The sequence below is a fragment of the Drosophila bipectinata genome, chromosome 3R (assembly GCF_030179905.1).
Source record: "Drosophila bipectinata strain 14024-0381.07 chromosome 3R, DbipHiC1v2, whole genome shotgun sequence".
Lineage (NCBI taxonomy): Eukaryota > Metazoa > Arthropoda > Insecta > Diptera > Drosophilidae > Drosophila > Drosophila bipectinata.
This window is the reverse complement of record NC_091739.1, coordinates 9,127,518-9,249,413: the sequence shown is the minus strand read 5'-3', so window position 1 is coordinate 9,249,413 and position 121,896 is coordinate 9,127,518. Positions and strand designations below refer to the sequence as shown.

Below are 121,896 nucleotides of genomic sequence, written 5' to 3'. Positions count from 1 at the left end.
CAAACGAATGACGATGATGGTGTCGGCGATTGTGATTTGGATTTTGATTGGAATGATGCTAATGCTACTGATTGTTGTGAAGATGAGCTGTTAACGGCTGACGCTTGATTCTGACCCGACCCCATTGTTGGCTGGCTGCAGTTTTACGTTTCAAGTTTCCGGCTGGCCAGCTTTTTGACCAGCTCTTATCAGTCGGCCAGTCGCCCATCGACGTCAGTCAAATCAATTCAACTCTACTCGACTTAACTCAACTCAACTAAAATCAAAATCAATTCTACTCAATCCAAACCCATTGAATTCAATTTCGAATTTTCTATTTTCAATCACACACCTGGTCTGATTGAAAGCTCTACTACTTTCAATGCTAATGAGCTGCGATTTCGCTTCCACTGGCCCATGCCGATTCAGTTGGCGTCCGTCTTTGCTGGGCATCGCACCGTGAAACCTTCCGGCTCCTAAAAAATCCCAACATATATACATATATTTGTATATATTAATCGACTTTTTACACCTGGATATAGTTTCTGGTAGTGTGTGTATGCCCTAGCAAGACGTCACGTTCATCGTACGATAATCGCGCCATTCTACGTCCGGTTGTCCGCCTCCCGTCCGGCTTAATTAAAAAAGTATCTTTTTTTGGCGCACTGATAAACGAAATCCATAACGCGGTGGTAACGCTAAAGAACCGAAAGGAAGTCACACGCTTCAGATACAATATAGATTCTGGTGAAAAACGATGTTCAACAATCGTATTTGTAAGAAATTGCTAATTTTGATCTCTGTGGCGTTGTCCTTTTCACAAGGTTGGTACAATAGAGTTAACGCTATTCTGAATTTATACTGCAATATAGTTCTCTGGTAATATTAAATATAATTCCTTTGTTGGCTAATACCTTATCGGCTTTAATACTTTTGACATGTGTCTTTCCACTTCAATTTGAATCTATCCTCTCTAAGAAACTAATCGGATTTCAGTGCAAACTTCTTAGAGATACGTATTACAACGTATACGTGATATAGACAGACTAGACTAGATATAGACAGCTTTCTTTGAAAAATATTATATATTTAAGTTTATAGGAACCTTATTTTGTAGCTTTATTTGTTACCTTTTTTATTATAGAAATTATTTTAAGTTTTTAAATGTGTAATTTTTAACAGTATCTTGAGGATAAATATATCTGATCCCCTATAGAGAATTGTTTACCGATCAACAGGTCCCCCTAAGAGCGAATTAAAAGCCGATCTGCTAAGAGAAGATGAATGCAGCATCGTGGAGCTGCAAGTGTCGCGTCTTCTCTTAGCGTTATCTCTTCGACGGGGCCAGGTTGTATTCTTGTCAGTTTATGTTGATAAGGCCACCTTGAGGTGGCGCAAAAACAAACACAGACACAGAAAAAACCGCTCTCAGGCCCAGACAACGATCGCTCGCTCGAATCAAAATCGTTTGCCAATTCGCTTAAATTCGCAGGCCAATTCTCGAAACCAATTTAGTTGAAAAAGGCGCGTTGTACGAACAGGGGCAGCAGCGTTTTTTGCGGCTAATTTTTTTTTAAAGAATCTAAACAAACTTTAAATAAAAAATAAACTGTATGTAATGTAAAATATTATGATAATTAAATTAAAAAAATATAAAAAAAAGAAAAGCACGTGTTGCAAATTCGCAGACACCTTGAAAATAGCACAAACAATACCAAAACCAAAATAAACTGATAAGACGGCATTTATCGGACCTGACGAACGCGTGCCAACTGTGAAATATCCACGAAAACAATATTTAATTAATTAACGTGCGCGATCGAGGGGGCGTGTCCCTGCCCGTTAATTCAAATTCTACTTCAACTTTTATAATTGCCAACGTCAACAAAAGTGCTTGGCTTTTACGCTTATTTTTGTGCGTTTCTCGGTTCGCGCTTTTCGTATTTATTTTTCGATATTTTTGATACATTTTTCATTCGTGGATTTTCGGGCTTTCGGCTTTTGTTTTTGGCAACATCTCGTTTTTCGGCCCGTATTATTTTTTTTGCTGTGTCGCACGATTTTAACCAGTTTGTTTCGGCCATCTCATCTCGAGAAATGCGAAGAGAGCTGCCGGCCAAGATTCGAGAAAGAGAAGTAGCCAGATCGTTTGTTATTCATTTTATTGTTTGGATTTTGGCAAGCGATTTGTCAATGCTTTCTGCGGAGAACCTGGCGTTTATTTTTACGTTCTGGCCATTTCTCTGATTAGATAATCTCTGGCGGAGATCTCACGCTTCCTGCTTAGATAATCTTATGTCCACGGTCGCCATGCCCCCTCTTAACCCCATCTCTTCGTATGCCCCCAAACAGAGTAAAAACTTTGTCAGATCAATGAAAAAAGTGCTAAACTAAATACTAAAGTAAAGCCAAAACAAGTGCAGAGCAAATCACCAGACAAGTAACAGATCATACCATGGCCATAGTGTCACGCTCTATGAGCACTGCAAGTGATATCAGAATCTCAGCGACCGTTAATAAGGTTTCGCCAACAACTGCAACATCCAACAATCTCAACAACAACCACAGCCACAAACAACACAACAACGAGATCAGCAAGCGACGGGCGGAACAGCTGTTCAGTCGCGCCTGCGCCGGCTTCAATCTGCTGCTGCTGACGCTGGTGCTCGGCTTTGGAAAATGCTGCACTGCCACGCCCACGCCGCCCACTGCCGCCACAACAGTTAGCCCCCAACAACTGGAAGGGGGCGGCGCGCTGAGCAAGCTGCTCGATGGCAAGGCCTTTATCAATATGAGCTTTAAGTTTCTGAACGTATCCGGAAAGATTGGCACACCACTCGGCATAGGTGAGATGCAAAGTAATAGGTATCTTAGGTTCAAAATTATATATAACAACTTAATAGGAAATGTATCTTAATGATGGATTTATAATAAGATGAAGATACTACAATCTGTCTATTATTGGGTATGAATTAATTTCTTAAATCTCTAGAGACTAAACTTTGATCACGATTTTGAATTCAAAACCTGCATAGAACAGCCCATGAAAGCTAATTTATTCCCCTATTTTTTCGATAAAAGTGCAGCTGGCTTAAATTTAAATTTAAATTAGTCTACCAGGGTCTGCTAAATGCAAAAGTAAAATATATAAGAAGCAGAATTTTGATATCAAAACTATAGGCTTAAAATATCTTGATATCTTGAATACATTTTGTATTTATTAGAGTAAAAAAATTTGAAAAATATTTATAATGATATCTATTTAGTTATAGAAATAAGGAGCTGATCTTTAAAACCCACTTAACCTATTTTAACATTATAGCCCCTAAAATATAAAAAATATGTAGACAACTCCAGAGTAAACAAAAGAAAATACGTCACAAAACTATCATAAAAGTGTTTACTAATAACCCCAGCAGTACGCTTTTAAAATTATTTTAGGAAAAAGATACAAAACTGCAAATCACCGGCCGGCGATCTGCCACTTGTTGCACTAATGATAACCGTGGTACAAAAACCGGTAAAAATAGGCTAAAAATTGCTTAATGTATTGTACTTCCGTATTGATTTCCGCCTCGGACTTCCCCAATCTTTATCTTCTTTCGGCCATGTGAGATAGACTACTTGTGTGATGGCCTGGTGGCGTCTGTCTATGACGAAGTTGGCACGGGCCTTTCCAATCATAAATCAAATATTAAATCTAGGCACCTGTTTTGACCGAGGGATATGCTAGAGCCCTGAACTGGGGGATTATCTTATCGGTCGATTGGTAATTTTACGATTTGTTTTTATGCATTTCTCATGCCCTGCGACTTGTCGATTTGCGATTCCGCGTCGAGTGCCACTTCCAAGGGCAGCCAGACAATAGAAATTACAAATTTCCCTGTATAAATCAAAATGTGAATATAAAGATAGTAAATTGAATCGAAAAATAAATGCAGGAAGTCCTTGAAAAGTTATTCTAGATAATTGGTAATTAAATTTAATCAAGCCCATAAATACATGGAAATTCTGTGTAATCCTGACAAGAAAGTTTTTCTAAAGACAAGGGTATTTTTATTATTTAAAAAATAGCCCTATAGATGCTTCTATTATTGGATAAGAAAATAACAAATTACTTGCCTTTTGTACTTTGCCCTTGAGTCTATTGGACTTTGCTCAAAATAAATGAAATTGTTGACATAAACAATGATCCTCCCGCACAAAAAACACGGCGCATTTCTGAGATACATTTGCCACAAATTGACGTGGTCCAGAAAAATGTCCCCGTCCAACAGCGTCGGCTTGGTTAAAATTAAACATATTTTCGAGCATTCTGGTGAGCATGCTGTGAACACACAAATATAGACCGAGTCGAGCCCCTATTTCTCTATCTGTTCGCGATGTATAGTGGCGCATTACATGTCATTACCTCTCTGGGTGTTAGACTCGCTCAATTGTCGACGCTTTCTGCTGATTTATGGCTAATTCGATTTGATTTGGTTGCTTGTTTAATATCTGAGAGATACTGTCAGATAAATGAGCATATGCCTAAAGTGATATATACTTTTTACTTATGCCTGGTCTGTGCAATGCGGCAAGGTCGCCGAAGAGAGACACAGAACTTGATTCAATTTTTATTTTTGCGCCCCATTTCGTTTAAGATTTTAATTTATTCGCAGTGCCAACAGATTTCTCTAGCATATATAACTAGTTTGTGCCAGTATTAGGAATCGCCAACAACAACAATTGAAAGGGGGCGTGTTCGTCTTACATAAAGTGTCCGATGTTGATGCAGTTTAATTGTTTTGTTTGTTTACTGTAAACATGTTTTGATTGATTCAATTCTGGGGGAATTTGCTGATGCCTCATACGATGCCCAAATCAACATTTCGTCAGATCCCTCGAGAATCACGTGTTGTGTCACTTTATTTATGAAAAAAAAATCAATTCATTCCCACAATTATCAGCTAATCCATTAACCTTCAACTTGACGTAATCGGAGACCCGTGCTTATCAATGCTGACATTCACATGCGAATTAACATTAATTGCTGAATTGCCATTTATAGCTGATTCAAATATTTTCCCAGCACTTCAGTTACTGTGCATACCTGATATTCTTATCGGTATATGTAACCTATGCTTATATCTCATACAATTATGATTAATTATGTGTTTGGTTAATTGCTCATGACCCTCAGATATTCGAATCAATTCATATAATTTTAATAGAAACATCACCTGATCATGTCCGTATGCTGGCTGAATTTTAGTGGGTTAAGCCAACCGGATTGTGTGTGGACTTGTTTTTGCATTTACTATTATCAAAATCATTAGCTATGCTAAGCAGTTTGATTTTCGATATTTATTCAAAGTCTGCCACAAAGTCTGAAGCTATTAGCTGGAAGTCCATGTCGAACTGGTTGCTGCTGGATGTGGGGTGTGTCCAGGTTATCGCGGAAAACTTTAATCAATAATTAAATTCAACTAGTTTAATTAAACTAATCTCAGTTTTGATAAGTACCTGGTAGATAAAAGCGAAAATAGAAGCAATGTTGTACTTTGGGAATAATAATAAATGAGAGACCCTTATCAAGCATCCATTTTAAAATTAGGTTGAAAACAAATCGTGTTTATTTTTGTATCCATTCATTCAAATGTTTCCAGTTTAAGGCAAAGAAACCCATTCATAGAGCAGCTTGACGTCAGACTTACTCGCATGTCCACACAAATATTATCTCGCATCTGCCTCGCAAATATATGCATGCATATGGCTGAATTATAATTCGACATTTTGTCGACTGTCATCATACATAATTGAAAACAATTCCCGGGCAGCCAGGCCAGCCAGGACAGCCATTGCGGCGACACAGCCGTACACAAAATTGAATTGATTTGACCTTATTGATTGACGGCCCACAATCGGAGATGGCCCTTTGTTTATTTTGCCACACGCACTCGATTTCGCTGCGAAGTCCAATTACGACAATTAACAGGTTTCAGCATATGTGATCGTTAAAATATTGGGCATTGAAATATGCAAGCTGCTGGGGGGTCGAGCGACCTACCAAGGGGTCGTGTGAATGGGTCAAGCTTTCAGTCTGTCAGCAGCAGGCGGTCCAGAGTACCCTTTTCAAAATCGGTTCCACTTCAGGCCCTCTCTCGCTGTTTGCTGAATAGCAATCTATTACATTCAGCTTTTTATTTCCTTTGTGAGTGCCTGTCACATTTTGTATTAGGTCCCTAAGACTGTTGACATTCTTGGGACATCCTGCTGCTGCTGCCTGTGTGATGGCTTGTTTTGTTTCAAATATGTTTATTGCACAAGTGCGGGGTCTATGGATTCAAAAAAAGAAGGGGGGAGGTGGCCCAAAAGTTTGTGATCCATTTTGTTGGGGGCTTTTCTGTTGATTAAGCTGGCTGAGCCATCCGCTCATGCCTCTTGTTTATCGTTTAGTATGCAAATTACTTGTCACACTCACCCATATGTCTGCAAAGAGCCAGATTCCAGGATATATGTATGTGTAGGTCGGGTGATTGTTTTTGAAGTTTTTAGCCCTAATCAATTTGAGCTTTTGTTATTTTTCCTTTAATGAGAAAACTTTTGTGGGAGCGAGAGTGGCCCCGGGCCCTTAAGTCGACAACTCGGAGCCGTTATAATTAGCTTTAAGCATTTGTTTGCCCATCTACAACCAGGATCTGTTTACGTTTCAGGACAATCTCTGGAGGCCAAGTGCGGCGAGAAGCAATTTCAATGCCGGAGCGGCGACTGCATTCCCATTCGGTTTGTCTGCGACGGCGATGCCGACTGCAAGGACCACAGTGACGAGCAGATAAACGAGTGCAAGTTTTTAGGTAAGAAAAAAGGATATGTTTTTGAATAAACTATAACAATTAAAATAAATAATTTCATGGGTCATTTGTTATAAATTAATTAGACGATTTATTGGCACTTATTATCTCTAAAATCATGCACGATTTAGTTCATTTATTTCTTAAAATACTAATTCAATCAAATAATTAGTTCTCATTTTATATTTGTGCGAAAAAAACAATAGATTTGGATGGTATGTCATTTAAAAATGTATTTGAATATTTGTTTTTTTAAAGTAAAAATACAATGTTTCTTTTTTTGGGTTTAATATGATTGTTTACAAAAACTATTATGCATTTGATGACATAATTACCATAAATACATTAAATCCAGATCATAAAATTCATTTCATAACAAAAGGAGTAAGATTCATTGTTTATTTGTGTTTATTTATTTGGTGTTTATGATATTCAGATAAAAAACACATCTAAAATGGATTCTGTTACCAAAAAAAAACAATATCCGCCATGTTTACAGCTTGCGCGCCATGTTTACAATTTTTCCTAAATTGTAGCATACTTTTGGGCAACCATTGGACTAGAATGACCACACTAGCGTCCGCGCTGTTAGTCACGGTGGTCATTCCGGAGGGGAGCTTGGGGCATGCGTCGGTTTTCCTTTTGTTTGAGACAAACCTGAAACTGAAATCGAAACCGAAACTAGTTTGCAACATTTACGCATCGCAATTGTCGCTGACTGCTGACCAAAAACTGTGCCATGGCAGTTCCCTCGCCGCCGTCCGGCTCCAAATTGCAACGCATTTAGCCGAGCCGAGTGCAACATGCACCCGATGTTGCATCAGCAATTCGATGCGTTTTTTCTGCCGCAGTCTGCCACTTTATCATTTGCGTCGCACGAGACTTTTGCGACTTGCGCGGTCCACTCGTAAAAGGAAACTATGTGAGGTCGTCTGCCTTGGATTTATCTCACAACTGTCTAGTACCAGACACCAAAGACTAAGCCATCCAAGAAAAGCGAGTGCATCCCTTTTTAGGTTTCTGGTGGCGTGTATCGCAATTGTCTTATGTAACCCAGAGCTGGAGGAATTAATTGCAGCCAAGTGAAATTGATAATGAGGCACGATGCGAGAATAAAAGAAAAGTAATTGTCGGTTGAACTTGAGCGAATTTTATAATGGTGCTGGAATTTGCCCCAGATATCTCTCAAAGCGGATGGGAACTTTTTATAGTGATATCTCAAAAGCTAATAAAACATAAATATTTATTAATAAATAGCCTTACATTTTTTTGTTATCAAATATAATATATAAAACTCACAGGACTCTAAATCATCACTCAATTATCACTTGACAATACCAAGTGAGTCCTACTCATTCAAAAAGCACTCCACTCGAGCAAATTCCTCTCGAGCAGAGTCGGATTTTTGCACTCGACTCGCTTTTTGGCTGGGTGGCAAGCTTTCGGCCGAGTCTCTCGGCAGCTGTGGAGGCTGCAAACGACTTTGGGCGGAATTGTTTTTAAGGATGGCCGCTCCAAAGCCAAACACTCAGTTGGCGGCGAACCTCTCAACCAAGCGGACGACATCGAGACCAGTTAGCGCGTCGAGTGTGAAAGGACTCTGCCACCCATTCAGAGCCAATTTACATATAGACGGGGAAAGCCCCTCAAACTCAAGCAAGCAAAGAAAAACAAAACCACAAACGAGAAAAGAAAATCGAAAAAAAAAACGTGCAAAAAGTAAGCCAGTAAATGTGTGCCAAAAAAGTGTTTCCGTGTGTCCTGAAACTTAAATCCTGCAAAGAATAAACAAATTGCGAAGAACATTTAAGGCTAATCAGACTGCGAGCAGCCAGCCATTGCCAAGATTCGTCTTATCTTTGACAAAACGCCAGCAGCAGGACATGAAAATCCTGACGGCCACTTGGCGAGTTCTCTGCTCAAGGATACGCCAAGGAAGTCTCCGTTTCTAGTTATTCTCAAAGCTATCCTAAAAGTCAATCGGTGACTGTTGATGGGGTTGACTTCCACCCCCAGGAGCACTCTGGCCATTTATCATTTAGTGGAACATTAAATGAGTTTCCGCAATTTCCCGACCACCCATCCCACTTCCGCGCTGACCCCAGAAATGGAGTGTCATGTTTACAATTTATATATATAGTCTGTCTGCCGTCCAGTGCGGCCATAATGAACTTGAAAGTGTCCTGCCCGAGGGCAGGTTTTGTTTGCGGAAATTATGCAATCAATTTGTGCAACTTGGCTGAACTTCGCAAATATGTCACTTGAACTGTTAGCCCCTCGCAATTCGCAATCCGCCAATGATGGCCCTGTCTTTATGATGGAAATTGTGCGGTGTTTGTGTCATTTATAATTCATAATCAAGAACTTTGAAAATACAACTGAAATATTCATCGCTTAATCTTCTTAACTACTTAAAGAAAACGTGAACGCCGCGGAAATATTCGTTGTCACCGCCACAAAATGGGTCGCATTTGGTCGTTATTGTTTGTGACCAGCTTGCTGCACTCACAAAGCCACAGTTTTCGCGCTTTGGCCATAAACGGTATGAATACAAGTTTTTTGGGCTTAAAATATTTATATTCAATACAGTATTTGGATCCAAAATGGATTTTTTTTAATGTAAAAGGTTTAAAACAGGTTTAAAGAGAACTATTGAATGGATTGTTTTATTATCTGATAGAGAATTTTTTGTTTTATAGAAAAATATATTACTATTTGAAGTCTATACTCTTATCAATATCCCGTGTTGCTCGTGCGTGTTGCTCTAATGTTTACTCTGTCACCTAAATTTTATCTAGTACTCTAACGAAATCTTGAAAAGTTTAAGGTTCTTTTTACAACTTGAGGTGGTAGTATCATAGCCCTTTTATCAGTCCTAAGGGACTCCTAGCTCGAAAAAGTAAACTCGAAACACCGAGAAACACTCGGTTAAACTAGATAAAGTTGGGGAAACTTTTAACTATTATCAGGTCGGAAAGTTTTCAACACCTTTTAACTTAAATTAAACATGCCGAAATCCCAATCATTTGGATTTACAAAAATCCACTCGTCCCTCAGACCGAATATTTAGCTTTTCCGTTTCGGTTTCTCCATTTTTTCTGTTTTCCGCCCCGAGTCCTTATGCAGCCTGCGAGCAATGCCAGCAATGGCTTGTATGCAACAGAATATTTTTGCCAGCGCCGCTTAACATTTGCATACAAATTGGCAGGAGGCAGGAGGCTGGAGACAGGAGGCATGCACCAAGCGAGATGGCAGGCGGCATGCACGGGAACAACTGCTGCCAAAGGCCAAAGTTTTTTAATCAACTGAAAAGCCGTTTAAACTTAGTTAAAAAAATAAATTATGCTGCAAAACCCTGCATGACAGCGCAACTTTTATCATTTTATTTATAATTTTTTGTTCGGTTTTTGGGGGACTGCATAAACGCAATCAATAAAAGTTTCCCCTTGTCGTGACATGCGACATGATGCGGAAACTGGTGTAATTTGATTGTTAATTGGGGAACAAGGGGACATCAAATTTTAACAAGTGTGCAGCGATGGAAATTCCCAATTTGTCCTCTGGGCGCAATAGCCCCAAAATAATGTCACATATTAGCAAAAACTGAACGCAAACACGGAAAAAATAACATAAAATTGAATCGACAATAATTGAACCGATGGAGGGTCGGTCCAAAAATGGTACTTGCACAGAAAACCCCCTCTTGTTTTTTATATCCACTTATTTTTAGCAGCCTGGGCCACACATGTAGCCAATTTTTTATTGTTCACTGAATGTGTATTTATATTTGCCTTTTTGTTTTGCTTTCGCCTGATTTTGTTCTTTTTTTTGACAAATATTGGCTCACATCAAAGTTTTGTTGGGTGCAAGTTTCCTACGCACACACATTTTTTGTTCATGCCACATTTCATTCCCGTCCACAAAAAGTTTTAGAAAAGTAATCATATAAAATGTTATTGATATGGCAAGCACTCGGCTTGTCCGACACGCATAAAAATTGATTAAAAATTTTAGAGTGGAGGCACTGCCTTTGGACCCGGCCAAGATTTGCATAATCAACAGCAATTTGGTATGGCCGCAGGCCATGTTCCGATCATTTACACCAAAATGCCTCGAATTCTATTTTATGAAGGTCGTAAAAATTGCTCCAAACTGCCCCAAGAATTTGCCAAATGGCCACCAAAATTTGCCAAACAAGTTGTGCCTAGTCGGGCATTGAAAAATCCTCCCAAGCCTGTCTAATTGCCGCAATGGCTTCGAAAAGTATGCAGTAGAAATTCTGTGACCACCGCCCTCAATAATTTCCCAGCAACAAGTCAGCGGCGGATTTAAAAAGTGACTAATCCTATTACAAACCAAACATATTTCTATATATGTGTGCGCGTGGAGCTTTCAGAAAAAAAACGACACATTTTTCGTGCCCCTTGGAGTGGCATTGAAAAACCATTGCAACGTTCCTTTTTGTTTGTTTATGGTGTATTTGCCCTGCTCAGCACGTGCTCAAGTGCGTGTAAATAACTATGTATGTGTGTTGGGCGGTGGGTGTGGTCGCACACACACGCAGGCATTCATAAACACGAGAATATTGCCAAGTGCCCCTGCTTCCTTTGGTATTTGTTTGGCTTTTGTTTTTGATACGGGTCGCTGGTAGAGTTCAAAAGGCAGTTCAAAACACATATCGTATATGTATCTGAGGGGTATAATACACATATACAAGAAAATCCTCTACTGTCGCTCAATTTAACTTGAATTTTGTTGCTCTTTGCAGAGGCCACTTGCTCCACGGATCAATTCCGCTGCACCAACGGCAACTGCATCCCCAACAAATGGCGCTGCGATCAGGAGAGGGACTGTGCCGATGGCTCTGATGAGTCCAAGGACTTGTGCAGTAAGTATACATATCCTTTAGCCTTTATAAAGAGCAAAGTCTTAACTTAATGCCTAGGTAAGCCAGTATTGACCTAACATCTTACGTTTCCCCGTTTAGTGGATGCCTGTCCCAACAATGAGTTCAAATGCGAGTCGGTCGACCAGTGCATTCCCCGCAACTGGCTCTGTGATGGCAGCCCCGACTGCCGCGACAAATCCGATGAGGCGCACTGCAGTAAGCGAATCAAAATCAACATCTATGCATTCCAAAAGCTCTCAAGCACCGAGGCACTCGCCGTGTAATCGCTTTCGCTAACCAACTTGCCGCATAACTCATACGCACCCTTAATGGAGTGGCGCTTGCATAATTTTCGCAACAATTTTCCCTCCCATCGTCCACCCCCACTTGTGCTTAGAAGTTTAATCAAGTCATTGAGAGCGAGAGTCGCTTGTGTGTGTATTTGGGGGGGTGTACAATGTACATGTTTGTGATTGTGTGTTCAAACAACGCAACGAGAGTGTGTGTGCTGTTCATTCATGGCAGCCCTTGACAACAAGTATACGACGCGTTGTCGGTGGGGATACTCGTAGCATAAAATGCGCTTAATCCCGCTGTTTCCACAATATACTTGGTGAGCCACAGTGTTACTTCGCAAACAAAGAATCAAACAAAGTTGATTTCTCAAAATGTATTACAAAAACTATTCCACTAAAGGCTTAATAGATAGATTCTTAGATTAGCTAATACGATTTTAAAGAATCTTACTTCGTTTAAGGATTCCTGTTAGCCACATTCCATTGTATTTAAGAGTGCTATTGTAAGTCGCCACTTCGAAGACATCTGACCCATAAACGTATCCCCTTCTGAATCTGATGGAATATTTGAACTTATATTTCCCTTTTAGACGTTTAGGGTGGCAAAGGAAATCTTGTGTAATAAATGAATTTATGGTTATATCTATGTATGCATGTGTGGGAACAAAGCCAACTCAACTTTATACTTTTTCCTTTTATATTTTCCTTGAAATGCACATCAACTTTGATAGAGGCCCGCACCTGTTCACCGGACGAGTATGCCTGCAAAAATGGCGAAGGACAATGTGTTCCTCTGGCCTGGATGTGCGACCAGAGCAAGGACTGCAGCGATGGCTCCGACGAGCACAACTGCAGTAAGGACAATCTGTCAATCAATTCCAACTTTTAATTAGTCAACACAGTTTCTAGATTATTCATGAGTTTCTTTGATGGCTTTTCTTTCTCCTCGGAATGTTGAATCTCTTTTACTTTAAAAAAATTGTTTTCATTGAAATGCTGTAATTATTTTCTTTGAGCTTAAATCTTACCATTTATCCATGACTGAGTTCCTTTGATCTCCTAGGATATAATGTTTGCTTTTGTTTCACTCCAGCATTTCCGTTGAATTGTGGCAAATTGGTTTCAGTTTAGTTGAGCATCCTTTCAGCATTTAGTCGGTTTTTAATTTTTACTCGAGCTCCTCTAGCTTATCCTTTCAAATTCATTGATAATTATTTGTTTCCATTGAACAACCGCAGTACATTTGGCTTTTCATTTCTAGTTTGCTTTTATTTAAGCTCTCCATTTGTGGCTAACATTCCGATATCGAACTGGGGCGCTTTACTTTATCAAATACTAGGATGAGGGGAAAATTATATTAAGAAATGAATCATTTTACATGTTTAGTTTTCTTCACAAAAAGGGGCTTGTAATTCATTTTCGTTTATCCCCAATAACCCAAATAACATACCAAAATACATCTATATTTGGTGGCTTGTTGATACAAATATTAAGTTTCTCTGTGGTTTCTTTACTTTCTTTAAGTTAACTCCCTTTTGCATCTAACAACTCCATCCAAGTTCATTTGCTGTTGGGTTCATTTTGGTGCTTTTTTTCACAAACTCCTTTTCTTTGGCGACCTTTTCTGAATATTTTCTATGAATTCCCAGACCAAACCTGTCGCTCCGACGAGTTCACCTGCGGCAATGGCCGGTGCATCCAGAAGCGGTGGGTGTGCGATCACGACGACGACTGCGGCGACGGCACCGACGAGAAGGAGTGCCCAGTGGTGCCCTGTGACTCCGTGGCGGAGCACACCTGCTCCAACGGCGCCTGCATTGCCAAGCGGTGGGTGTGCGACGGCGATCCCGACTGCTCCGATGCCTCCGATGAGAGGGTGAGTTGAATAATGCCTGCCATAAATTTCCATTTCGGCGGAGTCCCAAAAAGAATGAGGGCTTGGCTGCCCCAAGCCGGGCATTCTTCCGTTTTTCCTTTTATTTTTTTGAGAAGGGTGGTTCGGTTTAAGCCACGTAAATTATGGCCAAGTTGGGCATAACTCAGCGCCCTGCCAGCTTTGGCAGCTTTTGTTGTCAACGCATGGCACGCATAAAATTGCATTTTTGCATGCTTAGAGGGGTTGCATAATTTCCTGTGTGCTCGAAGGGAAAACTTTTCCCACAGGGACCACGAAACTTTGTCCGGCTTCTCAGCCTAACCCTCTTTTTGGATTCCACATCGAATTTTGGTGAATTTGTAACCTTAGGATTAATTTTTAAAGTTTCAATATTAGGTTTCTAAGCAAAACTGTCTTTAAAATCCTTTCCCGATAGTCCTGTGCGAATGTTACCAAGACAACCACGCCTTGCTTGCCCCACGAGTACCAGTGCAAGGACAGAATCACCTGCCTGCACCACAGCTGGCTCTGTGACGGAGATCGCGACTGTCCGGATGGTGATGATGAGCACACGGCCAATTGCAAGAACGTCAGCTGTCGAGCGGATCAGTTCCAGTGCGGCGATCGCAGCTGCATTCCCGGCCACCTCACCTGCAACGGAGACAAAGACTGTGCGGATGGCAGCGACGAAAAGGATTGCGGCTTGAGCTTCAGCCTGGGCTCTGCCAAAGGAGTCTGCAACGCCACCATAGAGTTTGACTGCGGCGGAAGCCAGTGCATTCCCCTCTCCAAAGTCTGTGACAAGCGAAAGGAATGTCCGGACGGCGAGGACGAGCCAGCTGGAAAGTGCGCTGTAAACGAGTGTGCCTCCAAGAACGGAGGCTGCATGCACAGGTGTGTGGACCTGGCGGTGGGCCATCGCTGCGAGTGCCACGAAGGCTACAAGCTATCCTCAGACAAGCGCAACTGCCAGGACATCAATGAGTGCGAAACTCCGGGAAAATGCTCACAGATTTGCGTCAACGAAATCGGTGGATACAAGTGCGAGTGCGAGGCAGGATACATGAGAGATCCCCGCAATCACACCAGATGCAAGGCCAGCGAAGGACACGCCTCTCTGCTACTGGCTCGGCGCCATGACATCCGAAAAATCGCCCTGGACCACATGGAGATGACCTCTATTGTGAACAGCACCAAGGCGGCTACCGCCCTGGACTTTGTCTTCCGCACGGGCATGATCTTCTGGAGCGACGTGACCACCCAGAGTATCTACAAGGCACCCATCGACGAGGGCAACGAGAAGACGGTAGTGCTGAAGCAGAGCTCAGTGACCTCCGACGGACTGGCCGTGGATTGGATCTACAACCACGTCTACTACACGGACACCCACAAGTGCACCATCGAGCTGACCAACTTCGAGGGCAGCATGGGCAAGGTACTTATCAAGGACTCCCTAGACATTCCACGCTCCATCGCCCTGGACCCCATTGAGGGCTGGATGTACTGGTCCGACTGGGGCGCCTCTCCACGCATCGAGCGGGCGGGCATGGACGGCTCCCACCGCACCACCATCATCAGTTACGATGTCAAGTGGCCGAATGGCATCACCCTGGATTTGGTTCTTAAGAGGATTTACTGGGTGGACGGCAAGCTGAACATCATTTCGTCGGCCAACTACGACGGCTCGCAGCGCCGCCAAGTGCTGTACTCCAGCGAATACCTGCGGCATCCCTTCTCCATCACCACGTTCGAGGACCACGTCTACTGGACCGACTGGGACAAGCAGGCCGTCTTCAAGGCCAACAAGTTCACTGGAGAGGACGTGGAAGCCGTTACAGCCACTCATATGGTAAACAAACTCTAAATTTAATTTTTATTTAAAATTTTCGTATAAAAACTATATATAGCTGTACCCTATAAGCCAATACATAGCTGGCGGGATATAAAAGCTTACAATGTTTTATTAGCCACTTAATTCTTCTATAATTTCTAAAAGAAAACATGTTTTTTTATAAATTAAAAATCAGAAAATGTAAACTCTTAATTTCCGTTGCCAACTTTTAAGGGCGCCTGAAGGTCTAAGAGTAATGGGCAGTACAATTTTACGGTTTTTTTGCTTATGATTCCATTCCAGAAAATGATTTATTTTGGTAGCTATTTAATAAAATATTTAAAAATAATTAATTAAAAAATAGCGCCCTCCTCCTCGATTCTCATAGGTTGCACTTAAGCTAGCCCGCAAAATCGGAAAAATAATTATTTTTTTTTTGTTTTTATTTTTTTTTTGTTGTATTTTTTTAAATTACATTCGACTTTAACTTTTAGCTAAAAATTTTGTGTCTTTTAAGATAAAACCTCTTTTAATAAATATTATTATACGAACTTTTTTGAATAAGTTCACAAGAGCCACATGTCGTATACGTAACATGAATATTAACGTGAAGTGAATACTAGACATACATTTAATTCTTTAAAAGTTTTTTGAATTTTCAAACATCCCAGTAACTGAATTTTGTTCTCAATTAGCTACAACACCCCATGGTGGTGCATGTCTACCACCCGTACCGCCAGCCCGATGGCGTGAACCACTGCCAGTCAGTGAATGGCCACTGCTCTCATCTCTGCCTGCCAGCTCCCAGGATTAACGAGCGGAGCCCTCGCATATCCTGCGCCTGCCCCACGGGCCTGAAGCTGATGCCCGACGGCCTCATGTGTGTCGAAGATCGTAAGTATTCCAGGATATTCAGTCACGCTTCTGCTTTTGATTTAACCCGCATGGCTTAACTTTTGATTTCTGATTACTAACCCTTGATTCCCCGACCCGGCATGACTTGCACGTGCATGCAGCTCTGTACATAGAACCCAGAACGAAACCACCGCGGGCTTTCAAAACGAGACCCAGGTCGTCCTTTTCGCAGCACCGACTGCCATCCGGCATCCATGTAGGACATGCCAACATCCGGATTGAAGTGAACCAACAGGTTCACTTGAACAGCAGACTGCCAGTCTCAAAAGCCTCATTTGGTAGGATTGGAAAACCTTTATCTGTGTTTAGTTCTGTGTGGATATATAGACCCATTGTGTTGTCCAACTTATAGTCCCAAATCGGTATATGTTTCATTCGTGATGTTCGAAAAGTGTTTGGGATGAAAAATCCTTGCTTATCAGATTTCATCTTAAATTTTGATTAATATTCTTTTGGGGCAACCTTCGATATTTGTCCTCCTGAATGGGTTGACAAGCATGCTAGTTATTCTTAATTTATAAGTTCAACATCTCTCTCAGCTAGTGGCACGATTTCTTTCTTTCTTTCGGGCTGTTCATAAACACTTTTGTGAGATTCAGATTTATTGCGAGCAAATTAATCAAACTGCTTGCCAAGAGAACTGAAACCCTTTTGTGGCACCTCCGTCTCCACCAGCATCTACCCGCAACATTTGCTTTGTCATGGCCCACATTAATCATCGTCATGGCGTGGGAGGGAGGCTGCACCCCATACTTGACAGTTTCATAAACGCCATCCGAACTGAGCCACTTGCAGCTTCGCTGCCAACCGCACCACAAGCAGGCAGGCAATGGGCCAATGCTGCAATTGAAACCGTCCGGGTGTCCAATAACCCACCACCTTCGTGCTCCACCGCCATTGTGCCACAAATATCCAACCGCAAAGTATGAGGTTAATAATATCGGCACGCCTGATGCCTTCGCCTTCGGCAGGGCCTCCTGTGTTTGCTTTAAAGTGCGGCTCAGCTTAATGTTGATAACTTTTACTGTTTTGACTAGAAGAAAACACCCTCAACGGCTGACAAAATCCCATTAAATGCGCTGCGTTAACGATGTCATTACGTTTCCATTTCCATTCCCATTCCCAATCTAAATCGGTGGCGGCCGCATCCCGCTTCTCGCTCGTATAAAAGTTTGCGCCATCAAAGGCGCGAGCGCGTTTAAGTGTTTATTTGCGCCTAAATGCGCACTTTGAGCGATTTGATTGAAAATTCCTTCGCATCTCCGCCGGTGGGTGGCGCCGGAAGCGGAGCCTGGGCGATCCCTTCGCATAAGGCCTCCGCTTGCCGGCCCTAAGCCGCTTGGATTTTGATGTTGATTCCCTCTTTCGTTTTGCTCTTTTATTGCAATGATTTCCGTTTTCTTTTCACACAGTTTCCCTCTTTGTTTATCATTGGCCAAGGTAAAGCTGAATTTAAGCCCTGTCATTGTGCGAAAAATAAAATCATCTTAAAGGGGTGGTACAACCAACCCTATATCCCAAAAAAAAATGAGAGCTAAAAATAAATGTTAAACAAAGATTACAAATATTTTTAGATATGTATAAAAAAACGTTTAATGTTAACTGGTGATACGGTTTATAAAAAAAATGGTATCAAATATTAAAATTGATGAAAATTTGCGGTTGAGGAGCAATGTTCTGTACTTTTTTTGTTCTGTATGTTTTTAGTATGTTGACTTCATTTATGAATCATTTATCACCCGTTTTTTTTTTTTTGTAAACACATAATATTCATAAAATATATTAAATTATTTATGTTTGCGAATGACTCTTCACTTTAATTTAAAAAAAAACGTCTTATTTAAATCATTTTTTCTTCGCAGTTGCCGACCATCGTCCTGTAAAGAACCAAACCCAAATCGAACAGACCACAGCGCCCAGTCCACAGCCGGACTCTGGCTTTATTGCGCTGGTGGTCATTGCCAGTCTCAGTTGCTTTGCAGTCCTCCTCTCGGTGGTAAGTTGGGGACACACATTGGGAATTTGGAGCAGAATCCTAATCAATTGTTTCCACAAACAACCAAACAGCTCCTGCTCATTGGCTATCGCTACTGCAGCAAGCGACGCATCAACTCGATTAACTTCGAGAATCCCATTTACCGCAAAACCACCACCACAGAGGATCATTTCAGTCTGCGGAAGAATCTGCCGGCACGGATCTATGACCACACCAGTGTCATGGATGAGGAGGTAATTGAATTTTGTGTAATTTAAGATTCGTCCTTTACCATTTCTTGCATTTCCAGTACTCACCCGTAATAGGCATATCCTCATATTAGATTGATTCCTTTGGAATCGCGTGAGATGTGAATTGGTTGATTCTTTCGCTTGGTCGCTGGAAAAGTTAAGACCAAAGCTGGCACGGAACCCGCCTGGCAGAAAAAAAGCACACGCCCGAAGACTGAGCAACTCTGTGTATTGTGTAAATTAATTATTTTAAAATTTTAAGTCACGGCAAGGAAGAAGGCGGATGACTTGCGGGCGCATCCTCAAAGGATGCTGTACAAAATACTATGTCACAGAGTTCTATCACAAAATAGAGAAAAAGTAAAGAAAAACTTAAAGCAGACAGAATGTTTAAGAAAAAAATATAATTGCTAATTATAAATTAAATAGTTCCAAACTGTATATAGCTGTAAGTGTGCATTATTTTTAAACGAAGCTAATTAAAATAACTGTACGTATTATGACAAAAAAGATCGTAACGATTGTGGTCTTCTACTAGAGAAAGTTGAGAAATTACGAGTATATTTCTGTTTTTTGCAAAACAGAATCGTTTTATTATATTACTACATACATACGTATTAGCCTTTTGTTAAATATATTTGTTAAGTGTACATACATATGTATATGTTTCCCCATTAAAATATTAATAATAAACTCAGATATACTTATGTGTAGCATACTTGACGTGTTTCTATTATTTGGAACATATAAAATAAAAAGGTAAGTACTTAATACTCCTTAAAAGATCATCACTTTCACCACCTCCACCTGTGAAACTTGGAGTTATTTTCAACAATCTTGTTTGTGAAGTCCCATGTACTCCCACAATCAATAAAAAACCAAAAAGAAACACCTAAATAATTTAAAAGTCTATTACCATTAAATAGGATACTTGTTGAATTTATTTTGCAAATAATGCCATTTTAGGTACAAGCTGGAATATATGTGAATACATTTACTTCGATTTCTCCTTGAACTTCTACGCTTAATTCTACAAGAATGGGATAGAACAAGGTTCCTAAATAATTGAAAAGAAACGGTTAGGGTGGCTCAGAATAGGTATGAAAAAGCAGTGTTTTTTTTTAATTTTAAAACTCTACTTATTATTCAATTTTGATATATGCCTTTTTAGACAGCAAAAGAAAGAAAGTAATATTTTAAGAGCGTACTCATACTGAATAATATTTTATCATATGCGAAAGCCCTTCTTTAAGAAGTGTTAGTCATATTGTAAAATTTAAGATAATAGATTTAGTCACTGGTCCAGCACATTCCAAATATTTCAGAACAACTCGTAGAATGATTTAATTGGTCTAGGCCTCTATTTCTCAAGGTCTCAATGTTAAGTAAAAATTGCTTAGGCAAATTACCCCCACTAAGGTATTTAAGTGGTTGCCGTGGCCTTTCGACCTATGCCAACAATTCAGAACTATAATTTTTAAAATTGTCTATCAAAATCGGTATGACACTCCTCCAAAGCTAAATTGTTACACCGGTGGATCTAAGAGAGGCCATCTAAGAGAGGCTATCTGAAGAAACACCTGCCGGCTCTCGCAACATCTATTTCAATGTCACATGGGAGCATTCTCCGAAGACCCCTATCTCTTTTCTGGGGGCTCTCTCTCTCTCTTCAGCTCTCTGTAGACAGGCCCCACTGATGACGTCGGCATCTGTCAAACCCACATGTGCTCGCAGATCCCCCCCTTACTTATAGAACGATGGGGAATTTCTCATCTCTTTAGTCACTAAAGTTTCAGTGAAATAAATTATTGTTCAAAAATTATTTCTAGAATCACATTCTTCAAGTGACGCTAATAAATGGTATTTTTAAATTACACTCTTGTTTAAGTTGTTTTTTTTAATATCACTACTAGAGTACTAAAATCTCTAGTTTTATGATTAAAAAGCTTCATATAACCCACGGTGCACAGGTGAGATCGTTCGGTAAGTTGGGCTTGACGCGTGGCGATCTTCGGTTCGTCGGCCCCCGAGTACTGCCGAATGGGAGCCCGAGTTCGGGCAATGGTGAACTGCTAGCCCGATTGGCCGGCCAGTCGCTTATCGTCGGGTCGCCCATTTGCACGCTATACCGCGGACGATATTCTACCGTTAACCGCTCTTCTTCGCTCGCGAATAAGTTTCGGAAAGCAAAAGTTCAAAGCAAATACTAAATTCAAGCCCAAGTTTCAAAGCCAGCTCATCGCATCAGCCGCCTATACCGATCATTTTCAGGCCAAAAGTGTTAATTGAAAGAAATGTAGGCATCTATTTTAGCCCCTACCATCCGTTACGTCAATACATCATGTGAAACGGCAGCATAAATTTCCGTAGCGCATGTGTTTTGCCAAAAAATACATAAAACCCCAAAAAAAAAACAATTGTGTTCGAAAATTGTGTCAGAAAGCGAGTGTGCCTCGCATGACTTTTACCACGCTTAATGGGCAGAAGCTCACCTGGCTTATCGCATTTTACATAGCTGATAAGCTGGAAGACAGTACACCACCGTAACTGATTCATTTTACGAAAAAGCCCCCACGCGGCATGACTTGGCCCAAACTTAGCTAAAACCGGCAGCTTCAAGGGGAAAACATTCAGAAACAAAACTAACCCTCGCTTGACCAAAGTCGTCGCCCTTAGTTTGCACTTTTCTGTGTGCTTTGCTGCTTGAGGCGTCATGCTTTTGCTTCATGCCGCTGCCATGTATTTGCAACATCGTATGATGTTTCTTGTTTTAGTCGTGGCTTTTTCACCATTTTTATCGTGCGTTTGCCTGGCACTCTCTTTCGATACATTGCCGAACCCCACTTATTCTGTTCCGTCCGCATCTCTCTTTTTTTTCGAAAAATTCGTGAAATTTTTTGGCAAACGTTGCGTGTATTTCCTCGGTCTTATTATTGAATAATATGGCCAGATACAAATAGATATACTATGGCTAAAATGAATTAGAGTGAAAAGTGTGTTTGACCCACTGAACTCAAAGTGATTTAAAATCTTACCATAATTTTTCAGTGTCCAGAGTTAGTGTTAAAATGGCAACAGCGTGCCTGCCCGTGTTTACGGAACGCTTTCAAGCCTCGGAGGAGCATATAGAATCCGATGAGGAGTGCGATACTATAGAACCGCCGCCAAAAACAAATGGGTTTTTCTTCAGCTCTAGTACAAATTATCAGAGCAAAGTGCAGCAGCTAATCAGCTTTAGCTTCACCTCCTCGTTCCACCTGCTCTTCATTACCTGCATCCTGAGCATCAGCAAGTTCTGCAATGCAGCGGCGGTGAACGCCGCCCAGGTGACCGCCGCCACGCCCAGTGCCAGCGAAATTATGCAGAACCTAAGCGGATCTGCACTGCTGGAAAGGCTGAAAGCCACCACTCTGGGCCCTCCGCTGGATAGACTCAAGCACCTGGCCCCGGCGGCTGCAAACAGTTTAAATCCCGGATTTGGAATCGGATCAGGAGTGGGCATCGGAATGGGAAACTTTGGAAACTCGCTAAATTCTGTATTAAATGGAAATCCCTTCAAGTTCTTGAATGTATCGGGAAAAGTAGGAACATCACTGGATATATGTAAGTCTCTAATTAAGTACGAGATTCTTTTATATAAAAGTTCTATTCAATTAAGGTTTCAAGTTCCCATATACATACTTTGTAGGTTTAATAAAAAGTCCATCAAAATTAGTATACTGCCAAACTAAAAAAAGAAATCTATAAAACGCTTGGTCTATAAACCTAAGCATTAATTTTTTAATGTGAGTTTGGAATAAATGAACGAATATATGTACATCTTTCCTAAGTATTTGGTTGCAACAATGTTTATTTTAGTCTCGCATTTCTAGCGATCATGCCACCAACTCCAGCCCCAAGCTCTACTAAACCCGACTCCGATTTTAACTAAGGCACCGACTGACTCCGAGCTGACGGGGCTCAAGTTTTATTTATGTGAATATTGTTGGAAGCCGAAAGCCAGAGCGTCTGGCGATGCCAGTAAACTCCTCCAGTTCCATTTCCAACTCGGAATACCAGCGTCATACGATTTTTAGTCAGCTAAGCCCTCACCCCGCCCCAAGGCCCAACTCCTTACCATTCCTCTTTCAGTTTCCCCTCGCAAGCGGGCCTTTTACTTTTCTCTACAGTACACCTGAAAAAATCTATTATACAATTTTAACTAGGTATGAAAAAAACATATAATTTATATTAAACAAAAATATAGATTTGAAAAAAACTTTGGTAAAAAAATTGAGTTTTTTTTTAAATCATGTTACTATCTTATTTTATTGTGTATGCTGGTTTGTTTCCCCTTTAGTAATTATTCGGTTTTATGCTTATTTTTTGTACCGGCCGGCTTCATCATGAATCGAGTGGAGCGCCACTTGGAGTCTTCAGCAGTGCAGAGAAGTCATGAGAAGAGAGAAGGCAGAAGAAAGAGAACAAAAAGAGCAACAAGTGTCTGATTCTTGGAGTTGGAGTGCACATTGGTCAGATGGAGCTTGAAAACCAACTCCAGCACGTGTCGCATAAAGATGAAATCTTAAGAATACTCAAGATATATTGTTTCTAAGGCTATCTAAAAACCCTTACTAATGAAGATGAATGATTAAAAACCTGCCAACCTTTTGGTAAAAAAATTTAAATAAAGTAGGGGAACTACAAATCGATAGACCTTAAGCCTCATTCAAAAGTCTTAATGAAACCTTCAGCTGGCAAAAAATCAGACATTTAATGTCAAAGATTTTGGCCAAATGAATACTGCTGGGTCATGATTGTAGCCACAGTTTAAAGTTATAGCTGACGCTCAACTACCATACGCGTATGTGTATATATGTTTGGGTATAAGCCGTTGCATCATTAGCGCATTATCTATTTCCATCAAAACAGTCCATTAAAATACACACAAATGCATTTTCGGTGTATATTTGACAGTTTTGCCGCCTTTAATGTGGCTAATGGAAGGGAAATTGGTGGAGCCACGTCTTTAAATAAATAGTTAGATGGGCTTCAGCCCAGGATATAGGTCAAAGCAATTTAAAATGACAGACAGTGACAAAATTATTTCCACCGAACTAAGTTTAGAGCTTGTTGTAAAATGAAAATCTGAGGCAGTTAAAATTTACACTCTCCATCCAGCCAGCCAGCCAGTTCTGGGCACGTCCTTGACAGCTTTAATGACTGTCTCCGACATCGACAGGCAATCGTTCCCAGAGACGGAAGTAGGACCTTAAACGCTCGTATCTGGTGTGTTGATTTATTTCAAAATCGAATTGAAACAAGTTTGCTCATTGGCTGTTAAAACGGAGACAGAGCCTGGAGCTCCAGCAACTCGGCTCCCAGCTTGGCTCGGACTTTTATAATTAACTTGGCTAATTATGCCTGGAATTTGCACGTGCTCTGGTTCCATTTGTCCCTGCCTCAGAGTTGGTCTCTGGAAGCCATCTCGACTGTTGCAGTTTAGCCGGCTGCCTTAATTACAAAAGCATTTGCCTTTTCGTATAATTATGGGACGACACGAAAATATGTGCATGTTTTTGTTGTCATCCGAAAACTGGTTTTCGTCTAAAAGGAAGCCTACCAAGTGCGATACTGACAAACCACTGCAATTGTTCGTGCTCGAGTGACAAATTTCATAAGCGACACATGCAAAACACAATCAAATGGAAGCTGTTAACCGCATACTGTTAACTGTATCTCAATGCACGTCTAATAGGTACTGCCAACAAGCTTGATGGTCAAAACCCATTAACCTTCGACTTTGTACATATGTGCGGTCCATTCCCAGTTCCCACACAGCGCCGAGAATTTCTCTTTTTTAATTGGTTTTTCTATTTTGGCTTGCAATTGAAATATTACGCATACGCAGTGTTGGCGCGAGAAGGTGGCGTGATGTGATGGTGTCAAAGGAAACTATCAAATCGGCTAGAATTGGAATGAATTCATGGGTAAATCCCAAGGGATCTAGATCGCAATAAACAACTAATGACGTTGACGAACATTTTTTAAGACACAGGGCTCATCATTCATTATTAGCACTGAGTCACTTTTAATTCGATTAATGCCGCCCATACAGCATTGCCAAACAGTTGTTTGTACATATGAGTAATTGTTATTGTTTTTTAGCCGTTTGTTGCTTAAAGTATGACGTTAGCGATCAGGCCACCTTTTTTCCCATTAAGCGGCAAACACAACAAGATCTCATCTCTTTAAATAGTTTAAGAGCACTGACAAGATTCTCTTAATGGTTAGCCCCAAAAGAGTTTCTCGTAAAGTGAAGTTTTAACGTCAACATATCCAACGTGTCCCAACTGTGGGAATCCGTGTCCCGAAAGCAGTGTTCACATTATTATACAATAATTTGTTGATATTTCTTTATCTTAATTGCAAAAGCACCCCTTTTATCAACAAAATGTTATCTCCCAAGCAACGGAAAAATCGCACAAAAATATTATAATTATTAGATAAAAATTGGGTGGCATGACACCAGATAAAGCCCCTTGAAAAAATATTAGTACAACTGAACCGAATATGATTTCGTATTATGCCTTGTTGAAAAGATTTTTTTAGAGTGCCACTTCGATAAGAAAAATTTATTTACCTTCCGCTTGGGCGCAATATCGATTTATGACCAAGCCGAAATCCGTTTTTGCTATTCATGCTAATTCTGGCCACGCACTTACCAGTAGTAAGTACTACGTTATATTAGTTTCTTATCAGATAAGAAATATGAATAATCTCCCGATTTTCTGAAAGCAATTTATGACTAAGTCGGAACCTATTCTGGCTAAGAAACCCGCAAAGCTATTTCGAAATGTAAGCAAACATTACGTATCACTGATAAATCGCAGTGTCCTTATCACCGATAATAGTTTGTTTTCATGGGTTGCTTTTTTTTAACTTGGCAGAAATAGATTATTTTATTATTTACGCCGACAAGGTCTTCAAGGAATTTGTTGCAAAGAGTTTTGTTTTAGAAATTAAATAGATATAAGGGGGAATGAGCTTTAAACTTAGAGACTTTAAAAGTTAGAGCTATTTTGCTATGGTATACTTATTTAGACTTCAGTGATCAAGAAGAGTACCGGGTATTATATCGTCTAGAAACCTTACAAAGCCGTCCTTACCTTGTTTTTTTATGAACTACACATAAACCTCACACTTATCAAAATGGCAATATCAACACCTTCTGATAAGTGCAAAGTTCGAGAATGTTTTTTATCGACATTAACTGGAAATGTTTTGGTTAACTAACGTAGTGGTCTAGTGTTATTGGCGTGTAGTTGACCATAAGCCAATCAATGATTAATCACTACTATTAATAGGATTGCACGCGTAATCAAATCAGAGGGCAAGGAACAACATCGACAACCTTTCGAGCTATTAATAAAGCATTTATATTGATTTGAACTCTGATTGACTTTTGCGCTGATTTCTGTTTATTATTTCGCCCTCTTGGCCAACCGCCCTGCCCCCAGGCCCCGGCCAAGCCTCCTTTTCCCGTGCCTTCGTGGCTGTCATTGAATTAATGGTGCGAAATTTTCATGTGAAACACTCTTGAGCGGCCAAAGGGGCCTCTGCTGGCGAGTTCTTCCCATAGGCCAGGATGCTGTGATTGATTTCTGAGCGAGACCGAGAAATAAAGTAAAATAAAACTGTTCAATGAACTTCGCATTAAGCATTTAATTGGCCGACGCTGCTGCTTCTGTTCTGGTCAGACATTTTTGTGATTCTGTCAATCAAATTGGAGGCCGGCCGGTTTGTGCTGCTGCGGTTTGTGCGGTCCGCCCAGCAAATTATTGCCCTACTGATTTAATTTGTATTAAATAGCTAGATTGAGGCAATGGGAGGAAGTGCCTGAGAGAAAAGTGATAAGCACGATAAGCGAATAACTGAACAATAAATTGAATTTCAAAGAAAAACTGGTTACATTAGATATTCTGGTAAAAGGAAGTAATCGAAACCAAGTTTGTTGGAAATAAACATTGCTTTTCCTTTGCAACCCTTCAAGTAATTATCTGGAAGTTCATCTACATTTCCATTTAAGTTCGAGCCAGGTATTATTTCATCTTAAAAATGAATAACTTTTCGTTGAAACTTTGTTTCACTTGCGTCAGAGCTGCTTAAAGTCAATGAAGTATTGAGGAAATCACTAAAAAATATTTAAGACTAAAACGTGGGGCTTTAGTTATAGTTTTACGTTAAATGCATTTGTTTAACCCATGATCCATGAGCCCTATGAGCCAACATTCTAACGATAATAATTTGTGCACTTCCATTAACCGATTGCCGACTTTGGAATTCATATTTTGAAATGCAAATGAAACGCATATGAATAAATTTCCTTTCAGATGGCTTGCTACATACATATCTCGACTAATCTAAACATTCCCAAATGGATCGGATGGGTCACTTTCTTTTAATATTTATTTCAATTAAGCGACTAAACGACTCACTTAAAATGCAAATTGCATTACCCATTTACATACAGATCTGTCTGACAAAAGCAATTGCAATATTTGAGCTCCAAACAAGTGCATACCCGAGCACCTATTTAGCCAACGAACGTTTGTATGCCAGAAGCGAACAAAACTCTTTTCATAAATTCAAAATACCTGTGCACATTTTTAATAATTTACGGGGCCTAATAAAAAATTTCCATCCAGCTCTGGAATGAAAAGTAGCAAAGGACTCACGAATATGTGTGTGTATTTTTCGGAAAATAAATACATATGCATGCATAAACAAAGTGTAAAGTGCAAAAGCGGCAAAGAAGCAGAATTACAATCTACGAAAAATTTCAAACGACTAGCCGGGAAATTCTCCATCGCCTTGCATGCAACGAATTTTCCGCCTCCATAATGAAGAACCCATCAAATGCGTGTCTGTGTCGAGGTTCTTGGGCTGGAACACGTGTGTATTTTGAGCTGGATGGCTGTGTGCGTGTTGAGGGCAGTGCATGACAAGTCTGATTTTGTAATTAAATACCAAGCTGGAGGGTGGACCTAAAATGAAACCTAATCGCGTAAATGCAAGTTTAAGGTCTTAATTTTTGCACAAAATGTAAAATCAATCATACGACACGTAGGCCATGAATAAATTATTGAGCTTAGTCGTAAAAAGACGGCTGTGATATAATCATGAGCTAATTAATGCCTACAAACTAAATGTATACACAAATTGATTAAAAAGTATTGTAGAGAGTGTTAAAGTCCTGTAATTTGATAATGCATAATCTTAAAAAAGTGGCAAGATTATTAGCAGTAGCTGGTAATAGTTGGATTTTTTCAATGTCATATAATTTATGGACTGTAAATATTTTCTAGAATAATAAAAAGTCTATAGGGGTTAGTTGTCTGATAGAGTCTGAAAATACGATAAAAACTCTTTTCTGTAAAAATTATATAGGAAATAGATCATGTAGAAAAGTCCACTCTAGGGTGAGCTCGTCAGTGTGCGTGCGCTTTGGCTTTGTAGGCGAGCTCGTGCGTGACACTGACGGTGCCTAAGCAATTGTCAATTTGTGTTAAATGCGCACAATTAAACGGTAAATGACGCACGGATAGACTCCACTCTCACACACAAACACACACATGTATCAAGACCCTCTAAGCATAATCGCGCCACATTAACCAGAATCAGTTTGCTTTAGCATACCATAGAACACATACAACGTACATACATATGCTAATCGAGAGCCAAAGAAAATGAAAGACAGATTAAAGCAGTGGTGTTAAATGTCAAGTTGGCCGTAAAACGATTGATGAAGCCATCCAGGAACCTACCCCCTGACTGGCTGCCATCAAATACTTTGCTTATTAATTTCCCCAAAACTTTCATCCTTTCATTTGGGTCCTTTTGCGGTCCACCACAACAACAACCCACCCACAGACACACACCACTGAGCTCTAATACGTACATGTGTAAGGCCCTTCCCTCTGCTGGATTTCATTATTTACAAGTTTTTGTTTATTGTCAAGACTCGGCTTTCATTAAAAAGGGTTTTGAGGCTTGTCAACAGACGCCTTCACCACCCCTCCACACCACTACGTCTCACTTTCTCAGTGTGTGCTTAACGAGCCAAAGTTTTCAACTTAAATTTTAGTTATGAATTTTATTAGGCGGCCCCTCCGATCCCAGGGGGCCGGCCGTCCGGTCGTCTCCTGTTCATGTTTAATTATAGTCTGCGGCTAACCCGAGGATTCCAACTTAATTAATTAATATGCATTTGATTTTGCAGCTCACAGCCTGTCGACGGAGTGCGATGAAAAGCAGTTTCAGTGCTCTCCTGGCGTGTGTATTCCCATACGGTTTCTGTGCGACGGCGACTCCGATTGCCCGGATCATAGTGACGAGCGGCTGGAGGAGTGCAAGTTCAAAGGTGAGTCAACAGGGGAAAAGAGTTTAAAACATTCTTTACTTCAGTTTATCTATAAAACCTGTAAGTTTAATAAAATAATTTAATTAAAAAGAGTTATTTTAGATAGTCGTTTCAATTGTATCTGGTATTTCTTGTTAAACTCTACATATTTCTTATATTTTCGAGTCAATAAATAAACCTAAATTCGGAATCCAGAGCCCTGGCCTTGCCTTTCATGGCTTTTCTCTCAACTTTCCATTTCTTACCATTTTTATCCTTCCGGCCTTGATTGGGCCTTCACTTCAACTGTTGTCTTATTCAAATATACTCGAACGGCTGCTCAAAGCCTCACACACTTGAAAGAAATCAACAGTAACAGCCACAAAATGTGTTTCCAGGTTTGTTGGCTTTTTTCTGTATATTTGCGGAAGCCTTTTAAAGGAGAATTGTGCTAACGCCAATTTTTCTCCTCCTTGCTGCTGTTCTTCCCCATTTTTTCTATATTTTTTATATGTGGTCCTGGCCAGGAGCTGGGAATCCACTCCTCGAACAAAGTCGAGCGCTTTGCCAGGAATTGGGCTCAGGATTGGGATTTACGGCGAATGCCAGGGCCCAGCTGTTGCCTGCGAACTACGTGCGCCCTCGCCCTAATCTTTTGTCAGTCATTTGTAGTTTTTCAATTTAGAAATGTCACAGAACTAACCATTTACTTCGTTTTGCTCGGCCGTCGCTCTCTGCGTGTGCTGTTTGCTTTCGTATTGGTTTTGGTGTTTTTGCTATTTGTTTGGCTTCGTTGTTGAGTAAGTAACAACTGGCTGTTTATTTAGTGTCATGTAGGCAGGACCCGAAATCCTCGGGCCCCACTACCCGCCGATCCTGCTGACTTTCAATTCTGTAGCTGAATTTATTTTCATTTAATTTTAACACTCGGCCAGTGTGAGAGTGTGCGTTTTTTATTAGCCCCTGCATTTAATTTGAGTTTGGTTAGCAGACCAGTCTGCTATTTGGTTCGTTGGTTTCGTGTGAACCGGCTTTTTCAAAACGTTACATTGCCTACTTTCAGGCAGCTGCGCTTTAAACACTGATAGTCGTAAATATTAGGCATGGTTGCTCTCTAAAGCACAGAGAGTACAGAACTCAGCTAACCCCCAATTATATATGTATGCTCGGATAGAAGGTCTTAAGTCGGCTCTGGCCTGGTAATTTAACAACAACCCAGTTCGAGTCGAGTCAAGTTGAGGCTTATTTGGGGGCATTGCAAGTCAAGTGCAATCTAACTAATCCATTGCATCATGCTAACTTGGCTCTCACAAGTACTATACATTAGTGAATGAAGAATGGAGTTTATTTTGGAAAACATGTTTGGCGAAGCTTAAACTCATTGAATTAAAGCGCTCAAGAAACTTACGACTAAAAGTCTATTTTATCTCAAATAATATTATCTTTATTCAATGAAATGAGGGAAAAAAGAGAAATTCTTGACCACTGCTTGGGGAAACTCTATATTAATATAATTAAATAGACTACAAGTTGAACGATTACTCATTATCAAGCATAAGAACTAACCTATCACAAGTTTTGGCTTGAAATTAAAATAATAAATTACGATCTTACTTAGAATACTACGCATATCCTGGTAAACAATGATAATACTAGGTGAAGGTAACTTAATATTACTACCCAGATATATAATAATAATTGCGTTTCACCCACTGAGGAAATCCGCTTCAAACTTGACCCATAACTGATAGAGAAAAAAAACAACCACAACCACAAAAAAATGAAGCAGATTCAGCTAGAATTCAAACGATTAATGTATGCGGGATTTTTCAGAGAACCTCAACAGTGGGGGAATAAGTCGCAGCTCCGATTAACTAGACGCCACTTATAACACTTAAGATTAGCTACGTTTTAAATAGTCTGGGGTCATCAAGGTTTCGGGTGTATAGCTTGTTCTGACAAATCACAATCTAATTGCGACTCTCAATAGAACGGATTGGGGCAGACTACCAAAACTCACTCGGAAACTAAAACTCACTCGCAGTGCAGAACCGCATTGAGAGTGCGCTCAGAGTGGAATCCTTATCAGGCGAGCTTCGGTTTGGGGGCAGCTCCAGTGCTGTAGTGGATCCCAGCACATCTTGGCAGATGAAACGAGGCAAAAATCCGTCGCACTCAGTTTATGCCGAACTCTGCAAAGCAAAGGACGTGCGCGCATTAACATTCAAGGATTCATTGAATTTCGACGATTTCGTGACGGCAAAAAATAACGTTTTTAAAGTGAACATCCAGTGAGAAATTAAATTAAAAAAATACAATATTTTTAAATAAATTCAAGAAAGGTTATTAAAATTTATTGGAAAAGGTGCAAAAAATTATTGAGCTAATCCGACAGCTGTTGTTAGCCAGCAAAAATCAATGGCAAGGCCAAGTTTTTGGCAAATAAACTCAAAACAGTTTTCTGGCGTCTCCTTGGCGGCAATTCGCAAGTGGTATCAGCTTCCTAAGGCAACAGCAGCTTTTCCTTTGAAACGGAAGCTTTTCCGCCGTGTTCTCTGTCTGTTTTCCTCTTGCCGTTTAATTTTCTTTTTTTGGCCCGCTTCTGCGCGCCACTTTTTGTAACATTCCAATTTTTTCACTCTTCTGAGAGTTCTCTTAGAGACGCTCTTAACGGGATGGCATAATTTGGATGTGATTTGCAAAACGCTTGGCTTTTGTTTTGGATTGGATTACATGAACTTGACACCGAATGCAAGTCAAAGCCACTTGAGGAACGCTTCAGTTGCGCCCAGCAATTCCCAAACAAATCAAAAATAATATTCACACTTGTCCCACAAGAGTGCCAAATACTTAATCCGCAATGATTGTTGATTATTCCTATTATATAGTACTTATTCATTTTCATTACGAATTCTCCAAGCGTGTAAAAGTTTGTCAGCGTCATAATTCCTGTCGGCAAAGTGCAAAATTGCAATTAAATGTAAACACTCAACACGGCTTAACTTCAACCCATTCCCGCCCGCAAGGACGTTGAAAAATAATTTCCAATGAGAGGATTATGCGAAGTTCAGAAAAAGCAAGCGCATAAATAATTATGAATATAAAGCTGACAGGCCGACACGAAAAAATGGCTTAATTAAAGCATTAAACGTGAAAATGTTAAAACAAAGAAATATTTCATTATAAAGTTCGTACAATGAAGGCAATAAATTAAACATAATTCACTATTCATGCCTATGAAAACATTCATCCATTTAAGTTGTTCCGATCCGATGGATTTATGGAAATAGGAAATGTATCTTCAAGCCAAATACATTTTAAAATGAAATAAATCTAATGGCTTGCGTTAAAATCCAATTCTTTAAACAGTTTTCCACCAGCTTCAATTTGCAAATGCAATTTTTTAAAGAACATCCTTTATTTTTTGGCCCATGACGCAAAACTGTTGCCTACTTTTGAGCGGGAGCCTAATACTTCTTGCCGCCATTTTGCTGGCCAACCACTTGACTGCCATTTAAAATAATTATGATTACATATTCGCAACAGAGAGCCCAGCGCAAACATTCACGCGACAACAAACCTGGATAAAGAGCAATTTATTTTAATAATTCAGTCGAGCACTTAGGCTAGAACATTATCACTTTGGCATAGAGCATACGCCCACGGAGCGCTGACATGGGACCAATACCGAGCTTCCTGGGATGCTCCTTCCTGCTTTTCCTTGCAGGATTACTGCCGCGACAGGCTCACAGCATCTATGGTAAGGATGGGGCCAAATTGGATTTGGTTGTGGAAAGATAATTCCACAAATCAGATTAATAATAAAATGTGCTAAGTAAGACTCTTAGATGTAGTTATTTGTGAAGAAAGTTTAGTTTGAATCGACTAAAACCGGATCATTGTGGAATTTCCAGCGAATTTCAGTTTCCGCTTAAAGGGATAATCCAGTTATTCTTTTTTTTTACGAAGTTCTAAGAAAATTTTAGTTGATAATGGCTGGATAAGGAAAGTTTTTTTATTCAAAATATGGAATAGAAACAACCTCCTTTGGGTTTATCAAAAGACAGTACTTCTAAATAAATTCTGACCACATTTCCGTTCATAATGACTCATAATGGCCACTGGAAATTGCCCAGTTTTTTATTCAAATATTATGTAGTCTTGTAGCCATTACTTCCGAATCTCAAATATGCCTCAAATAGCCTTCGCAATGAAAAGATAACAAAGCGCGATACTTTACCCGCTTCAAGTGAAGTTCAATTTATTGTTATTGTAGTCTTACATATTCGCCATGAGGATTTTATCTTCCGTGCCTGGTCGCATTCCATACAGCGGAAATGGCCATTCTAACAAAAGCTACTGAGATGACAAAAATGAATGTATATCGGCGGGTCGATGCGAAGAAGTCAGTAAATAAATAAATAACTTATAGGCAACTAAACTGAGTAGGGCCATTAACAACAGATCCGATCCGAGGCGGCAAGGATACTCGTATACTGTACGAGTAAATAAATGTGTGTAGCCATCGGGTTACGCATAGGGCTTTAAGTTTCCCATTCGCCGCGTAAGCGACAGGAGACAAAGGACACTGGGACGTTGTCAGAGTTTTAAGCAGCTTTTTCAGCTCATAGCCCAGACGCTAACGCATGAAATATGCACATACACTCCCTGCCAAATATATTATGGTCATATGTGTGTTGGCGCTCGATATCGAGCGCATAAATATTCATGCAACGCATTTGGAAAAATCAGACAGCTGATAAGCCAGCCACCCCCTCACGAAGAATGTGAAAACTCTAAAAAAGAAAACCATCTCACAAGGAGGCTTACCAGCCTATACTATATATAGCGTACACAAGTATTTCCTGGATTTTGCGCTCTGGCTGCAGACCTTAGATAGCTCCAGTCACACATCCTTGTCCTACCGTTACCAGCTACCGTTGCCATTCCTGATCCTTGTCCTTGTCCTTCCTCGAAAGCCATAAATTATGTATGCCGCACATTTTTAAGCGCGGCAATCCATCGAAATTGCTCGATCCTTAGTTCGCCCGGAATTCACAGAAATGGGAATTACTTTTCAAATATTTCACAGACCTAGCCCCCATCCATGGAATCATTTTGTTTGCCTCCCCAAAGCAAGTTTAGTTACATTTAAATTGTCAAGCACTTGAAGTGTAATTTAAATCGACTTTCGCGGCCATTTGTTGCATTGCTTCAATCAGCAACAGTTGCCATATGGAAACAAGTTCCATGAGACTTTGCCTCATTAGAGTGACTCCCAATCTCTGCTCTGGCCGCCTTTCCGAATGATTTATGATGCATGGCATTGTCCTCTGAGCCCGGACATAACAAAAACCCTTGGTCGCCCCATTTCCTTGCTCTTTTTTTTTATTGAAATACTTGAGGCAGAGTACAACTTCAATAAAGTGGAAAAAGGTGCCATAAACAACAAGCGGCGAGCCTTTTATGATAAAACCCGCTGTGTGCGGAAGCAGATACTTCTCTAAACATCACAAAAAAAAGAAAAATAAATAAAAATAAAAAAAGGGAAGGAGCTGAAAAGAAAAACAATTGTAAACACTGAAAAAGGAAAATCCCCTTAGCTGCGGCACAAATTTTTCATTTATTTATTGAGACGAGACAGCATGGAATGAGGGTCCCGACGAGGGTCAGGTGGAGTGGGGTCTGGCCATGACCAGACCGTAGAGTGAAATTCACTTTCGCATTCTCCTTGCTCCATTTTTTATGTTTTGCTTCTTTCCGCCGTTTAAATGAATCGGACAATTCAATTTATGCTCTGCCAGACAGACAAACTTCATTAGGATATCTTTCGCTCGAACCCCTCGAACAAAAAACAAAAAAAACTGAAAACCGATATTTCATCTTGTCTTGTTTTTTACTTCCATAGCTATACAATTTTAAAGGGGGATATTATTAGTACTACATTGTCGTTTAATAGTATTTTTTAGATAGTTTCGTTTTATTTATAAACATATGTCCTCGTTTCTTTCTTAATTGCGCATTAATTCTTCACAGGATCAAATATTTCAAAGTAGGAAAAGTGAAGATTGGAAAACGGCAAATATCAGAAAAGTTTTAATGCGCCAAATCGATGAATGACCGCAAAACTTTTTCTCTTTTCCCCTTGGACACTTCCCAAGTACATGGCAACTTTTTCTATCACTAAGCTTTCGGCCTGTAAATGAGCTCGGGGAGTTTTCCGGGCCAGGCCGGGCGGCGGGGCCGAGATGCATTGTTAGCCAACTTTGTTGAGGTTAGTTCAGTGGGTCTGTACGGAAAGTTTTCCATGTATTTGCTTTGGCTTAAGCCCACTGACTTTGTCACTTTTGTTGCCGCCAGTTTGGAAATAGTCGCATCAATTTGTGTGATAGCTCTCAAATCAAGGTACTGCACTGAAAGTTTCATAAATGTACAATATATGCAGATTCTCGCCGCATGGCCTCCAGGGCACCAGGTGTGCCATTCATTACGGACCGGGAAAAAGGTGTACCGAGGCGTCGAGAGAGATTTTCACCCCTCGGCAGCTAAAGCACTTTAAATGAATTGCATAATCTGCACGGGGCATCCCCATGTACCGCCCACCTGGGCTAACAGGAATTAAGAGTCTGTCTCCCGCCGCCCACTCACCCTGCCGCAGAATACACACCTTCAGTTCCATGTTGTCGCGACGCGGCAGACTGTAAATAATGAAGTTTGCGTCTGTGTGGCAAGTGGCAAGCGGCAAGCAGCTGCGAAAAATGCTCTTAGGCACAAGAACAAAAACGGAGTATTTTCAAAAAGACACATATAACATATTCATGCGATAAGCGACATTTATTAAATCATATATGTTGAGAGAAGTTCCAATATATGGAATGGTCTTACTCCCATGAGTAAGACCGTAACATATGTATATGATGAATATTGTTATGATTTGTATTTTAAAAATAATTTATTTTAAAATAATGATTATTACATGAGCGAAAAATTTCAAATAAGAATTAATCAGAATTAATTAGGCGGAAAAATAAAAATTAAGAATAATTATAATGATTATATATTATTTTAATTAGAATGATAACAATCATTCACTTATCTGGACCATGAGTTTCATTTTTAAACAGAGTTTCATATAAATATCTTTCAATCTTTCGAATCATTTATGAAAATCTTAAAAATATTGAATATTGAAATATGGCAGGTGACCCTAATTCTCACTAACTCATTATTATGTTAGGCTCCAAAAGAAAATTAATTGATGTTTTTCATTTTTGGTTTAAGGTTTAAATAAGAATTCTAAAGACTTTTTCTAAAGAAAATTAATTTATGCTTCTAATATTTCGTTTAAAGTCAATAATTATTTGTGTATTAAAGCTTGCTAGTTTTTTTTTAGTTTTTTTAATTTTTCTTGCTAGACTTCCGCGGATTTGGCTGCTCATTAAACACAAAACATAAAGCAAACCAAAGAGGATAACTTGCAGCCGACTAATCCCCCGATTCAGCCCATTTTAATGTGCTTTTTGGGCGCTAAATGCCACTGTCTAGGTAAATACGTTCTGGAACGTTTTCGCCATTCAGGCTTCCATTTGGCGGGCTTCCCCTGGTCCCAAAACGCAGAACGCAGAACGTGATGCGCATTTTTCGCACTGCGGCGGCTGGGAGTCTGAATCCCGTGGGATTGGCTTTGGATGCGGCCACGACTTTGGCGCTATCCAGGGGTTACAGCTGGCCCCGGAGTTTCGGGTGCCAGGGGTACGAGGCGAACTGCCACAAAAGTTGCGCTTAAGTTTATGGCAAACGACCCCCGGTCTGGTGGGAAACCTCTCCCGCCGGAGAGGCCACAACGCCCCTTAAAGTTGTGTCGAAAGAAATGCAGATGTCCTTCAAAGGAGTAAATTGTTTGAATTTAAATGGAAATGTTTCAGTTAGAATTTTAGTTTAATTCCTAAACAACAACCTTTACAAGTTTAAAACTTTTAAAAATGATTTTTAAATGACTTTTCCAAAACAGTGGCTTACAGAAGTCTTTGCTGTCAATACGGATTGACTTTATCAATAATGCCCTGTTTCTTTTAATTGCATTTCCATCACCAATCAATTTCCCATCAATTACAATTTATTTTGTCTGTCAGCACAAGCAAAATAACCGGAATATTTGTTGGCCTTTTAAAGAAAGTTTCTGGCCATAAAGCCAAAGTGACCATAAAATGCCTCAAACACTATTTCCAATAAAGCATAAAACAAAGGGAATATCGAAGGCCACCGATGGAAGGGAAGGATAGCGAAAGCTAGTGCGGAAGCCACAGGAACATAAAAATCACATTTAATTTTTGACACACTTAACCATTCGAGCATTAAAAATTGAAAGCCATGCTGAGCAGACATTCCTGTATATATATAAGTTTTTATGGGAATATTCTATCGAAGCCATTATCCGAAGCAGTTATGTAAAATTGATTCCTAACGTTTGCATTTTCCTTTGCAGAATCGACTTGCCGTTCGGACCAATTCCGATGTGGAACCGGCATGTGCATTCCCCAGAGATTTGTCTGCGATCGGGAGAACGACTGCCCCGATGGAAGCGATGAACTTCTGTCCCGTTGTGGTAAGTTTTAATCAGTTACTTGTTATACAATAATAAATATTTCCTGTATGGTAAAAATTAATAAAATTCGGTAATGGGTTTAGGCGGCCAATGCAGCCATGGGCAGACAATGTGTGCAAACGGGGAGCAGTGTGTGCACTTAGCCTTCATTTGCGATGGCGACGAAGACTGTCGTGATAAGTCAGACGAAAAAGATTGTTCCCGTAAGCTTCAATTACGAAATAACATTATTTCCCCCATACAACATTTACATATTAACTGTACAACTATGCGCCCCAACCCATCATTAAAACCATCTCCGGAAGAGCAGAGTCACTTAATCGAAATTTAAATGCCTCACGAAAGTAATCTGGCCCATGGAGCATCGCCAGGACTTTACGACTTGGCTCGGAAGGGAATGACCAGGCCATAAATTAATGTCACTCCTTGCGGACAATATCGCGACGTGACCATCGGCGGAACTAATTTGTATTTATGCATTAGGCTGCTTTAGGATGCTTTTATTTTGGGGCTCCGCCTTGATGTAGTTTCCGCTTTTCACTTTATTTGAGGCATTTTTGCCACAGTTACTTGTTGGTGGTTTATTGTCTGTGACACATTTTCCCAACTATACGTCCGTATTACACAGAAGTGTGGGTGCTGGAGGCGTAAAAATATTTTTTTATATTTCAAGGAATTTCAGCGTAGTAATTGAAAAAGTGATGCGATTTTTATGATGTTATACTTGATGAAAATAAAAGACGGTAATCAAAAATGGAACGCAGCGCCAAATTGAGCCTGTGGTTTATATTCCGGGAGCCATGGCTCAGTGAGCGGCTAACGCGATTCCAGGACACCGTGTGTGTATGTTTGTGGATGAGGGCCTCCTTTTACGATGGTTATACGCTTTAAAATTGTCATCAAACCTTGTTGACATTTCTCCTCCCACCCAGTCACCCTTGTGGGTCTTAATTTAACTTGGCATGCCGGAAAAAGTTGAACCAACCCACTAGCAAGGATTACGAAGGATTGCAATTTTCAGTTATGTCCCCGCTCCGTTATTTAATTCCATTTAACACTCCACTCGGACTCTTCATAACTTTGTTTACCATTATGGGGGAGAGCTGGTCTTCAAGTCGGACAATAGTGACCCGGGGGGAAAGCTGTGCAATAAACAAAACGCAAACTGCCCCACAAAAGCATTAAGCTTCATTGGCTTTCAAGTGGTAGAATGGTGGGGTAGCCAGGAGGCGAGGGGCAATCGTTGCACTCGACTAGGACATGTTCTCTACATGGTCTAAAAAGCATTTTAAATCAAATTAAAATCAAATTGCAAGTATATACTGCTTGGCGTTAGATAACAAGAAAATGCTATTGAACACAATGCCAAAATTGGCTCTGACGGCCAGTGAGTGTGGAACAGACCTGGAAGGAGTGAAAGGACTATCAGTGTTGACTGTGACCCCACAACAGCAAATTGATTCTGCCGTGGCTAACAAAAGCTGAAGCTGGCTGGCTGGTTGGCTGGGACTGAAGCCGGAGCTGGGCGGCAACAAATAAGAATGTCCCCATGGCCGCACGACATCGAACCGTCCATTCAGCCAAGTAGTTGCCTTCAAATGGCTGAAATGAAAAATAAAAAAAAATCTCCCCAGGGTATGTTTTCCTCACTTACCGATGGAAAATTTAATGAAGCCATAAATTATGACGGACAAAATGATATTGGATAATTGAAAATGAAATCGGACGCAAGAGTGGAGCAAAATAATCGAAAAAGTACACTCAAGCTCGGTCTGTGAAAAGCGAAAATAAATTTAAATAAGAAATGAATACAATTCTGAAAATAAGATTCCCAGAAACGGAATTTTCAGCATCCTTTAGTGCGTTTTTTCAAGAGACAACATTCAACAATAGCGATCCTGAAATAAACTCTGTAAGCTGGTCACAATAAATTCCTATTAAAGGCATATCACGCATACGACGCGTTGTACATGCTAAGCAACCGCCGAAAATTTGCGAATGCCAAGAGAAAAATAATAATAAATTAATTTATTTGCAACGATGTCAGAAATTTCCGTAGCGCCGTGCACGTGTAAACGGTAAACAAATAGACAGGCGGAGGACTACAGGACGAAGAGTTGGGGGAGGAGTTGGCTTGGAGGAAAAGCGGAAAAGGTAGACAAAACGCCAAAAAGCATATTCAAATATGTGTGGCTCGGCCGTAAGATTTTATTGCTTACACGCACACAGACGGCCGGAACAAAAGGACGGACGGAAGCGAAGCGGCGGGATGTGCTACATGTACGTAATGATATCAAGTAGAATCAAGCGTGCTCTCCCCACACGCACACGTCTAAACAAAGGACCTCCATTTCGCAGGCACACAGACACCCGTCGCGACGGGGGATAGGCAATGAAAGACAAAAAGAAAGCGGAGAAAGTAAGCACGAAAGGGAAACCCGAAAGAACTGCCATACTAATACGCATTAAGGGTTAAACACAAGCGTTTTTATGCGACTGGGTACTGGGTATGTGTGTGTGGCTGTGTGTGGGAGTGTTGTCAGCTTTGTTTAATGTCCGCTCCTCCGGCAGGATAACTTCAATGAAACTTTCAGGCAGCCGTATATACTATATACAGAAACACAGACCCAGCGAGAGGCTGGGTGGTGTGTGCGATAATTGCTTTAATGCATACGCATGTGTGCGTTTTAACTTTATGGAGTGTTGGCTGATAATGTCTTAATTACTGCCTAGATAAAATGCCAACTGTTTAGTCCCGAATGGTGGAGCATGGGTGTATGGGTGTGTCGGCATGACAACTATGTTTATTACTGGCAGAGTAGTTGCCGCTCCGCCCCCTTGGCAGCTGCTTATAAACTTAATTACAAGACGGGTGCCTCCTTTAAGGCAACCATCGCATCGGCCATTAGCCAGGCCGTTAGTGGACTATTTGGGGGGCCGCAAATAAGGATTCTGCTTTAGTAGTCTTCTCAATTTTTCCAGATCTTAACCCGAAACATATCCATTTTGTCTCTTTTAGGCAGAAGTACCTGTACGCCCGAGCAGTTCGCCTGCAAGTCGGGCGAGTGCATCCCGCTGGCCTGGATGTGCGATCAGCACAGTGACTGCCGGGACGGAAGCGACGAGGCCCAGTGCAGTAAGCCATTATCTGATTGTTTGTTGGTGTTTGGCTATGTCTTGAATATACCCCGCTTTTACCCTGTACTTGGTGTCGGTTGCAATATCTATATCTATATCACACTATCCTATGCTTTATAACACAGCTGCACTTGAGAGTGCCAAGCACACATTTTTCAGGAACTTGTGTAATGCCCTGCTTAAAGATTGTACGCTATAAGGCACAAATATTTGCGAAACTCACACAAACATGCACTCGCAACGAGAGAAAGTTTAGTTTGCTTTCTTTTTGCCTTGTTGTTGCTGTCACTTTCACCCACCCCTTTCCTCTCTGCTTATTTTTGTTGCTCCTCTTTTGTTTGTTGGCAATTTTTGTAATGGTGTTGGTTTTGCAGAGCACATACATACATACACATCCTGCTCCAGAGTCTTGTAGCTAGATCCTTTACATACTCCCCCCTTCATGCACTCACTCAGCACGCTAAGAAAGGTATTTAAAGTCCCTGGCTAATCGTCCCTCTGATATTGTGCAGATAAGACTTGTCGCTCGGACGAGTTCACCTGCGGAAACGGCCGGTGCATCCAGAATCGCTTCAAGTGCGATGGGGACAACGACTGCGGCGATGGAACCGACGAGAAGGACTGCCACGACGCACAAAAGTGCCAGCCAGGAGCCTTTGCCTGCCCAAGTGGTCAGTGCCTCATTGCCGAGTGGATCTGCGATGGTGATGAAGACTGCCTTGATGGCGCCGATGAGAAGGTGAGTCCTAAGACAATTGCTACAAATATGATGGGGACATGTCGCTTCATCACCTTCAACTTGAAATGAAATTTGATATGCGAACATTAGCAAGCCACACACATTTCCCGCAACTTGTTTAACAGCCCTCGCACATAAATATGTACATACATAGTTGTAGGGAGCGGGCTCGGAAGCATAAATTATGCAAGACGCGAGCATTATTCAAAACTGGCAACGACGACGAGGACCATGTCGGCAACTGTTTCCCCATAAACATTTATATGTATGACGCATGGCTTTTGTTGTCAGTGGGCTGGGATGGGGTGGTGTGCTGCCCGAAATTGCATGGCACCGAAAAGCAATAAAAACAAAGGACGAAACTATTCTAACAAGCCGCATATTTTATGCACTTTGTGCTTCAAAAATATGTTTGTGTTACCAACATTTCCAACTTTGTATACCAGGTATTAACTTTGGAAAAGTTAAAAGCTTAACTATCCAATTAATTGGAAAAAATTTTATAATTAAAATTTCACCTAAACCATAATATATAGAAAATAATTTTTAATAAAATGTTTTCAACACCTTCAGAAATATGTTCCCCGACAAAAACAGTGTTTTCGAAAGAGTATAAAATGTGGAAAATCTTTCTAGCAGCTCGTAAAAGTGTGCAACACAAAAAATCCTATAAAAAGGACAAAAGGGAACTGCGGTGTTCCTGATGGTGCAATATGTGTGTGTTTGTAAACCAGGCTTAGCTGCCAGAATATTTGGTTGGCACTTAACAAGAAAAGCAAAGCGTTGTTTCCATAGTAAAGTTAACTTCCTTTATCCCCGCCACTCGCCGTGATTCATCTTTTATATGATGCCCATGAACTTAAACAAAAAATGCCATTACGTTGAGGTATTCTAATCCTGAAATCGCGAATCCCTGTTTTCCTTCCAGAACTGCACCACCACCAAAATGTATAGCGGTATTGGATTCTGTCAGCAGAATGAGTTTCAATGCAATGATCGCACAACTTGCCTGCATAGGAGCTGGGTATGTGACGGCGAAAGGGACTGTACCGGAGGCGAGGACGAGTCAGAGGAGAATTGCCCGAAGGTTAGTTGCCGGCCAGATCAGTTCCAGTGCCAGGATCGCAGCTGCATCGCCGGACACCTGACCTGCAACGGGGAGGGTGACTGTTCGGATGGCAGTGACGAGCTAAACTGCACCTCGGCTGCTCCTATAAAGCCCTGCAATGCCACCAGCGAGTTCGACTGCGGCGGCGGCCAGTGCATCCCCCTTGCCAAGGTCTGTGACAGGCGGAAGGACTGCCCCAATGGCGAAGACGAGCCCGCCGGAAAGTGTGCAGTTAATGAATGCGCCACCTCGAACGGCGGTTGCATGCACACCTGTGTCAACCAGGCCGTGGGTTACCGCTGCGAGTGCCGTCCGGGCTACAAGCTAGCCCCCGACAACCGCAGCTGTGTGGACATCGATGAGTGCGAGACCCCCGGCGTCTGCTCCCAGGAGTGCATCAACCAGATTGGATCATTCAAGTGCGAATGCCAGGAGGGCTACATGAGGGTCATGCACAATCACACCCGCTGCAAGGCCAGCGAGGGGCATGCCTCCCTGCTTTTAACCCGCCGCCACGATATCCGGAAAATTGCCCTCGACCGGCCGGAAATGACTTCGATTGTAAATAGCACCAAGTCATCCACCGCCCTGGACTTTGTCTTCCGCACGGGCATGATCTTCTGGAGCGACGTGACCACCCAGAGTATCTACAAGTCCCCCATCGACGAGGGCAACGAGAAGACGGTAGTGCTGAAGCGAAGCTCTGTGACCTCCGACGGACTGGCCGTGGACTGGATCTATAACCACGTCTACTACACGGACACCCACAAATGTGCCATTGAGCTGACCAACTTCGAGGGCAGCATGGGCAAAGTGCTTATCGAAGATGCCGTAGACATTCCCCGCTCCATCGCCCTGGACCCCATCGATGGCTGGATGTACTGGTCCGACTGGGGCGCATCCCCTCGCATCGAGCGGGCGGGTATGGACGGCTCCCACCGCACCGCCATCATCACCTACGACGTCAAGTGGCCGAATGGCATCACCCTGGATCTGGTGCTAAAGCGGATCTACTGGGTGGACGGCAAGCTGAACATCATATCGTCGGCCAACTTCGACGGCACCCAGCGCCGTCAGGTGCTGTACTCCAGCGAATACCTGCGGCATCCCTTCTCCATCACCACGTTCGAGGACCACGTCTACTGGACGGACTGGGACAAGCAGGCCGTCTTCAAGGCCAACAAGTTCACTGGAGAGGACGTGGAAGCGGTTACAGCGACTCACATGGTAGGTTTACAAAAGTAGTTAGTGATACTTTATTAGTAATACCAATCATCCACGCATTTGCAGCTCGAACATCCTATGGTGGTGCATGTGTACCATCCGTACCGTCAACCCGATGGCGTGAACCACTGCCAGTCGGTCAACGGCCACTGCTCCCACCTCTGTCTGCCAGCCCCCAGGATTAACGAGCGGAGTCCTCGCATATCCTGCGCCTGCCCCACGGGCCTGAAACTGATGTCCGACGGCCTCATGTGTGTCGAAGATCGTAAGTAGCCATGTTGCTGTTGTTTGGGTATTTTACGAGGGGATTTCGTAATGGGATTTGATGCGCCGGACAACGAACTGTCCACTTGAACTGATGCGTTTTGTGGCCGCGCTGCATGAAGCGCTTTTCTGTTGCGGTTGCGGCCTATTAAGTGGCCATCTGCACTGCGCGCTTCTGCCAGCTTGTAATTCCCGCATTTATATAAAATTACTCTTCCCGTAGTGTATGTGCCAAATGAGCACGGCAGAAGGCCGATCCACAAGACGACAAGCAAGTCGCCAGTCTCAACCACAGAACTACCTCAAGTAACGCACAGCGAAGTGCCGGGTATGAGAACTCTTTCTACTATTATGGTGGTGGTACATGTAGGGACTTCATAAGATATCTGTTTGTGTGTATTGTCCTTAACACCTTGAGTCCTTGTAGCAACATCCGGTGCTGGTTCATTTAATATTTCAGTGTTTCATGTGGGATTGCCACACTGGTTGTGGTAAATACATTTTCACCTGGTCTTCTCGCCTTTTTAATTTCGTCGCATTTTTACGATTTCCCGGGCCATCATCATCATCATAAATCAACATCAATGATATCGACGTAATCACTCAAAATGCACAGACCACCACACCCAAAACTTTGGCTCAAACCACTGAACAGGCACTCATGCAAAATGCGAACGAGCTGAGCTCCGAGCCGGTGCTGGTTCTGGTGCTGGGACTGGGAACGTAAAACATAAATATCGGGTTCACACACAACACAAAAACCACAAAAGGGAAGCATTGGTGACATGTTTAATGGCAACGAAGCACCATACCGATTCCCAGGGAGCGGGAGCTTGCTGAACTTAAGCGGGTCCTCGTCCTCCATCCTCCAGTGTCCCACCACTTACCCGGGCAAATTTCTCCGTGCAATTTGCGAACTGCTCTGTGACAGAATGACAACGTTATGGAGGATGTGGATGTGAATCCGGGTGGGAATGGGAATGATGAACGGCTGACAACCGCAACGGCAAACGGGGTACTGGGGGCACCAGTTGCACCCGGGGCACCCAGGGCAAGCCTGGGCAACAGTTCAGCCATCTGACATATCTGCGACAGGCGGCAGAGTCGTCGGCAAATCGCCATGAAATTAAATTGTACACAAGCCACACCAAAAGATACACCAACTATACACCCACACATGGCCGAATACGAAACTGATAGGGAGCGGGGCAAATAGTTTAACCAGATATTCGTCATCGGCATCATCATCATGATCCTCCAGCAAATTGGCACTGTCAACACCTCGAAACTGTCGACGTTCGAGAGAAATATTTACCCTGGCTATGTGGCAAAATAAATTACCCCTATCTGGCCGGTGGTTTATCCCCAAAAAATGTGAACCACCACAGGCCCATAACTTGCCATTTCTACACATTTTTGTGTTGCAGTATGTATGCTTTGTCCGGTCCTATATTTCTGTTCCTTTTATTATTGATCCGAAAAACGAATGTCATGTGCTCGTCTAAATGGTGTATCATTATTTTTAATAAACGCAAATTTTGCCGGCTGTCGGCAGACGGGCTTTGATCACTTGCAATTGAAAAATGCAAAGTCCTCAATTATTGGAAACGAACAGCAGATATTTTGCTGTGGCAACCAAATTTATCTTCAATTTTGTTCCATGGAATAAATAAGGCCAATAAAGGGTATTCGTTATTGTTCCTTGAACCAAAGAAAATCGCTTGAATTGTTCGACAAAAGAACACGGAATCTTTAACAAGACTTTGTGTGTCGATAGAAGGATCCTATTTAAGTCTTAAACATTAATTTTAATCCATAACTTAATGCACTTAATGTTTACTTGCCTTTTTTTTGTCCTAAATGAGGAAACTTCCGAATGAATGTTGGGTTTCCTGGGAAAGATTAGCAAGAAGCCCACACAATTGTGCGTAATTATGCCAATTTAAAAAAAAAAAGTCATAGCTTAAATATTTACTAAGGTCGAGGGGCGGAAAACACTAATCAGCTCAGGACTTGGACTTGGGCAGAGAGGACCTGGACCGAAGGACATATCTGAGAGGCAAAGAATAATGACGACAACGAGGGCTTAAGAAAAATTAAGTAAAAAGAAAGCCGGCAAGAAAAGTTTGCAGAAGCGCGGCCGAGTAAATAACTATAAACTAGTTAAGGACTATTTCAATTAGATGGCCTTGCCATGCCAATGATGATGACGCCGCTCCCGCTCGGTCCAGCATAACTGCAATTTCAATTAGCGGTTTGTGCTACTTTTTCTATGGCCATCTTTGCCCACTTCAAATTGCTTAATTAAGCGCAGGCAAAGTTCTGCAAATACCCCAGAGACACCCACCACGAAGATGGGGGATCGGAGGACGAGGCCCTGGACCTAGTAACCATAAACTTTGAGCCGTCGAAGTAGCGGCTACGTTTTTAATAGCCAACCACATAAAACCGAGCTCACTCCGGCGGATGTGGCGAAAAGTGGGTGAACAGCTGCCGCTGTCGGTCGTGCTCCTTGCAAAATTTTATGACTTTCATTTGCCTGCATTTCGGTCAGTCCGGCAATTGTTATTGTCAGTCTCTAACTTTACTGCATATTGCCTGAAAAAAAGAGAGAAACACCAAATCTGAAGGAGAAACAATTCCACAAACATGGCCCAGCACAGCCGCCATTTTGTTTATTTTTCAGCCATACGATTTTTGAGTTTCCCATTCTATTTTTCATTTATTTTTTTTTCATAAAACTTTTAAACTTTTTTTGTTGTGCTGGTCTATCTAATCTGTTTAGATGCCCTCCCCGCCTCGGCAAACAAAATATCCCCAAACAGGTGACGGAACATATTTTATGCGTTTTTATTTCATTTGGGAAGGAAAATTGTGGCTTGGCATCCATTTTGTCGTACTTTTTATGGCACTTCCGTTTGCCAGTGATGGCAGTTAAGAAGGGCAGGGGTTCGGGAGCCACGCACCTGCTATATATAATTCAGAGTCGGAGTTGTGAAATAAATATGAAAACACATGTGCAGGATTATACAAATGGGCGATGAGGCATAACTCTCAGTTACATGTTTCAACGTGGGGCGTGCGTGTGTCTGAGGCGGGAACGGAAATTGCATTTTCTATAGATTAGGAGTGCGGCATAATATAGGATGACATATATGGGTGAACATAAAACTTGATGCGAGGTAGTATGATGAGTAAATGCAAATTTTTAGGGACACTGGACAAAATTACTCTACATTTTATAAATATTGGCATTGTTTATCAAAGTCAGATTCTCATTTCACCAAAACAAAAAACTTCAATTACCCACTTTCTTGGACAAGCTTTAAAAACGATTACACAGGATTGTAAAATATATATTTAACTACGGAAAAAAATAATTCCAATTTATGCCGTACCAACATCTGGCGTTCCCATCGTCTATTTTATATCCCCGCCCCCTCAAAAGCACACACTTAAACCAGAAGGAATCCCGCAATTAATATGCCACAGCAACGTGCAACTTTTCAAATGTTGGCCCGCTGCCATTTGACTGTCTGTTAATGCCGCCAAAATAAATTTGCAGCATCTTAACGCGCCCACGCCCAAGTTGGCCATAATCGATGCCGCACAGCTGTTGCCGCTATCAACTTTTAATGATAATTCCCTGCCACACGCCTCATCTGGACACTCATAGGGCAGGAATTAATAGCAACAACAATGGCGGGAATTTTTGGAGGAAAAGTCAGAGTTAAACGCGCGGCACATCCTTTGCCAGACGAACGCGCGCCTCCTGCGCTTAACTTTCTGCTTTTTCCTGCTGTTGAACAAATTCTAAACGGAAAAATACGAAAACGAATTATGATGACAGCGGAAAAATCCTACAACTTCCTGGCCCCAGAAAACCAAAAGGACAGTAAAGAAAAGAGCACCAAAGTCGACAGTAAAACCGGGAAAAACCCAAAAGCGGAAACATTCGCCACGGGATGTAGTCATCGTCGTCGACGGATTTGCTTTTTCTCTATTTTATCCCAAGCCAAAGACAACGTTTTAATTATATTTGGAAAACATGAAAAATTTGTAAACAGCTTGTGGCTGAATCTTATTTAATAGTATACTGGGTGTAATGACTTTAACCTGTTTGTAGATATGCTGCTTTCCACTAAAATATTACATGAAATTAAAATACATGCTTTGGGATTTGGTGTGCTTTACATTATACATTTTGTATCAATTGTAGAAATAATCTATGATATTACCATTCTTACTAAACATCTTTTGTTATGATTGTTTCTCCAACAGTTGGAAACACGACGGAAATCAATACGCCCCATGGAAAGCCCGAGGGCCCGCAAGAACCACCGAAAGGCTATATCCTCATTATTACGCTTTGCAGTCTAGCAGGCACATCTTTAACCATTTTATTAGCTATATTTGTGTATAGACGTTGCACGCGGACAGTGAACTCCATGAACTTTGAGAATCCTGTGTACCACAAGACCACGGAGGATCACTTTAGTCTGGAGAAGAACGTGACGCCGCACATGTACGCCACTGCCATGGAGGAGGAGGTAAGCGGGTCCGTCCCACCGATGGCGACCAATACGAATGACTTTAGCTACGTGAGGTTCTAAGGGCAGATCTAGGTGCTAAGTTAGTGTTGTAAATAGTGTGCTAAGTGTGCGTATCATAGTTGTATTTAGGGTTAAGAAACGCGATCCAAGTAGTTGATAATCGGGTAGGACGTAAGATCAAAGTTAAAGGAGTCCTGGAAATTGTTGTGAATTTTTTAGTCTATTGTTAGAGAGTTCCCGTACTTTTATCCACCTGTCTATTGAAAGTTAACCGTATTCCAATTTGCAAATATTTTATTTAAAATGCTGCGAGGCATGAAGTTTCAGGCCTCGAAACCGCAGTCGCAATTATCTATTAACAACGGTAAGTTGTGGTCACAAAACACACATTAGAACATTATTGTTATATTATATTACTTAATTGTTGGCCCGTGTGTACAATTTAATTATCATTTTATTACTCTATGATTTAATTTATAATCCTTTCGAGTGTCCTGACTCATTGCTTTTCAAAATTTCCAAACCGAGCCGAGCCGGGCCTGTTGACGTGGCCCGCGGGGTCCACGCTGCTAATTGCAGTTCTGCCAATGCAATCAAAACATGCATATCAATTGACCAATTAACTAAAAGGCCAATTAAACGGCGTCAGTGGAGCGTCAAAATATCCACCAGCCAGACAGCTGCTGCTGCTGCGTTAAGCCATGAAAGCAACTCGGAAAGAACGAATAAATTAGCGAATATTTCGCTTAAATTGCGTTTACCTTGCATTATACATACAGCACATTATATTAGTGCTTCGTTGCCAATTTCAATTAAAGCGGTTAATTAATAAAAAAAAGTGTAAATTCCTTCGGTAGCCGACAACAAAGGCCGGTGATAATAACGCAAAATTAAACAAAATGGCATTAAGAGGGATTTTCTATACGCCTGAGGCAACCAATGAACAAAAATTAAATTTGCATACAAGTAGGCTAACTCAATTGACCGAATTTCAGGCCACAAGCTTAGTGGCAGCATGATTTAATTAAATGTTTAAACAATCAGGTAATTGCAGGCAGAAATGATTTTTAATTGGAATTAAGTTTTTTATAGTTTTCTAAAGGTTTTAAGTTTTTAATATTATTTTTTATTATTTAACTTTTATTTTTCCCACTTTTATTTTACTTTAACTTACTAATTAAATTTATTTCTAATCCCAACCTAGTCTGCTAACCCCCTGTGTGAACCGGGCACCGAATGTGTCTGAGCCTCCGCCAAAGACTCACTAGTATGCATATCCAACATACACTGGCCGCACAGACCGAGAACAACCAAAACAAGTATCTCCTACTATAAATTCCTTTAGACCAAGGCACCCGAAACTCAACTAAATAAAATGAAAGTTCAAAAAGTGAAATGAAAAAGAAAGAAAAAAAGGGGAAATAAGAAACTTTCATTAGCAGTAAGAAAGAAGAATGCCAAAAACAAAATAGAAAAGACAACATGCTTGGGGAGAAGAGAATACTCAACAAATTCAATTTGTTGCCTAGTTTAAAATTTAATTTAAATGTTAAAATACTAAACCCAGAAACACACACACACACAAGCTCGCCATACACAGTCACTAACACACACCCGTAAACTAATAACAACAAACTTTTTTTAGGCGCAACATTTCGACATCAACTAACGGCGTCGAATACGCACCCACGCCCACTCCTTCACCCGCCCACACACATACACACACGCATAAACTAAAAAGCCCTCAAGAACTCAAAAAAGGAACGAGCCAGGAAGCCATTCAGAGCTAGAACTCCAACTTTCCTTTCACGTCCATGAAATCAATTGTAAAAAGTTAAGACATTTTGTTGAAGTTTTCTGAAAAAAATAGACATTTGTGAAATCAAAAAGATAATGGCTAAACGGAAACTGTTTATAGACATAGAAACCATTGTGACTAGTTGTAGAGTTTATATTTTGCTTTCCAAGAAACCAGAGTAAATAAATCAGAGTTATTAGCACCGAGTTGGATTCATTTTTAGCAAAATATTTGAACACAACATCTCTGTAAATACCTAGAAAATACTAACTAAAAGATAAATTGAATTTGAAATGTTTAGGAAAATTGTACAAGGAAAATAAACAAAAAAAAACAAAAGATTTTTAAGTGATTAAATTATTATTAAAACTTTGCTCGTTTTCGTTCTTGGGTATTATACAAAATTTGCTGTGATCAGTTTAAAAGCATTAAACATACATTAAAACATGTAACTTGTAGTTTGTTTCATAATCTTCTCATTTATTTAGTGTGTAAACAAGCTTTCAGATATTTTAATTTATTTTACACTACAAAAAAAGCATACTACGTTATGTGTATTGGCCGACTTTGTTTCCTGTGAAATGTATTTTAATTTAGGCTTGAAAAAGTATTTGCCTGAATGCTTTTTGCAAACAAACTATTAGATATCTGTATTGGTACATGTTAATAATAAATAATGTAAATTCAACTTTATTCGGAAAAATAAAATGGGATTTTAAAATATAAATAACAAGTTATGAATTTTTATTTTATAATAGTGTGAGCTTATCAGTCTGAAGAGTCTAAAATCAATGGGATAAGTAAGTATTTCTCACTCGAAGAACAATGCGTACAAGCTTATCAATCAACTGCCCAACTTGGCATTATTATCCATCAACTGCATATGTTAAGTTCGCCTGAATAATCATTGCAACGATAATCCACTCACTCATCGTACATTGTTGGCTCATCCGAGGCAACATCGAAAAGCTAATAGGGTTTGCACATTGTGCCTGATTGCTTGAACTTAATGGCCTCAACGCCAACACTGGTTTGACTTTTGTTAGCTCACATGGACAGGGACACGGACACGCCCACCCCCGCCCCTGCCCCAGACGAGCAGAGTGATAGAAGGATAGACACGCATCCATGAATTATTAAATGCTAATGGACAACTACGGCAATTATTTCACATGAGAGGGCATCAATACGTAATGAGCTTCGTCCGATGAACATTTCTGGCAAAGTTTGAGGTGCCTGGTGAATGGATTGAACAGTCACTAATGGGTAACCAGTCAGAGGCTTAGGAAGAACTCTGACAGGGGATACATCTTTTTTGATTAGATAAGGAATATTTCAAAGTCATGATTCTATTCATAAAATATGAAATATTAAACCACATTCTTAATTCTTTCAATACTTCTGATATCAAACCCCTTCTAGACGCCTCTGCTTAAACACACAAACAAAATCGAAGGGACTTGTTTGGAGGCAATACGAACTAAATCGACTAAGCATCAGCAGATTTTAATTTCATCCTAGCCCGGTTAGTGAGCCCTCCCAATTTAAGGGGCTCCAACTTTTGTCTGCCTAATTTATGGCCGGGAATTATCCGGGCTGGGAATAGTCATTGATGGGGAAAGTCCGACGCAGCGATTTTGGCGAATAAATAAGATTTTTATGCCCTATCGGTGTCTTTAATGTTATAATTTATGTAGCGCGCCTGGAAGCAGGGCACATTATTTTTGTTTATTGCTTGCCGGACAGCCGGCTGTCAACGACACGTCGACAAGGCGTATGGCATGGTATTTGTAAGCGGATTTTGGATTCCCTTTCGATTTGAATCGATTATCCGGCCTGGCACACGTTTCCCATGAAAATAAAATGTAAATAAAAGGCGACACATTTGACACACGGCATCGCTCCACGAACTTTTTCAATTTAGATATGATCCGAAAGTATGTTGGGGAACTGCCCGGATAATCCCCAGCCAGTGCCAGGTGAGTCTGTGTGCTTGTGTGCGCTCTGCTCCTTTCCATTAGCAATATGCGACCAAATGGTAAAACATTGTTTCTCAGCGTCCTGCTGATCCCTCTCCAAGCAAAGTGAAAGCCAGCACCATTTTTGGAGGCGCCCAGTGATGCTAAAATTGGAAAAAAAACGTATGTAGGAAAATAATAATTTATAAGAATTTATAAAACAAATTTATAAAAAAAAAATTCCAAATTTTGCAGATTGCTGTGCAGATTGGTTGAAAATCGATTTACAAATCGTTTAAGGTATTCCGCTCAATAATCGGATGAATATTGTCAAATATATGCCCCTCGCTAGAGGCCATTTGGTGCCTCCACTCATTTTCCCCTTTTTTTAAGGGGATCCTACACAAAATATGACAAAAAATTAAAAAAATATTTTATATTTACATTTTAATGCAGATTAATAGAGAATTGATCTACAAATCGTTTAAGGTATTCCGTTCAAGAATCGGATGAAAATTGCCAAAGATATATTCTTTGCTAGAGACTTTGTGCCTCCACTCATTTTCCCCTTTTTTGAAGAGGATCCTGCACAAAATTTGACAACAACTTTTAAAAATATGTTATACTTACATTTTAATGCAGATTAATAGAGAATTGAACTATACTTAAGGTGTTCCTTTCAAGAATTGGATAAATATTGTCAAAGATTGTCATTCGCAGCCGTTCAGTAACTGGCTTGGACAATTTAAGAAGCATCTAATGGATACTTTTATAAAAACACCTCCAAAACGGGTCATGAAATAGCCAAAACGACAACCCTGTTGCACATAAAGGCACAAGGAATAAGCAACTGTTTGCCAGCAATGTGTGTGAGGTTCTGAGGATGAAAATCTGCAATTCAGCCGGAACAGAGCATACATTTTGTCGTTTTGCCAGCCACAGGCGGCCACCAAACAAAAACCCCCCTCCACAGAGTGGCCAAAAGCCAATGAGACGCAGCAGCTGGGCAAAAGAAATAGAACGAGGAAATATGGCCAGAATCGGGTATGGCTGGGGGGATTGGGATATGAAAGAGAAAGGGGTGGAGGGCGAGCGAGGAAAGGGAGGAGCCCTCAGTGCATTCAAGCGACGACTCTGTGTTACTCCTGAGGCAGAAAACATGGCTAACCGGTGGTTGCCGCGTGGCTGTAACACACTTTGTTAGCGATGCGCGGCCAACGATAGCTTTGTCCTACAATATCTTTCGTTTTCACTTTTTTTCGTCATCCTTTCGGGCTTTTTCTTTTGTCAAAGGACTCTTCAGATACAATTGCATTTTAGGGCTTGCGGTTGATCGTTCACTGGATTGCAGTTACAGATGTAAAATATTGTTTCCTTTTAATTTTTATAGTTTTTAAGATCTTAAATTTTTTTAAAGGGTCTTGTGCTATACCAAAACCTGACCCTATCCCAATTTAGTAAGTAGTCCCGACACTCCACTAAAGAACTTTAATTACAAGCTGGCCCACCGGCCTCCTCGCCTCACTACATGCCATCCATGTTAGCACATCCTTGCAGTTTTCGTGCGTCGTTGTTTTTGTTTATGTAGTCGAAGTTGTTGTTGGTATTGTGGGTTATCCTGGGGGCAATCGCATGGCACATGCACCAGCAAGGTTAGTAGGCAAGTTCACTTCCGAATATGCTGTGCGTATGCCATGGAATTTCACCGGTGCACTGAAAGGAGGCCTGTGGGCGGGCTGACCAGGAGGGAAAGTCGCTGTACCCACTGCGTCTTACACGCAGGCGGAGGTTGTTGGCTTGTCGGTCGAGTTGTTTGCACCACGTTCTGAATAATGGAAACGTTTCGTGGCACATTGAATGCCCAGCAGTGAGTGACATTGCACGACTCTGACTCGGTCTTTTTGCGGGGACTCTGCCAGCTGGAGGTATGTTTTCGGAATGGTTAATGTAATTACGCCTGAGAGCCCAGTGCTGCCACCTTTTGGGGGCTAATCAGAGTCAAAGTCGATAAGCATGTGGGAATTTAAAATGCAGCTCGGCAATTTGCCTAATTGCCGTGTGGACTAATCAAGTGACGAGTTTTTCGGGGCTTCCATACATTCTCAACGAGCATCCCGTCCCCCAAAAAAGTTTCCTGGCCATTGTGCTTAGCACAAAAATAAAAAAAACTTTTCAGACAGACACTGAGCGTGAGTGAAATTCATCAACTTCAAGCCGAAACAATTCAAGCCAACAACAAGAAGAGAACTTGGTTGGGGGCGACTGTAAGCCGCTTCTGTTTGCCATGATAAAATGGTTACAAAATGGCGGCATCTGACTTAATGCTCTGTGTTTGTGTGCTGGTTTAATGGTGTGCTTGTGTGTGTGTGAGGGAGTGTGCCAGCGAGTGTGGCCTTGGCGCAAACTGTCGTCTGTCTTCTGCTCTGCGTGTGTGGCTTAAATTTCGCTTTTTATGTGGTCTGCTGGAGAAACTTTTGCGATTTCCCACCATGACCTTGTGCTCTGTAAAATTACTCTCGCAAAAAGGTTGCCGTTCACTGCAGGGAACAATGTAAACGATGCAGAATTGTTACCATAAAGAATCCTATAAAAAATCATTAAATAGGAAAGGACATAATAAATGTTTAATAATTAAAAGTGTCTTTATTCCCCATTTACAAACTAATCAAAAAAATCAAACATTTAAATTTTTTCTTAAGAAATTATGCATTATTTTTTCTATTAAAAAATGTATATTTTTTTTCTTATACAACCATAAAACTCGAGATAAAGCCTTAAGCTGGAACATTTAATTTTTGTGCGCCCCTCGGCTTGTTTGCAAATTTTCAACTTGAAACGCCAGCACCAGATGGCCTCCGAACACAGCGGGCAGGATTTCTTTTCACTTTTCCATTACTTGAAGCGAAAGCAAAAGGAAAGCGAAAAGTTCACATTGCGGTTGGCGTTGGCACCAGATTGCAGTCGTTCTCGCTCCGCGTGTGTGCTGTGAGTGCGGACGCCATTTTGTTAACATGTTAACTAGTGTGCGTGACATGATATGCAATGGCGGGTGACAAAAAAACAGTCACATGCATAAGTAAGAAAAATGCATTACATTAATGCGAATGTGGGCGAATATTTGTTAAATAAATAAAAATGAATAAATTAAATCCCGTGGGATATCCTTCTTCTGTTTGTTATTGGAGCTTTCTTTATTTGTATATTTATGGTTAAAAAGATTCAATTAGTTTATCAATAAATAAACTAAGCCTATTAATTTGAAATGTTCAGAGTTTTTAGAAAGTTTAATAACAAATATAATTTTCATACAAACATAATCCTTCTGTCTGTAACAAAAACGGAGAATAAACACCATAAACAAAAATAAATCCGCATTTATTTTATTTAATTAAAGTAAAATTTGTCGCACTACCTATCGGTTGAGTAAATAATGATAAATAGTTTTGTTTTGGCTAACCAGTTAATGGCAAACAAACAAATCTGACTGCTATTTGGGCGAAAATCCGAAATGTTCGGTTATCCTGCGAAATTAATTAGATTTAATCGAATGCCAGTGGTCTGTCAACATTGGATGACTAAAATTATTGAAGTAGCTTCAGCGTCCAAAGAAGCCAGTCCTTTGTTTTTGTTGGCTTATAACCTACTAAAGGGTACATTAAATTTATGATAAATTTCTTATTTTTATATTCTTTCTTATTCTTTTTATTTCTTATTCATATATTCTCTATTTCTTATAAATTTGAGTTATTATTTTAGCAACTATTTAAGTTCTTTCCTAGATTGCATAACATTTATTAATGTATAATACCAATGTGCTTATTGAGTATTTCAAAGTCGTATAACCTCCCAGTGATTTCATATTGTTGTTATTGCCTTTAGGAGCTCGTGTTGCCACACGCACTCCAAACAGTGAAAGCAGGCCAAGTCCGGCATGCGGATGACAGTCAGACAGACGAAGGGAGAAAGTGGACGTGAGATGGAGGCGGAAACGCCAGGTGAATTGGCCGCCAGCACGTTTAATACCAAAATTGACATTAAATTGCTTGTGACCTGCATCCTCCACCGCCGGCTCTGTTATCGACTTTTACGACAATTCCAATAAAGAAACATTGCAGACGTTGTCCCGATGCTCCTGCTGCTTTTGCTGATTTTGACATGGCACAGAGCGATGTCAGCTGTAGTGAGATGTGCCTTTTGCCCTGTACTCGACACAAAGTGAATTTGCTGTGAATTTATGACGGATTTGTGTGACTACGAAAAATGACCTACCGATGCGAGCCACTAACAAAGAAAAATTCTAAGGTAAATAATAAGTGAACGCAAGAACATTAGGATTATGGATTAAATATACTAACTAACTGATTGAATTTTAAGTACTTTTCTATGAAAAGAAACAATTTAATGAAAAATATATGTATTAACTTTTGTATTTTAAAACATCTTACAAGAAAAAGTGTTTCTTTTTAAATATGATGTATTTATAATATTTTTTTATCAAACAATTTTAGTCAATAATGCTCGTTTTTTAGTCAAAACACCTTAGAAAAACAGATGACACTTTTATTTTTTCTGAAAACGTGCTTAGGGGGGAACAGGCACAAGTTGTCACCAATTGGAGGGGGGAAACGCTCTTCAGTTCCTCGCCCCAACCGCCAAGCCATGGAGCTATTCCCAGGGATATTGGCTGGCATTTTCCCCGAATGAAGTTGTTGATTATGTCGAATGCTGTTACACGTGGCTCAGGCGAAATACATTGCCAGCAGACGGGTCCTTGGATGGGTGTGTGGGTGTGCGTGAGTGCACAATGACATGACAACAAGGACTTTCGCAGGCAATCGACGCTGGGCATCAGTCGGCGCTACCTTATTTTTTCGTTTTGGGCAAGTCCATTTGGAGAGCTGCATGATTCTGGGATTTTGTCGATGGTGCTGCTCACTTGCGTGACGCAAATGTCTAACGTAATTGTCATAACGGTGGCTCAGGGACCGCAGGGCGGGCGATTTCCTATTTCAACCCTCAGAACTGGCCCCAAATCCCACGGCAAACATTGTTAAAGATCGACCGAGGCCCCAGCATGGGATAAACAGAAAAACACACACTGGAAATCGAAAGATGCAAAAAATCAACATGAAAAACCAAAAGTAAAACTAATTTAAAATGACCTTCGACATGTGGGGCAGTCTGCACACAAGTCCAGCCATGTTACAATGTAGAATATGCCTCCCCAGACGCGTGGGTCGGTTTTCCGGCCGAAAAATACTTAACCTTATTCAGTGGAGCGAGGGTAGAAAAAACAGTTGTTAAAGAATGAAAGCCTTTAGCTTAAATTTGAAAACAAGTTATAGGATGTCTTCCCATTTTACCTACGGTGCGTATGCGCAATATATAAATCACATACACCAATTTATTCAAAAATAAAAAAATAAATATTTTAAACTGCAAAACTATACCTGTTCATAAAAACAAATGAAATAGTTTATGAAAACACCCTATAAGCTGAAATCAAAATAAACTTTTTGCAACTGGACTTACCACCCTCTTCTATGAGAAGCCACGCGCATTTCTATTGCCTACTTTTGCGCTTTTCGACCAGCCGGGCAGCAGGGACTGCAGTGCACCAATTCCCATTCATAGTTCAGTGCCTGGCTGGGACCGGTGCCCGCGGCTGGGAAAGAACCAACAAACGCCATTGCCTCAATCCAGGCTTTAAGACTCATCCAGCTGCCTTTTCCATTTTTCCTCATTTTCCGTTTGTCTTTTTCCTCTTTTTGGGTCGGGATGTGGCCGAGCGGAGCACACGGAGTGACCAAAAGTGCGCCCACATTTAATGCCCCCGGACCGACTGTGGACCGAGGTCCTCCCTGCCCACCGTTTTTTGCTTGTTCTATAATTTTTCCTGTTATTCGCCTTCCTCTACTCTGCTTTCCTCGCATCAGCGTGCTTTACTTTGCTTTGCTTAGCTCCTCTTTGCCATGCTGGCTTTAGTTATATTTTCCGCTTCTTTTTGGAGCCTTGCGTTCGCTTTTGCTGTTTTAGTTTTCTAACCAACAAAACAAATTGAATCACGTTCGCCTGGGAGAAACGTGAGTATTTTATTTTTTTCGTTAAACATTTTCATTTTTCTTCCAAAAAAAAAACGAATAAATGGTGTTTAAGAAAAGTCGAAGAAACAATACCCTCATGACGTAAAAAATGGCAAAAATGCTTCTACTTGGAATTAATTTTTTATAAAAAAAATAACAACATAATAAAAACAAAAAATATTTTTAATTTTACATGTCATTATTTACCACCTTCATAATCTTTTATTATTCTATTACAGAGGGTATTAAAAACCGTTTCTGTTGCCATAAAATCTTAACCCAACTGGGTCCCCTGAAATGCAAGACGTTTTTCCCCGATAATGACGCCGTTGAGCCATCGCATTTTGTTGTTTCTAACTCTGGACGTTGAGTGTTAGCCACTGGAGCATACCATACACAACCACATTGTTATTGCCGTGGTCGTGAGGCTACATTTTGTTTTGTTTATTAAAAAGAGATTGGAGTGCAGAGAGATTCCCATTTTTGTCATGACCGCTGCCACTTGGGCCTACCGGACCCAGCAACCATTCATCATCATTCCGGGCTGATGATTTTATTTTGATTCCGAAACGTTTGGGGATTACCAGGCTAATGATTTTATTATAGTTTTTTCATTCGCCATTTCTCGAAAATTTGATTGATGGTCCTTTGCCTCGGCCTGTGAACACAAACTTCCAGATTCCGGTCTCATTGTCTTGACATTTAAGCGGCTTCATTATATTAAAAGCGAATTAATGTTGTCGCCAAGGAGACGGTTCTTCCGCTGCCTTCGAATTGAAACAAAATTATGCTTCCTTTCATCCGGAGAAATTTTATTTTTAAGTGCTAACAGGAGCCATGAAAAGGTTCCTTCTTATATTTATTTGACAAATTAAATTGGGACTAGAGCAGCTTTGAATTGGATTTAGAAAATGTGTCCGAAATTGAGTAAAGATCCTTTAAATTATTTAGTCTATGCTAAAGATGAAACAACAAAAACTAAAAGGATTTAGGAAAGATACTTTTCTGAGGTTGCTAGGTATACAACATATTCAGAGCTACAAAATATGTGAAATAACTTAAAAATATCCTTTGAACTCTCCTTATCAGCGTCCTGTGACTTGACGCACATTTGTTAATTGGTGTGCGGTTTCTCGAACCTGCGGCCAACACCTAGCACCTTGAGACAGGTTGCCCGCATGTTTAGGGCCCTCAGAGCTTCGGGCCATAAACTAAATAAAGGCCCACAGCGGGACACCAGAGAACCCAGACCAAGCCAACCCCAGGATACCCGCACATTGTTATAATTACGCGTAACTTTCGACAAGTGTCGCCTGGAAATCGCCAAGCGTTCTCATTTCAAGTGTCTTTGTCCAGGCAAAGTTATCCCTCTCGTATTTGGGACACTGGAGGGGAATCCCCCAGCATCTGCGGTTTAATCTTCTTTTAAGTTGTGCCCCGCCCCCTTATTTCGGGGGAGTGGAAGCTAGAAAAAAGATGGCGACACCGTAAAGCAAAAGTTTGCCGCCACTTGTGGGTTGATAACTTAGAACAAAGCAAGTGGGGGGCCAGGATTCTGGCCAGGAGTGGCGGTAGAGAAGTGGACTGGATGGGTGGGGATTTCAAAAAGGAGAGCAATCCTTTGCACAGCTTGAAAATAGTTGGAGTTTGTGAAAAGTCATTGTTACACTGCTGAAGAGCTGCCTTTGGTTTTCTCATTCTGCTCTCTAATTAGTCGTCATTGGCTTGTGATTTGTGGGCGGACTTTCGGGCACTTTCGAAATTGCAGAACCGAAGCCTTGGGAAGCAGAATGGGCTGTTCAACTTTAGCTGCCACAAATTCAACTTGTAATTTGGGCCAAATTTTGATTTACCTGTGAGAGCAAAGGCACTGGTGACAGAAAACAAACAAAGTTTTAAAGTTCTCTTGTTTTTCGATAGTACTATAAGAAAATAAACCTTTAAGGTCCTTTAAAAAGAGCAATAGCAAGCTTAATATTTTCTTTAAACTATATACTTTCAATAATACTTAAAATGTTAAATATTTTAAAAGAATGCTCAGTGTTGAATGTCCTTATTCACGACAAATCTTGAACCACACCTGCTTGAAAATACCACTAGGCCAGAGCTTCTCTCCCATTAGTCGAACCAATTGCCAGTTCATGTATATATGGTTCATTCCGACCACAAGCGTCGGAACTGGCCGCAAATGATTTAAAGCTAAATGAGCTCGCCGCAATTTATGCTGACCACATTAACCATTCGAGGCAGAGAGCAAAGATCCGAGAAAGTATTTAATTAAATTAAGCACAAAGGAAAACACCAAAGTCCGAGCACAGAACACGCTGAACACCAAACACTGAGCACCGGGTACCGGGCACTAGGCGGTCAGATGAAGTTGGCTTCTGCTTTTATGGTTTTGGCCTTTAAAGCAGTCGTAAATCATTTAAGAAAATGGCCATGACGGGTGGGCAAGGGGCGAGCGAGATATATAGAGAGATGGCCGCTAATGGCCAGCGTTTCTTCATTGTCCGAGCCGATCACGCCCGCCAACCACTCGAAGCGCATTAAAATAGACTAAAATGTTCAGCGTTCGGCGGCTTTTATGGCCACTTAATGTAAAACAGTTAATTAGCCCCCACTCACACTCATACACATGCAGGGCGCCTGAATAAGGGAAATGTCCCGGCTTAATGCAAAATGGCCGCCATCATTTTGTTTTCCTTTTTTTTGCCGCCATTTCCTTTTCCCTCTTCTTCTTCTGCTGCTGACGTTTGCCATCTTCACTAGGCCAGGTACAAATGAGGGGGGTGGGAGAAAGTGCAGGTGAAGGGAGAGGGTGTTTGCGGGCAACGAGAATGCTGTGAAAGGCGGAAAATTACTTTTGATTAATGAAGCGCAATGAGGCGGACAAAAAAATCAAATAAAAATTATACGTACATATAGTAAAGGAAGGAAGCAAAAATTAAACATCAGACTTAAACACTCTTTATAAAGTAAAAAACAAAATACATTTTCAAAGCAAAAATCACTTGACTTCAAAGGAGAACTTGAATAATTTCAATCATTCAATAATAAAAATTATTCATCTATTAAAATATATTATAAATAAACAACACGGGGTTACATACAACCCCAATACCGAAAAAAGGGTATTACAAAAAGTTGTCAATCGCTTTCACTACCGGGCTGATGGACTTTTCTTTTTATGACAGGCACCTACTGAGTAGCCCTGAGTGCCATTCAGAAATATAAAAAAGGAAGTGCGGTTGCTGGAAATTAACATTCAGAATGACAGCCCGGACACGCCATGGACATTATTGGGCCGAGCACCTTTGGGTGCATTATTATTAATACCGTTGCACGGATGCTGTTCTTTGGCTTATTTTGACTTATTTTTCCCATGTAACTGTCTTTTAAATTGATCTTACCTTTAATAAGGATGTCAATTTCTTATTTTATTACCTTTATTTTTCAATAAAGGAGGAACAAATTTAAACTTGATACATTTAATTTTTATCAAAATATACTAGTAGACCCCTGATAGAAAATATTACCAATTAAAGATAACCTTCTTTAAAGAAAATTCATATACATAATTGCGGTCATTAAGCGTAGAACAGATTTTAGCAACTTTCCGGAAAATTCATTATCTGGACGATAAGGTCAGGTCATGGCCGAGCCACTGCCAAAGTTTATATTAAGTAATAAACGGTTACCGCGACTTAATTTGCATATTCAAGACGGCAGGCAGCATAAAATATACTAGCGTCCGCCTCAGTTAAGTGGCAGCGTAATTAAATATAATCCAATTAAAAGACTGACAAGTCCGGAGCAGCTTGCGGTGAGGCTTATTAATGGTGGTTTTGGTTAAATATGCTCCGAGCCGTCCTTGGCGAAGCTTTATACGATTTTTAAACAAGCGTTGAACAGAATAAACGGATTTTTATAAGATTAAAGATTAAACTTGGATGTTTAAGAATCCTTCATCGCAATAGTGGTGTCCTGTTTAAGGATATTCGATTGGAAATATTCAATTTTCAAAAATCAATATGTGTTTTTCGTATCCGAAAAAAAACTAAGCCAAACTTAGTTTCAAACTTTTAAATTTGGAATATATTCCTTATTTCCTTATTGTCCTGCGCACTTATTCTAAAATTTTAAATTAATAAGCTGATCCTGCGAAACCGCCACAATAATGGTGAAGTTTAGCTGATGTGGCAACCCATGCGCGGTATTTTCTGCCGCCCAGCTGGTCACACTCAAAGCCGACTTGTGTAATAAAAACAAAATTTCGGTAAATGTTGTGGATTGATTTGACTGCTGATTGAAATCATACTGAAAGCTCGTACTGCTTAAAAGTGTGAGCTGAAGCAAAGGAGACAAAACCAATGGTATGACACTGATAAGCCACTGATAACAATGGTCTTTGACCGATCTCCGCACCCACAACACATGTACGTTGTGGATCTCAAGGCCAAAGATCAAAATAAATTTGCTCTAATTACTGGGATTTTTGTTTTGAACAGAACCCTCGGAAAGTAAAGCTGCTGCCAAGAGTCCGAGACAGCTGTCAACCGAGAATTTGAGACTGAAAAATTTGGAATTCGAAACGATATGCTGCCCGCCATAGTTTTCCGGCAGGTGCAACGTCCGCTGCACCACGGAGCCGCCACCCTAGAGCACGTCCTTGGCGTGGGTGGGAGCAGCTTCGTCAACTGCCTCAACCGCTATGCCGCTGCCACCGGATTTATACGCATCTCCTTCCTGGATATCAAGAGGCGCCGCAATTGGGAACTGGCCCGTCTTCGTCTGTACGCCGATGCCAAGAAGCAGACGCTGCACCTGCGGACCCAACAGGGCCGCCACTTGCTGCAGGGCGTTATCGACAGACAGCGCGCTGAGTTTATTGAGCGGAAGAACTTTCTGGTGGATGACATCCGAGAGGCTCGCCACAAAGTCCAAGAGCGAGTGCGTGAAAAGATCGATGAGATCCGCGAGGAGCGCGAGAATATTATGACCATACCCAATATGCTAACCATCAGTAGGGCCATTCTTTCACCCTACATTGGCTACGTGATAGTCCAGGGTGACTTTACTTTGGGCATGAACTTATTGGCCATCGCAGGCATCACGGATTTGGTACGTTATGTTCAAAACACAAGTTTACAAGTTTTGTTATATATATTTTAACTTTTGTTTATAGTTGGATGGACAAATTGCCCGCCGATGGCCCTCGCAGGCAAGTAAGGCGGGATCCTTCCTAGACCCCATGGCTGACAAATTACTGATGGGCTCCCTGGTCATTTCACTTTGCTACACCGACCTCCTGCCCATGTGGCTTGCTGGCATTGTTGTTTTTCGTGATGTTTTCCTCCTTGGAGCAGGATTTGTCATTCGCTACATTAGTCTGCCACCGCCGGTAGGATAATGAAATATGCAACACTTAAATTATATTTTTAAAACTTCGTTTTCTGTAGAAAACTTTTTCGCGGTATTTTGATGCCACCCATGTTACCGCTCAACTGGAACCAACATTGCTTAGCAAGATAAACACGGGTGTGCAACTAGCTACCATCGGCTTAAGTTTGGGTGCTCCAATTTGGAACTATATTGGTAAGAAAGGATAAACCAAGCAGCTACTGTCAAATGTTAATTTATACTGTGTCTTTTTAGATCACCCTGCTCTTCAGGGTCTTTGGTATCTGACTGGACTGACCACAGCTGCCACTGCTCTCAGCTACGTCATGAATAGGCATAATACGTTTAAGATAATCAAGAAAAAGGCGTAGGACTGGCATTTCCACTTTATTTGAAAATCGATGGGGTAGTTCTCCATTTGCAATAATTAGTATAGATTTTGTTTTCTATGAGAAGCAACTAAAATTAATAAATCTATTTTGTTAACAATGTTTTTATTGATAAAAATAGTACATGTTTAATTATTTTATAAAAAAAATTGAATTTTTTTTTTTAAAAAAGCTCTACATCTGGCAGCCCTTTGACGTTTAAAAAACGCCTTGTTTTGAATATGGTCTCTCTCATCTTTTTTTAGTCCCAAACCGCACTACTTTGCGTTTAACAGCCCTTTATAACATTTAACAGTGCACTGTTAATACATTTCTAGACAATTTTGTTAATTATATTCTATTTTACTACATTGAGTGTCCAAAATTGACGCTTAATTTAATTAAAACTTCGATATTCAATATAATTTAGATTATTTCAGCATATTTTTCCCATAATATAGCAATTTTTCTTCCGAAACTCTGGCAGCTCTGCCTTTGGCTATTCTAGGCGCTTTGTGTGCGTTTGTTGCAGCCACACTATTTTCTTTCTTTTAACCTCTCGTTTCCGGCAAGGTATGCACGAAAATGTCTTCCACGTGTTTTTTGTATTTATTTTGTGTAGAAAATACAATTTTAAAGCGTTATTTTATTGGAAATCGTTTTGTGTTCCCACCAGTTAAACGTGATTATGTTTGGTTTGTGGAAAAACGCAAAAACTTCGACGAAAATAAAAAAGAGCGCATGGATTGGTAGTGCACGGGACGTTTGCCCATGCAATAGCAAACCAACGAAGATAATATTATTTGCTATACATGTGTAGAATCTAGTAGGCAAAGGCTAATAAATATAGCCGTGATTTGACAAAAGCTCTATTTGTCAACAGAAAGTCGAAAATTTCTTTCAAACTAAGTCGCTAACAAACTGTTACAATCTTTTCATTTCACGAAAACAGAAGTATCGAGACAAAGCCGCCAAAATGAGGAAGATCATGAAACAGGGCAAGATCGTCATCGTCCTTAGCGGACGTTACGCTGGCCGCAAGGCCATCATCGTCAAGACCTCCGACGATGGCACCCCGGAGAAGCCCTTCGGACATGCCCTGGTCGCTGGAATCGATCGTTACCCCCGCAAGGTGACCAAGAAGATGGGCAAGAACAAGCTGAAGAAGAAGTCTAAGGTCAAGCCTTTCCTGAAGAGCTTGAACTACAACCATCTGATGCCCACTCGCTACACCGCGCACGACATCAGCTTCGAGAAGCTGTCGCCCAAGGACCTCAAGGATCCCGTCAAGCGCAAGACTCACCGTTTCCAGACCCGCGTCAAGTTCGAGTCTGTCTACAAGGAGGGCAAGAACAAGTGGTTCTTCCAGAAGCTGCGATTCTAAGCCGATGCTCATTATTGTTGCTGGATGAATGTCGTCGCTTTTTTTAAGGATTAATAAACAAAGAAGTAATTCTGATAAAAATGACCGAAGTGAAATGTGCCTTATTTCTGTGTTTGTGTGATTATTTAAAATTGAGAATAATCTTTCTTTTATAATTTTTAGAAATCAGATATAGTAGCTAGATAACCCAGAAGCAATTTCGCAGAAGTCAACTCATCAAGAAGCAGTAGAGAAATTAGTACTTCCAATCGCATTAGCTTTTTCACGATAGAATATCATCGACGGGTATTCCAGATAGTTTTCAATTTATTTTAATCTCATAATAAAGTAAGACAATGTAAAAGCAGGACTCAGGAAAGGCGCCAACTACGCCATCCATGTAGATCCATGATTAATCCCATGAAGATTAATCGAAACTTTTAGTAACCCAACCCGACAGAAAAAACAATTGAAATACAGAGTTGTCTTTGTTTAATTGTCTCTTTTTTACTAATAAATATTCGAACAGAATAATACATTTTGTTTGAATTTGTTTCTCAATTTTACAATTTTTTAAATGAATTAATTACAAATTAATATCGCTTCGGTCGAATCTTGTTGGGGAAAATATTTGTTTCGACTGTGTTCTCTCTGTTATACATGTTTGTTTTTTAAACTTAGGATAATAAAATAAAATATAGGAAATAGAAATAGAGCTCAGTAAAGAAAAAAAGTCAGTGTGCAGAAAAATAGAGCAGGACCGGCAAGTAAATCTGTGAAGACAATAAAAAATAAATTAGCATCTTTGTAATGGCAGTGGATGTTTTAAAACTGAAAAGTAATCTTTATAAATATAATTATAATTGATTTGATTTGTTCATTACCTGAGTTATCACACTTTGACATCGAACGAACACACAATGGACATATAGCCGGGATAATATTGGATTTGGTTAATCAGCGGAACAATTCGACCTCAACTTTATTAAACCGATTCTTTTGGGGCATCACATTAACGCTGAATGCATTGGCTTGGGGGGTACAAGATTTCTCAAATTGGCTTAGTTGTGGGGTTAATATAATTTTGATTGGTTTGGTATTATGCTTAGTTCGATTTGGTTTATCTTGCTGAATTTTGTTAGCGGTTGGTTGAGTGGTTTGTAGTACGATATTGCTTAAAATTGGCTAAAATAGTTTCCATGTGGCCTGCGGAGCGGGTAAGCATTTACGGTTTTGGGGAAGAGGAAAAAAAAGAATATTTTCGATTAGATCTGCACAAGGACTATTTGGTTATACGTTCATAACGAAAACTACATACGTTTGTGTTCTGGAGTGTGTGTGATTGGTGTGTTCTACAGGTGCACTACTTATGAGTTATACAGATAACAGAAGAAGAGTTCAAACAAGCATCTAAAAAACTAGGATGGGTTGTTTGTTGGGATAGGAGTTTGTAAAATCTTTTAAAGAAAAAGTTGATAAAAATTTTAATAAACCTATCAAAACAAAGACAACCCACCTAAGTAATCGTTGTTAGTTGTTAAGTGTAGTCTGAATTGTGCTGGTTGGTTAGACACAGTTAGGCCATAAAGGCAATAACACTTACAGTTCATTGAAGTAATCAAAGTTAAAATAATACAGTAACAGAGCATGAAATTATAATACATAAATCAGGCCTGGTTCGACAGGACCTATAGCAACAGTGAAGTAAGGGGGACAAGCAATAAATGTTTTCTCATTGAAGGACTAAGTAAAAAATACGACACTTCGGAGACAGCGCGAAAGAAGAACATAAAAACTACTACTTTAAATTCAATCGAATATTTTACCAATTCACGCGCTTGGCACTCAGGATTTTGAGTATGTTCTCAACAACATCAGTGCTTGAGTGGTTACCGCCCAGATCTGTAAAAAGATAATACCAATAGCGATATAGATGTGGGTTGGTGTTTGTTTGGTTGCAATATTGTTTACCAGGTGTGCGAATGGCATCGTCGACGATGGTCTGGTAGGTGGCATCATGAATAACCTTGGCGTGCTCCTTGTGGCCAAGATGGTTCAGCATGTCGATACTGGCGTTGATCATGGCAACGGGGTTTGCGATGTTCTTTCCAGCGATGGCGGTGCCTGTGTTTCGGGTGCCTGGCTCGAAGATGGCGTACTAAAGAAAATAAATATTAAACATAAACAGATACCAATGCCAACAAAAAGGCTTACGTGATCACCGTAGTTCCTGCCAGAAATGAGACCAGCTCCGCCGATCAGACCACAGATGACGTTGGACACAATGGTACCGTACAGGTTGGTCATGTTCATCACATCGAATTGATGGGGGTTGGACACGGACTGCATGCAGGTGTTGTCGATAATCATGTTGTTGTGTTCCAGCTCGGGGTAGTCCTTATGAACGCGGTTGGCGACTTCGAGGAAGAGACCGTCGGACAGCTTCATGATGTTCGCCTTGTGAATGGTGGTAACCTTCTTGCGGTTGTTCTGTCGGGCGTATTCAAAGGCATAGCGGGCCACACGTTCCGCGTTCTCCACGGTGACCACCTTCATGCTCTCCACCACTCCCTTGACTGACTCGTGCTCCAGCATAGCGTACTCGCCATCGGTGTTTTGGCGAATCAGAACAATATCAATGTTTTGGTGGCGAGCGGGAATACCAGGATACGATTTGCAGTGCACAACGTTAACGTAGAGATCAAGCTCATTGCGGATGGCCACGTTACGGGAGACTTCAGTCAAGCTCTGGGACTTGGTCTCGATGTTACCCTTGATCGCCACGCCGTTCCTTTTAATGGAAGTGATGGCGTACTCCAAGTCGTCGTTGCCCTCAGTTGAGGGATCGATATCGATTACCTCGAAGTCGATGGGGGCGCCGCAGTAACGGAAAATCTCACGCACGTAGGTCATCAGTTCCGGACCGATGCCACCTCCTGGAAGCATGGTGACTCCATGCCGACCTCCATACTGAGCCGAGGGAATATCAGTGCCCTGTTTGTATAGATAAAGGGATACTATAACCTCAATCACAGGGATTCAAGTGGTTTCTACTCACAGTGAGCTTCTTTTGCAGAGCCGATTTGGTGTGGGCGACATCCTCGGTCTTCTCCTTGGTCACCAGCAAGGGATAGCCCTAAAATAATGATATACACAAAGCGATTATTTTAAAAATCTTACTCCCGCATTATGTAATTTCTATTTGTTGGCCAATTTTCCGGCCGTGAAAACTTACGCGAGTAAGGAAAGGCGTCTGCGTCTGCAGCAATCTCTGAGTCAAGCGAAGGGCCATGATTTAAGTTTCTGAATTAATTGCTTTCAATCAGCTGCAGACAAGTGCTTTCTTTATCGCGAAAATCACGGCCAATTGCGCTTTATTCTCCTTGGCCAAAATTGACTCGTCTTCTTCTTCCCAGACCAAGAACAGCTGCAGTCAGCTGATTGACCAGGGCTGACACGCTGCCTTGTTCATAGAAGAAATAAGCTACATTTGAAAAAATAGCACAAAACTCGAAAATTTTAATAGAATATTTTATTTAAATTTAAAATTGTATAATTAATTTTATCATTTCAACATTTAGGAGTAAAATTCTTAATGTTTAAATCTGCTTATAAATTTGCCAACCTGGCAATACTACTTCCGACCCCCAAACAGTTGTTACGTTAACAACCGCATAGAAAAAGTTTGTTTATTAATTAAATTGTGTGAATATCATCACGGCATGACTTAAACTAGGTGTGTGCCTTAAATTTCTTGGATATGTCGGCAGACTTAGCTCAGGAGACGGCCGGTGGGTCTATGCAGCTTCATGTGCAAGACTCGGTCCCCAAATTTACCTTCCTCCATGCGCTTGTTGTAAGTATCGAAAGTAATTCATACAGAAATCCCAAGTTATAAATTATGTATTGCAGGCTGGGGGCGTGGCTGGCGTGGTAGTGGACATTGCTCTATTTCCAATAGATACTGTTAAGACGAGACTACAAAGCGAGCTGGGCTTTTGGCGGACGGGAGGATTTCGGGGTATTTATAAAGGACTGGCTCCTGCGGCTGCCGGAAGTGCTCCCACTGCCGCTCTATTCTTCTGCGCATATGAATGTGGCAAGCAGCTTCTCAGTTCGGCTACGAATACCAAAGATTCTCCCTACGTCCACATGGCGGCAGCCTCCACAGCCGAAGTGGTAAGATATTTATTCATTTTTGGATTATAGCCTTTTTAATGCTTTGTTTATGAACATTTATTCGATCTCTTAGTTGGCTTGTTTAATCCGGGTTCCCGTGGAGATAGCCAAGCAACGATCCCAAACACTATTGGGCCATAAGCAGCAACTGTCGGCCTTTCAAATCCTGCTGCGAGCCTATTGTACTGAAGGACTGCGTCGTGGCCTCTATCGTGGTTTTGGCTCGACCATAATGAGAGAAATACCCTTTAGCCTTATACAGTTTCCCCTTTGGGAATACTTCAAACTCCAATGGACTCCAGTGACGGGCTACGAGTCCAGTCCACTCTCTGTGGCCCTTTGTGGGGCGGTTGCCGGTGGAATATCAGCGGGACTGACAACACCACTGGATGTGGTCAAAACTCGCATAATGCTGGCCGAGAAAGAAAGTTTGAACCGAAGACGAAATGCTCGAAGCATTCTGCATGGCATTTATAAAGAAAGGGGATTCAGCGGGTAAATATTTAATTAATAATTAAATTTTTAATTCAATTTCGTAATCGGGTAGTATAATAAGTATACAGAATACTGTGACATTCACTAAGCCTCTTTTACTAAGAACAAAACAAACGAGACCGTTGTTACATACATATATGCACATGTCTTATTTATTTATTTATTAATAACATACTTTATGTTTATTATTTTTCAGTCTGTTTGCTGGTTTTGTGCCCAGAGTTCTTTGGATCACCCTGGGCGGTGCATTCTTCTTTGGCTTTTACGATTTGACGACGCGACTTCTGGGCGCTACAAATACTGATAAATAAAATAGGTGTATTTTCGATGTATAGTTTACATGTAACAGAGGCACGTAGTTTTTTATAGTAAGCCGATGACAACCACCTGGAGCACAACGTGGACAATAAAGTTTATTCATGTCTTGAACAAGACATATGTATTTTTTTATGAATTTATGCGATCATTTCGCCGCTGTTGGAATATAAAAGGGGACTACTTAAGGAAGAAGGAATAACACCCATCTTACTTACATCCTCTATGTGCAGACGTCCTTGTAGAAGACTTTCTCCCAGCTCATCCCCGCAAGCCATTGGCACATCAGAGTCCTCTTCGTCTACATTAATGTATCCATTTCTTGGGTGAGCCCTGTGCTTCAGGCATGACAAGGAGCAGCGACAGCGAGTACGTGACATGGCGTAGACCTAGAAATATTCTCAAATACATAAATTAAGCTAAGCAAATGCAAATGCACTTGAATAAACAGACAGCGTCTGTGGCGATAAGAAAAGTAACGCACCAAAGCTGCCAGAATAAAAATGCCAACAAGCACTGAAATCGGCAGCCATATATACTGGGCATCGTCAGGATGTAGGATATCCGCGCCAGGATCAATTGTAGTCGTCTCTACCTTAAAGTACATACCCGCTAGCTTTGAGAAAACTTTGACAAGGGAAAAAAATAAAGGAGTTCGAAGTTAAAAGCCCTAAAGAGTTCTCAGAAATTTAAAAGTATGTCACAGTAGCGTCAATAGTCTGTTGGGGAACATTGAAGAATGGATCATTTAATTGCTTGAAGTATAATAGAAAACTATTATTATTGCATTAAATTAGGGTACTGATTATCTATAAAAGTGTAGCTTTTTTTGTTTTTCTTACTATTTTATAAGGTAGCTTGTTTTTTAAAAGCACAAACTTTTTAAATTTCAAAGCGCGCCAAATTTTTTCATTTTCATATTCCGATATTCCTACCACCAGACGACGCTACCTTGACATTCATCTGTGTTTATTTTCCTTGGCTTTTTCAAAGACTTAACTTACTGTTCTAAAAGACTCAGTCTAACGATAATATTGAACCAAATAATGGAATTACAAAAGCAAAAGCATGGCGCAGCTCGTACTTTTAGGATTCTGAACCGCGTCAGGCAATCAGAGGTGGTTATAGTTCCTGTTGAAAGTGCGTCCCGAGAAGTCTTATGCGGAAGCTTTCCAGTCCTGGATCTGCAGAATAACTGTCGCCTGTGCCTCGAGGAACCCAATCCCAGCCTAATGTTGGACATGTCTGTCTGCTACGACCACGAAGCAGGCTTGAGCTACTACGACTGCTACGAAATTTGCACCAAAGAGGATCTCAAAAAAAGGCCCAGCCACGAGCCCAGGACTTTATGCAAACGATGTGCTGTGGAACTTCAGTGGGCCTACGATTTCCATAAAAAAGTGGCTCTAGCTAACCAGCAGTTGAGAGAGATATTCGAGTCATCGAATCAGGACTCTGCAGAGCAAGAAAAGGAAGACGATGAGTTGGATGAGGAGTACTTGGTGGAGGAAGAGGAGAACGATAGCAATGAGGAAAAGAAAGAGGAGGAAAATGAGCAGGAATGTCAGGAAGAAAACGACCTAGAGTTTCAAAAGCCAGAGGACCTATTGACCCACCAAAGTCTTTCCAGAAAAATTACCTGCAAATTCTGCCAGAAGGTTTTCAAAAATCGTTCCAGCATGGTGAAGCACGAGATAATTCACCTTACCAACCGTCCCCGATTCCGGTGCTCCCAATGCCACAGGGTCTATCTCACCAAGCAGGCGCTTAGGGTCCACGTAGAGGCAAAGCACCAGCAGTCGGGAGCCACCTGTGACACATGCGGTAAAGTCTTTGGCATTGCCAAGGCTCTGGAGATACACAAACGATATCACTCAAAGGATTTCCCCTTCGCCTGTGACCTATGCGATCGCAAGTATGCCCAACGCTCCCACCTAACCGTCCACCAAAACGTGAAGCACAGTGGAGCACGATTTCTTTGCGAATACGCCGACTGCAATAAGACATTCACGTCGTCCTCATCGCTGCGGTATCACGAGGTCACGCATACGGCTATGCCATTTGAATGTGTACACTGCCAGAAAAGCTTTCCAGCTCGCACAAAGTATGTATTTTTCTTAACATGTTTAGGATCGTATTAAATTTTATTATTTTAGACTACGACTGCACCTAAAAAGCGACCACAACCGGATAGTACAGATCGATGAGCTCGAGGAAATGAGGAAATTTCGTGTACCTCGCTCAAAGTTGGTTTTGACAAAAATAAACGAAAAGAAATAGCTATAATTTTAATTGTATACTTGAAAACGAACACTATGTGATATATATAGGTTTAGTAACACAATATTTAAAAACCCCCTTTAATAAATTGTAATAAATTGTTCTTACAAATATCACATACAGTTTATTTTACGCTTTGCTTTGGTTAACTTACACTGATAGGTTAGATATACACATATAAATGGATAGATATTCGATATAGACAAAATAAATGCTGCTACATCTGATTAGTATACTGATGGATCACCCAGATACCAAATGAGCGCCTCAATTAGCTAGCGTCAGTGTCATTGGCATGGCTTTGGCCAGAGCCGTGGAGTCGTCCGGATGGGAGGAGCCAGTAGCGGTCCCCGTCGTCGTGGTGGCCACGTTTCCATTACCCGCCTCAGCCCGCTTTCGTGAGGTGATCTTTTTCCAGCCCCGCAGGAAAACCTGGTTGCGGTACTTGGGAGTAGTAAAGGTATACAGGATCGGATTGACCGCCGAGTTCAGAGGGATCACAAAGACCACCAGCCAGGCGTAGATGTCGTCGGAGATGTTGTAGTTGAAGAACACCCAGATCTTCATCACGATGATGGGCACCCAACAAAGTACGTCTGTCAGGACGATAAAGAAGAACCTCACCGCAAACTCGCAGTCTAGGAGAGTCAGTGGAGTGGCACTTCGTGTCCTCCATATTGAGATGAGCAAAGCCGTATATAACATCGCGATCATCACCAGGAGCATCAGGTTAACGCCCAGGAAAACAAATGCCGAGTACAACCAGCCCAGCGGAAAGGGTTCGTGGATGTGCAATGGAAAGCAGGTGCCAGAGTAGGATCCGTAGTAAGGAAGGCTACTGGAGCGCCAGAGAAGCACCGGTACGACCGCTAATCCTACGCCCGTCAGCCAAATGCAGAGCAATGCCAGCCACATCACTCGGCTTCCGATGCTGCGATGGCCACGAAAGGGGTCCGCAATCAGCAGGAAGCGTTCCAGGGACATAAAGGCCAGGATCAACATGGAAACCTCAGAAGAACTTACAGCCAGGGTTCCAATAACCGTGCACTGCCATGAGGTAATCCAGTCCAGAACCACTCTGAAAAAGAGGATGTAGTTATTTAATATTATTTAAGCTTGAATTTTAAAGTAAACACTTACGTGTAGTACTTGTTCCTATAACGATAGTCCTGCACTCCGATGGTCACCAAATAGAAACCCATTAGCATGTCAGCCAGTGCCAAATTACGGATGACCATCGTCACCGCCATGTTCTCATCCCGGTATATAAAACGTCCCCAAAGGACCAGCACATTGCCAGCTATCGTCAGGGTGGCCATTACCCAAGTGGAATATCGCAGGACAGGCTTGCTCAACAAGTCCTGGAAGGAGCTAACCCCATCGGTGGATGGTCTGCACAGCTTCACCCTCGGGGTCATCGAGCAGTAGAAGAACCGATCGAAGACAATGTACGTAAGATTTCGCATCGAGTTGATGGCCTTGAAATCGATGTTATCATATCGGATGCCTGTGAGGTTCAGAAAAGAAATGTTCAGTGGCTCCAGGAGATTGCTGTGGACCTGAAGGGGCATCTGAGCCAGAGACCTGGAAGGCCAGAACAAAGTTGAGTAAATAACTGACTTTAGGGAAACACATTTTTAAATGAGATGTTTAAGTAAAGAAGTTACTGTATACTTACAGGGCTTCCAATCTGGAATTGTGCAGAAATGTTTCTCCAGATAACTCCTTAATGGGATTACCAACGAGGCGGCTGTAAAACGAAACACACGTCTCAGAATTATTCGCAGATACCACGTTACTCATACGCCGCGTTGCCGCATAATGGCCCGCATGTCGCGCTGATAAAGCCACCAAACGTTAACGCTTTAAAACTGCCCAAAAAAATTATCTCCCTGGCCTGACTTTAAGCCAAAGCCACAGCCAGGCAAAGCTACAGCTTTTGAAAGTCACATAATAAAATCCCGCTTGGGAGTATAATAACGAAAATTCTTATTTAATAGCTGGCTGAGTATAAATCAGCGCACAAACATTGTCTATCAATGGCGGGCTAACATAGATGCAACTGGCTATGGCAGGAAAGAGCGCATCATTCATGGCAGACAGGATATGGCACAGTGGTTGCAGGGCCACTTGAAAAGACTTTACACATGTGCCACTTATATATGCGGACATAACACTAATGTTTACACTCCGGGATTGGGGTGCTTCGGTTCCACCGTGTCACGTCGCTGGGAACTGCTGCAGCTGATGCAGAAGTTGGGGGCTGGAATTGAATCTGACGTTGAGCTCTTTGCTGGAGCTCCATTGCTTGCACTTGTCTGGTCAATCAATGCCGTACCGCCAACCGCCAACTGTTAACAGTTTGTTTTTATGGATTGTCGCACAAAGACAATGGACACGCCCTCCAGTTTCAGCCCTTTGGCGTCCACATATTGCTTGTAATTGCTCGATGGCTATAAAGTGGCAGGACCTTGCTGTCCTCCGTTCTGGGGATTCTGGAGGAAAAGCTTAAACTAAATATTTAACTCGGCCGAAAATTGAGCCACCGAAAATGGGTCGGCCGGGCTTTCAAATTTGCTTGCTATTATGTAAATTTCTAATTAATTATTGAGGGGCAGGCCTTTCGGAGCGGCCGCCTTCATTATTTTTCCTGTGGCTTCTGGTCGCATAAACAGCGTACTTAATAACTCCATAAATATCTGGGGCTGCCAGACAGCGACGAGGACACGACACACGAGCACAATTAACATATTTCTCAGGCCGGCAGGGCAACAAGTTGCTGTCTTTGCTGTCCCTTGATGGGCGCCCAAATAAGCTCCAAATAATGCCAATTTCTCATGGTGGAGCACATCCAGTGCCCACACACAGGCACACACACGTGGCCCACAAAAGTAGGCAATGCAAAGTGCGTCACAAACAAAAGGACAGCCAGAATGGGGCATTCAAACGGTCAATGCGCATTTAAAAATATGACAAATAATTACACTCAGAGTAGTATTAGTGGGCTACGTGCAAAAAGCAAAAAATTATGGTGACCATAAAGCAAGGGTTTAGTTCTAATGTCAAACAGACCTATGAATACTCTGCCCTGGAAAGAATAAAATGACTATTTTATGGTACTTGCTTCTGGAAATACTGGGCCTCTCCTACTCATGTAGAATATTATTGGAATTTGTTAATGGTATATGATAGATGTTCCAACAGACTTTCAATTACATTCTTTTTCTATTGTACCCCTTTTCGACGGAGAGAGCATATTAACCAAATGAAACCATTTACGCTTCCCTTGCAAATGACACGTTTCAACTGTGAATTCTTTCGGGGCAATGTGCCCTGCGGATGTCCTGCGGCATTTGTTGCATAGTCCGTCCGGAGGCGGTGCTGGAGAGGAGCTTATGGTGACCATAATTAACGTCACAGCCACGTTGACCGGACAATGCGGGGACTTGAAGGTCTTTAAAACCAATTCTTTGTACGAGAATCTCTGTAATGACCTGTCAGTGGCTCAGTGGCTTGACACGAGGAATCAAATTAGTGCAGCGATTTCTCAAATATTTTCGTTTGTTTTATGTCCAGCGTGGCTCTGCCGCCCAAACCCCCAGGGATACCGAAAACAAAACAAATCAGCAGAAATTGCTGGAGGAAGACAGCTACATGAGCAGCATTTAGATGCGTATCTGATAGATACAAATACACAGACACCCCTGCCAACGGAATTTCTGTGCAGTTCTTTCTCCGCTCTGTGGCCATAAAAGTCTTACACTTGCCACACAAGCTCTCCGGAATGTCGAGAAATTCCTTGCACGCTATCCACCAAAGGGAAAATTATTTGCATGGATCTGGTACGATGAGGGGCACTCGAGGGGGCGGAAAGGTTACCAAGGAGGTGCGAGGTGAGAGTTGGGAGGTGTCATCAACAGGCGTAAATGATTCACTGTTTTTGGGGGTGATGGGCGATGGAGCTCGATCTAATGAAGCAATGACGATTGGGGGATACCGCCCCGAGTCGATTTCAATAAACTCCTTCATTATTGGCCAACAACTTGGCCCAGAGTTGGTTACAGCTACTGCTTTCTGGCCAAGGCTTTGGCGAAATTGTTTTCACATAAAATACAAATTTATTTGCATTTTTATTTGGTCATAATAATGTTTGTTTATTTGTATCTCTTTCTGCGTTAGCCAGAAGTCAAAGGCATATCATGTTGTCCCAAAAGATATACAATGTTCTGGCCAAAATTCGTTTTTTCTTGTGGTCGGTGTGTGTGTTGTATTCTGAATCTGGTCAAGCCGGAGAGTGTGTGTGTCTGGGAAGGAGTGTGTTATCATCCTTGATATGCTGATGTATATGCTGGCTGGTTTGTAAATTTATTAAGGCCACAGCTTGATGCTAGACGATGGATGTGGATATGGCGGAGACATTTATTGAATATGCCACTGATATATGGTTATGAAAGCCAGAAAGCAACATCAAATTCTTATTTCTGCCACACTGCTTAAAGCGATCAAGCAAATGGAATTTATTTTCCGCCAATCCCAAAGCTCTCAATGCGTTTAAATGATATGTTTTTGCCCATATTATTAAGCGCACACCCTGTTCCTCGAGGCCCATCAAATTTCTTCCTAAAAGCGTTAAATAATTTGTTTCATTTTTCTTTTACGACTTGTGTTTATAGATTGCTTTAGAGTTTCCCATAAACTACATATGACTATAAAGGTTAGATTAGTTGCCCGGGGGCAGGAAAACTTTCCTACATTGTGGGCGGTTTCAAGATCATAAAAATATTTTCCATCTTTGACTTTCTATTTCTCTTTGAACTCCTCCGAAGAGAACAGAATGTTTGGTTATTTTCCCCTAGCACTAATTTATCTGTTTGAGGGCGAAAAAGTTTTCAACTTCAGTTTTTCATGAACTGCGACAACATGGCGTATACGTAATTGCGCATTAATGAACTGAAATTATTTTCATTGAAAATGGTTTGGAATCACAAAGGCTTGAATCACTTCGGGGCGTCGGCTAGTGGAAATCCTTTGCCAAATTATTATTTTCTTATCCTGCCGCTTTGTTCTGCCTTGATTTTTTGACCAGAGACCGAGTTCATTTACTCCTGTCCCAGCATTATTCGTATTATTATGCTAATTAGCTTGGTGTCGCCATAATTCATGCTTAGTGTCGGTGTAAAAGTTTCCCCCATTCCCAATCTGAATGAAATACAATCCGAAATATACTTACATGTCTCGCAGATTCGTTAAATTCTCAAAGGCTAGTCCATGGATGTGGGTGATGATATTGTGCTGCAGGTCTCTATAATTCATAAATATAAATACAATTTTTATTAAATATTACAATTTTTCAAAGAATATTGAGATTGCTAAAGAATATTGTAACCATATCTTAGTATGTAATGTGTTAAAATATTGCGTTAGTATTTATCCTATCTGAAATTCATCGGTCCCATTCATTTCCAATCACTGTAAAGGTTAACACATTTATTTACGTTGTGCAATTTGGCTAACTGATTTATTTTCAGTTAGCAGCAAGGCGTCGGGTACCCAGACGACCCATTGACTTATATTGTCAGCTATTGATGCATAAATTAATGATTATGTACGCTTCGTCCTGACAACGCCATGTGGGGAGGCCTCTGACAAATGCTTTCAAATCGTCTTGGAAATCTGTCGCCGAAATTGTGTTTTGTTTATTTAATACTCTTTCGAATATTTTATAGTTTTTCAATTGATTATCTTTGCGAAAAATAATCATATATTAAGAACACATTTTTTATAAATTTTTCAAATTTTGTGGAGGATTCAAAAAAACCCCCCTTCAAAGGAGGATCCCTTAAAAAATGGGGAAAATGCATGAAGGCACCAAATGGCTCCTAGAGAAGGCCATATCCATACATAGGTATTTGACAATATTCATCCGATTCTAGATCAGAATACCTTAAACGATTTATACATCGATTCTCTTTTAATTCTTTCCAAAATAGACTAAATACTTGAAGACTACAGAATAGTGTATTTCTGTCTTCGACCTTGAAAAATAATCCTATTTCGGTGTGCTTACCCTCCTTTAAATATCTGTTTAGCATATGTTATTTGCGTAAACAATAAAAGTGCCAATTTATGTGTATTGGTGCATAAATTCGGTTGTTCCTTTTTATGCCGGAAAAAGGTGTCGATGTATGGATATTGTTTTCAATGTCATTTCAATAGAAGTGCGAATGGGCGATACTCCTTCTCGTCCTTCTCAAAGGTGCCTACTCCCAATTTTACGTTCTCAGCAACAATGTAACCCACATAAATCTCTCAAAGTAAACAAGTAGACAAAAAAAGATCTACCAAATCGAAAGCAAAATGCAGCGAAGAGTAAAAATTACGCATACGCCCCATAAAATCTAAGTACGGCATATTTCAATAGATTTTTCGACACTTGCCGGCATCTTTTTTGTCTTTTTTTTGTTATTTAAGGGGAGAGTTGATTGTTTTACTTACAGCAAATGTAAATTATCCAATTGGGAAAAAGTTTCCTCGCCAATATATTCAATTCGATTGAAATCCAAATAACTGAAAGAAGAAAAGATAAATTTATAAAAGCAGACGGGTCGGATAAAAAAATCTAGCTAAGCTGCAGGCCTAGTTTTGTTTATATATTTTTGGGTATATCAGTTTAGCAGAGCTTAAGCTTATTTCTATGCTTGTGTGGACAAGTGATGAATGTTTTCCTAGCAGATCAAGATATACAAATAATATAAATACTGCCAGGAATTTGTTTTCAACCCTTTTTGTTACTTATTCAAGTAAACAGCTTTAACATTGTAACCTTAGAGCTTGAGCAAACTCCACTTTGTAACTTCGAATTACCCCTTGCAGACTATGTAAATACAGCAACTAGGACAGCATAGTCTTTAACTAAATCACCTAGCAGTAGTGAGCTTATGGCACAGGACTGTGGAACATCGTCAATCCATCAGGACACCCAATACCCGACTAACCCAAAAAGATGGGTGTGTAACTGCTTTTAACAATGGCAGACAGTGTAAAGCATTTTACGCTTGAATACATCAGCAGAACGTCAGGGACCGGCTTCCCTTTTTAGGATTTAATCTCACAAATAGGAGAGAAGCTCCCCCGCCAGTATTACGACCCAATTCGATTTACTCACACTTCGTAGAGCGAGGAGATTTTCGGCAGCTGCACGTTGCGCAATGTGAGGCGATTCCGACTGAGGACGAGCCACTCCAGGCGGCGGATGAACCGCAGCTGTTCCATGGGAAACTGGCGTAGATGGTTGTTTACTAGGAACAGCCACTGGAGGTTATACAGGCCATGGAACACACCGTGCGGCAGGTGGCTGATATTGTTGTGGCTCACATCGAGCCGCTCCAGATGTTCGAGGCCGCTGAAACTGCCCAGCGGCACGTGTGATATGTTGTTGTATTTAAGAGTCCTGAAAAGTGGAGAAAATGTGGAACACAAAATAAATTGTATAGTAAAGGCAATGTGTTTGCATGACACCAATCTCCTTATTTTGAAGTCTCACTCACAGTTTTTGTAGACGCGTGATATTAGCAAACAGGTTATCCCTCAGAGTAATGTTGTTACGGATGATGATCAAGTTAGTAACCTCCGGACTGATTTTAGGAAAGCGACGTAGCTTGGCAAAACGACCGCAGTAGAGTATGGTTCCCTGTCCGCACTTGCAGAGACGTGGATATGTGGCGATATCTTAAAGAAAATTATTATTGAAAAAATATATATTATTTACCCAGATAACCTGTCTTGGGATTTAAATTCCTTTTATAAGTTTTTCCAAGTGTAACTGATTCCTTCACTTACCACAAGTCTGGCTTAGAATTTGGCTCTGATTAGTTTGCACCACACGCGGTGATAAATCCAGGTTGCTCGCATTGGAGCCAGACAGGTTGAGGCGCTGATTAAGCTGCTGCTGTTGCTTCTTCTCGATGGCATTACGCACAATCTTGTCGGCCATCTCCTTGCTCCCGTAGAGCAGTCCACACTCCACCGGGTGCTCGTCGCTCTTGTCGGCGCAGTCCGGCCTGCTGTCGCATATCTGTCGCTGAGGAACACACAGGGTTCCATTGTCACAGGAGTAACTGCCAGTAGGACAGGGTCCTTAAAGAAGTGAAATAAAATTATTAAAATTATAAAGTTATTTAAATAAGCATTAGTTTAAGTGTTTAAGGGCTTATCGCCACACAAATCGCAACTTCCATGCGGGCATCGCGGCGTATGAGTAATTATTCTAATCGCTGACAGACAAACTTTAAACTCAAGATGTCAACTCGATTTTTGATGTTTCTCTCACTCTAATCGCCACAAAGGACTTTAGCTTATTGTTTGGTTGCTTTTTCCAAGACATGGCAATTAAACTTAATGTCCAAAAAGTTTTCTTCATCTTTTCGTTTATTTTTGAGAGGTTCGCTTTGTTAACAATATGTTTTTCGAGTATCCCAAGTACATGATTCAACTGATGGTATGGATGGAATTAATAAGGCAAAGGAACTAATTTATCAACAAAAGTTTAACAACATATTTCTCAGGCCTTTTACAACCATGCTTAGAAAAGTATGTATTTGATTTCACAGAGATTTCTTATTATTAGATTTAATTCTTCCAAAGAATTTTTTCTGCCCGAATGCCTACAACTTTTTTGGGCAATTGTCGTAAAATGAAACGACAATTCTTTTTTTGCATTTTATCATTTTTACGATTTGTTTGGGTGGCCCCTGTAGTATATTGAGCAATTCAAATGACAAGATTATGGAATATTGTAGTTCATTAGACAAATGAGCGAGTAAGAGCTGTGCACCTTGAGGAGGTTTTAATTCATTTGAAAGGATTGCGTCAGAAGACAGATATTTTTTTGGCAGTTTTCAAAGGAAGGGAACCACGAAAACATGGTCATAAAAACTCCGAACAGATAGATCTTTTAATTGAAGAGGTTTAAGTAAATACAAGCTTATAAGTAAAGTGGTTTTTGGTCGCCAAAATATTTACCAAAAGCTTTCCCAGACAAATCCTAAAATCTACATATTTTTTAACATGCTCTCGGATATATTTATGCATTTCCGTTTCCCCAACGCCATTTGCTTTGGAAGATTACTGCAGCAGCATACTCTTCCATACCATTTCCTCCGAGGATATCCCTACTAACTTCATTAGATAAGGTCGTGGTCTCGCACACACGTTCACCGGCAATGTGCATTAGCAAGAGTTTCAATTTCATTGTGTCTATGACAGAGACACATAAAAAACACAAATCATGGCTCTTCTGGCTTTGTTCTGCCCAGCTCTTCTCTAATCCCATATTCTTGGGATGATTTAAACCTAAGCAGGAAAACAGCTCCCTGGCAGATAAATAATTTCTGGTTTTTGCCAGGGTGATGCATGTACTTTGAATCCGAGGCGACAAAATGGCATAAATCAAACATGTTTTGCCTGTATCAGCCTCAACAGCCTGTATGGCAAATCAATACGCAAATTGGCATAAAAAATGTAATATTGTAGCAGCAAAAAGCGGCGCAAATTTCTCGATATTGATACTCGTAAAACAAGATAAAAGCCTGGCCTGGGCCTGGTCCTGGTCCTAGGGCTGGAACAAGGAACCACAACATAACATGGAGCAGAGGCCAAAAATATATACACTTACACACACAATATGGATGTGCGAAAATTGTTTTTCGCTCAAGACAAAGTTTTCGCCGTACTTGTATTTATTTTTTATGGTCAGGCGTTTGTTGGCTGTTCGGCGTTTTTGTTTTTGCTATTGTATTTTTATGGTATTATACAACAAATTACTTTCAAATACTTTTGAGTATAAAATTTATGGGCATTCTGCAGTTAGGAATTTGATTTGGTTTTTGTTTGTCCTTCAGGAAGCCTTTCCTTCGGCTGCTCCGGGGGTTGTGTGATTGATAAATGCGAAAATCATAAACTTTGCAACTTTAATTCGCAATAAAAAAAAAATTTTCTATTATATAATGTTACTAATATTAATAAAATCTAGACTTCCCTGCCTTTTATTAATTTTTTTGCTGACTAAGTGGTTTTAATGTTGTACCCTTTAAAAGCTTTAAATCACATTGTGTCGATCACTTACCAAGACTCAAATAAAATATGAGAGCGGCCAGGAAGAGGACAATGGTCATCAGGCAGACGCCCACGGCGATGCTCCTTCCGTAGACCATCGCGATTTATCGGTTTGACCAAGTTCGTCCTGTTTTCGAAAGCTTCGCTTATCTAATTAGCTGGACAGCGTGGCTGCACTGGCTCCTTGACCGAGTTCATCATTAGCAGCGCTCAATTCCCACTCCGGCCACGCCTCCAGCCGCCCACCAACCGCAGAAACCAGCGAATAACAACAACAACAGCAACACCAATGCCGTGCTGACTCATTGGGTTTTTATATTATTATTTCTTATATCGCTTCGTCTATTTTTTTTTTTTTTTTGTTAATTTCTTGTCACTTCATTTGGCTAATGTTCCCAGCTCGTTTGGAAGAATTTTAAGTACCAGGATTACACAGCAGATGGAGCGGAAGGATCCTAAGGAGTGGGAAGGATGGTTTCAAAATTAATATTTCGTATGGTAAGTGCTTTCCACTCGGAGGGTTTCGATTTCAGCATTGCAGAAATTAATTTTATGGGATAAAAGTGTCTTTTTTGATGAACATTGAAATTTGAAGTTGTGGGGATTTATTAAACGCCAAGGACACCCAAGGATAGCTCGTTTTAAACTTAACTGGTATATGAAACCTGTAGAGTTCTAAAGACTTCAAAAAAACCTTTTCCTTAAGAGTTAAAATATCAATTAAACAGCAACTACTACAAAATTGTCCTTTATTGGGTTGTGAGTAACAAAAATATATACTTTTATATTAAATATTTGTTTATTATAGTAAATTTATCCTCACACCATTTGAAAATAAATTTATTTTGGTTATGGAATTGGAATAATAGCAGAAATACATATATCCTGCTGATTTCCTATGCTAGTCTGTAACATTAAGTATTCCATCATATGGTTCTATTTTTAAGAAACCGCTTTTATTTCCTAATTTATTCAACACATTAAGCCAAACTCAAGGTTATAAAGTTGCCGAATCTACTTAAATCCAAAATGGAAGTGCAATATGTGACCGGCATTTACGGGCCTTTCCCTTTTCTGAGACATTTCTTCTCTGGCTGATTAAATTTCGCTTAATTGAGTCCGAGATGGGGGTCCCAGGACCTCCTGGGAGGCCTCAAGGTCAGCCGGAGACAAATCATAATTTCCGCAAAAGGTCATCGAGTAGCTATCCCGGCACATTGTCGGCATGGCACGCATGATCCCAAAAGACGAAACAGGGACACTCATTATCGCAATCATCGCAATTGAACAGCATTTGGTGTGGAAAAGTGTCGTAAAAACGGAACAGTTTTGTTCCTTTTTCTTCGCCACGGCTACTCAATGCTCCCTTGACCACTTTGTAGATTGTGTCAGGGCGATAGGACGCGAGAAACAGACCATTTAAATGTGTCCCTCCCTCTTTTTTTGTATTTGGGCCGCACTCACTGCCCTCTTATGTAGGCAATACCCTTTATTTTCAAAAACTTGAACGGGAACTGTTTGAGCCGCGCGCGTTTCCAAAAAAAAGGAATGTTTTGGGGCACTCCTCGAAATAGAACCAAACACTTTCGCGGACATCGGCCAACTGAAGCTGGTGACAGCATTTGTTGCTGATTTTGTTTGGCTCTGCAGAAGAAAGGCGGCAGAGCAGCAGCAGCGCTGTTGGCCCTTCGGGTGTCCTCCGAGGATTCGGGTGGTCGCCGTGGAGGGGTCCTGTGAGCTGCTGCGGCTTGCATTCCCTTCCGAATATCCTCAGCCGCAGGAAACACTAAAGATTCAACTCCCAGTGGCGAACGTTGTATTGTTTCGTTACATCTTAAATAATAAATCAATTATATTCAATTCTAGGATCCTTTTTTCCAAAGACCTCAGTAAAACCACATCCTCTCTTTTTTGAGATTTAAAGGAAAAAATTATAAAATGTATTTATTAGCTAATTAATAATTCAATTAGAATTGTGTCTAAACATTTGTAATAGTTTAAAGTTTATTGTAAAATGTAATAATTATTAAATTGCATTAAGTTGGTGTCATTGAAGTACATTTCTATCAATGTTGTGTAATATTGCTAATTAAAATCATAATACACAGAAGCTACTCTTCGTATTTTGTTATTAGAGTTTAAATCTAAAAAATATTTATTGTTTTTAATGCATCGTGGTTTGCGTTTCGTTATCCGGTGGCTAAGGCTAAGCACTTTAGAAGTGAAGATTTTCAACAAAGCATTGCTAAATTGTTTGCTAAAGCTGCGCTAATTGCTAAGTACTATACGATTTTGTGTGTAATTCGAATTGAAAATTCTATAATGAATTATTTGTGGGAGACAAATCACTAAGTGCACTACTTAAATGTTAAAAAGGCGGTTCAAGTTTCGTTTAGTTCGAATTATTGCAACAATTAAAGTTCCCCTCAACTAACAACTAATGGCGAAATATGGGGCTTGGAAACGGTTTTTGTTTACATGTAGACTAGCAACAAAAATTAAATAAGAGTATAGCACACAAAATTAAAAACAAGGGGAATGTTTTCAGAATATTCAACTACATTAAAGTACAAAATTAAAACAGTGTCGAATTCTTTCTCGTGCATCTAAAAAATGTGTGTCGAATCTTGTATCATTTATCATTGCTTTGAGAGATCCATAGTGTGGTTGGAAAGTAAGATTACTAGAACAATTCTCGAGCACATTGATTATTGTAAATTTGTGAGGACTGTATAAAGGTGTGATATTCATATGGAATCCGTTTTGTGCCAACTCCATTATGCGTTTCCGATATGTTTATCATTTTTGTTCCCAAACATTGTCTTTTTTTTTTAAAGAAATATTTCGCTTTTAAAAGCTCCTTTAAACCCAAACTCCATGAGGATTTTTACTGGTGGGAACTGCAGTTTCTAGCTGTCTAGGCGAGCCGATGATGCGACGACTACTGCCTTGTTTGTTGGGCCCCTCTAACAAGTGTTTCACCTCCTCCGTGGTGGTCACTGTTAGGCTCTGCAGATTCACTTCCTTCATCTCGTTAACCAACTGTTCCACCTGCCTTTTCTTCTCGGCAATGGCATGCTCGATCATCAGGAGTTCCTTCTTCAAACTATCGGCAGTTTTGTTTGAAGAATCGGTACTGTGCAGAGCCTGATCGATCTCGCTTTGTATCCGTTCCATTTCCATCAAAAAGTCTCGCTCCACAGTTTGTCTAAGAAAACGTTTTTGGAATTAATAAAATGCTATAAGAGACCTCAAATATACCCACCTGTTATTCTGCTGTTGTTGCTGCTGTTCCATCTCTATATCATCCATCAGCAGACGCATCTTGTTCTTGCATTGCAGCAATTCCGTCTCGCAGTTGGCCAGCTTGGAACGGAGCAGAGCGATTTCAGACTTGAGCGTCTTTTCCTGTTGCTTGACCAGCTCGTTCTCCTCCTCGACGTACTGGAGGGTCTGAAGCTGTTCGCTGCCCTGCCGAAAGATTTGATCTGCCTTGGTGATTTCTCGAGATATTACCTCCAATTCATGGGCATGGTCGCGTTCTTTGCTTTCCAAAAAGACTATTTCTGAATCGAACTGGAAGGAAAAAAGGGTAAATTATAGAATATAATACTTAAAAATGTTTTATTTGTCGTACCTTTTGGAGTTCCATCTGCTGCGATGTAATCTTCTCCCGCTGAAACTTTATCAACTGCATCAAATCGTTGTACTGCGTGGCCTGGAACATGTTCTCTCCCTCGTCCATGGCCTGACTGCCATTGTTGTTCATGTTGTGGCTGCTGCTTTGAGTACTGTGCTGATCATAGTCGCTTATGAAGGGATTCGTCGATGAGGAAGCATTCGACATAGTGTCGGCATTACTGATGGCCATGCGTTGGCCCTGGCACATGGGACTATTCCTGGGCGGCGGTGGATCACGATATGGCGGCGGTACCAGGGCTCCATTGGCCGAAATCGTTGGTGTCTGTTTGTACAGCTCAGGCGAGTTGTTGTTATTATTGTTGTTTAGGTTGGCATTAGTATTGTTGTTGTAGTACATCTCATTGGGGCTGGAGCGTCGGAGTTCATTGCTTGATTTGCTCAACTGGCTGTAGATATGCTGGTTTCCGTTGTTATTGTTGTAGAAATCATTGTAGCCGGTTGCGGCGGTCGGTGGAGTGCTGCCCGTGCTGGTCATATCCAGCGGGTTTGATAATGATTTCTCATGCTTTGGCACAAGAGGGGCAAGGTTGTTGTTCTCTTGCGTTGGCGACTGCTCTGTAGGAACCACTGGCGAAGAGCTGGCAGGAGGCTTTGAGGTCGGTAGTGGGGGCTGCTGTTGGGGAATGCCTCTGACTATACCAATATTGTCAAACTGTTTAGCATCGTAGCCCCTGGAAACCAAAAAACTCATTAGTAAGGAAGAACATTAAATGCTGTAGTCTCATTCCATTAACTTCTAAGTCTTTAAAATGGAACGAGGCTAGCAGTAGCTTCAAACAAGGTTAATGAAACACACCCAAAGCTCTTTTTCAATTCCTTTGAACGGTAGCTCAGCTCCACGTTCGATTTTTGCTTTTGCAATGTGGGCGCTGGCTTGCTGTTATTTGGACCCAGTGGTTTTTTTGTTGTATTCACAGCATAGTTGTTATTATTGTTATTGTTATGGTTGTTGTTTTGCTGCTGTTGTTGTTGGGGAGTCTGCTGCTGTGTTTTGTTCTCCGATCTCTGCAATATGAACTGAACATCGTTTGCATACTCGCCCCACTTAAGCAGCAGCTTCATGGGATTCTCGTTGGGTGCCAAGTGGCGTTCGTTGTTGCGCCATCGCTCGATCAACGTGAACCGTCCCACCTTGCCCGTGGCATGTGCCAAGGCGAACACCACGTCCTGCCGTAATAGAGATGATACATGCATCATTATTATCGGTAATGAGGCAAAGAATCAATACAAATTACATACCTGGCACGTCGTATTAACTGTGACTCCACACACTATCCGCTGAATGCCCTCAACCCAAACTTTCAGCTCCATTTCGGCTAATTGTCCGTCGCTGTCTCTTGCAGAACAATTATTGCTATTTCTTGATTGCCGCCGCTACCAGAAAATTGCTTTCTTGTGCCGCTCACACGGAATCGGAGTCCAGGCCAGTGGTTGGGGTGGGGGGCAGAACGAGGGGCCTGTTACTGGCTGGGCTAATGATTTTGGCTGCCAAAGCGTTGACGCTCGACTGGCGTTCTGCTGTCGCGCACCCAGCCAAGCGTTGCGACTATCAGGGGCTGTTGATGCACTTTTCCACTTTTCTCTGCTCTGCTTCCCTTTCTTTTGCTAGATTTTCCGATTTCAGCTTCTGCTTCACTTGCACTTATTTACAACAACAACACAACTGGTTTCGAGCTGGAGTGTGTGTATGTGTGCTGGAAAAATTCTGATTCACTTTTTTACTAAATGCGATTTTGGCGTTTTCTTCGGTGCTTCCGGCACCTGCGTTCCGTGCTTGTTTACTTGCTCACGTGCACTCTTTTTGTTGCGGCTGCGACACAATCTTTCCGTTTTTATGGATTTTTAAACAAAAACGAAAAACAAACACACGCATTGTTGTTGGCATGCACTTGTACTCGATGGTGTTGCCAGACAGCAGGTGGTTAATACCTTTGGTATTTTTCAGGTGTGTTTTATTTAAAATTTAATATAGTGAAAAAATTGGTTTCTTTAATTAAGTTGTCTTATTATTTTGTAATTACATTAATATTCCAAAATAGATATTGTTGAACTTAAGCCATTAATGTATAAGTCAATATAATTTAATAGGAATTTAATGTATTTATTAACAAAAAAAAACGTAATTTAAAGAGTCGTTAAATTTATATTTTTAAAGGGTAATAGAAAAATTACTTATATAATTTATGGTCTTGGTTTTCTTACAAAAATGTATAAATTAAAGATATAAAAATTTCTTTCATATTATTGGCTTTCTAGTATATTTTATATCATGGTCATACTGTAATCCCGCCTAGCAGTATAACAGTGTTGGAAAGTTTCTTGAAATTGTAGAGCTAAAAGGCAACCCTGAAAACTGAAAACAATGCAAATAACCTGCGATTGGTCACTCTCAGTCCATCACAAAACAATGCAAGACTCCGATTGCGGGGGAGTGTGAATTAATTGGAAAATAATTATCGTGGCAGCAGTGCTTGGAGGCCATAGTGCAGCCAGGCAGTCCGGGAGTCGACCCGAACGCACCCGCGTAGCAAACAGTGTCCGGGCGCGAGCGCAAGAAACGAAAAGTGACGCCCCAAAAATCATATTGATTTTGGGTTGCAATTGTGCATTAAATATTAAGTGAAAAACGAGGGTTGGGCGCGTGGCAGGCCGTGGCAAATTGTTGCTCCTGTTTCGATACTCCCACCCACTGCCCCCTCAGCCAGCGATCTTTCCAGAAATGCAAGATACAAAGTGGAGCAGGAGCAGGAAGTGAAGCGGATTGGAGGCTGCTCGAAAAAAAAGTCTTCGCTTTTGGTGGCGTCCCCCTGTTTTTTAGTTTGGGGATCAGTGTGCGTGTGTACGAGCGAGTAAACAAACAAACAAACAGATTCTACGAAAATGGCCAACAACAGTCGCAGTCGCGCTATACTGAGCGTTAATCTCGATTCGGTCATGGCCAACGATCCGCTGCGGGAGCTCTTCGAGGCCTGCAAGACGGGGGAGATAGCCAAGGTGAAGAAGCTGATAACACCACAGACCGTGAATGCCCGGGACACAGCTGGACGCAAGTCGACGCCTTTGCATTTTGCAGCGGGTAAGTAGTCCCCAGGATGCGTCAGGATGCTCGAAAATCAGAACAAGGACATGACGAATGGAGTCAGGGACGTCTTTGGTTTGCCAACAATACTATCTACCTTGAGGTCTCTCTTAATCCATTCCAATTAAAATCCAATGGGATTTTGGATAACTGGCACCTTCTTATAAGAATCCTTTTCTAGAAAAAAGGATACAAAAATCCAAAACCAAAAAATCTCGTACATTCAGTGGCACCCCATTGGGTCGGCCGCCCACCACTCCCTAGAAAGGTTGAAGGACACCCCACAATAGCACTGCGAGCTTCTCTTCTGTGGACTGGCCTTGAGCTAGTTGCGCCTGGGTGTGACGGGCGTCATTGTCGCACTCGGTCGGACACTCGCCTGCTCCAATGGCGTCGAGAGTTGACCTAGTTTCCATTCTGCCATTCAGCTCGGCTTTTCCCCGTGCACTGTGTCTCTCCCGTGTGTGTGGTGCCTTCAGTTCTGTTCTGTTCCGAGTGTTTGGCTTGTTTCCGGAACTCTCTCCCTCTGCCTCGCTCTCTGTTGCATGTGCGAGTGTGCGTGTTGCATTTTAATATTTTCTATTTTCGAAAAGAAAATATGGACACAGCTGAGGTGACAACAATAGCACCACACCTGTCACCAGCCACCAGCTACCAGTCACTAGTTACATGTTAATATTTTTCCTATAAGTCTGATTTAAGTCTGGGTTTATATTTTATTACCAAGATATGATCCATAATTGTGTCCACCATAGTTCTCCTATTTTAGGAAGGGGGTTGGCTGCTGAGGACAACTTGTTGGGGCTGCTGCTGCTGTTAGTCCTCCTGCTGACGTCTTTGTCTCAATATTTTTGCGTCTTTTGTTGCGACTTTGGCCCAGTTAACACCAGTCTTCTAAGCCCTTTCCCCTAGTATCTCCCAGCAACGCCCCTTGCATATCAATTTCGCCTTTGGCTGGCAGTGACTTCTTTTTAAAATTAAGCTCTTTTTTATTATCTTGTGGCCTATGATTCACTCGGCGGGTCTTTCTTTCTATAAACTGGTTTTCCATTATTATTTTCTGGTAGTCTGGTAGTCCGTTTGTCACGTTCTGTGAACAAAAAGTGAGATCTCCAAAGGGGTCTGCCACTTACTGGCTTGTTTTCACCTTGCTGGCAGTACGAAATTTTGAACTATTCGACATATTACAGTACCTGTTGCCCCTGCAGCTCTCCCCCCCCAGCTCACAAGCCCCGAATCGTGACAAAATTTTACAATTAAAAGTATTTCCTTCAGTTATTATCGCCTGGTTGACATTGCACGGTTATCTTTGTGGGCTTTTTTTCGGTAAAATATGATAGTTATAAGTCGATACACCCGGCCAGACCTTCCTCTCATATCTCGAGGCACTAAACTGGCTTTTATTGTTGCCCCAAAAATTAGACAACTTAACCTTCGGGCGGGTAATTGCGAATAAGGATCGCCTCAATGGGCCGGCAAGTGCAACTGTCTTAATGGAGTTTAGTTTTCCATTCTATTAATTTTTAATGCAAAACTTTCGTAATTGTGTTTGGCCACAAAAAGTGAACGGCAGTCGGGGGCAGTTTCGCAAGCCACGTTTGGTGGGTGGCTCAACCCTCGAGCTTTTGTTTGCCCAGATTTGTGATTGGCTCCAGTTCTCCTCGCACTTCATAGATCCGACTGATAGTCTCTTGAGTGACTAATCCCGATGACTCAGGGATCTCCGATGGATGATATTTTTAAAAAGATTATTGCCTAATCGGTTCACGTATTTGTTGATGAAATTATCAGCCTTGGAGATATCAGTTTCTGGATTCCGCTTTTGATATCATATTTACATATCCACTGTAGCTTGTGGGTATCTTAATTACCTGTAACCTCTTCACTCAACCCTTCACTCTCAGGGCCGGAAACCCCCAAGAAAACCCCGACCATGACAAGACCTTTCCTCGTCACTTCTACGGCTTGCCACAAACTAATTCGCTTTTATTGATCTTCAGGTTATGGACGCCGGGAAGTGGTGGAATTTCTGCTGAACAGCGGCGCCTCCATCCAGGCCTGCGACGAGGGCGGCCTGCATCCGCTGCACAACTGCTGCTCCTTCGGGCATGCGGAGGTGGTGCGGCTGCTGCTGAAAGCCGGAGCCAGCCCGAATACCACCGACAACTGGAACTACACGCCCCTCCACGAAGCGGCCAGCAAGGGCAAGGTGGACGTCTGCCTGGCCCTTCTGCAGCACGGCGCCAATCACACGATACGGAACTCCGAGCAGAAGACACCCCTGGAGCTGGCGGATGAGGCCACGCGGCCAGTGCTGACCGGAGAGTACCGCAAGGACGAGCTGCTGGAGGCTGCCCGCTCGGGCGCCGAGGACCGTCTGCTGGCACTGCTCACCCCCCTCAACGTCAACTGCCACGCCAGTGACGGCAGACGCTCCACTCCCCTCCACCTGGCCGCCGGCTACAATCGGATAGGGATCGTGGAGATCCTGCTGGCCAACGGAGCCGACGTCCATGCCAAGGACAAGGGCGGCCTAGTGCCGCTGCACAATGCCTGTTCGTACGGCCACTTTGATGTCACCAAGCTGCTCATCCAGGCGGGCGCCAATGTGAATGCGAACGATCTCTGGGCGTTTACCCCGCTCCACGAGGCGGCCTCCAAGAGCCGGGTGGAGGTCTGCAGTCTTCTGCTGAGCCGCGGAGCGGATCCCACTCTCCTCAACTGCCACAGCAAGTCGGCCATTGACGCGGCCCCCACCAGGGAGCTACGCGAGCGGATTGCCTGTAAGAGTGCCATAATCTTAGTGTGGAATTATAGGGAAACCATAGCTGCATAATCTTTGCAGACAGTTCTTAACTAAGCTTAGGCTTAGGCTTTTCTTTATCTTATCTCTTAAAAAATAACGAACATCCCATCTAACCGAATCCATCTTCCTTCCAGTTGAGTACAAAGGCCACTGCCTGCTGGACGCCTGCCGGAAGTGCGATGCGTCGCGTGCCAAAAAACTGATCTGCGCGGAGATTGTTAACTTTGTGCATCCGTACACGGGCGACACTCCGCTCCACCTGGCCGTGGTCTGCCCGGACGGGAAGCGAAAGCAGCTGCTGGAGCTGCTCACCCGGAAGGGAGCTCTGCTGAACGAGAAGAACAAAGCATTCCTCACGCCACTCCACCTGGCCGCCGAGCTGCTCCACTACGATGCCATGGAAGTGTTGCTGAAGCAGGGAGCCAAGGTGAACGCATTGGACAGTCTGGGCCAGACTCCGCTTCATAGGTGTGCCCGCGACGAGCAGGCGGTGCGGTTGCTGCTCTCGTACGCCGCCGACACGAATATCGTGTCCCTGGAGGGGCTCAGCGCCTCGCAACTCGCCTCGGACAACGTGCTGAAGTTGCTCAAGAATCCACCGGACAGCGAGACCCATCTCCTCGAAGCGGCCAAGGCGGGCGACCTGGACACAGTTCGGCGCATAGTGCTGAACAATCCGCACACCGTCAACTGCCGGGACCTGGACGGACGACATTCCACTCCTCTGCATTTCGCCGCCGGCTTCAACCGAGTGCCCGTGGTCCAGTTCCTGCTGGAGCACGGCGCCGAGGTGTATGCGGCGGACAAGGGCGGCCTGGTGCCCCTCCACAACGCCTGCTCGTATGGCCACTACGAAGTGACCGAGCTGCTAGTCAAGCACGGAGCCAACGTGAATGTCTCGGACCTGTGGAAGTTCACGCCGCTCCACGAAGCTGCTGCCAAGGGGAAGTACGATATCTGCAAGCTGCTGCTGAAGCACGGCGCCGATCCCATGAAGAAGAACCGCGACGGGGCCACTCCGGCGGATTTGGTCAAGGAATCGGATCACGATGTGGCGGAGCTGCTGAGAGGGCCCTCCGCCCTGCTGGATGCCGCGAAGAAGGGCAACCTGGCAAGGGTACAGCGCTTGGTTACCCCAGAGACGATAAACTGCCGGGATGCCCAAGGAAGGAACTCCACGCCACTGCACTTGGCTGCCGGCTATAACAACTACGAGTGCGCCGAATACCTTTTGGAGCACGGAGCGGACGTGAATGCCCAGGACAAGGGCGGTCTTATTCCCCTCCACAATGCCAGCAGCTACGGCCATTTGGACATTGCGGCATTGCTCATCAAGCACAAGACGGTGGTGAACGCCACCGACAAGTGGGGATTCACGCCGCTGCATGAGGCAGCTCAGAAGGGTCGCACCCAGCTGTGCTCCCTGCTCCTGGCCCACGGAGCGGATGCCTATATGAAGAACCAGGAGGGTCAGACGCCCATCGAGCTGGCCACGGCGGACGATGTCAAGTGCCTGCTGCAGGACGCGATGGCCACCTCCCTGAGCCAACAGGCACTGAGCGCTTCCACTCAGTCGCTGAGCAGCAGCTCCCCAGCCCCAGATGCGGCTGCATCGGCTGCGGGAACCACATCGTCCTCCTCCTCCACAATGCTGTCCCCCACGACGGAAACGGTCCTCCTGCCCACAGGCGCCTCCATGACGCTCAGTGTTCCCGTCCCCTTGCCACTGTCTAGTTCCACGCGCATCAGTCCCGCCCAGGGCGCTGAGGCTCACGGCGCAGAGGCATCCACCTCGGATGATCTGTTGCCTGACCCCGAATCCATCACGAATGTGTCCGGGTTCTTGAGCAGCCAGCAGCTGCACCACCTCATCGAGTTGTTCGAGCGGGAGCAAATCACCCTGGACATACTGGCCGAAATGGGCCACGACGATCTCAAGCAAGTGGGCGTCTCTGCCTACGGCTTCCGCCACAAGATACTCAAGGGTATTGCCCAGCTCAGGGCCACCACAGGTATTATTTTCTAGATCTTCTAGAAGTCATAAGCTCATATTTCCTGCTTTCATCCTCAGGCATTGGTAACAACGTAAACCTGTGCACCTTGTTGGTGGATCTGCTGCCGGATGACAAGGAGTTTGTGGCAGTCGAAGAGGAGATGCAGGCCACAATCCGCGAGCATCGAGACAACGGTCAGGCCGGAGGATACTTCACCCGCTACAACATTATTCGGGTATGTCGCCCTTCCAGTTACTCCTCTGAATATCCTCATAAGGGATTGGCTTTGTGGTTTCAGGTGCAAAAGGTGCAGAATAGGAAGCTTTGGGAGCGGTACGCCCATCGCCGCCAGGAGATCGCCGAGGAGAACTACTTGCAGTCCAACGAGCGGATGCTCTTCCACGGCAGTCCGTTTATCAATGCGATTGTGCAGCGCGGATTTGATGAGCGCCACGCCTACATCGGTGGCATGTTCGGGGCGGGCATTTACTTTGCGGAGCATAGCTCGAAGAGCAACCAGTATGTGTACGGAATTGGAGGCGGCATTGGGTGCCCATCCCATAAGGACAAGTCCTGCTACGTGTGTCCTAGGTGAGTGACATGGATGGTCCATAAAATCATTGATTACAAAAATCTCATCCATAGGCAACTGCTCCTGTGCCGAGTGGCCTTGGGCAAGTCCTTCTTGCAGTACAGCGCCATGAAGATGGCCCATGCACCGCCTGGCCACCACTCGGTGGTGGGACGACCGTCGGCGGGTGGCCTGCATTTCGCGGAATATGTTGTCTATCGGGGCGAACAGGTGAGAGTTGTGGAACTATTTCTATGGAATGACCTTCTAACCTCATCGTGTTTTTCGTGTTACAGTCTTATCCAGAGTACTTGATAACCTACCAGATCGTGAAACCCGATGACAGCAGTAGCGGGACGGAAGATACAAGATGATGGATGCCCTCTGTCGGCTCCACGCCCACAACCACGTCCCCAGCGCTGCAACAGCAGCCGCAGCAGCAGCAGCAGCAACCACAACCCCAGCAGCAGCAGCAACAAATGATGCAACAACAGCAGCAGCAACCCCAGCCGCCACAACAACCCCGATCGCTGCCGTTGCCGTTACCATTGCCAGCACCACCATCACAACAGCAGACCTCAGCTCCAGTTGCCAAGAAGCTGCATGCCAAGCTGGCAAAGCCGCCGCTGCAGTTGCAGTACCAGCACTATCAGCCCCAGCAGCAGCAAAATCATCACCACCAACCGCAACACCACCATACGGTTGTGACCACCACCCAGCCCGCCCCAGCTGGCGTCTTTGCGCACAACAACAACAACAACTCGAGCTCTGCCAACCCGGGCAGCGGCAATGTGAACAACAATAACAATGACCTGTCGCCGGTATCGAATAGCAATAGCTACTCGTCGGTGGACACCAACCAGACGCTGCTCAACTCGCTGGCCAACCAGCAGCGGAACAATCGCCAGCAACAGCTGCAGCAGCACCAGCGACCGAATCGCAGCCAGAGATATAGTCAATTTATGATCATCACACCCGCCGTATCCATAGATCGGGACTTTGAGTACGAGTCGCCCCTGGACTTTGAAGACTTTGCCAATGCTGCTCACAACAACGGGAATCTCTTTCGGTTGGGATTGCGCCGGAGCGACAGCTCCAGTGACGACAGTGGCCACAGCAGCGATAGCGGCAGCTTCCGCTCGAACTATAATCCGTACTTGCACCACAGCCGCCAGCACTTACTGTCCAAGGGGAATGTCGATGGCGGCGGGGCGAGTCGTCATTTTTACGCCTTTACCTCGTCGTGGAGATGGTGCAGTTTCTTGTGCGCCGCCATGCGGTGTTTTGGAGCCGGTGGCGCCGGACACGGCAATGCTCCGTACAGCAGCTCGCTGCAGCACCACCGCTTGAGGCGATGCTCGTCGTACAACGCCGAGAATGCGTACGAACATTTTGCGGCACCGTTTAAGGCGCGGAAGATGCGCGATCACATGAACAACATCACCTACGAGTTGTGACGGTGGTGCCACGCGCTGGTGGTTATTGATCTCTTTGTCTCCGTTGGCCTCCCGACTCTTTTATTACAATTACTAGCTATAGATGTCGTGTCCTGTGTGTCTCTTTCTCTCTCTCTCTCTCGTTGTTTATTATTACTCCACATGAATACAGATCGCGGCGAGCTAACGAGATTGGTTTGAATCGGATTGCATTGGGTTAGGATAATCGAAATTAGGAAGCACGGTTTTCGAGTGATTTTAATTGGAAATACTGAACAGAACAACCGAAGGCAGAAGAAGCGATTATACGAGCTACAAAAATTCTATAACGATAATGCATTACATTACATTATATTGCGCTCGCGCGTTTAATTGTTTAAGCTTAGTTAATTTAAACAAGAATTAAAACTCCAATTAAATTTAAATATACATAAACATATACATCTTACAAAACAAAACGAAAGCGAGTGTTTTTACTTAAACCTTTTCCCAGTTTTTGAAGATAAGTGGGTTTATAGGGGTTTTCTTTGTTAAGGAAGTTTTCTAATTTACTTATAGGACCTTAAGGCCTTTAACACCAGATTCGGAATACATACTGAAAGCCATAAAGGTTCAATTTTCCTAATTGCAAAGTTTGAGCTTTTTGAATGTGCGCGCCAAATAGTTTTCATTCCTATCCAACAGATGGCGATATTGGGGGAATGATGAAATGGAACATTGCATTATTTTGAATTATTTTAATATTTCTTAAAAAATATTTGTTATGCGACGATTTAAAACAAAAAATATAGTCTCAGATATTCTAATTTACTTTCTTTTTGGCAGGCCAGTCCTATACTTTAAAAAATTGTAAGCTTTGAATTTAGATTCAGCGGGCAATGTGATTTCGGTACCTTGCAGCACTGCCACGTTTCCGATCCTACGGTCATACTTTTCCTATTGTTATTGTTGCGCCTCATCGTTATTAACTTTAAAATACAAATTTAATATTAACAACCCACAAAATGGACACAGTTAAGGAACTGGTGCAATTTATGCAACCCAATCAACGACTCGACCTCAAGGCGGTGGCTCTGACACACGTTTTGGGTGAGTTTGGGTGAAAAAAAACTTAAAGCGTTCAACACGTGCGTTTGTTTTTTGTCAACAGTGACGTCACAAAGCCGCAAACTTTAACAAATATGTTTTATTTTTAGGTTTAACTGGCAGTGCTGAGGGAAAAGAAGCCATACTTTCCTTAGATGATATGCTGTTGGCCATTTTTGGGCTTACATATGATGACAACCACACAGTGGCCAAGGATGCAGTACTGAGTCTGATAAACTTAACGGCCGAGGAGCAGGGAGCTGTTCAAGTCTTCGAATTGGCCAAGAAAGTGCAACCGGTGGGCTCAGTTTTAAATTATATTTTCATAGATAATATAGTAACTATTACTCTTTCAGACCTTCGAAATCGTAACTGTCGCTGCTAAGCAAATTTGTGATGAACAGTCCGATCTAGCTGATCCTTGGAGCATGGTTCTCAGCAATCTTACACGGGTAGAGTCACTGGTCCATGAGATTTTGGCTATATTAGAGAAAAGTGAGCAGACTCTTCCCCGTCTCGCCAAAGCTTTCGCCCAGTTGGATTACAATAAGAAGAAATCAAAGCTGCATTACCTCGCGCCCATTTTCTGCAACCTAACTCAGGTACCGCGCGGTCGGGAACTGTGCTGCCAGGCACGCTACCAATTACTGGAGAAACTGTTGCCCTTTGCATCCTTTGAGGCCAGTGTGGTGCGACGTGGTGGTACCATCGGTATCCTTAAAAACGTTTGCTTCGATGCCGTTTACCACGACGTGATTCTTAACGAACAGGACAGCATCCTGGTGGCTATTCTGCAGCCGCTCTGCGGGCCGGAGGAGTACAGCGATGAAGACAATGAAAAGTTACCTATCGAACTACAGGTAGATTTTTGTTATTCCTTGTTGGGAATATGTTTTTTAAAAGCCATTTGCATTTTTTAGTATCTGCCTGAGAGTAAAACGCGGGAAGAAGATCCGGATCTGCGAAAAATGCTGCTGGAGTGCCTTCTGCAGCTGTGTTCCACGCGTCGCAGTCGAGAGGTGCTGCGTGCTAAGGGCGTCTACGAGATCCTGCGCGAGTACCACAAGTGGGAGGCCAAAGTTGGCAGGGACAGTGATTGTCTGCTGGCTTGTGAGAACGTAGTTGACATTCTGATAAAGTTAGTACTCAATATAGTACCTTTTATATCCATTATAAACAATATTTTTTGTTGTTTTTAGAAAAGAAGAGGAGATTGGACTAGACAATTACAAAACCGAAGTCGAAGTGCCCGCCGATCAGGCCGAAAAGTTTGTCCAGGAAGACGCCGCCTATGTGAAGACCCTGCTAGATTAAAGACCCACATCCCCAGACCCTTTCTTGTTTGTAAATATGTGTAATGTTAGTAAAACTCGTAGACTATATCGAAATTTCAATATATGTATGCAGTTTTTATTCAGAAATGCTGATAGTTCATTTGGTAATGCTGCCATTGCCCAAAAATGTTGCATTAGAAAAAGTTGTACGCACGCATTTAAATGCAAGAGAAACAATTTCAATTTTAAATTTAATTTGATTAGTTCAATTAGCGTCGTTATCTAGATTATCTAATTATCGTTAATCCACCCCGCTGCGCCTCGATTGTATATGTATAAAGTTCTCCTTATGTGCTAGATACATTTGCATTCAAAAATGTTTAGCAATTGCCTTGCCATGAAACGTTCAATGTATGTACTTTTGTGTTCTTTTTACAAACTTTGCTTGGTCGTTCATATAGTGTTTGTGTATGTCTGTGAGAGATAGAGTTGAGAAAGGACTTCCTCGATGAAGTCCTGATATCCAATAAGGTGCGTTTTGTGTTACTTTTGATTAGTTTGCATTGAATTGTATTGCAAGCTTAGCGATTTCAGCAGAGAAAAACTTTGAATTATCTGATGTTGTATGTTGCTTGTATGCTCCTGAGCAAAAACCATTGAGATTTATCAAAAACTTCTCCACTTGTTTATACATAGTTGCGGAAACCATTGCAAGCTCGCTTAGTCCGTAAAATAAAAACTAAATACGAACAGTTTGAATTGAAAACCGATGCAAGTAGCTACGAGTAACTCGCTCTTGCAATTATTAAATGGTAGCCTTGCTTTTGTTTAGTTTTGGTCCTATTGGTTATCCTTCCCCATTTAAAAAAGGTAGTTAGACTTTAAAACTAAGTGTTTAGGATACGTGTAATTAGCGAGTTTAGAACGTAGTCGGTAATGAGTGATTTTACTTTAATTACTTGGTTTTGTTAACTTAGAACTGTTTCCTGCATAAAGGGGCGAAAAGCGAAAACTGCCAGCTCAAGAGTCCTTGTTTTATGAGGAGTCTACAGATAATTTGCCCCTCAAGTAGGATACCTAAGGTTTGCTAAAAACCTATTGATTTTGTGACACTCCAACCACTAAAAACTAAAAATAAATAAGATAAGGTCGTGGAAATTTAGGACCAGCTATAAAGAAAAGATTAGAGCACACGAGCTTCTACAAAAAAAGGTGTCGAGTTTATTTGTGATTAACAGGTAACAAGCTGAGCACTTATCGCGCCTCCCTCAGACGGGACAGAACTTCGTAGGCGAAGATCTTCACCTCCTCGGAGTCGTACGGAATGTAGAGGCAGCCGTGGGATGGGTGCACCTTGCCGACAGTCAGACTGCCGGCGTGGTAGCCCCTTCCGGCGTAGAGGGTCTCGCCATCGACGTTCTTGCCCACCTTGACGGCTCCGGGAGGAACCTCGCCGTTCTCGGCCGGCAGCCACTCGTAGTTGGATCCGCTCAGCACCTCGTAGTTCTCCAGCTCCACCTCCTGATTGGCGTAGGCCACGTAGGCCTTGCCCTTGTTGGGAATGATCTTGGCCGGCAACATATCGTTGCAGTAGAAGGCACGGCCGATGAAGATGGTGTCACCGTCGGAATCATGGCCAGCAACAACAGCTGCCTGGGGAATAGCCCCGTGGCTAAAGTGAAGCCAATTGTGTCCTAAAATGGATCAGGATGCTTAAATCCTTCGCTATAGAGCAATGATCTCCTGCTTACCGTCCATGTTGTTCGATCTGCTAGAATGTACTGAGTAGCTCTAATCGGAAGCGGTATTTCTATGTGGGTAGAGCTCACCTTATCGGGTTAACCGGCATTGGCCAGATAGCCAATCAGCTGGTGAATCAACTGATCAGACCGACGGCAACAAATAGCCGACCTATGTCTGCATACAGAAGTCTATAAAGCGCCGAATTGTGTCATTTATGGCCGGCATTTATGACTTGATTTAGAGGCTTAAGCAGGGCCGGAATTGGGTGTATTTTTAAGTTATCAGAACTATTTTCTTTGGAAGAAAATTGTTACTCAGGAAAGCACTTGAGAATATAGTTGCTTCATTTAGTTTCAACAAAATCAAATAATCTATGAGGGTTTTGACTCATTGGTGTAATAAAAACATAAAAACTGAAAAGGATTTAGAAAAATGTAATTCCAAAATGAAAGCAAATATGTAGGCACTCCCCTGGCTCGCAGTTTTCGTTTGCTAATTTTACATACTAATTCATTTACACACAATTACTTTTAAATTTATAATTTGCCCAAAATTCAGCATTCTTTTAACAAATAGATAAATATTCTCTTGTATATGTACAATACTCATCTAGAGAGGCGAAAAATACATACTTATTCGAGTTAAGGTAAAACAGATCGTATATAAATCGTAAAACATTCTGCCTTCGTTAATTTATAATATTGTTCCATCGAAACTTAGCAGCGACAGCGTTTAAAGTCTAGGTTCGTTTCTTAGAGTCTAAAAATAATTGCAGCTAGAATTTGAATTTAGGTTGCAGTGTGTTCCTTTGATTTTCGACTCTCGAATGCTTAGCATCTACATAAATAGTTTTCGTTCGTGTTCATCAATTATTGTTAGATAGTTGTTAAGTATTCATTTATAAATCACATAATTGCTTGATGAATTCCATAATGTTATGTGTGTTTGTGTTTTTATTTTGGTTTAGAGTGTGTGGTTGTGTCCGCGTGTCCTTGCTGCTTTTGAAGTTGCTCTTGTGCATTATTGTAGGTGCAATCTTAGACACTGATAGAGATTGGTAGAGAGGAGAGACGCCTAAAGAAAAGATTTCCACGCGCGCAGCCGACCTTAACTAAATGCTTTTCACGCTGCCTCACTTCGTTTTCCGCATTTCCCCCATTTCCGAGAAATTCCTCCGCTTACTGATACTGCTACCTGGCGACAGCCAAGAAAAGCACAGCCAGGCTGAGCAGGTGCCGCATGAGCGACTCCAGGTCCGCGGCGTGGTGTCCGTGCCTCTTGGCCGAGTTACAGGCATCCGCGTCGCTGCAGCTCTGCAGACATCCGTGCACGTACCTGTGGGGGTGAGCCAGAAAATATTGCATAAACTTATTAAAATTACACTTCAAGAAATTTTAAAAATAATATAACATAATAACTTTCTCTACAAAAGCTTAAACTATATAAATATTTCTTAGTGTAGTGACTAATGGGCTTCCTCACTTATCATCGTAGTAGAACTTTCCGCAATGCGACATCCTTATTATTTCGGTGTCGGTGGTCAGGGTGCCGCTGTCCAGGGCGCAACCCCTCACCGTTATCGTCTCACCGGTTTCATCTGCGGGTGAAAGGGGTGGAAGGGTGAAAGGTAAAAGGTTAGGCACTTGCTCATTCATCAGCTGGTTGCTACACTTACCGTAATAGCCGGCGATCTTGATGCAGGCGGTGGCCGGAAACAGGCCATCACGGCCCTTTCGTCCTCCCATGCAGGGCGACTCGAGGATGGCCGTGGAGTAGTTGTTGTGGAACGGATCGTCGCAGGCTTTATTCGCTCCATTATAGGACACGCACTTGAAGCAGTCTATGCAGTAGCCTTTGAAGGGAATAAGTTATCCCTAATGCTTCAGCAAAAACCCTTATTCTACTCACCACTCCGGATAAATAGGCCAAGGAGCAGGGCCAAAATGGCGACGGTTTCCATAATTGAGCTGGACGCCGCCATCCTTTAATCTACCAAGACTCACGCAGGATTCAGACTTACAGGTTGACCGATTTGGGGCATTCCTTGGGCTTCAATTCACGCTGTTCCTTGTGGGGTCCTGCAAGGGGAAGAGCGATTCAAAGGGATTAAATTTAACAAGCGAATTGAAGCCTCTTAAAAGTTTTTCGATTTTCCGCTGAGATCTTTGGATCAGCGGTGGAGACCTCATAAAAAAGTTGAAGCCAAACGCAAAGGAAAGCATAAGCGAAGGCAATGGTCATAAAAATTATATTCACAATCCGCAAAAATGCAATTCCAGAAAATGACAAAGAGGGTAAGAAGGACAACGGCAGTCAGCCAAGAAAAATTAAAGGTAATAAATTGCACAACAGCATTTTTGACACATTTCATTCCCACACTCCCAGTTGCCGGTTTCGTTTTTTGTTCCATATTTTTATTGCCGAAGTGTAAATAATTGGTTTTCAGTCGATTCTCGTGTCGAATGCCCGCCATGTGCTCTCCGAGCTTTTCCCGCCCGTTGCCACCAATTTCTGGGGTGGCTGGTTGTTGTTGCCGCTTTTAATGGCCACTTCGATGGCCCAAGGTGTTGTTGGGTCAACTTTTGGGGTAGTGTTTTTCTTTTGTTTCTGTTTTTTGTTTTTTTGGTTTATTTGGGGTCCCTGTTCCTGGGGCCAGCTCGAATTATGACAAATGATTCTGACTTACGGGCTGAAACTGTAGCTAAGCTTTTGAAACACAATTTATGGGGCCAGAACGCGTGTGGCTTAAAGCGAACTTGGGCGTGACCCATTTATGGCTTTAAAGTCAAAGTGGCAAAGTCAATGCAAAATTGCTCCGACAGCTTAAACGACCATGGAAATCGCTTCAATAATTCTATCAAACTTTTCCCACTTTATTTGCCAACCACTGGCAATCAATTCAAACGAATCTGTCATCATGACGGATAAATATTATCGTTGGAGGAACTGCAGCTTGGCTCTGGGCTATGGCCAAACCAAATAGATATAGCCATCTATCACTCGCCGCTTTGGGGAAACAGGGCTCGTGCCTCTGCGGCAGCTGCGGATCAATATTTATTGCAAATTATGGCACGGACACACACTTTCGGTGTGGCCCACGGGGCGTATGTGCAACAACGGGGCTGCCCGAAATAGCCGCAAGTACTGTGCATTAATTATGCGATTTTGAGTGTTTCTGAGTGGGTGTGGGGTGTCGGATGGGTGTGGTTGGGTGTTGCCCCCAGAACTGCCAACGGAGATTTGTGGTTGAGCCTGTCGAACTCTGCCATTTGTCTGTGTGTGATCCAGTAATGTAATTAAGTTTCGTCATTAAACGGACTGAGGTAATGCCTGCCAAAAACACGCAATAAGACAGGCACATTAAGGTGAGAAACAAACCCAATAAACTTGGTCCGCCAAGAAATTTATAATTAAATCCCTCGAGTTCCAATCAGACCTGAGACTGCGCGACTGCCAAAGCTATAATTTTGTGGCGCATTTTCATCTATTTGCAAATTAGCCACTAAGCAGTCGAACGAGCTGCCAAACACATTGTTCTCCTCCTAGCCAATTTCCCTTTGGATGGAAGCCAAGTTGGCCGGAAACGGCGTTCGCTGCCAGTGTTGACGGAAACGGAAGCAGCTTCCCCGTTCTCCGTTCGGCACCCCTTATCGCGACTTGTCTTCTGCCAAATGAAGTTTACCTTTTGTTCATTGTGTTTGCCAGCTTTCAATATGCATCACTATACTTCTGGTATCTGAGGCATAAACACAAATGCACGGTAAAAAAAGTTGGTAATTTTATAACTATTTAATGGGCTTTTTTATATAATTAGAAAGAATGTTTAACAAAATTTTATAATAGACATTGTTTATGATTTTTAGAACCCATTCAACAAGTTTAATTAATAACTCTGATTTATTTTCTCTGTACGGACATTGTCTTTCATTTCCTGCCAGGAGGCAAAGTGGCCATTGTCCCCATTTAATGACCTTCGGTGTATGGCAGGAGCAGGAGCAAGAACAGCAGCAGGACCTGCTTGTGGCCTTTGCTCCTTTGCCGTACTTACTTAATTTTGTCGCTCCAACTTGGCCACAATCGAATCAGCCACGAAGGCAGCCAAGCGGACAGCCGTCAACTTCCTTTGGCAGCTGCTGGCAGAAAAGTTTTATGACAAAGCCGAAGGCAGCCAATAAAAAGCCTGGCCTGGGCTGGTCTGGTATGGCCTGGCTTGAGTAGAAGTATGTGTTCGAGCTGGCAAACAATTAAAAGCCTTTGGCAGGACGTTAAATTAGTCTGCCCTACGAAATTGAAATCTCCCATACCAGACCAGACTCGGAAATTTTTTAGAATTTTTAATAAAGTTTTTGCAACCTAATCGCGTATTCATGGACCCAAGTTTGCCCGTGGCGCACATTAAAAATGAAAAATGAAGGGAAAGTTATCCCCAGATCTTCTTCCCTTGACAAAGTAGCCCGCTCAATTGTAGGCCATTAATTTCTTAATCTGCCTGTAAATGGCAACCCAGGCCAAAGTGGAGTGTGGGGGTCTCATTAGGCTCGGGGTCAGCTTTGATTGAGCGACAAACACCTAGAGGAACGTTGGGGAGCTCCATGCCAGTACATGGAACATTTTCTGGGGTGCCCTTTCTGGATGATCCATTTTTTGTCTCAACTCGAAATGATTTATTATGAGATTTTGTTTTTTTGGATGGGTTTGAGGCTTTCTCTGCCATTAGGTTACAATCAATCGATGTAAGGGGCCAACGCATTCCGCCTCCTGCCGATGACTGATGAGGAATTATGGTTATTTTTTGTCCAGATTTCAAAGTCCGAAATTTGTACAGATTATGGTAATTCAAGGAATCAGTTAAAAAGTAAGTTATCATTAAATTTTGGGTTCATGCCGTAAGGCACTTTAAAAAGTTGGGCTTGTTTTTGACAAGTGATTGGCCTTTTTTATTCCATTCCTAGTACTGTAATCCTGGGGTTTTGGGAATTGTAGCTGCACGCTTTATGGCTTCCGGGACACTCGAACACACCTAAATGGCAGCTCACCTTTAATTCGGCTGCACCAGGTGCTCTCGAGGGAGAAATTAATTTCACGCATCGTCCCCGCACACACACAGGACACACTATATAGCACACACACCGCCGCAGGCAGTGGCACACAAAGTCTCATTTGAGTTGAATTTGCATAACTGCAGCGTTAGAGCAATTTTGGTGGGGATGGAAACTGCGAATTTCGTTTGCAATTTGCAGCTGCAGTTGGGCGGAATTGTGCAGTTGCAGTGCTCCGCGTTACCATAACCATAAAGCAATAAACTCCAGCTGCTAATCTAAAAAAGTTTACTTGAAGGACCTTCCGCTTAATCGAATTTAAGAAGACTTGAAAATGAATTTTAAATGGAAATGGTTAAAGTTTATAAGAAAATGTATCTATATATGAATCTCATGCGCCACACTGTACATTCAACAACTGTGCCACGTTTTGAAGTTTTTTTTCCAGCGAAATTGGATAACCAAAAGTAAAAATTCATAAAAGAAAAATTGTTTTGGATGCTGCCTGATAAAATTTGATTAAAAATTGTTGACTTGTTTGCTTAATAAGGTTTTGGCTTTATAATAGCAATTTTGCAAAAACTACTCAAAATGCAAATTGAATCAATTAAGTTGGAAAATATTTGAATGCTCTAGCCAAGATGATGGCAGCGTTTAAGTTTTATGCAGCTTGTAATTCATAATTCCGGGGCATGTGCTTTCAAGGCCAATTAACTTCTAACGACCTCCACTATTTATGGGCCGTGCTCTTTTTCGGGGAACCTTTTAACAGCCCTCAGCTGAACTGGGCCGGAATGTTCGGGACACACGCAAACGCCAACCAATGGCAAATTGGTCACCGGAATGAACGTCGATTTATGTCCGGGTCAGCCAAAGAGCTTACATTGATATGGGTCCCATATGCGTGACAGAATCCGTAAGTGGGATCCGGGGCTTCGGAGCTCCGGGAGACGTTAGTGCCATGCTCACCGTCAGTTAAGTGTTTAAGCATTTTTGTTTTAAGCTTTTCAATCAATGGAACTGTCGTTCGAGCCAATTTAAATATTTTTTCAACAAAGTCATGGCAGAAAATCATGTAAACCTATTAGGCCAGAGCCCAAACATTGATTCTGGGTAAAAATGTGTACGGAATTTACGGATAGAACGTAATCAACCATGGAGTAAAAAATATTAAAGCCACAACTTTTGATTCCAAATAGCCACTTCTCTTCCAATAGCCACGACTGAAGATAAAACTAAAAGACCAGACAGACTGCAGTGAAGTGGCTTTTCCCCGGAATGGAAAACTTTTTGAGATTCATGCAAAATAGCACAGTTCGAATCCAATACACTCAACTGGGTACAGTGAACACCCTCTTCCTTTGTGTTTTTCCTGGCAAATGGCGAATGGGTTGAATGGCCAATGTGCCACCTCCACAGCCATTGACATCGATTTGAGATACTCACAAGTGTGTGTCTATGCAGTGTTCAATGACTCTCGACCGCAATTGTTGAGCATCCAACGTGGCTGCTCCTTCCAACTGCTCCTGCCTGATGCTCATTCCCGATTCGTCGGGGAGGGCTTTTTATAAGCTGGGTTTTCGTGCTCACACGCTTGAGCGGTCAAAGGGAGCAGTCAACAGGTGAAAATCCCCGCCCTTCTAATGAGCATCTGTACCTGTATCTTGGGCTCAACTTTGTCAGACTTTGATTAAGTTAATTGTTTTTTAGTTCCTTTTGCGGCCACTCAAATCCCATCTGAAAATGAAGACTGAGCAGAGCAAAGCAGAGGCGACACACTTGAGCTTATAAGTTACAAGGCAATCTAAATTTTTAAACAATTCCATGAATAACAAAATAGCAATCAACGCTTTGTTCAAAAGCAGACCAAGGCCAGGAGGAAAAGTTGTATATCTTGGCTCTTTCCGTGTCTGTTGCAAACTTCTGCTTAAGAAAGTCAATTTAAAGTTGAATTTGGGCATGTGTACTGGCATGACTGAATGACATATTAAATAACTGAGTGAGTCGTCTCCCCAAAACCGACGAAAGGGAAAACTTTTAGAGCGAAAAACGGAAAGTATTCCCTCTAACCAGCCCGGCAATTCATTTTATGCAGACACCACTGGAACCATTTCCTGTGGGATATCCACATACCATACTGCTAAGTTCAGTTAATTAATGCCCTTCTAGCCGAAAACAAAAACCATTTCGCAATTGGCTAAATTTAAACACAAGACATGAGGCCACTTTGAATGGCTGTTGTGGGCGTGGCATTATTGTGGTTTAGGGTTCAAGCATGTGTCTCATCCCAAGTATGTTGTTAAACCACGTAATTTTAGAAATTTCTTTGGCAGACTAGGTCGGGCTTAAATGAGTTTCCTGTGGGTGATAGTTTATGTTGATTGCAATTAACACCTTTCTGTAATGTTAGGGAAGATACTACGAGCTTATAGTACTTAAACTAACTTGATTTACACAATTGACTTGCCACTTTAACCAGAAATTCATCCTATTGTGAAAAGGTTCTTTGTCAATTACCAAGGGAAACCTTTATAATGGCTCATATTTAATTCATGGACTGAATAAAAATGCATATGGCAAGTGGAAAATGAGAAAAAACTGGAATAGTTCTTTGGGAAGAAAACTTTAGATGGAGTTTTCTCATCAAACAGAAAGCATTCAGACAAACTAACAACTAAAAACATTTTATGGGGGAAACTATAGAAGCTCCAACGAGCTAACCGCATAGTAAGCCGTAAACTATTTTTTTCTGTTGTCTGTATTTTTTATGTTTCATTTTATTTTAGTTTCAACCAGCTCGGCGGCACAACAGATTTCTTATTTTTTCTCAGCCACTTATTGAAACAAACTTCGGCGAACGCCGCAAAGTATGCAACTGGAAACTGTGAATAGTTGCGAGCTCTCATCCTCAAAGTGGAAAATATTTCTCCGGAGTCCGGGGTAGCCTTTTCAAGCTTGCAGCCTAATGAAAAGCCCCTTTCAGTCTGGGCGAACTTTTCTATTTTTTTCAAAAGTGATAAAAAGTTGTTCTTTTGTGAGAATATTTTCCAGAAGAAGTACATTTCCCTTCCTCGAATTTGCGTTGAAAATAGGAACATCTAAACAAATACATAATAAATATTTTAAAAGCTTTCAAGAAAGACTAATTAGTTTCATTTATTATTCAAACTCTTACTTTCATAACCGGAAAATCCTGGCACAGCAATTATTCACAAGTCACGAACTAAAGGCAGACAATTCAATTCGTCTTCGCGCAAAAATGCTAAAATAATTAAGACTTGGTGTGAACAAATAATGAACTCGCGCAACATTTTCAGCTTCTCCGGGCGTGAAGGCAGTGAAAATAGCATGAAATTATAAAACGGCGTTGAAAATGCAAAAGTTGCTTCCGTTTAAGAGAAACTTTAGCCTCAAGAAGTTGCGGCAAAGTTTTTCAATAAGCGGTCATGCCAAAACCCAGTCAGCAGGACTTCAGTGAAATGCATGATGAACTGAAGGGACTGCACTACTTTGGAAAACCCTAAGCTGGAAAATACAGTGAAGAACTGGCTATCAAGGCCACAAATACGTTACAGCTTAAGTCAATAAAAATAATTGAAAATCAACAGCAACATGAACGGAACTTGGTGTAATGAACCCAACCAAGTCGACGTCCTCTTCCTAATGGAAAAGCACGAAAGTCAACCGCCTTCACCGATTGCAGGCCAAAAAAATCGAAATAAAATCGAAGCCACCGCAAACAAAGGTATGGGCATGAAGTTTATTGAGGGATTGACGGCACGCAATAAAAAAAACCAGCAAAGAAATAAAAAGCGGCGGAAAAAGCAAAGGAAAACCGGAAGCCGTTGGTGACGGAAACTGAGGCCTGCAGCTGTTCGAAAGGTTTGAAATAAATAAAACATCAGTCGACGTTGTCGCCTTTGCGGGCGAAATAAAAATAAGTATTTTACGACCGATTGATGTTTGACTTTTGATGCTCAAGGGGTTATGCCACCGAATTTGTTTCTCCAGAGACGTCGGTTTGATTTGTTGAGTGATGTCAGAGGTAGAAACAAATAAGTATATATGTACAGTCATATTCTGAAATATTTCAATCATTAATGGAACATCTTGCAGTTTGAATAATAAATATCATACATTTACATCACAATGCGGCCATATAATTTCAATAAACAGCACTGAATACTAAATGTAAACAAAAAGCGAGTTTAACAAAAGCTGGATACCCATATTTTATTTGTCCTTTGTGTGCGGAGAACCATCAGAGGAACAAACACACTTAATGAAAAACCCACCGCAGCCGACATTTAATTTTCTGTATACAATGTGAACAAAAAAAGAAAACCAAGAGAGCCAACAGATGATTGGCATTGTTGTTAACGGCACCATGAAAATATGGCTTTAATCTTCTGGGAACTGTTTAGTTCACTTTTGGCCCCAAATCGACCTGACCCGTTGTCATTTTTGGCTGACGGTTCTTTCTGGTCTTGGGTCTTCTGCGATGGAAAAGAAACATGTGGAAGCAAAAGGATATCCATATCAGAGTTTTAACTTTTGTTTTACACCTCAAAAAGCAAAAAGGTTTAAGTTGCAACAAATCTAAAATGCACTTCTCGATTTTAAACCCGAAAGTTTCGTTTTTCAAAGATGAAACTACTAGGAACTAAAAAAACATTAATCCACTGGTGAGAACTAATTCATAAAGCACACCATTTGTTTGCCAAACCTATATCCTGACCTTTCATTTAATGACGTAAAAAAAAACCATATATAATTCAGGTTTTTTCCAGCCCAACTAAGGCAATACCTTTAAGAAAAATGTGTCTAAAAAGGTCCTTTTTTTAACACAATGACGTCAGGGTAGTACCTTCCGCTACTCCGTTACCTTTCATCTAATTTGCATAATGCTCTACACCGGACAGGTACCCATTTAAAGTAGGCTCCTGACAAGGCACTTGAGTCCACTGCTAACTCTTCATTTGTCAACAATTTTTCATCTTTAATGGGCCACTTCCTTGGCCACACGCAAGTGACTCTATTAGCGGCCCAGGAGGAAAATCAGCGACAAATAAATGTCAAATACTTTGTTTAAAAATGGGGCTGGTGGAGCTAGTGCTCCATTAATGTTCGCGACTTAAGTCCCCATTTTTCTTTGTCCAACAGAAATTTACATACTAAATGAAAGTAGTCTAGGAAGGAAATGAAATAAAGTTGTCACCATTCTGTATGAACGAAATTTAAAAGGTAAACGACGCCATCGGACATTTCCATTAAGATCAAATTCATTTGAAATGCCGGGCTTAATGCAACAAACAGAGATCTGCATTATACGAAGCTGGGCCATTTGCAACTAAGACGCTGATTGAATGCAATGCAAACATGATTATCCTCCATAAGAAGCCATCAAAGGCAGTAACACAACCCGTCGAGGGATCAGACGGGCAATAAAAGGGTCTGAAATTGACGATTGGGTCGCACTTGTTGTCATTGATTGGGTGAAAATCGATATGATTATATAGAGAGAGAAAGTGTGTCGCCGATGGTTGAACGGAAAGCGAACCCATTCAGTAATGAAAAAAGCTTATACCACATTCTCAATATTCAATTACCAGTGTCCTGTTAAAGGTCCTTCAGCCCGCACAGAAGCCCTGCAGAAGTTGGCCAATTTCGGTGCGGGGGCTGTGTAGTCCTAGGACTAAAGGAAATAAAGGGATATATCCTGTCCGCGTCTGGTCTCTTTGTTGTCGTTGGCACGCACAATTACGCGGGCAAAGAGCGCATCAGCACGGAGTGTGCAGAAAAGAGGATAACAAAGTATTTCGCTGCCAGCGGGCAAACACCATTGCGTATACGTGATGTTTGGTTTGGGGTCCCCGAAGCGGCGTAAAGGATTTTCGGATGAGAGCTTTATCGACTGCAGGTCTGTAAAGGTCGATCCTCTTCAAAAAATGAGGAAAGTGCAAGGAATAACGCTATGGCCTGCCGCAAAGGCTTTATCTTTGCCATTCACCATGCGGTTCTTGAGCGGAATACATTAAAGGATTTTTCAATCAACTCTCGTTTAATCTAAATACAAATTTAAAAAAAAAATGTTTTGTTTTTTTTTAAATTTTGTGAAGGATCCCCTTCAAAATTGGGGAAAATCCATAGATGCACTAAATTGACCCTAGGCCATATCTTTGCCAATATTCATCTGATTCTTGAGCGGAATCCTCTGATCCCTTAAACAATCTTAAACGATCAAAATCTAAAAACATAATATTTTTTAGACTTTTTGTCAAATTTTGTGGAGATCCCCTTCAAAACTGGGGAAAATGCATAGATACACCAAGTGGACCATAGCGAAGGGCATATGTTTGCCAATATTTCCGATTCTTGACCGGAATACCTTACATGATTTGTAAATCGATTCTCCACCAATCTGCATAAAAATATAAGAACGAAATAATTTTCCCATTTTTTGTCAAATTTTGTGGAGGATCTTCTTCAAAATTGGGGAAAATTCGTGGAAGCACTAAACGGACCCTTGCGAAGGCTATTCCGAAGGCTTTGCCGATATTCATCCGATTCTTCATTCGATGGCCCTAGGGGCCAAACTACATTTTTGCCAATAATCATCCAATTCCTATAATTTTTTGACGGTAGAAAATATTTAAATCCTTTCTATTTTTAAGCGTATGATAGATATTCTTCTATATTCCTATCAAATACGGAACAAAATCTCAAAAATTCCTAACCAAGTCATGCCAAATGCATCATTAATAATGGCAATGTGCCAGATGGGCTTCTGCTACTCGATGGCCGAGGTCTGCTTACATCACGTGCCGCAATGTATCTAACGAGAGGACATGGAATCCTGCCTCAGTATGCGTGTGCGTCCTTTTGAGTAATGGCAGGTCCTCATAGAAAGAGATTTTCAGGCTATAAACCAGAAATGGAAGAATGGCAAATAAACTGACCAACGGTTATCGTAGGCCAAGGGATGCTTTGGCTTTGTTTTGCTTAAAATTCCTTGTTAGAGTGTTGGAGTTTAAGCGTGATTTGCAAGGGTGAGTGGTTGAAAAAAAAGTTTTATGTACATGACTTCACTTACTATATTATTTTACTATAATTTTATTGAAAATCATTTTTTAAATGTTACTGAAATATTATTTTTTTTATCATGCTTCTCGCATATTGCCAGAAATGGTAGTTTAACGATAGAAATAAAGCTCCAGTAGCACATACTCATAAAAGAACTGTGTGAAACACACTGTGACTTTTATTACAATTCGTGATTATTGCCGCAGCTGGTGGGAAACCCCATAGGAGGAAAAAAAAGGACGCAAGGGCAATTGTAAGGAGAAAAGCCAGACCAGGGAAGAGAAAAGGTTTGGCTCGGATAGGATGGGTTTTTTTTTTGTGGGCCCCCACTTTTAACCTGCTTCCGTTTTAATATTTAAAATATCATACCCTGTTGCGAGAAGAGAATCCAAAGTGAATTAGTAATTCAGACAAGATAATAATAAGAGAAAGGATATTCGCGTCTGAAGCTCTGTTTGAAGCTAGATATTTTGGGAAAACGCCAAAATGTTGTTGAATATGTAAATTAAAGTTGGAATTAAATTTGCTGTTAGATTTTTGTGTTTTCTTTGGCAAATTAAAACCATTGAAAGCATATTCATCAAACGAAATATTCGTTTGTATACGTATGTTGCGCATACGTCGCGTGTTCCCAAGGACGACATAAGCCGCCAACTCCAGTGTCTCGTGCATGTTTTGTGTGAAACCAATAGCCATAAATTTTCCTAGCCAAGCACGAAATTCTTACTTACTTCCTCGAACAAGGCGGCAGGCGAAGGGAAGGCAACACACCAACCACACTCTCTACTGCTTGTTTGTTTTTTGTTTGCTTTTATGAAATTCAAATTTTATTACGAGCGAGATGAAAACTTGAATTGAGTTCCAGAATGAAATACAACGAAACAAAATTATATGCATGAGTTTTTTTGTTTTTTTATTTTTTTGGATATGAAAACAAGTTAAATGCTTAGCCGTCGGCCTTTTGCAGATTTATAAAGCCGAAAAATTATAATAAATACAAAAAGTTTTCTTTAACTTGCAACTTAAAAACTCATTTTTTAAGCTCATTTTCATTTTTTGGTAGAACTTACTATTTCAAACAAAGACCATTTCGAACTGCAAATCACGTAGAATTTCCAATTTTGAATTATGACATTTCATGTTTTGCCAAATGCCAAATTTCAAGAACAAATATGCAGGCTGACATTCAAATTCAGGCGACTTGTGGATGATGGAAGGGGAAAATAAACAAAATGTTGTAAATGTTTTGTGCTGTCATTTCGGCTGAAACATTTCAACAAATTTGGTTTTTATGACAGCCAAATGTGTGTGTAATTATTCCTGTCGAATGCCGGAATGGACGCGAAGGGACCTTGGCTGGACTTGGCAGCAAAATTGCCCCAAACAATTATTATGATGGTTGATAAGCCTCACGCACATACATACATCTACACACCCCTCACATGTGCAAGTACATGCCACACGTTTATACTGAAAGCGTGGAGTTGGAATTTGCTTTGGTACGTGACTGTCGGTAATTTTCGTGCACACTGCGTATACGTAATGTGACGCCGGTCCCAACTAAATGGCCCTGCCGCAACACTAACGCACGACATTTGCGATGGCTTCTGTAGCGCATCAACTTTCACATGGATTTTCCAGGACGTTTTTCCACGCCCCTCTGCTCCCGCCCATTGTCGCCTTTGCCCTCGTTATTTCGCCATTTATGCGGCTCCCCTTTCGGGCCCATCGTTACCACCGGTACGATAATGTTGCCTGCTTTTCCAGGCCATTTTGTCGAGTTTTTGGGGCTTTTTATTGTTTTATTTTTATTGTTTATTGCCGCCTTATTTCTTTTTTTTCGTGTGCGCTCATGCACTTCCCTTTATGTTTGGCACAAATTGCACTGCCAAAGGTAAACAAAGACCGAGGAATTCGTTGACGAATTGCCAGCTAATTAAATATGCGTCTGTGCGGGAGCCAAGGTTGAAAGACAGCTTTAATGGAATTCAGGAAGAGTTCCCAAAATTGATTAACAGAAATCAGAGGACAAAATATCTCAAGCCAATTGTATGGACCACTGTTTGAATGGATTTTCGAAGGTTTCTCTTATTGAATTTTCGTGAAGATAAGGCTTTGGCTAATTAAGTGTTGCCGGGCACGTCCTAAATGGCAATCTATTTTATTTAATTACAGTATATCTGGGCCATCTTAAGGGGTGCTTTGTTTCATTCGAATCAATACTTACATTAATCATTCAATTTAGCGATTTAATCTTTTGATTTGAATGAAATCCTTTCGATAATGTTCGTGGAGTTAAGTTCATATAAAGATATTCACTAGGAAAATCAAAGAAAAAGCATAAATTATAATTGGAGTCTATCTGACATGGGTCTATTCCGTTTTGAAGTTTTGAAAATATTTCCACCTCGGATCTGGGTTAAATTTAAGCACGCGCGTAATTGTGGGTTAAAATGTCCGCAAATAAAACAAGTTGTGCCTGGCGAGTGTGTGGTTTCGTGTGCGTGAAGGCATGAACAACTTAATTGCTCTAAACTAAAAAAAAAAGGGTAGTCCTATAGGACCCCCAATGGTAGCGTAAATTTTATTCCAAGCCTTGGAACTCTGGCACCTTTAATACACACAAAAGCACTCACACCCAAGGACTTGTTACTTTCGCTTTCTACTTTCACGAACATTCATTACTATGCCACTGCTTATTGTATTTGTAATTGTAATGGCGATTGTTAGCCTGTTTTTTCACACCCACGTGTCTGATTTGAGTCCTTTACGTATTTCAGCGTTTAGTCACTCCGATATATCCTTTTCCGATTTGGTACGCCGCGTTGCTGTTCCGATGAAAGCCGCATGAGAACTGAAAGTTTGCCCATGGAGCACAGTGGCAGTTACGTCGACCGAGGCAGCAACTGGAGCAGCGACGCTGACGGCTCTGCCAGAAAAGTCGGAAAATCGGAGAGTCTGCGCACGAAAAACGCCGAGTGAATGAAAACAAAATTAACCCATACGGCGACAGCAGTAGTTTTAATAACCAAGATATTTGAAAATATTATAAAGACATACATATATGTACATATTTAAAAAACATATTATAATAATTTTAAAATTTCATATTGTTGATTTTTGAACTTTTGAACTTAACTTAATTAATAACTAAATATTTTGTAAATAATAGTGCCATAAGCAAATATTCAATGCTGAAATTATTGAAGTATTGAATCAGATTACCGGCACTTTTGAAAATAGATCCATGAGTAAGCTCACCAGTACATTCTATAATATGGACCATGTTCTGGAACTTAATTGAGTGAACTGTTTATATTTGTACTTTCCGTGGATTGTTTAGCTTGGAATTCAGCCTTCTGTGTTTGGTTTGTTTTTGCTCCTCTATTTTTAATTTTGGCTGTTTACATTGTGGTGAGTTTATCAAGAACAAAAGATACTTTTATTTAAATTTTTTGAAATCAAAATGTATCTGTACATACTTTAAAATCTAAAGTATATAATTTTTCATGGGTAAATCCAGGAGTTTTATATTTTTTTTACAAAAGAATACATATTTAAATTATCATTTTTATCTTCATATGTAAGCGACAAGGGCTTACTGGATTTACATGCTACCCCTTCAGCTTTCGGCTGAATTATTCAACTAAAGTCAACATGTTACAATGTCTTCTCCACAATGGTTTCACTATTTTTTATTTATCACTTAAAGTAATTTTAACAGATACTTTAAAATATGTAAAAAAAAACACAGCATACATATGTTTATGGAGTAATTTAACGAAAAAATACTTGAGGCAAAAAATATAATCATTTATCTTGTATAGACAGATGTAAGTACTTGGCTATATTTATGACTCTCAAAAAACGAATTCTTGTAAGTAATCAAGGACTTTATAAACGAAAGTAGACGTAGACAAGACAAATTGTTGTATACATTTGGGAATGTGATTATCCAGGATAATTGGTAGCACTGAGTATATGTTTCAGGATTTCGGATTCCCATCTTAATATCTTTAATTACTTTTCAATGTAGACTGACTTCATAGTTCATTTCAAAATTTTAAAAGCCACAAACTTCTTTTAGCTACCAAGTTGGTTACAGCGGTTGGCCATGCAAATTAATTTTACTCAACCGGGGATGAATAATGAGCTCGGTTTTTGGGACAGCTCACACAGAGAATATAATACATGCCCGTACTTGGTGGTCAAGTTGGGAATCTGCATTTTAAGCCACAACAAGCTGGCCAGCTCCTAAGGCTGCCGACCACACAGGCACATGGAAGGGGCAGGACATTTTAAGTTGCTTCTGTTGCCCTGGTCGCCTGGGCCTGATTGCTGTCTTATGGCTTTTACTTCCCTTTTTTGTTGGCTGTTGCATCAAACTAAAAGCAAACTGTTCGAATTTTTCATTTTAACTTGTCTGGTTCACTCCTTCCGTCCATGTCTCTTTCTGTTTGGCTTGTCTCCTGCCAATTACAAAAGTTGGCAAATTGTTGTCGCTTTCGTTTTTTTTTGGTTGTTTGTTTATGTCTTTTAGTGCATTTGAAATTTTTTTTGCTGCCGGCCATAAACCATATTTGCCTTCGTTTTTAGGTTTAACTTTTTTGGATGCCAGACGGCGTGCCAGTCTACCTTTTATGCCGAAATTATATGTTTTCGGCTTCAAAGCAAGAGTGGTGAATCATCTGATTTTTCTCAATCAAATAGAACTACCTATTTTCTTCTGAGGAAAATTCCGGAAAAATACATTAGAAAAACATAATATTGCCAAATATTTACAATAAATTCCTAATTAAATGGCTTCTGGGGAATTTCGTTTATGGAAGGCTTTGCTAAACAAAAGAAGTTTCTTTCATCAAAAGAAAAATAATACTACATTCCCCAAAGAAATAAATATTCGACGTCTGAGAAATGGAGATTTAATTACGAGTTCACCTTTTCAGTTTATTTCTCAATGGAATTGGAAATGTCCATTTTTTAAAGACTTACTTACTCCGAGGACATTTGGACACCAAGTCCTCAATGCTGCAGAAATTATTCCTTTATTCGGCAAAAAGTTGGAGAAAACACTGTATAAATAAAAGTATATGTCAATGAGCAATATTCCTTACCGTCTTTTGATGCAGAGAACCTGAAAAAAGCGCTTGGGAATAAGTGACGGCTGCAGTCTGGCGGGGATTACTTATCAACTCAAGTGCTGTCAGTACCATTATCGGAAAAACCACAAACACGACCGCAGGGGAGCTGCATTTTATTTATACTCTTGCAGAAGGTATGATAATTTTGGTCAAAAGTGTGCAACGCATTAGAGATGACATCCCCGATGGAGTTGATATAAGGATGTCCTTCCTGATATAAGGAAGGTCCGAGTTTCTGTTTCTACGCCAACTAGACTCTCAGTGTTAAGGCTATAGAATTAAAACTTAGCGCACATTCCTTTCGGTCCGGATCGGTCAAATGTATAAAATAAAAAATTTGCTGTTTTTGTTGTGTTATTTTGTTGCAATATTTTTTTTTTTTACTTTTGTTTTTTTTTTTTTTAATTTTTGTACGTTATCTTATAGTTTTTATAAAAGTAAAAACTTAATCGTGAATGCCATAACGTTGTTTGTGGAGAAAAAAGCAAAACAATTTTTTTAAAATTTATATTGGAACTTTTAATTTGAAAGAAATCGTTTTGATACAGAAAGTCCGATGGCCAACTATATACGATATTTTCGCGATATGGACATAACCAATATTATCTTGTAAAATAACCTGGATTATAACTGCAAGGGTATATCCACTTCGGCTCCACACGAAGTAAGCTTTCCTTTTTTTGTTTTAATCTTCCCAAAAAGACATTCATTCATTTTATTCAGGGTTTCATTAAAAAAGGGCTAGCATGAAGAGGACATAGTGTAGGTATAGGCATCATTCCAGGAAACTTTAAAGTGCTCTATCATATATTTTTTAAATTTTATTAAAGTTAGGAATACCGAAGTTCTAAGCTTCCCTTGTACGAGAGGCGATTAACCTAATTAGATAAGCCCACCCAGTCTCCAAACAAATAAAAACAAGAAAAACCTCATCGTTTGAAACAACACTTGTCAGATAAGCCGGGAGGAAGCGTGTGTCAGAGATTTCCGCAATTCTTAAATATTTGCACAATGAAAACGATGCCCACAGAAAACAGGCATCCCGCAGACTCATCACCCCCACCACGTGCCCACCTTAACCCTTGAAAAATCACACAGGTGACAGAAGGCAAACTTTGTCTTAGCAGCCACACATCAGGCAAAACACCGACGCCGAAACATTAGCATTAACTTTTGGTGTTGGGTTTCCCCTCGGGCACTTAAACACCTACTTAAGTGCTTAAGCAAAATTTTCGCACATTCTCTGTTAAATTTTAATTTCCGCACGCACCTGCACTGAATTTTTAAATAAGCGAATTAATGAGCTCATGTCTACAGGTTTCCTTTCCTTTATAAGCCAGGGGGAATACGCATACATAAAATATAATTTACCAAACACTATAACAAGCAATAAACCAAATTCAACTTTTCACTTTAGAATAATGGATGTTGGTCCTTTGTTTTATAAATACTCCATTCAAGTTTATAGAATGGCATTTTCAAACAGAAACCGCTTTCGAACTTTCATTAAAGTTGGTCCTTGAAAACGGGATTGAATTCGATACTTGAGAAGTGGAAAAGAAACTTTTAGTGGTAAAGTTAGTCAAGTTTTATCTTTGATATTTTACCAATATTGGCTTTAGTCATCTAGTGAACTTATTTAAAAAAAGGGTTGCTAATGTTGCTTAATAATAAAAAGATATTTAAATTTTAAATAACTCAAGCTTAAAAAATAAAAAAGTTCTCTGCGAATATAATCCATTGTATCAATAGAGCAGTTTTTACTTTTTTTAATTTGTTTGGTTTTTGAATTGGAAATTAAGGCAGTTTTTAAGCCAGATTTCCCCGGGGCTTGGGTAGTTGTCAGCTTTAGTGTTTGAATAACAAAGTGTATCAGCCACGGAGGAAGCAGAACAAATAAAATAGTTTTTCTGTGGATCGAAAAAAAGTGTTGAAAAGAAGTGTTAAGGTGCTTTAGGGAATTTTCATGATTCTTAAATACAATAAAAATATTTTTTTAAATTATGCCTTTAACGATTTTTTCTACTTTTTTACATCAAAAGTTTTATAAACCCATTAAAGGCATATAAAAGCATGACTATGCAAGGATGGCAAAATTAAAAGCAAATATGTGAGATTTCCGAAACTATTTGCATATGCAACTGTTGAATTTTAATATTGCAACCCCTCTGGTCGCCATACTCGCCTCAACGAGTGGCTAGTTTATGGCCCGACAGTAGAGTGTTTTTTTTCTATTACCCATTGCCTTGGATGACATTTCAGCTGACCACAAGTATATGAGGGTGAGTTTAGTAGCCGAGAATTGTCCCAGCAATTATTAAAATGGCTAACAATAGTCGTCCATATGCACACAGAAATGTACCAGCAAGGATATAAAGGCGCACTCACAGCTTTGTGAAATGAGGAGGGTTGAATTTACTTTTGCTACGTGACTATTCGTAATTTTTTGTGTTCACGCTGCGTATACGTAACGCGAGCGAACTAACCCCTGGCATTTGCAACTGCCTTGGCCCCTTGGATCCTCCATTTAGTCCTGTCCCTTGCGCCATCAGCCCCTCATCCTGTAGACTCCCTTCATTGTCATTCCTTGTATGCTAATGTGGTCCGACGGTTCTTGGGGCTTTTTTGCATTTTCGTATTCATTATTACGCTTTTTATGATTTCTTTGTTTGTGTGCTTTCAACCATATATTTTATTCCCAGGAGAATTAACCGTTGAAAATTACATGTGACACGGCTTGTGGGGGAACTTTGGGCCAAAATTTGTGGCAATTGATTTTTGGGGATATTAAATTCATAACAATTTGTAAGCTAATTTCAAGGAAGTTCGGTATTTGATTGTCATCCACCCCACTCTCCTAAACTGTAATGTTTTTAATGCTGATATGCATTTATCACATTTTCTTTAATCATGGATTATTAAAAAGTGTATCAAAGTGTATGATTTTTTAATCAGTCTATACAATCTTGTTGTGAGGTGATAAATCGACTTTATTGCCTTGTGTCACATTGAATAGAAACCTTTCACGAAAGTCTCAAATTGAATTGTATTATGGCTTTACTCTTATTGTGTGTATTTCCTTTGGATTTCTTGCTTTCTATCCAATGAAAAGCAAGACTCGGTCTTTGGTGTTTGACAGATGGGTTTTGGCTTTGCTGCGGGCTTTATATGAGATTATGAAAAGGCTTTTCAATGTGTTCTCCAGTGCCAACAGGTTGGGCCAATGATTTTACGTCTTGTTAAGGCTTCAAAGCTTGGATTGTATGGCATTCAAATTGTATGTTTTAATCAAAAAAGGATAACGATCTTTTTAGAACTGTTCTATTTTTTTTCTAAGATAAATCCAACTAAAAACTAAAATAAAGAAACAGAATGAGGATTTTTGAGTGCATGGGTTTCAGCAATATATTTTATATGAAACTTGGGAAAAAGATTGAAAACTAAATGGCGTGCAAGTTGCAAGTTTGCTTTTGGAATGACGCGCCGAACTAAATCTAATTGGCCCAATCTGTTGCATCCTGAAAATGTAACATATAGTATATATTTGTTGGTATGGACAAACTACCATTGTAAGGCCACCCGAGCTCTTTTCTTTTTCCCAAACAAGTTACTTTAGGGGACTCTTTCTTTACAAAATGCTTGGCACGTGATGTCAAAGCTTTCCCGTAAATGGGTTCCCTTTTGTGTGCACTTGCCACTCGATCCCAAAGATCCACACCGAAATTGCTCATACG

General features: G+C 41.4%; 14 protein-coding genes and 1 long non-coding RNA gene across 37 annotated transcripts; 9 read left to right on the top strand and 6 right to left on the bottom strand.

The window, feature by feature from the left end:
- Positions 1–415: 415 nt before the first annotated feature.
- Positions 416–19,562, top strand: LOC108128696 (very low-density lipoprotein receptor). 7 transcript variants are annotated; one of them, XM_017246421.3, is made up of 13 exons: positions 1,492–1,590; positions 2,332–2,825; positions 6,675–6,815; positions 11,581–11,700; positions 11,800–11,916; positions 12,728–12,850; positions 13,646–13,872; positions 14,309–15,721; positions 16,399–16,597; positions 16,720–16,896; positions 18,481–18,614; positions 18,686–18,847; positions 18,904–19,562. In XM_017246421.3, exons 2-13 carry the CDS (start codon positions 2,435–2,437, stop codon positions 18,934–18,936), a joined length of 3,237 nt encoding a protein of 1,078 aa, XP_017101910.2. In that variant the 5' UTR covers positions 1,492–1,590; positions 2,332–2,434; the 3' UTR covers positions 18,937–19,562. The 7 variants fall into 7 exon arrangements, with proteins under 7 accessions (XP_043067933.1, XP_017101908.2, XP_017101910.2 ...); XM_017246414.3 differs by lacking the exons at positions 12,728–12,850; positions 16,720–16,896 and having other exon boundaries at positions 1,494–1,590; XM_017246413.3 differs by lacking the exons at positions 11,800–11,916; positions 16,720–16,896 and having other exon boundaries at positions 1,495–1,590.
- A 1,389-nt stretch (positions 19,563–20,951) lies between these two features.
- On the top strand, positions 20,952–51,381 carry LpR2 (Lipophorin receptor 2). Of its 14 annotated transcripts, XR_011443034.1 has the most exons (12): positions 20,952–21,140; positions 21,893–22,447; positions 29,106–29,246; positions 37,711–37,830; positions 37,914–38,033; positions 41,481–41,707; positions 42,636–44,042; positions 44,106–44,304; positions 44,527–44,631; positions 48,585–48,853; positions 50,061–50,175; positions 50,502–51,381. XR_011443034.1 is itself a non-coding variant. In XM_017246408.3 (11 exons), exons 2-11 carry the CDS (start codon positions 21,913–21,915, stop codon positions 50,100–50,102), a joined length of 3,162 nt encoding a protein of 1,053 aa, XP_017101897.2. In that variant the 5' UTR covers positions 20,952–21,140; positions 21,893–21,912; the 3' UTR covers positions 50,103–51,381. The 14 variants fall into 14 exon arrangements, 5 of the variants coding, with proteins under 5 accessions (XP_017101897.2, XP_070136906.1, XP_070136905.1 ...); XR_001773499.3 differs by lacking the exon at positions 37,914–38,033 and adding an exon at positions 40,850–40,966 and having other exon boundaries at positions 48,585–49,220; positions 50,061–51,381; XR_011443033.1 differs by having other exon boundaries at positions 48,585–49,220; positions 50,061–51,381.
- Positions 51,382–52,163: 782 nt separating this feature from the next.
- On the top strand, positions 52,164–52,796 carry LOC138926756 (uncharacterized). The gene is made up of 3 exons (XR_011443383.1): positions 52,164–52,519; positions 52,579–52,633; positions 52,712–52,796. It is a non-coding gene; the product is annotated as an uncharacterized lncRNA (long non-coding RNA).
- A 10,120-nt stretch (positions 52,797–62,916) lies between these two features.
- On the top strand, positions 62,917–64,602 carry CLS (cardiolipin synthase). The gene is made up of 5 exons (XM_017246252.3): positions 62,917–63,068; positions 63,204–63,816; positions 63,881–64,096; positions 64,155–64,290; positions 64,351–64,602. Exons 2-5 carry the CDS (start codon positions 63,292–63,294, stop codon positions 64,464–64,466), a joined length of 993 nt encoding a protein of 330 aa, XP_017101741.2. The 5' UTR covers positions 62,917–63,068; positions 63,204–63,291; the 3' UTR covers positions 64,467–64,602.
- A 305-nt stretch (positions 64,603–64,907) lies between these two features.
- RpL27 (ribosomal protein L27) lies at positions 64,908–65,936 on the top strand. The gene is made up of 2 exons (XM_017246718.3): positions 64,908–65,036; positions 65,416–65,936. The coding sequence occupies exon 2, from the start codon at positions 65,440–65,442 to the stop codon at positions 65,845–65,847; it is 408 nt and encodes a 135-aa protein (XP_017102207.1). The 5' UTR covers positions 64,908–65,036; positions 65,416–65,439; the 3' UTR covers positions 65,848–65,936.
- A 365-nt stretch (positions 65,937–66,301) lies between these two features.
- On the bottom strand, positions 66,302–69,258 carry Idh3g (Isocitrate dehydrogenase (NAD(+)) 3 non-catalytic subunit gamma). 2 transcript variants are annotated; one of them, XM_017246716.2, is made up of 7 exons: positions 69,062–69,258; positions 68,885–68,962; positions 68,041–68,820; positions 67,798–67,984; positions 67,653–67,728; positions 66,711–67,032; positions 66,302–66,599 (listed from the first exon to the last, which is right to left on the bottom strand). In XM_017246716.2, the coding sequence occupies exons 1-6, from the start codon at positions 69,116–69,118 to the stop codon at positions 67,002–67,004; spliced, it is 1,209 nt and encodes a 402-aa protein (XP_017102205.1). In that variant the 5' UTR covers positions 69,119–69,258; the 3' UTR covers positions 66,302–66,599; positions 66,711–67,001. The 2 variants fall into 2 exon arrangements, with proteins under 2 accessions (XP_017102205.1, XP_017102206.1); XM_017246717.2 differs by lacking the exon at positions 66,711–67,032.
- Positions 69,259–69,451: 193 nt separating this feature from the next.
- Positions 69,452–70,932, top strand: LOC108128948 (S-adenosylmethionine mitochondrial carrier protein homolog). Its single transcript, XM_017246837.3, has 4 exons — positions 69,452–69,682; positions 69,739–70,005; positions 70,079–70,500; positions 70,697–70,932. Exons 1-4 carry the CDS (start codon positions 69,587–69,589, stop codon positions 70,809–70,811), a joined length of 900 nt encoding a protein of 299 aa, XP_017102326.2. The 5' UTR covers positions 69,452–69,586; the 3' UTR covers positions 70,812–70,932.
- LOC108128950 (uncharacterized) lies at positions 70,625–71,514 on the bottom strand. Its single transcript, XM_043211926.2, has 3 exons — positions 71,300–71,514; positions 71,034–71,204; positions 70,625–70,974 (listed from the first exon to the last, which is right to left on the bottom strand). The coding sequence occupies exons 1-3, from the start codon at positions 71,420–71,422 to the stop codon at positions 70,948–70,950; spliced, it is 321 nt and encodes a 106-aa protein (XP_043067861.1). The 5' UTR covers positions 71,423–71,514; the 3' UTR covers positions 70,625–70,947.
- A 249-nt stretch (positions 71,515–71,763) lies between these two features.
- Positions 71,764–73,178, top strand: LOC108128947 (zinc finger protein OZF). Its single transcript, XM_017246836.3, has 2 exons — positions 71,764–72,919; positions 72,972–73,178. The coding sequence occupies exons 1-2, from the start codon at positions 71,862–71,864 to the stop codon at positions 73,093–73,095; spliced, it is 1,182 nt and encodes a 393-aa protein (XP_017102325.2). The 5' UTR covers positions 71,764–71,861; the 3' UTR covers positions 73,096–73,178.
- Positions 73,179–73,204: 26 nt separating this feature from the next.
- Lgr3 (Leucine-rich repeat-containing G protein-coupled receptor 3) lies at positions 73,205–83,426 on the bottom strand. 2 transcript variants are annotated; one of them, XM_043211595.2, is made up of 9 exons: positions 83,219–83,426; positions 80,935–81,231; positions 80,643–80,823; positions 80,261–80,545; positions 79,591–79,662; positions 78,326–78,397; positions 74,774–74,845; positions 74,236–74,679; positions 73,205–74,173 (listed from the first exon to the last, which is right to left on the bottom strand). In XM_043211595.2, exons 1-9 carry the CDS (start codon positions 83,304–83,306, stop codon positions 73,363–73,365), a joined length of 2,322 nt encoding a protein of 773 aa, XP_043067530.1. In that variant the 5' UTR covers positions 83,307–83,426; the 3' UTR covers positions 73,205–73,362. The 2 variants fall into 2 exon arrangements, with proteins under 2 accessions (XP_043067530.1, XP_070136820.1); XM_070280719.1 differs by lacking the exons at positions 78,326–78,397; positions 79,591–79,662; positions 80,261–80,545; ... (1 more) ...; positions 80,935–81,231; positions 83,219–83,426 and having other exon boundaries at positions 74,236–74,714; positions 74,774–74,836.
- A 2,618-nt stretch (positions 83,427–86,044) lies between these two features.
- On the bottom strand, positions 86,045–88,827 carry RASSF8 (ras association domain-containing protein 8). The gene is made up of 5 exons (XM_017246827.3): positions 88,150–88,827; positions 87,707–88,077; positions 86,846–87,581; positions 86,474–86,784; positions 86,045–86,416 (listed from the first exon to the last, which is right to left on the bottom strand). Exons 1-5 carry the CDS (start codon positions 88,219–88,221, stop codon positions 86,071–86,073), a joined length of 1,836 nt encoding a protein of 611 aa, XP_017102316.2. The 5' UTR covers positions 88,222–88,827; the 3' UTR covers positions 86,045–86,070.
- A 459-nt stretch (positions 88,828–89,286) lies between these two features.
- Tnks (tankyrase) lies at positions 89,287–97,243 on the top strand. The gene is given in 7 exon segments (XM_017246650.3): positions 89,287–89,986; positions 91,990–92,772; positions 92,930–94,807; positions 94,867–95,024; positions 95,088–95,380; positions 95,435–95,591; positions 95,657–97,243. Coding segments are annotated over 7 exon segments (4,626 nt in total). The 5' UTR covers positions 89,287–89,790; the 3' UTR covers positions 96,818–97,243.
- A 452-nt stretch (positions 97,244–97,695) lies between these two features.
- On the top strand, positions 97,696–99,278 carry LOC108128852 (protein HGH1 homolog). Its single transcript, XM_017246684.3, has 5 exons — positions 97,696–97,885; positions 97,993–98,180; positions 98,239–98,742; positions 98,803–99,020; positions 99,082–99,278. The coding sequence occupies exons 1-5, from the start codon at positions 97,801–97,803 to the stop codon at positions 99,194–99,196; spliced, it is 1,110 nt and encodes a 369-aa protein (XP_017102173.2). The 5' UTR covers positions 97,696–97,800; the 3' UTR covers positions 99,197–99,278.
- Positions 99,279–100,354: 1,076 nt separating this feature from the next.
- Positions 100,355–101,259, bottom strand: LOC108128855 (natterin-3). The gene is made up of 2 exons (XM_017246689.3): positions 100,908–101,259; positions 100,355–100,850 (listed from the first exon to the last, which is right to left on the bottom strand). The coding sequence occupies exons 1-2, from the start codon at positions 100,912–100,914 to the stop codon at positions 100,411–100,413; spliced, it is 447 nt and encodes a 148-aa protein (XP_017102178.1). The 5' UTR covers positions 100,915–101,259; the 3' UTR covers positions 100,355–100,410.
- Positions 101,260–101,849: 590 nt separating this feature from the next.
- On the bottom strand, positions 101,850–115,875 carry LOC108128853 (uncharacterized). 2 transcript variants are annotated; one of them, XM_070281122.1, is made up of 6 exons: positions 115,771–115,875; positions 115,249–115,339; positions 102,808–102,977; positions 102,575–102,751; positions 102,382–102,496; positions 101,850–102,234 (listed from the first exon to the last, which is right to left on the bottom strand). In XM_070281122.1, exons 3-6 carry the CDS (start codon positions 102,878–102,880, stop codon positions 102,090–102,092), a joined length of 510 nt encoding a protein of 169 aa, XP_070137223.1. In that variant the 5' UTR covers positions 102,881–102,977; positions 115,249–115,339; positions 115,771–115,875; the 3' UTR covers positions 101,850–102,089. The 2 variants fall into 2 exon arrangements, with proteins under 2 accessions (XP_070137223.1, XP_017102177.1); XM_017246688.3 differs by lacking the exon at positions 115,249–115,339.
- Between the last annotated feature and the right edge of the window lie 6,021 nt (positions 115,876–121,896).

Coding starts and splice junctions, on each gene's coding strand:
- Idh3g (XM_017246716.2), bottom strand. CDS start 69,118: ATGGCCCTTCGCTTGACTCAGAGATTGCTGCAGACGCAGACGCCTTTC. Junction 67,729..67,797: donor CGATGCCATTCGCACACCTG/GTAAACAATATT, acceptor ATCTTTTTACAG/ATCTGGGCGGTAACCACTCA. Junction 67,033..67,652: donor AGTGCCAAGCGCGTGAATTG/GTAAAATATTCG, acceptor CCCGCTCCGCAG/GCCACATGGAAACTATTTTA.
- LpR2 (XM_070280804.1), top strand. CDS start 21,913: ATGGCAACAGCGTGCCTGCCCGTGTTTACGGAACGCTTTCAAGCCTCG. Junction 41,708..42,635: donor TTGATGGCGCCGATGAGAAG/GTGAGTCCTAAG, acceptor TTTTCCTTCCAG/AACTGCACCACCACCAAAAT. Junction 44,043..44,105: donor CGGTTACAGCGACTCACATG/GTAGGTTTACAA, acceptor ACGCATTTGCAG/CTCGAACATCCTATGGTGGT.
- CLS (XM_017246252.3), top strand. CDS start 63,292: ATGCTGCCCGCCATAGTTTTCCGGCAGGTGCAACGTCCGCTGCACCAC. Junction 63,817..63,880: donor TCGCAGGCATCACGGATTTG/GTACGTTATGTT, acceptor TTTTGTTTATAG/TTGGATGGACAAATTGCCCG. Junction 64,097..64,154: donor ACATTAGTCTGCCACCGCCG/GTAGGATAATGA, acceptor CGTTTTCTGTAG/AAAACTTTTTCGCGGTATTT.
- LOC108128696 (XM_017246421.3), top strand. CDS start 2,435: ATGGCCATAGTGTCACGCTCTATGAGCACTGCAAGTGATATCAGAATC. Junction 6,816..11,580: donor AAACGAGTGCAAGTTTTTAG/GTAAGAAAAAAG, acceptor TGCTCTTTGCAG/AGGCCACTTGCTCCACGGAT. Junction 16,598..16,719: donor CCTCATGTGTGTCGAAGATC/GTAAGTATTCCA, acceptor ACGTGCATGCAG/CTCTGTACATAGAACCCAGA.
- LOC108128948 (XM_017246837.3), top strand. CDS start 69,587: ATGTCGGCAGACTTAGCTCAGGAGACGGCCGGTGGGTCTATGCAGCTT. Junction 70,006..70,078: donor CAGCCTCCACAGCCGAAGTG/GTAAGATATTTA, acceptor TCGATCTCTTAG/TTGGCTTGTTTAATCCGGGT. Junction 70,501..70,696: donor AAAGAAAGGGGATTCAGCGG/GTAAATATTTAA, acceptor ATTATTTTTCAG/TCTGTTTGCTGGTTTTGTGC.
- LOC108128853 (XM_070281122.1), bottom strand. CDS start 102,880: ATGGCGGCGTCCAGCTCAATTATGGAAACCGTCGCCATTTTGGCCCTG. Junction 102,752..102,807: donor TGGCCTATTTATCCGGAGTG/GTGAGTAGAATA, acceptor TTCCCTTCAAAG/GCTACTGCATAGACTGCTTC. Junction 102,235..102,381: donor AAGTTCTACTACGATGATAA/GTGAGGAAGCCC, acceptor TCACCCCCACAG/GTACGTGCACGGATGTCTGC.
- LOC108128852 (XM_017246684.3), top strand. CDS start 97,801: ATGGACACAGTTAAGGAACTGGTGCAATTTATGCAACCCAATCAACGA. Junction 97,886..97,992: donor GGCTCTGACACACGTTTTGG/GTGAGTTTGGGT, acceptor TTTTATTTTTAG/GTTTAACTGGCAGTGCTGAG. Junction 99,021..99,081: donor GTAGTTGACATTCTGATAAA/GTTAGTACTCAA, acceptor TGTTGTTTTTAG/AAAAGAAGAGGAGATTGGAC.
- LOC108128947 (XM_017246836.3), top strand. CDS start 71,862: ATGGAATTACAAAAGCAAAAGCATGGCGCAGCTCGTACTTTTAGGATT. Junction 72,920..72,971: donor AGCTTTCCAGCTCGCACAAA/GTATGTATTTTT, acceptor TTATTATTTTAG/ACTACGACTGCACCTAAAAA.
- Lgr3 (XM_043211595.2), bottom strand. CDS start 83,306: ATGGTCTACGGAAGGAGCATCGCCGTGGGCGTCTGCCTGATGACCATT. Junction 78,398..79,590: donor TTGGATAATTTACATTTGCT/GTAAGTAAAACA, acceptor TATGAATTATAG/AGACCTGCAGCACAATATCA. Junction 74,680..74,773: donor AATTCCAGATTGGAAGCCCT/GTAAGTATACAG, acceptor CTGGCCTTCCAG/GTCTCTGGCTCAGATGCCCC.
- RASSF8 (XM_017246827.3), bottom strand. CDS start 88,221: ATGGAGCTGAAAGTTTGGGTTGAGGGCATTCAGCGGATAGTGTGTGGA. Junction 88,078..88,149: donor CAGTTAATACGACGTGCCAG/GTATGTAATTTG, acceptor CTATTACGGCAG/GACGTGGTGTTCGCCTTGGC. Junction 86,417..86,473: donor CAACAACAGCAGAATAACAG/GTGGGTATATTT, acceptor ACGTTTTCTTAG/ACAAACTGTGGAGCGAGACT.
- LOC108128950 (XM_043211926.2), bottom strand. CDS start 71,422: ATGTACTTTAAGGTAGAGACGACTACAATTGATCCTGGCGCGGATATC. Junction 71,205..71,299: donor TTTTTATTCTGGCAGCTTTG/GTGCGTTACTTT, acceptor GAATATTTCTAG/GTCTACGCCATGTCACGTAC. Junction 70,975..71,033: donor GACGTCTGCACATAGAGGAT/GTAAGTAAGATG, acceptor ATATTCCAACAG/CGGCGAAATGATCGCATAAA.
- RpL27 (XM_017246718.3), top strand. CDS start 65,440: ATGAGGAAGATCATGAAACAGGGCAAGATCGTCATCGTCCTTAGCGGA.